This window comes from Acinonyx jubatus, chromosome B2 (genome assembly GCF_027475565.1).
Source record: "Acinonyx jubatus isolate Ajub_Pintada_27869175 chromosome B2, VMU_Ajub_asm_v1.0, whole genome shotgun sequence".
Classification (NCBI taxonomy): domain Eukaryota; kingdom Metazoa; phylum Chordata; class Mammalia; order Carnivora; family Felidae; genus Acinonyx; species Acinonyx jubatus.
This window is the reverse complement of record NC_069385.1, coordinates 119028618-119160892: the sequence shown is the minus strand read 5'-3', so window position 1 is coordinate 119160892 and position 132275 is coordinate 119028618. Positions and strand designations below refer to the sequence as shown.

Here is a 132275-nt window from a genome sequence, read left to right as displayed (position 1 = left end):
TCAGGATGGCTTTGGCTATTTGGGGTCTTTTCTGGTGCCATACAAATTTTAGGATTGTTTGTTCTAGTTCTGTGAAGAGTGATGATGTTATTTTGATAGGGTTTTTAATTTTTTTAAATGTTTATTTATTTTTGAGAGAGACAGAGACAGAGCATGAGCAGGGAAGGGCAACGAGAGAGGGAGACAGAATCTGAAGCAGGCTTCAGGATCTGAGCTGTCAGCACAGAGCCCGACGCAGGTCTGAACCCACGACCTGAGCCGAAGTCGGTCACTTAACCAACTGAGCCACCCAGGCACCCCTACATTCTGCATTTCTAACAAGCTCTTGAATGGTGATGCTGCTGGTCCATGAACCACACTTTGAATGATATGATTCAAGAATAACCTCATCCCATTCTCCACCCTTGCTCTGTGCCCCTTCAGTTGGTCCTGTATTTTGTATATATAACTAGCATAACCTGTTCCATTGGGCGTGTCACTGGATGGAAAACTGGTCCTCTTCCTCCTCCTAATAAAAGAAGTAGGTCCCACACAAAAGTGTGATTCAGCCTTGCTTGACCAGCTCCCAGCACTGGCTGGGCCACCACAGCTCTTCAGAGAAGGAGAATCCCATTCTCAGTACTTCACTTTGGCTCCTTCTTCACTTTACTCTCTAACAACCTACCATTGTGTCCCAGACTACAAAGACCATGCCAGGACAGCCAGGAGGGGAAGTAGTTTCCTCATTAGGCACAGAATTGTGTCAGAACTGTCCTCTCCATTTTGTGTTGAGACTCAGGTCATTAACCTAGACTTTTTCTCAAGTTTTACTTCTGGGTTCTGGGTCAGAATAACCTTAGTCCACTGCTATCTTTTCCCCTATGGCTAAATAGTCTGATTCTTGTAATCCCAGGCTCCCTTGTAAGCCCAGGCTCCTATTGAAAATTAATCCACATTTTCTCCCTCTCTCCTTCCCCCTTTCCATTTCTAGGGTTTTTTGAAAAGGCAGGAAGTCTAGAATGAGTCGCAAAAGTTTGATTACACCCTAATTCATGGACAAAGTTTGCTAATTTGTGTTGTATGCCTTAACTGAGAGGGCCACTCTGATGACCCTTCAAAGATCAGCTTCTCTCAGTGAAAAGAAACTGTATTCTGCTACAAATGTATTGCTTTGTAATGTTCTCTTATTGTTTTGTGTGTGTATGTTTCAGTTCCAACAGACTCGAGAGGGCAGAGGCCTTGTCTCTATATTTTTGTGTTTCCCCTTCCTTCCTTCCTTCCTTCCTTCCTTCCTTCCTTCCTTCCTTCCTTCCTTCCTTCCTTCCTTCCTTCCTCCTTCAACAAATGCTTATTGAGCACATGCTATGTTCCAGGCAGCATGCTAGGAATTGAGGGTACATAGATGAATGAGATAGACACAGTCTCTGCTCTCATGGAACTTCTAGTCCGTCAAGAAAATAGTAATTACAGTAGCACGGAGAAGTGTGAGATGCTATGAGAGTGGATGAAGGATTAGGAGATATTCCTTAGGGATGAGACATTCTTACTGCCATTCAAAGAATGAGTTAGAACTATCTCCCATTTCTATAGAACCCATATTGAAAACCACTGAATTAAGTGGTCGACTTTGTCTCTTCAGGTGATCCCCTGTCACCATTGTGACTATAAAAACAAATACAAGCATAGGCACATAAACTCCTAAAGAAAGTAATCCAAAGCATCCAAAATGAAAATATTTTTGTATATTTTTAAATTTTTATTTATTTTTTATTAAAAATTTTTTAATGTTTATTTTTTTAGAGAGAGAGACAGAGGGTGAGCAGGGGAAGGGCAGAGAGAGAGGGAGACACAGAATCCAAAGCAGGAGCTGTCAGCACAGAGCCAGACATGGGGCTCAAACCTACAAACTGTGAGATCATGACCTGAGCCAAAGTGGGACACTTAACTGACTGAGCCACCCAGGTGTCCCGAAAATATTTTTTTAAATAAATAAAATTTGAATTTCATCAAAATGAAAACACATTTAAATTTTATGTAAGAAGACTCGGAATTCTCAGAGGAGGAATCCATGGATCTTTAGGTTTCCCCGGTCTCAGCTTGAGAAACAGAGGAGTAGGAAGGGACAAAGATGTGAAGACTCAGAAATGGGGAAAAGCATAGGTTCTTCCCCAAAGTGTTGCTGCATGAATGTTAACTGACTCACTGCTTGCTCTCTCCTGGTTCCCTGCCCCTTGAGCCTCATCATGTGGGGGCTCCGCTCTCTAGGGATAGTCACTAAGGAATGGGGAAGAAGTGGGGAAACACGCTAGGAGGATTATATTCCCAGGCCTGACTAGAGAACATGGGATCTGAGTCTGAGGAGGACACAAAGAGGATGACAAGTGAAAATTTGCTTACCTGTTGGGGTAGAGGCTTGGACTGAAGAGTGAGGAAGGAACACTGTTTCTCATCTTTCTCTTTCCCCTAAAGATTTAAGAATGAACTGGAAGAAGAGCAGCCTTGAGGGAAAGAGATGAAAAGGAACTTTCTTCTCCAAGTGACTAGATTCAATCCCAACCTCCCACTACAAGTGTCTCCTGCTCTCCCTCTTCTTTTGGTGTTTCAGGGACTAACCTCACAGCACCAAATTGTATGGGTGCTTTGGAACATGACTTACCTTGTGTCTAAGACATTTCTCCTGTCTCAGGTGAAAGGGATGGGAGGGAGTAGCACACAGGAACCTCTGGAAAGGAAATGAGATCATAGGAGACTCTGTGTTAAGAAAGTCAGAGAGACATCTTTGGAGAATGGAAGGACTTGGGGTGGAGGTGGGGTCACTGCTTTTGCAATCTGTGATTATAGACAATAGACCCTATTCTGGAATAATTCTTCCTTCATCCAAGTCATTATAAAGGACATTTAATGCCTTGTTGAAGATCATTCTGAGGGAAATCTCCACATATGACAAGTTTGTGAGGATTTACCTGTAAATAATTGTTTTTAAACCCCACCTGGTGTCATTTCTGTCCTGTCTTTCTTCTTTCTTCTTTCTTTTTTCTGAGTCATCTCTTTTCAAGGTAACTCAGAGTATCTGGCCATATTCTGGTGCTCTCCTTGCCCTATCTTATAAGGGCATTTGTGTGTGTGTGTGTGTGTGTGTGTGTGTGTGTGTGTGTGTGTGTGTGTGTGTTTTAATTGAAGGATAGTTGACACACAATGTTACATTAGTTTCAGGTGTACAATGTAATGACTGGACAAGTCTATATGTTATGCCACGCTCAACCACAAGTGTAGAGCCCGTTTGTCACTATACAGTATTATCGTAATAGCATTGACCGTATTCCCTATGTTGAACTTTTAATCCCTGTGACTTATTCATTCCACAACTAGGAGCCTGTATTCCCTGTCCTTCATACACTTTGCCCATCTCCTTGCCTTCCTCCCCTCTGGCAGCCATCAGTTTGTCCTCTGTGTTTATGGGTCTGTTTCTGCTCCACGGGGGCGTTGTTTTGCCATCATCAAAGATCTAACCTGATGGCAGAAGCTGAGAGAAGAGGTTCAGGAACTGGTGCAAGATAATTTGTGAGCTGGTGGTTGTTCCTTGTTGTCTCCATACACACAAAGCATATGGCACCTGCCCTCTAAATGGGTGAAGTAAGATTCTTATTCATTCAATAATCTTTACTGAGTACTCAGAACTTGTCAATGGAACACAAAGAGAAATATAGAGAGATCCCCACCAGCAGTCTAATAGGGTAAGGTCATAGTTAACAAAAGCTCCAGAGGCAAGCATACAACTGATAAATGGCAGGGAGGTTATTTCCAACTGGGGGGTGATCTGAAAAGGAGTCCAGAGGGTTGAGTCATGGAGGATGGACATGATTTTGACCTGCAGAGATTGCAGGAGTTTGTTTATTGCAGGTGAAGGAAACAATACAAGTCAGGAGAGATAAGGAAATGAAAGCCACTTTACATCCAGTATTATTCATCTCTGGCTTGTCAATCTCAGCTTTCTCAGAGATCTCAATATCTCATGCGGGCTGCCTTGTCACCAGGCATCAAGCTGGTTGGAATTTTTTATACCCTCACATCCCCTGCATTCCATACTCACCACATGGCACCATATGCTGCAGTTACTCTCTGTGATTTATCATCAGCACGAGAGACAAAAATTCTAGCTTTCCAAAGGCTAAATAAATTTCCCCTTCTGTTTAGCTTTGGTGGTTTCTGTGGTTTTAGTTCTGCTGGGATTTATGTCAAAATTGTTCCTCCCTCCTCTGCTCCCAAAGCATTTTAGGGTTGTATTACAGGCAGGGTTTTCAGGCAGGATGAAGCAGTGAAAGGCAGACTTTTCCACAGTGAAATGTTTAATGATAAGATCTGCTCTTTACCAAATCTTGGCCATGCATTATGACCACAATACCAGGCACAGGGCTGTTTTTTATTTATCTTTTAATGTTTATTTATTTTTGAGAGAGAGAGTGAGAGAGAGAGCATGGGAGGGGCAGAGAGAGAGGGGGAGAGAAGGATCTGAAGCAGGCTCCTTGCTGACAACGGTGAGCCCATTATGGAGCTCGAACTTATAAACCATGAGATCATGACCTGAGCTGAAGTAGGACACTTAATCGACTGAGGCCCCTTGTGCTGTTTTTAATCATGATGAGGAGAAGCTTCCTTGTAGAGGTGATATTTGTGCAAAGACATGAATGAGCAAGGGAGCAGGCGTGCAGATAACTGGAGGAAGAGTGTCCAGGAAGACAAAAACAGGAGTGCAAAGGCCTTAGGCAGAAAGGAATTGGATTTTTATGTTAAATTCCTAGCGGCTCAGAGACCAGCAAGGAGGCCAGAGTGGGTGAAGCAGAGTAAACAAGGCAAAGGGTGGGAGGGGATGAAGTCAAGGAGGTGGGGAAGAAACAAGGTCTGGTAGGCTTCATAGGCCAACATATTTTGGATCTTATTCTAAGTGTATATATGGTAGCCACCAGAAGGTTTGAGCAAGGTGAGTGATAGCATCTGGTAATTTACAAGATCACTCTGGTGCTCGCTTGGGCAAGATGTATAATAAAAGATCACTTTGATTTCTTTTTTTTTTTAATTTTTTCTCTTTTAACGTTTATTTATTTTTGAGACAGAGAGAGGCAGAGCATGAACAGGGGAGGGGCAGAGAGAGAGGGAGACACAGAATCTGAAACAGGCTCCAGGCTCCAAGCTGTCAGCACAGAGCCCGACGCGGGGCTTGAACTCACGGTCCGTGAGATCATGACCTGAGCCGAAGTCGAACCTTAACTGACGGAGCCACCCAGGCGCCCCAAGATCACTTTGATTTCTGCATGGAGAATGGACTGTATCAGTCAAAAATGGAAGCAGAAAATCCAGTTAAGGGGTTAGTCAAGGGACAATGGTAGCTGTGGGAGCTTGGATTAGGCAGAGGATCAAGGGAAGGGTCCTGAAGCCCTCTAATATGTAGGTGTCTGGAAGAGGAGTAGGAGCTGTCAATGAAGACAAAAGGAGCAGCAAATAAGGAATTAGGGAATACAATACTTTTTTTTTAGTTGGATCCAGAAAGAGTATTAAAGTGAAGAAAGCATTTCAAGGAGGAAGAAGTGTTCGACTGTGTCACATATTGCTGATGGTCTAGTTCAGCATTTCTCAATCTTGACACAGGTATATTACAAAGTAATTTAATGACCATCATGCAGCTTAAGAAATAAAATCTCCCTGGGGCACCTGGGTGGCTCAGTTGGTTGAGAGTCCGACTTCGGCTCAGGTCATGATCTCATGGTCTGTGAGTTCGAGTCCACGTCGAGCCCCAGCAGGCCTGGAGCCTGCTTCAGATTCTGTGTCTCCCTCTCTCTCTGTCCCTCCCCTGCTCATGCTCTGTCTCTCTCTGTCTCAAAAATAAATAAAAACATTAAAAAAGATTTTGAGAAATAAAATCTCCCTGCCATTGTTAAAGTTCCCTGTGTGTCCCTCTCCAATTGGATTTCCTCTCCTGCCAAGGGGTATCTACTATTCTGAATGTTGTGCTTTCACTGCATAGGTAAATAGAAAATGAGAGGTTTTTTTTTTCCTTCTCAAACGTGAGCTGTATTATTACAGCATTTTTGTATGATGATGGGAATGTTTCAGTAAAGAGGGGGAAACTGATTATGTAGGAGAGGTAGGAGATAATTTTAAGAGTCTCATTTCTGAAAGGTGGGAAGGGACAGGACCCCAGTGTACAGATGGGGTGGCGACTGGGAGCAGGTCAGCTTCTCTGCAGTAACAAGAAGGCAATAAATACAGCTGAAAACCAAATGAACTAGTAGATTTGAGGGCGGAACCAGGGGGAAGTTCTCTTCTGAAATTTTCCGTTTTCTCACTGAATAGGAAGGAAGGTTGTCATCTTGTGAAATTGCAGTCTCAGACTTGGGGGATGTGAACAGCTTGGGGCAATGTGAGCTTGCAGGCCATACTGAGGGCTGATAGGAAGTGAGACCAGACCAGTCAATATGACTGTGTATTTTCCCCCAGACATATTCAGCTGTTGGTGGCAGGTGCGGAGCAGGCAGAATTGGATTTAACCAGGACTAAAATGTGTCTGAGAGGGGCCAGGAATAAAAGGGCAAGGGCTGAGAGGTGATGACAGTATTGAACCGTGAGATCTATACTGGGTAATGAGGGAAGCGAAAAATTGAGGGGAACAAATATGAAAGAAGAGTGAGAGAGTCGATGGATGGAAGGTCTGGGTGGGATTGAAGAACTTTTGGAATGAGGTACTGAATGGAAGAAGGGGTGACATGCAAAGACTGAACAGATTTGGGAGGGGTGGCAGTTATTGATGGTAACCCAGCTGGAGGTAGGACACAGAGAGAAGAGTGGCTAAGGAGTGGGGGAAAACCTTGGTGGAAGTGATGAAGCCCAGGAATTGATCAGGGTGCTGGATGGTTATTTACAGGGCTATTCAAGCCCCCCCCCCCAAAGTAATGACGTGACAGACGTGGTGGTAAAGAGGAAGGAAGGCAGTAACCTATGTACTGAATCTTCAATGAACGAGGGGGAATGATGACCCAGAATCAAATGATTGGGGGAATCAGACCTCCCAAGTAGATGTTAGAAGGGTCCAGAGCCTCTCCTAGAGGATGGGATCTCTGTCTGTAGTGGTGCAAGAATCAAGAGCACCACACAGGGAAGGAATTCAGGTAAACTGGGAGGGAAATCAAATTGGAATACACTTCAGGGAGGAATCTGGGTGAAGAGATCTGGAGGAAACCATTGTCATTCATTTCTTCCTCTGCCTAATTCTTTTCCATTCAATTGAGTTCAAAGAGTGGTACAAGAGGTTTTATCTGATGAGGATCTGAAAACCAGAGCTAAACCAAATTTGGCTCCTGCCTTCTAGTAGCTCACAAAGTGAGATGTTTACATCAAGACCTCAGGTGGGGGGTGCCTGGGTGGCTCAGTGGGTTAAGCCTCTGGCTCTTGGGTTCAGCTCAGGTCATGATCTCACAGTTCTGGGGTTCGAGCCCCGTGTTGGATTAGCACCTGCACAGCCTGCTTGGAATTCTCTCTTCCTGCCCCCACCCCCAATAAGTAAATAAATTTTCATTTATTTTTGTAAGGATTTTTAAAAGGTTTATTTATTTATTTTGAGAGAGAGCGCACGCGCATGAGCAGGGGAGGAGCAGAGAGAGAGCAGGACAGAGGATCTGAAATGGGCTCTGCACTGACAGCAGTGAGCCTGATGTGGGGCTCCAACTCACAAACCATGAGATCATGACCTGAGTCGAAGTCAGATGTTTAACTGACTGAACCACCCAGGTGCCCCTAAGTAAATAAACGTTAAAAAAAAAAAAAAACCCAAAACAGAAACAAACAAAAACAACAACATCTCAGGTGGGAAGACATGGGAAAATGCAGATAAAGTGAACAATGTGTAGGTTTTAGATCTGCATACCTTTCTCTTAAAGAAAGTTGCTCTAGGGGCGCCTGGGTGGCTCAGTCGGTTAAGCGTCCGACTTCGGCTCACGTCATGATCTCGCGGTTTGTGAGTTCAAGCCCCGCGTCAGGCTCTGTGCTGACAGCTCAGAGCCTGGAGCCTGTTTCAGATTCTGTGTCTCCCTCTCTCTCTGACCCTCCCCCATTCATGCTCTGTCTCTCTCCGTCTCAAAAATAAATAAACGTTAAAAAAAATTAAAAAAAAAAAAAAAAAGAAAGTTGCTCTAGTTGAAGCCATAGGCTCCCCCTCCTCCTCTCTTTGTGGTCCCTAAACTTCCTCTAAGCCTATGGTTTGCAATCTTGGCTGCCCTTTGGAATTACCTGGGGATGTCTAAAAAAATATTGATGCCTGAGTCTCACCCTTAGAGACTGTGATTTAATTGGTTCAGGATGTGACCTGCGCTTTGGGATTTTTAAAAGCTCCCAGATGACTCTAATGTATAGCCAGGGCTGAGAATCATTGCTCCAAGGAATGCCTGGAGCTCTGTTTAGAAGTGATTGCTTTAGTCAAATCCATAGGAGAGAAATTCCTTCCTGCTTGAGTTGGGGTGAATTGATCTGAGCCATAAAGGATAGGTAAATTTTGGCCAAGTGGAGACGCAAATGTGAAGGGAGAACATCGTGAGCTCAAGCTTAGATGTGGTCTGAAACACATGACAAGCAGCAAACAATTTGGTTTGTAAGAGACAGAGTTTAGAGAAAGAGGGCTGAGATTTGAGAACAGCTGGGCAAAAACCTGGGGGTGGAATGATGAGTAATGCAGTTTGGTCGGAGATTAGGATGAAGAGAGAAAGCTGGATGGTTTTAAATTATGGAAGGGAGTGAAGGCCAGATTACAATTTTATAAATACTTGAGTAAGCAATAGGGAATCTTGAAGGGGTTTTGAGAAGTGGAGTTATAAAAAAAAGCATGTTTAGGGAGGGTAACCTGACAGCAGTGTTGAGGGAGACTTGGAGCTGCGAGAGGTAGGAAGTAGGGAGATCATTTAGAGGAGCTGTTGCAGCAATCCCAGATGAGGTCATTATTCAGACAAGCGCTGGGGAAAAGTTACAGATTCAAAAGATATTGTGATGATAAAATTGATTTAGCTTGACAGCACACCAAAAAGTAAAGGCAGGAGAAAGATGGAGGGAACATTAAGTTTTCAGATAAGGGTGATGGGGAAAATGGTGCCATTAAGAGAGACAGGGAAGCAGGTTTTCAGTAGCATCTCATCATTTTGGTTTGGAACATGCTGAGTTTAGAGGACAAGCAGTATGGTCCATGTGGCCGTATTCCACAGGCACTGGAAGAACGCCTGCATATACATATATAGGTTGGAGAATGTCTCTGACAACTCAGACTGCTGTAACAAAATACCACAAACTGTGAATGGCTTATAAACAACAGGAGTTATTTCTCACAGTTCTGGAGGCCTGGAAGTTTAAGATCCAGGTGGTGGCAGATTTGGTGTAAGGTGAGAGCCCCCTCTGGTACATGGAATGCTGTCTTCTCACTGTGTCCTCATGTGGTGGAGCTCTCTGGGGTCTCTTTTTATAAGGGCACTAATCTTTTTTTTTAACATTTATTTTTGAGAGAGAGAGACAGAGTGTGAGTGGGGGAGGGGCAGAGAGCGAGGGAGACACAGAATCTGAAGCAGGCTCCAGGCTCCAAGCTGTCAGCACAGAGCCTGATGTGGGGCCGAACTCATGAACCATGAAATCATGACCTGAGCTGAAGTCGGATGCTCAACCAACTGAGCCACCCAGGCGTCCCAAGAGCATTAATCTTATTCATGAGGGTCTGTCCTCATGACTAATCACTTTCCAAAGGCCCCACCATCACGCTGAGGATTAAATTTCAACTGATCTAATTAATTTGAGGAGAACACGAACATTTGGTCCATGGCAGAAAAACATTTAGTTAGAAATTATCTCTGAATTTGGAGTGGATGGGAAAGTCTCAGAAAAGGGTAAAATCTAGAGATAGACACTTAGGGGAAGGGAGGAAAAAAAAAGAGGGAGGGCATGATTTGAAGTATGTACAGAGGTGGGGAGGGGGGAGATAACATGTCCATAAACTAGGTGAGTGGAGAATCTAGGGACAAGGGACAAACATGGGAGGGTTCAGAAAGGCACTGCATATATACTGTGCAAATGCCATTGATTTTGGTTCCTAGTAATTTCTGGTAACTTTGGTTCTTGGTAACTTCTGGTATTTGAGAGAGCAGTTTCAGTAGAGGAGGGAGTGGAAATATGTTTTAAAGGGTTAAGAAATAGTGGGTATGAAAAAAAGAGAGACACAGACACATCTCTGACAATACTTATATAAGGGAGGGGGGAATGAGTAGGTGGTGAGGAAGTGGAAGCTGCAAATGTGAATTCTTTTTTCAAGATCTTTGGTGAACAAAACACATTAAATCTGAAATGTCCAAAGGGGAACCCATGATTTCCATAGTCCATCTCATCCTTCTCCCATGTCTCCTATCTCGGTGCATGGTTTTCCTTCAGATTCTCAACTCCATGAGGTCGGTGTTCACATCTATTGTCTGGGTAGATGTCTTGCCAGCATCCTGCATGGCGTCTGCATGTTGTATGAACGCACAAATTCAGCATAGAACCCTATCCTGCAGGTGTACAAATGGATACCAAGTCCACTGCTTATGCACCCCTATACCAGAGGCCTCCTGGTTGACCTCAGGGTACCAGTGGGCAACTAGCCCTAGCTGGACTTGAGAGCCTAGTGACCTCTTCTCTGGGGCTCTGCTGTGGTCTGAATATTTGTGCTCCCCACCAAATTCATACATTGAAATCCTAATGCACAATTTGATGGTATTAGGAGGTGGGGGTCTTTGGGAGGTGCTTAAGGTCATGAAGGTGGAACTCTCATGAATGGGATTAGTGCTTTTGTAAAAAAGACCCTATAGAGCTCCCTTGCCCCTGCCACCATGTAAGGATACAATGAGAGGTCTGTAACTCAGAAGAGGTCCCTCACCCAACTATACTGGCAGCCTGCTGTCAGACTTCCAGCCTTCAGAACTGTGAAAAATAAATTTCTGTTACTTATAAGTCACCAAGTCAATAGCATTTTTGTTCTAGCAGCCTGTGTGGACTGCGATGGCCTCCCATAGCACTCTGCTCCCTTTGCCTTCCCCATGCAGGTACAACATACCATGCAGGGCTCTAATCCAAGTTGTTTACCACCCTCCAGCCTGAAGGCAGGAACAGCTGTAAGCAGTTGGCATCTTTTCCCTGTCACCCTATTAGAATAGTCTGTCCTTTTCTCCCGATTTCCTGGAGTTCTGGGATAGATACTTGGGTCTACTTGTAAATTCCCTCTCTTCAAAGCCCTAAGCCCAGTCTAATAGAAAGTGAAAAATGTGTGCTGGGGGAAAGAAATCCCCACCAAGAATGGACCCCATACCAGATTTCCCTGGTAGGATTCCTAAGGAGCTTCCCCTCCCCCCTCCCATGATTGTGTCTGTCTCTGTGGTGTCTTGGGAATCTGTCTCCTCCCACATTTGTCTCTGTCAGTTTTCTTTTATCTTTCTTTCCCTCGGAAGGGAAGCTAAGAGGAGGTAAAAGAGGGAACCAAAGGAGGAGGGTCTTTGTAAGGCGGCAGTCTTCGGAATTGCGGGTGATAAATCCACTTAGTCTCTTTAATATTCTTTCAGAAATTCACACACACACTCACGCACAAATCAGAACAAGGTAGGGACTGCCGAGGGGAGCGGGGAACGGGGCTGGCTCCTCCTGACGTTGGGAGGTCCTACCTTGGGTTACCTTCTGCCCGGCTGCCCACTGATTGGAATAGGTGGAAGGGAATATTTACAGAGAACGGGGACGTTCGTCATCCCGGGGTGAAAGGTCCTAAACTGGGAACCTCCGAAATCTCATTCCAAAATTACCAAAAGTAGAGGTTCTGGGATTAGCAAGAAAATAGTAAGAGACCTGGGTGGAGAAGACAAAACTGTACCACCAAAAATGAGAGAGCGTGGGGGCGTGACTACCTCGGGGCTAGGTCCCCGCGCCAGGAGAAGGGGAGGAGTGTGTCAGTCTGGGGGCGAGGCCTAGCGCCACAACCAAATCACCGGACGCAATCACCTCGCGGGGAAGGAAAAGAAGGCGGAGCCTGCCGCCCTGGAGGCGGGGTTTTGACAGAGCCAGGGCGGAGCCTATAGAGGAGGCGGGGCTTTGGGGACCGGACTCCCAGCTGCGAGCGGAGACCCAAGGAGCTCCGCTGGGGTCGCTGCATTTAGAGGCGGCGGGGTACTGGAGTGACTGAGGGCCCGGCATTTGGCGGGGATCCCGGAAAGTGGCATCCCCGGGGGGGGTGTGGGTTTTTTCGGGGTTCCTGAGGAACTGGATTCGGAGCGTGCCCGCAAGGCGAGAGGTTCCGTGGAGGCAGAGTTTAGGATGTATCGAAATTCGGTGGCCCCAGAGGCAGGTGTGCGGGGCACCCACTGGATCCGCTGCGTGGCTGCAGAACGCGCTTGGGAGGTTGAGGGGCGCGGGGCGGGGCCAGGCCGGGTGCGTCCTTACGGATCCCAGTAGTTCTCATGGTGCTGAGCGGCAATGATGATGACTACGGTGAGGATGGTACAGAGCACCATGGCTGCGATGCCCACCGCTAGGGAGATGAAGGAGAAGTTCCGGGCCTCGCGGGAAGCGATCTCGGCAGACACCATGTCTCCGCGGGCCAAGGCCGTGCGCACCTGCGGGAGACGGGCGGAAGAAAGCTGATCAGAGCTGCTGCTCCCTCTGAGATGCTTCCCAGAACATTCGGCACTCCCTTGGAATAAGAAAAACCGGGTGAGGGCTCCCTTCCCAGATGCCCGCCCTCTCCCCCACTTCCACCTGCACTGCCTTGAAGATGGCGATGATGCCTGTAGGCCAGAAGCAACAGATGGTGGTCAGCACCGCGATGGGCATGTAGTCGTGCGGCGGGCGCCTCGGCTCTAGCAGGGCCAGCCCTGGGGCCTGGGGCGGCGGGGGGAGCGTGGAGGTTACTCCCGTCCCCCCCGGGGTCCCGCCTGTATAGGGCTGTGTAGAGAAGGTTGGGGGGAGAGAATGTCATTCCCATCGTCTCTGAGCCCACCAACGTTCTGTGTCTGGCACGATGGTTTTTAAAGCACAATTCTTGCACGTTGCTTCTCAGAGAAACTTATCATCCACGACCCTTCCAGGACACCCATAAATTCCACTAGGTTCTTCTCTCTTCACTGCTGTCATTAACCCTATATTCTTGGTGATCTCCACACTCCCTCTCCCAAGGTATGGCCGCACCAGGGCTGCCCTGGCCTCACTTCAGACCTCGTTTCTTCTCTCCAAATATCTGCCTGGCCTTCCCTATTCAGTCAGTTCCAGGTTTACTCTCCCTCATCCTCCTCCATGGTTCCCAGGTTTCGTTTCTTCTCCCCCTCTCTCCAGGCTGTTTCCTTCTTTCAAACCTCCTCTGGACTTCTAGCTCCCTTCCCCTTCTCTGACCCCAAATGACAACCAGACCCTTCAACCCCCCGACCCCCATTCCCAAGCCTTTCCTAGTCCCTCCTCTCTCTAGGCCTTGTCCTAGGAACGCCGCCTGGTCCCAGGCCCTGTTTCTCTATCTCACTAGCCCCCTGTGTGTCCCCACCCCTTCCTCCCAGGCCCCATCCGCCCTGTACTCACCGTGCCCACTGGGTAGACCGGCACGTAGGCAGTGCAAGGCTGCAGCTGTAAGGGGTAGCCGGGGGCTACATAGCCCCCCAGTGGCAGCGTGCCTACCGCCCCCGTGTGCGTGGGCACTACGAAGCCCGGAGCCTGGGCCGTATGGGAGGGCGCCGGCGGGGGTGGGGCGGCGGCGGCTGGCGGCGGCGGGGGCAGTGGGCCCTCGAAGCGAGTCTCCTGCAGGTAAGGGTCGGGTGGCATGCGGGGCAAGGTAGCGCAGCCGGGTGGGGGCGCCCCGGCGGCCGGGCCAGGTGGAGCGTGGTGTGGCGGTCGCGGCAGGGTGGCGGAGGATGAGGGACCGCGCTGACCAGTGGCCACGGAAGAAGCCAGGCCGCCTGCCCCCAAGCGCGGGAGGGTGGCGGTCCCGGACTGGTGGTAGTGGTGGTGGTGGTGATGGTGAGAGGAAGGGGCTGCCTGTGGGGGTGGGGCAGGGGGCTCGGCCGGGGGCTGGGGGGCATTATAGGGTGGTGGAGAGGTGTGAGGGACTGAGTCTGAGAGGCCTGGGGGCAGTGAGCACAGGAAAGGGTATGGGGAGAGAGGCAAGACAGGCAGAGAAGAGATAAGGGGGTAGGGGGAGACACAGGGCCAGGGATGGAGAAAGATAATGGGAGAGACAGAGGAGATGGGTGAGAAGCCATCTCTTGGTCTTAGGGGCAGGAAAGGGGTTGTATCTAAGCCATCTGCCCACCCCCCTTGTTTCTTTCAATCTAGTTTTGAAGTGGAAACCCTCCTCTGCTCATCTCCCCCTTCAGCAACGGTGCCCACAGCTTTCACCTGCACACCCAAGCTATGTCTGCCTTGGGCTTGCCCATCTGAGCTAGTCCTGTGTGTGCACGTGTGTAGACATGCAACACTGTGTTAACATGTGCTCAATTCAACAGTTGTATAAACACATGAAGGATGACATATTCCACTCTGTCTTCTTGCACTGGGGATGGGTGCCCTAGCCTCTCTGGGAATCTCAGCACCTCATTTAGGGCAGATGAACAAGGGTCTTCTGGATTCTACTCCCCTGACAACCTCTATCTCATCATGTTTTTATTATTTCCCCACTGAATGTCTCCATGTGAGCCAGTGTCATCTGTCCATCTGTCACTCCCAATGATGCTATCCCTGCAGTACCTGGCTGATGCTAAGCCACTCTTGTACTTCCTTCACCCTTTCAACCTGTCCCCTTTCCATATTGTTGGCAAGGGGACAAGGCTGAGATTGGAAGGAGAGGAAGGAGGGGAATACAGAAAGAGAAGGGGATGGGGGGGGGTTGAGAGCTGGACCGAAATGAAATGAAATAGAATCGCCCCCCCCCAACGGAGGGGTGAGGGAGGGGGTTGGGGCCAAGGATGGGGGGAGAGTCTGGAGATGGTGGAAAGGGCAGGAGGTTTTGTTGTTGTTTTTTACCTGACTTTTCCGATGACATGCCTGTGGTGTCGCTGGGACAGGGTGTCTGCAGCGGGAGTCGGGGTCCCTGGCTGGCGTCAGAGTCTTGGTGTGCGGATTGCGCAGCCGGTGGCGGCGGCAGCACAGAGATGGAGAGATGAAGACAGCGGCGGGGGGCGGAGGGAGAGCCGGGAAGGGGGGGGGGAGCTTAAAGGGGCCGAGGAGAGGGAGGGGGAGAGTTTCCGAGGTACCCTCACTAGGTCTCTCCTCCTCTCACCCCGGCATTCAGGCCCCCAGTTTGGGCTCCCTTGGAGTTGTCATGGAAACAGGGAGGCGAGCAAGACCAGGCAAGGCGGGTGGGACTAAGGGAAGGAGGGAGTGGGGGGGGAGGGGGGAGAACTCTCTAGAGTCTTCCCCTCCAAGACTGGCTACAGTGATTATACTGTGGGAGGAAGTGAGCAGGTGCTCGGTGGATTCAATACCCCAGTCCCCACCGGATCTGGTTCACCCTAGTCAGATGTCCCCCTCCTCAGCTTCCCTCAGAGTCCCTGCAAGTTCTCAGGACCTTCTCCCCAATGCTTGGCCTTAGCTGCCCCCACTTTAAGAAAGATAACTGCGTGAGAGAGAACTGCAGAGTTGAGACCCGCGATGACCTGAAAGAGTTCCCAGGGTTATGGTCTGGGTGAATTGCAGGTAAAATGGGGGGTTGGGTCTAGAGTATTTCCAGGGGAGTTGGACCTGCGGTTAGGGGGGGTGGGGGTGGGAGAAGGACAGAGAGTAAGTTTGGGGGATAATATATGCTCTTTCCACACTTGATTATCGGGCTTCTTAGAGTTCCTGGGCCCCTCAGTGTTCAGATCCATTTTTTAAAATCCCACCCATCCACCCACCACCTCTGCCAAGACGCAACGCCACCTCCTGAGTCGACGGGAGTGCGAGGTTCAGGGCACAGCAGTAATTGCAGTCTTTTATTTGTTCATTGTATCTTGGGGGCACGTATATGGGGAGGGGAGGTGAAGACAGGCCGTCTACCGAGACTTACAGGAGTTGGGCTTTTTGCAAAAACGCAGTCGGGGACCCTCCCCTACCTCCACCTTCAGATTAGTACTGCCCAACCCCCACCCGAGGCAGTCGTCCTCCCAGGCTGTGTCTTCGCCCTCGCGTCCAAGTGGAGCCTACAGAGCTCCAGACATTTAGGTCACGGCCCCAAGCTGGTTGTTCCAGTTTCCAAGGCGTTTGCCTGAGCCCCCGACCCCCCACTGCCACCCCGTCCTCACACTACACAACTCGGGGCACAGATTGGTTTTATTGAGAGACTTTAGACCGGCAAAGACCTTGTGAACAGGAGGGATTCAGACAAGCTTCGAAATCCTTTTCTCAACGGAAGCGTCTTTCACTGCTAAGCAAAAGCCCACCTAGGTATCGGGTAGGGATCAAGGCGGAGTTGCGGGACGTCTGGAGCTCGGAAGTCTGGAAGGGGTTCGAAGGTCTGCGTCGGGAGCCGCACACAGGAACTCCCGGCTAAGGGCCGATTGTGGGGGTCTCTCAAGTTGAAAGACTGGTGGAAACCACGCACGCGTGAGTCAGCGCTGCCCCAGGGGCCCTCCGCCCCTTGGAGGTGGGTCGTGTACCAGGAGTGGAGTAGAGTAGGCCAGGAGAAACTGGGCCAGGCTGCACTTTTAGCTCGAGGGGCCTCGAGGACTCTTCGCGTCTCTGGAGACAAGGGCACTACACGCACTTCATAATGAAGAGTTGTAAGACGCTGACCTGGGGCCTGCCGGCAGGCGGGTGGGGATGGGGAGGGGTCCGCTTGGGCTGGCTTCAGCCCTGATCCGGTGGCCTGAGACGAAATGCGGAGGACTGCCTTTCCGCAGCGCCCTCCCACCTCCCGCGGGGGCAGGGGAACTTCACGTTCCGCAGCGGAGCCGGACGCCTGAATTGGGAAGTGGGGCGAATCGAGACCAGGAATTCGGACCCTGGTGTCGCTGGTGCCTGGCAGGGCCAGAACTGGCCTTCTCATGATTCCCAGGATTTGTTTGATGCTTCTTCCTCTCCCCACCAGTCTAAAATGGATCGCTCTTTTTCCTCCCCCCGCTCGCGGAGTGCAGTGGAATGTTCCATTGCCCCTCCAGTCCTGGGCCTGCGTTACAGGGGACGCGGGCACGGTTGCCAGGGAAAGCCCCGGACGTGACGGCGAAGCGCGACCCCTAGCAGCCTCCCCTCTCCCATCCGTCATTCCCCTGCGCGAGCTCTCTTTACACCCTTCCCCTCCCCCCACCTTGCGGGTTCCAGTCTAGGGAGAAGTAAACAGCTGGCGGAGCCAGGCTCACGGACCTAGGCCAGGTGGGAGCTTGCATTCTCCAGAAGCCTGCGCTGCTGCTCAGGGGTCTTTCTTGCAAAACCCAGGGTCGTGCATGGCTGGGATGGTGCATTAAGAAGATCCTCGGCCTAGGGACCGAGTCCCCGTAGAGTTGGGGGCGGGGCTTCGGGTGCGCGTCCGTGCGTCAATGTGTAGGGGTGTGTGTTTCCCCACAACCTTGAAGTAAGTTAAAAGTAGGCTGTTTTGTGACCTGAACCTAGTGTGAGCACGGGCGGGGAGGGGGATCTTGATGCCAGGCGTCTGCTTCGAGGGGAGGGTGTGTTGTCATCTCTCTCACAGGCCCTCATCGCCCCCTTCTCAGGCGGGAGCATGCTGGGGCTCAGGGGGCTGCGGCTGCCCCCGGCTGGGATCCTGCTCCTGTTGCCGTTCCTGCCGCTGCTGCTGCTGCCCGCAGCCCCCGCGCCCCATCGCGCTCCCTACAAGCCGGTCATCGTGGTGCACGGGCTCTTTGACAGCTCGTACAGCTTCCGCCACCTGCTGGAATATATCAACGAGGTCTGGTAGGGGACACCCTGTTGTGGGGCGTTGGAGGCGTCTGTAGTGGCTGGGGAAAGAGAATGGGGAACCGAAAGTTGCCATTCTGGGCCTGCTCAGTTCCTGGAGGAGCTGGTGCTGGCGTTGGGAGATCGGGGGATGAGATCCCTGGTTCTAGCAGGGCACAATTAGGCATGTGGACACTGCCCAGGGGGGCGGTGTGGAGGGGCTCCACAGTCCATCTCCTGTTGCAGCATTGCCCCCTTCCCACAGACACACCCCGGGACTGTGGTGACAGTGCTCGATCTCTTCGATGGGAGAGAGAGCTTGCGACCCTTGTGGGAACAGGTGCAAGGGTTCGGAGAGGCTGTGGCCCCCATCATGGCAAAGGCCCCTCAAGGGGTGCATCTCATCTGCTACTCGCAGGGTAGGCGCCTTCCCCCTCCCAACTCCTAAGCCCTCTCTGAGGCTTGATCTTTATCTGAGGGACACATTCTAGTGTCCCCTTTTCTGAACCACATTCTTCCAGCCCTGGTACCTGAGCCCTACTTTTCTGACTTCCTTCAGCACTTGGGTCTTATCTCTGTGTCCTGAGTGGGAGGGAGGCTCCCTGCACTGCTGTCCCCTTTTGCCATTACCCATGGTTCTTGGAAATAAGGGATAATGGGGAAGTAAAAAACACCCTACAGTTAGAGTCAGAAGACCCAGAATCTAATCTGGCTCTGTCACTTACATGATGTATATAGCCTTTTGCCACAGGGTGTGCCTGTTTTCTCTGGGCCTCAGTCTCCTTATGTACATTGTGGTGGGTGGAGGGGGGTGCCTAGTGGAGAGGCTGTTGGCCTGGCTGTCCCTGAGTCCCTGTCCAATGTGGTGTTCTGCCTCCAGGGGGCCTGGTGTGCCGGGCACTGCTCTCTGTCATGGATGAGCACAATGTGGATTCTTTCATCTCTCTCTCCTCTCCACAAATGGGACAGTATGGAGGTGAGCGGGGATCGTAAGGTCAAAGGGGGCCCCGAGTTTTGAGGACACAAAGGTTTGGGGCCACTTGATACTGCTGTTCTCTTGCCAGATACAGACTATTTGAAGTGGCTCTTCCCTACCTCCATGAGGTCTAACCTCTATCGGATCTGCTATAGCCCCTGGGGCCAGGAATTCTCCATCTGCAACTACTGGCACGGTGAGTAGGGGATGCCAAACGGGACTCCATGAGAGGGCACCCTGGAGGGTAGGGCTGGCTGCTCCCACCTGTACCATAACCAACAGCAGTGATGATGAAGATAACTTCATGTAATGAGCACTTACTGTGTGAACAGTCGCTGTTCAGAATGCTTTATGTGTGTTACCTTATCACCTCAGAGTATAGTCTGGTGCAGAGATCACAAGCCAGATAGTACATATTTTTGGTTTTGCAGGCCATATGGTCTCTGTCGCAAATACAATTCTGCCACAGTAGTTTGAAAGCAACCATACACCATATGTAAATGCATGTATCTGTGTTCCAAAAAACTTTATTTATACAGGTAAGCAGTGGGCTGGGTTTGGCCCATGGTCCATAGTTTGCAAACACCTAGTGTAGTTTTTAAGACCATGGATGCTGGGTCCAGACTACTTGTGTTTGAAGCTTGACCCTGTCGGGTGACTGTGGACAAGTTACTTAACCTTACTGTGGCTGTTTTCCTTATCTGTAAAATAATAATCTAGAATCTACCCTATAGGTGGTTGTGAAGATTGAATACATTAACAAATGTAATGTACTTTGAACAGTGTCTGACATAGTAAGTGCTAGACAAAGGTGTTTGGTATCGTGTTTACAATTATTATTATTGTTGATACTATTCACCTTACCTGCTATTGTAGTCTTCTGGTCGTTTTTTCAGACTCTGATCTTGCTTCTTTTCCCTGCTTCTCTTTCTAACTGCTGTTTGTACCTAGACCCCCACCATGATGACTTGTACCTCAACGCCAGCAGCTTTCTGGCCCTGATCAATGGGGAAAGAGATCATCCCAATGCCACTGGTGAGACTCCAGGCTCCTGCCTGGGTCCCGTTTTCTGCTTCTCCAACCCCCTGTGTTTCCCTCTCCAACCTGGCCTGACCCCTGTGACTGACTCAGGCTCTTTTCTTCCCACCCTTCAGCATGGAGGAAGAACTTTCTTCGTGTGGGCCGCCTGGTGCTGATTGGGGGCCCTGATGATGGTGTTATTACCCCCTGGCAGTCCAGGTAATATGGGACTGTGTGGCCCAAAGACTGGCTAAGGATACCCCTTAGCCCCCAACAATTAATCTCCTGCCTGAAACTGGCCTGTACCTCCCACTGGTCAGCTAATGCTCCCATCCTCCATATATCCTGTCACTCAACAACAAAACCTGGGAGTCATTCCTCAATGCCTTGTATCTAGCCTGTCAGACTCTACTTCCCCTCCATCCCTAAACCCCTGCTTTGTAAAAACTTTTAACTTTGAAATAATTACAGATTCATAGGAAGTTGCAAAGATAGTTTAGAGAGGTCCTACATAGGTATCTTTTGCCTGGTTCCCCCAGTGATTGCATCCTATGTAACTACAGCACAGCATCGAAACCAGGAAATCGTCATTGGTAGGATGTGTGTGTATAATTCCATGCCACGTTTCCTTCCACCTCTTTTATATACCTGGACTTTTGTAATAGCCTCCAGCCTTATCTCCTCCATCCGATTCTTCAGGAAAATCTATGGCTCCATTGTGCTATGTGTGGGCCTCTGCTGCAATTCATCATGAGTGATCTGAAATGTCACCTAAGCTCCTTTAGTCATTCAACAAATATTTATTGAGCACTGTATATATGCCCAGGCCCTGTTCTGGGCCATTGGGATGCAGCGGTAAATGAAAGAGAAGTCCCCACTCTTACGTAGTTTAATGTCTAGTGTGGGAGACAGAAAAATAGATGCAAATATGTATGTCAGGTGGTGATGAGACAGGCAGGGGAAGGGATTAGAGGGTGACTGGACCCTATGTCAGATAGTGGCCAGATAAGTCCTGGAAGACTTGTCATGGGAGTAGAAACTTAAGGAAGTGAGGGAAGGAGCTGTGCAACAATCTGGGGGGGGGGGGGAAACGACTCAGGGAAAAGGAGTGGCACCTACAGAGGTCCTGGGGCTGGTGTGAGGAATAGGGTCGCCAGTGTGGCTAGAGCCCAGGGAGCTGGGAAGAGGGTGGGAGAGGAGATGAAAGAGGTAGCAGGGAGCCAGAAATATTGACCCTCTGTAGGGCAAAGTAAGGCCCTTGTTTTTTATTTTTGTTTTTTCCTAAAATATACAGAACATAAAATTTACCATTTTAAGTGTGCAGTGCAGCGGCAATGAAGCACATTGGCATTCTTGTGTAACCATCACCACCATCCATATTCAGAACTTTTTTTTTCTTCCCAAACTGAAACTCCATAGCCATTAAACAAGAACTCCCCATCCCTGCCTCCTCCCAGCTCCTGGCAACCATGGCCCTTGATTTTTTAATCTGAGTGAGATGAAAAAGGCATTGGAGGGTTTTAAGTGAAGGAGTCATGTTCCTTATAATAGCAAGGGTTGGGATTTATTCTATCTCATTTTACATCTATGACCCTCTGAAGATTGTAATAGCTCACAGTTATATAGTACCTTTTATGTCCCAAGGCACAATTCTAAGTACTTTTGAAATAAATCTCCTTTAATCCTCCTTTGACATATAAGGAGACAGGGTTCATGGTAATTACTATTATCCTCGTTTAACATGTAAGGAAACTTAGGTGCAAGGAGCTTAAATAACTTGTCTCCATTCATAGAGTTAGTAACTGGTGAAGTCAGGCTATCTAACTTAACCAGGGTGTTTCACTTCCTCTCTGAAAAGGAAGTATTCTTAAATAGGACAAAGAGGATAAGTAATATGTTCAACCACATACATTTGGGAGTGTGTGGCAGAGCTGGAGTTCACATCCAGGTCTGTGTGCCCCTACTGCTCTCCTATACCTGATGAAATCCAGCCCCTCCATGTGGTCTTCAGGCCCCCAACCCAGCTCCCCCATGTGCCCAGCTGGGCCTCACCTCTGTACCTTTGCTCCTGCTCTTCTGTTTGCTGGGGGATCAGCCTTCCCTAGTGGAGAGTACCTCACTGGGAAGGCTTTGTTGGTGCTCTAAAACCAGCGGGGTGGTCTTTTTTTGTTCCCATTGTCCCTTGGACTTAGCACTATTAACGTTTGTTGTTCATGGTCAGTGCCCACTCACTGCCCATGCCAATTAAATATTACTTTTCAAAAATTTAAGACCTTTTTATTTTGAAATAACTTCATACTTAATAAGTTGCTTAAGTATTACAAAACAATTGTGTGTACTCTTCACCTAGATTTTCTAAAGGTTACCATTTTGCCATGTTTATGTCCTCATTCTTTCTTCCCTCTAAATATGTATACGGGGGTATAGGTGTGTTTGTGAACCATTTGAGAGTAGGTTGTAGACATGATGTCTCTTTACTCCTAAAACTTCAGTGTGTCAGTGTCTGTTTTGTGTATACAGGACTTCTCTTTACATATCCACAATATAATTATTGAAGTCAGGAAGTTAACATCAATAAGATACTCTATAGACCTTATTCAAATATTTTCCAGTTGTCCTCATAGGGGAAAAAAAAAAATGCAGTGCAAGATCTAACCTGGGATCATGTGTTGCATTTACTTGTCCGTGTCTCTTTAGTCTCTCTCTCTCTCTCTTTTTTTTTCCCCCTGGGATATTTCCTCTGTCTTCATCCATTACATTGATATTTTTGAACTATTTTGTAGAATGTCCCTCAGTTTGGGTTTGTTGGCTGTTTCCTCATGATTAGATTCAGGTTTGCATTTTTGATGGGACTCTTTAGAAGCAACACTGTAGCCTCTGTGTCACCTTGTGAGGTACATGATATCCACTTGAATATTGTGAGTGTCTTCCTTGCTGCCTATCTCCCAATAGGCCATGAGTTCCTGAGGTCCCTCCCCTAGCCTACCTTGATTTTCTCCCGCTCTCCTGATAACCTCCTCCCCTACCCGCCCTCAATCTCTTTGTAGCTTCTTTGGTTTCTATGATGCAAATGAGACGGTCTTGGAGATGGAGGAGCAACCGGTGAGCCCCCTGGGATGACTTCCACTTTCTTCTGGCACAGCCCCACCTCAGTCTGCAGCCCTCCCTGCCACTGACCCCTTGAGCTGAAGGGTTCACCCTGTGGGGAGGGGACCTGGGACACCAGGAGGAGCTCACTTTGTTTCTCCTTTTATGACTCTTTGCCCACCTTGAAGGTTTATCTGCGGGATTCTTTTGGGTTGAAGACTCTCTTGGCTCGGGGAGCCATAGTGAGGTGTCCGATGGCTGGGATCTCCCATACGGCCTGGCACTCCAACCGTACCCTTTATGAGACCTGCATTGAACCTTGGCTCTCCTGAGGATGTCCTCAGGGATCCCTCAGGAACTTCCCAGCCCAGAGACCAAGCGGTGGCCTTGGAAAGCAGATGTCAGCTCCGGTGTGCCTGCAACCACCCCATTGCTCCCACACTGCCCCCACCAACCAGGGCTCCCAGGACTCCCTTCCTGTGCTCCTCTGTAGATGACAAATCCTGGTCTCCCCCCACCTCATGTTTGGGGTTTGCTCCATGCTCTCTCACTCTCCCGAGGCCGAGGCCGAGGTCGGGAAGAGAGAAACCAGGTTTTTATCTCGTGGCTGCTCCTGCTGCTGTGGCTGCTCTGTCTCTGGCTGTATAGGAGAACCCAGCCCCTGCCCACTATAGGGGTCTCCTTCTAGGCCACTCAGGACATTTTTAGCTCCTGTTCTCCCATGTTCCCTTTTCCCTTTTTCTCAGCCCTCCCAACTCCCAGGAAGGACTACCCATGAGAGTGGGGTTCTGAGGCTCCCCTATGGGGACAGTTCCATTCTTGAAATGTCAGTGTTGGGGAATATCTATGGCCTGTGAGGCCCATCTCAGGTTTGGGGATCCCCCAGTCCCTCTGTTCAGTGTTGGGGTACCCCCTGGGAGCCTAGTGTCTTTGAGGCCCCAGCCCCTTTTAGCTACCATTGAATGGGTGTTAACCCTATATTTATGGAAATAAAAGTCCATTTCCTCAGTGTGGTTTGGCTCCTTTCCAGGTGAGGGGGACCTGGCTCCCCAAGGAGGGTGGGGATGGAGCGCCTGAGGTCTGGGTGCCCGGATGCCTGGTGTGGGGTGGGACCCCCTTGGTGTTTCCGCTCTCTAAATGCCCATTCTGTGTGGGTTCCTGATTCTCTGTGGGTTCTTTCCTGCAGAGGACAATTCTCTTCCTGTTCCAGCCTAAGCCTGGGGGGCTGAGCCCAGGGCTTCAGTGGTTTGTGCCCTAGCCTCATGGGTGGAATGCGTCTGCCACCCCCAGGCTAGACGAGGGGGCTAAGGGTCAGGGTGGGCATTTGTTGCACCCCTTTTCGACCTTTGTAGGCCTGAGTTGGGTGAGGGGCTGGACAATGAGCCTCCTCTTCCTTAAAAGAAGGAATTTTGGTGGAGACAATAGGGCCCTGTCTGCTCTGGTATGGGGGGCGGTGGCTGACTCAACTCTGCCCCCCACCCCCAGGCCCTAACAAATGTCATCATCAAATGGGGGCAATTTCCCCTTAGTGCCATGGGCTTCCCACCCACCCCCCTTGTCCCTTTGTGACGATTTGCCCTCCTTTCTTTCCTCATTGAGTCTTGCCTCTTCTCCCATGACCTGACCCTGCTTTTCTCTGCCAGCTCTCTCTCCCTGTTCCTCAGTTCTCCCCGAGTCTGTGTTGGGTTGAGGGGTGTGTCAAGAGCCAGGGGTACTGGTGGTGTTACAGAGCTGGTAGCCTCTGCTGATCTGGGGAGTCCAGAAATAAGGGGGTTCGAAGAGTTTGGAATTTACTTCTAGGGGGCCCTTTGCTGGGGTGGTGGTGAAGGTAGTGGGACTTAGACCCCATGGAGCTGATCAAGCAGGAGCTGTGAAGGAAGCTTGTGGGAGGGGGCAGGGATGGGAGGATTCTGTCTGGCCCAGCCCCTCCTCTCCTTTCCAGCCTGCCCAACCCGCCCACCAGTCTGAGCTGCTGTTGCTGAGGCTGGTCTGCTGGAAGTCTCCGGGAGAGAGGGAAAGACAGGTGGGGAGACAGTGTCAATGGGGAATGAGCCTTAGCGTGAGTGTGAGTTGGGGAGTGTGGTAGGAGTGAGGGTGTGGGTATGTGGGGTAGTAGGAATGTGTTTAAGGTGCAGTTTCCAGGTGCATGGGTTTGTGTGCAGGGTGTGAGGGGGTGTAATGTGAATATCTGAGACTTTGAAGGTAGAAAAATTAAGATAGAAGAGGGTTTGTTACAGATAGGAAGGTTATGGGCAGAGTGTGTGTATAGAGAAGATGGAGGGAGTGTGTTGGGGTGTGCAATTGCATGATGCATGCTTGGATCATGCTGTGCTGGATGAAGGGGTCGTGTTAAATGTACACGCAGGTGTAGACAATCCTGGTGGCTAGTGCAAATGTGTACAAGTGAACGTACTAACTCCCTTAGAGGGCACTAGCAGACTGCTTTTGGAGGGGCTGGAGCTGGAAGAGTTATGGGAGAGGGGAATGGCCTCCATTAACCTCTTCTTGCCTGCAGTTTGGAGTCAAGGAGAATCATGGGGTCCAGGGATGAACCGTGCAGTCTCTTAGGCGGACTCTCATTCCTCCTGCTACTGATGTCAGTCCAGGGGGCCAAGGGTGGATCCCTCAAAGAGAGGTGATGACAGGGGGGCGGGACCAGGGGTGAGGTCTTCAGAAAACCTGCTGGGGGTGGGGCATCAACAGGTGACAAAACCATGAACTTTAGAATGGGGGTGAGGTGGTCACCTCCAGGGAGGGCAGGGCCTCAGTGGAGACTTAAGGGAAATGGGACTCCTGACCGCTCCCAGGTCACTGAATGTGTCTTACCTTCTCTGGCATGGGTGCAGCCAGGGGGTCTGCTCCAGGCAGATGCTCGTGGTCCCCCTCCATTACAACGAGTCCTACAGCCAACCAGTGTATAAGCCCTACCTGACCGTGTGTGATGGAAGACGCATCTGCAGCACCTACAGGTGAGGGATAGGGAGGCTGGACTCTGGAGTCTTTCAAGAAGAAATTCAAGAACCCAGACCAAAACCCATAAAGCAATATTCAGAGCCGGGTCTATGTTCCAGGACCACATACCGTGTGGCGTGGAGGGAGGTGAGGAGGGAGGTGCCGCAGACCCACGTCGTGTGCTGCCAAGGCTGGAAGAAGCGGCATCCGGGGGCCCTCACCTGTGATGGTGAGACTGGGTCTTCCCAGGCCTGGGGTCAGGGTGCCCCGCAGGGCTGGGGAGGCAGGCAGTGGGTCTGGTTTTGAACCACCCTTCTGTGCCCACAGCCATTTGTGCCAAGCCGTGTCAGAACCGAGGCGTCTGCGTTAGGCCAGAGCAGTGCGAGTGCGCCCCAGGCTGGGGTGGGAAGCACTGTCATGTGGGTGAGTCAGCTCGCCCTGCACCCCCATACAGTGGCACCAGGACCTCATACCTTTGGGGTGCCAGCTCGCCCCCACCCTTCAGCCCCCATCTTCTCTCCCATAATTAGACGTGGATGAATGTAGGACTGGTGTTGCCCTCTGCTCGCACCGTTGCCTCAATACCGCAGGCAGCTTCACTTGTGGCTGTCCTCAAGGCCTGGTGCTGGGTCTGGACAGGCGCACCTGCACAGAGGGCGCCCCGGAGCCCCCAACTGGTGCCAACATCCTCAGTGTGGCAGGTGAGTGGGAGCATGGGTGGCAGTGAGGGCCTGCACTCAACTGGGCAGTGGGTCATGCCCTCTTTTGTCCCAGTTCGGGAAGCAGAACAAGATGAGCATGCCCTGAGACAGGAGATTTGGGAGCTTCAAGGGCGCCTGGAGCGGCTGGAGCAGGTGAATGTTGGTGCCTGGGTCCAACCCCTCTTGGCAGGGTGTGCTCCACCCCCAACACTCTGAAGCGTCTCTTCCTTTGTAGTGGGCAGGTCAGGCCGGGGCCTGGGTCCGAGCCATGCTGCCCATGCCACCTGAAGAGCTACAGCCGGAACAGGTGGCAGAGCTATGGGGCCGCGGCGACAGGATCGAGTCTCTCAGCGACCAAGTGCTGCTGCTGGAGGAGAGGCTAGGTGCCTGTAAGTCCTCATGCCCTTCTCTGCTTGAATCCCCATCCCCATTAGCTGCCCCCAGCTCTCCCGGACACCCTTCCCTGGTTCACTTTTCTCTTTTCCCCAAACCCTTCCCCAACACTCAGTCTCCGCATACTGTCCTCAGATACCCATATTTCACCCCTTCTTCTGGTACCCTGTCCCCAGTCCACTTATTGCTGGGTGAGAGTGTCTCCAGTGCCCTGGCAGCCCCAGAAGTCCACAGCCAATGTGTCTGCCTCCTTGTCATTCACCAGGCTCCTGTGAGGACAACAGCCTGGGCTCAGGCCTCAATCTCAATCGGCGGCCAATAAGGAACCCCTCCAGAGCCCCTGCCCCCTAATTTATACAGAAACTGGCCCCACTAATCCTCTGGGATTGGCCAGCTGGGGAAGCGAAGATAAGGTTATCTGCCACTAAGGAGCAATGAGTGACGGAAACTTACGAGAGCTGAAGGAAGGGGGAAAGATGGGTGCCTTGGGCCCACCCCTGAGTCTTCTGGCTGGGGGAGGTGGCCTAGGCGAGAACCACTTCTGTGCCTTAACAAATGCAGCCAGAAAGTACCCAGATCTCTCTCTCTCTCTCTCAATCTTTATTCTCGGGTTTCTTGCTGTTATCCAGATAATTAATAAAAACCACACAAAACTGGGTCCCACCCTCTCTTTTTGCTCCCAGCCCACCTTCCCAGTTCTGGGCACAGGTCTGGGGTGGGAGGCAGGAGTGGCTAATGCCACAGGGAGGAAATGAAAACTGGCTCAGAGAGGGGAAGCCTCAAAAGAAAGAGAAATAAATTAAAAGCCCTCCCATCCCCTCCAGCCAGGGTTCAGTTCCTTTCCCCAACTTCCCAGGGAGCAGAAGTGAGTGCAGCACCTAATGTCTGCCTCTTCCCCTTGTGTCTGGTTAGAATGGTACAGCCGGGCTGCAGGGGACTGGGTTGGGGCCAGGACCACTGAAGAACTGTACCACAGGGATGGGGGGAAGCAGAAATGTGGAGACCAAACTGGCATCTAGGAGTATGCTCACCCCTGGGCACCTGGGTATGGGCAGGATGAAACCTCTGAGTGAGAAGAGTCCAGCCTCCACTGATAGGAGGCTCCATGGGAGGGAGGGTGAGGGTGCTGAGGAGTGTTCCCAGGATAAGCCAGGAATGTTCCAGGCATTGCTTCTAGCCACAGTGTGAGGAGTCCTCACAAACGGATAAGTCCACTGAATCCATGGACTTGTGGTAGGGTATTGTTCCATAGAATGGATGAGTCCACTGGCCAATGTGGGGTGGAGAGGGAGAGAAGATCACAAAAGAAGAGGGTCCCCTGGGGAAAGGATGGTGTGTTCCCACCCTTGTGTAGGTGAGCCACTGGAGATGAGGGGGAGGCAACCGTCCCAAAGACAAGATGGCACAGGAGGTGGGTGGGGGTCAGAGTGGAGACTGCACCGAGGCAAGAGAGTCCATGGGGGGAGCTGGGAAGGGGCAAGGAGCGGTGCTATATCCACATTCACTTCAGAAATTGAAGATTCCAAAGAGGAGAACAGTGGGGAGAGGAGAAACAAGGAAGTGGGCTTGGCCCTGCTTCAGGGCCCACTGGGTTGGTAGGTGTGGGAGGAACATGGGGGTAGATGGGAAGGGAGCTCAGAGCCGGGCGTCGCCCACCCCTCCAGGCTTCTTCAGACAGTCACCACCGCCCCGGCCATCAGTGGAGATTTCCCGGAAAACGGTGAGCATGGAGTGCCGGACTCTGTCAGCCAGAGCTGGGACGTCATCTGGTGTCAGCCCTTCTGTGGGCACTGGGGGCAGCACCCGTACCTGACATCGCCCTGGGAGGGGGTGAGCACCATCAAGGGCTGTCTACCTAGGCCTTTGCTCACAGGCAGGGCCCAGTTCCTGAGCTCTCCTGTTACTCCCTCCCCAACCTTTCAGTTCTTTTCCCCCTACCCTGGACAATTGCCCTTCTGCTTGCCAGCTGCTATCTGTTTTAAGGCCCTCTTGCACAAAGCCTTCCCAGTCCGGACACCTCCTTAGCACCCTTCCAGCCCCCATCATCTAGGATTAACTTTCACTGCCAAGTGTTATTACAGCTTTGCACACACAGGTCTTATCTTTCCCTCTGGGCAGTAATGGCCCCTGTTGGAGGGATCAAGTGTTACCCATGTAGCAGGGTATGGTGGGTGCTTAATAAATATTTATTAGTTGATGTGGGGTCACTGGATGATCCTTTGGACATCTCAGTTCTGACACTGACCAATCCTCCTGTCTCATGGGGATGTCTACCCTCTCTCTCCCATGGCCTTTCTAGCCACCCCCAGCCCCAGATCTACTCAGAGCCCTCACCCGAAGTGAAGCGACGCTCCTTCTTGCAATAGAAGTCTTGATAGGAGGACATGACTATGGGGACAATGGGAACCTGGGGAAGGGAAAAGCAAACAGCCCACAGTTCCCTTCCAAGGCCCCCATAACAAACCTCTGCCAAGAAAGAAAACAATGGTGGAACCTGGGGGCTCAGTAGCAGAGGGGGAAATAGTAATTACCTGGGCCTGTACTGCAAGGTGGAAGGCGCCACGTTTGAAGGGCAGCATGGAGCCATTGTGGTTTCTCGTGCCCTCTGGAAAAACCCAGACCCGCACCTGAGGAAGACAGAGGTCAAGAAGACATACACAGAGGGGTCCGAAAACGGTCATGAGGCTGTAATGGACCTTTGAGGGCTGCTGGCCCTGCTCTACTCCCCAGTGTTGCCACCCCCCTTTGCCACAGGGGACTCACGTCCTGGGTGAGCAGGGTCTGGGCAACTTCAGACATGACACTGATGGCATCCCCAGTGCGCTTCCGGTCGATGAAGATGACTCCTGCCAGCCAGCAGGCCAGTCCAGCAGAGCCAGCCCACAGCAGCTCACGCTTGGCAATGGGCACACAGCGGCCTGGCAGTACCTCCATCATCCCTAAGGCAAAGGTCGGGGGTGGGAGTGAAGATCAGGGTAGAGGTAAAGTGTCATGGGAAACAGGCCATCCCCCACATTCTTAAGGACGGAGATGGAGGGGAGGGGGCGGGAAGCCCTGAGGAGGATGGGGTGATTAAGTACATATTAGCCTACTTATGAGGGTAAGAAGGACTGGGGGAAAGGGAAAGGGAGCAATGTCCAGACGAAGGGGAGTTGCGGACCCCTAGCGGAAGAGATTCTGGGGAAAGGGGAAGGGCGTGACTGGGGGAGGTATGCCCTACGAGGGGTCTCACCAAGCAGGTCGAGTGAGCTCTGGTGGTTGGAGACCACGACGTAGGGCTGTGAGGGAGGGAAGTGGTGGGCCCCACGCACCTCCACTCGGATCCCATACAGGTATTTGATGTGGAGCAGCATCAGACGCAAGATCCTGTGGGGTCACGGCAAGGGGTTCCAGCAGGACCCACTGATGTCCATCAGCACGCCTCACCCGCCCCCCGCCACTGCCTTTCTGGGCATCTGCAGTTCTCTCTCCTTCCTTGTCCCTGGGCCCTCTCCATCTTCCTTACACATCCCACAACCTCCCCACCCACTGCTCACTTCGGACTCTTAGGTTCTCTCATCACCCAAAACCCCTTGGCCCTCACTTCATGTTCTCAACGTTGCGTCCTCGCACAGCACACACAGGGATGGCGAGCACCGCCAGGAAGAGGATCCAGCCATTGTAGAAGGCCATCTTGAAGAAGTATTTGGCACTGGGGCTGCAGAACCACAGGGTGGGCAGCAGGAAGAGCAGCAGCAGGAAGAGCAGCAGCAGCACAGGCCATATCCCCGGCCACAACTCCATTCTGGCCACCTGCTGGGGACAGGCAAGAGACAGTGGGCCTCGTTCCTGGAGGGGAGTGGGACGGGCAAGGCACAGAAGGCATGGTTTGGGGAGCTAGGAGGACAAGGGCCAGAGACACAGGATGGGGTCAGGGCTCCCAACAAAACCTGCCCAGACAGCCTCTCTAGGATGGGGGTGGTGGGAACAGGAGCTCGGGACTGCTCACCCAGCCCTCTCTCAGAAGCCTCCAGAAATATTCACAAAGACAAGAGACATGACACATGAACACCCACAACTCACAGACATGTGATAATAGGACAACAATAACAATAACAAACACTTGTAGCTGGTAAGGGTCTTAGGATGGTCTATACCTGTCTGATACAGTAGCCACCAGCCACATATGGCTACTGAGCACTGGAAATGTGGCCTAGTTTGAACTGAATTGTGCTGGAAGTGTAAAATATGTATCAGATTTCAGACTTTGAATGAAAAACAGAATGTCAAATATCCCATTAATAATCTTTTGTATTGATTACATTTTGAAATCAACCTTTCTGGATACTGAATTCAATAGAATATATTATTAAAATTAATTCCACCTTGTTACTTTTTATGTTTTGATGTATCTTCCAGAAAATTAAAAATTACACCGTGGCTTTTATTATATATCTGTTGGATTAGGGTTAATCTATAGACTATGTTAACCTTAAATATGAACCACATAATTTACATTTTTCGGAGATAGGCCCAGAGAGGTTAAAGAACTTACCTGTGGTGATATGGCTCCTAAGAGGCACTTCCTAGTTGAAACCTAAGTGGCTTGTGTTCCTAACCACAGTTATGCTGCGGCCAGTATGTATGCACACAGGTGGACACACAGCAGACAGCAAATACAGTGAAAGGCACAAAAAACCCACAGACATTCTCAAGGGCAGACTGGCAAGAATAAAGGCTCTGTCACTAACAAAAACACAAACACACAGTCATACGAAGACTGACCCACTGACACACACATGCAAACTTACAATCACACCCAGTAACAGATAAAGGAAAGTAAATGCATAACTAGAAAAATCCCTCTCCACCAAGGTGTCCAACCTCCCTCCCCTTCCTGTTTCCAGATAAACCCATGGACATACCAGGAGTTGCTGCCTCTATCAATCCTGCCTCCGCAGGCAGGCAAACAAACCCTTACTCCTCCTTCTTTCCCTTCCAGGGACACCGGAGGCGACCTGGTCAGGCAGGTATATAATATGTTAAGGCCTGACCAAATGAAAGAAAGAGGGGAGAGAGTAAAAGCGACTCACACCATCTACCCTGGGAGAGGAAAGAGTTGAGGAGGAAGAGGTGCAGGCACACAGAACCTGCCTTTTAGGTTCTTCCTCCTTCCTCCACTCTGTCCTACTGCTGGGGGCAGGGTCACAAGTCACAAAAAGGTGTTCAGGCAAATACCTGTCACTTTCAGCAAGGCTACAGTCACTGTCTTCTAATGACAGGAAGGACTGTGTTCAAAGGTAAAGGCCATTGCCAACCAGTGAAGGTTCAGAAGCAATAGAGGAAACAGGAGACTCTGCCAACTCTAAAGCTGTAGGCCTTGATTTGCTCTATCCCACTGCCCTTGTAAGTCTGGACCAGCATTTCTCTCCCCTGGACTATTTGCGACAGGTTCCTAACTCTGCTCCTCCAATTCGTCATCCACATGGCAACCACAGAGATTTTTCTGTAACACAAATCTGAGCATTTCTCCGTCTTCTAAAAGGCCCTTTCGACAAGTTGACTTCTGCTTACATCTTTGGCCACATGCCCACAAGAGTCCTTTTTGCTCCAAATTGATTTACTTCAGTTCTTCAGACACACCATGATCTTTCATGCTTCTGTGCTGTGAACAGGCTGGTCCCTTTGGCTGGAATGCCCTTCTGCCTTTCACTTGCCTGACCCAGCTCAGCGTCACACTTTGGAAGTCTTCTTGAACCCCTCCTGGCCTGAGTTTTCATTACACTTTTATCTTGATCACTGGTTCTCAAAGTGTAGAAATACATATTCTTGGACCTCACCCCAGATCTCCTGAATCAAATTCTGGGCCTTAGGCCCAAGAATAGGTATTTTAACTCCCCCAAGTGAGGGACAGCCCTCCAAGTGAGGGACAGCCCTCCAAGTGAGTCTGATGTGTACATCAGTTTGAGAACCACTGATCTTGACACCACAGTGTAAGTAACTGCTCATTTTTGTTTCCTTCCCCAGTCTGTAAGCAGCCTGAGGGCAGGAACTCTGTCATTTCCCCAATACCCAGGACAGAAGGAGATAGTGCTCAATAAACATGCTGAACAGATTATAAGGCTGTATACACAGCCTGTCATAATTAATGACAGAGCCAATCATGAATCAGATAGCTACACTCTTGAGGACTATTAACTATGAAAAGAAAAGTCATCAATAAAGCAATGAACACAACAAAAAGCCTAATGGTAACCTACTGTGAATATACACATACACTATATGGTCACACTGAGGGAGGCAACAACAATCAAGATGGTACATCCCATCTCACACAAAAGAGAAACATACAGAATGGGGATTAACATGCCACCAGGGAAAGATGCTGCTGTCATCAAATACATGCCAACAGTGCAAAAAGAGTGAGGGACAGATAATGTGCACAGCAGGGTTGACCTGAGGCATGCATTGAGCTCCATGAACACAGACTGTACACAGCCACGAGAGAGATAATGTATGTGAAAAGACATAGACCAGGAAGGTCAGCAAGGTAAGGCATATGGGAATGGTTCTCTGGGGACATGGAGGCCCAGTTACCTTTCTCTCTAGTACGTGACATTAAGTGACCCTCTCCGGAGCAGAAATGTCAGAAGATTTATAAGCACTGTGAAGTGCCATATGGGTTAATGGGCATATGACTCACAAAATATACTGTCAATAAAATTATTAAATAAATAGAATGTGTAACCAGAAGCACACATGCTGCGGTCATGTCACATCAGCGTATCATGCGAAGGAGCATGCGTATGTGCGGTGTAAACCGTGACTGGGAAAACATGCAGCAAACAGGCCAATCCGATCACATCATGAGTGTGCACTAGTGAACTAAACCACAGGATACCACACATGAAGACTTGCATACGACAGGATCATGGACATAACATACGAACCAAAACAAGGAAGGTATAACCTTTACATGCAAAAAGTAAACACGCAAAAGCATAAAATGTGCAAGAAACATGAAACCACATAATAGATGCAATATATAAAAACTCACACATTTGAACAATGTCAAGACTGGACATGAGATATGGACATAAGATATGAGAATGGGCAATTCTGATGGAAAATAACACATCATCTCTCCACAGTCCATGGATAGCATAGGGAGAAGCTAGCCGCACATAAGCCATTAAACATGTCAAAGGCACACAGATTCAGTGTAGAAAACATGGCCCCCCACAAAGCATCTGTGTGTCAGTAAAGATCTAGCCCAGTGTGGATGGCCACTGAGAAAGGTCCTGTGCCTAGATGGAAACAGAGGTGTCTGAGGGCATTCCTAGGAAGCAAATTCTGCTGGGGGAAGGAGGGCAATAAACCGCCTTCTCCCGGCCACAACCCCCCAAGAGTCATGTGGGGCCAAAGGGCAGGAAAAGGAATTGGGGAAGGTGTCGGGAATTCCCTCTTCAGGGCCCTGTCCACACCCCCATCCCAAATTCGCAGGGTCTCCGCCGTGTCTCTTCCATCCTTCCTCCCTCTCAGGGCCCCTCTCCTTTCCCCAGCAACCCTCTCCCCAGTCCGCCTCCCAGACCCAATCTCTCCCCCATCCCCTCCTCCAAGTCCCTCTCGGCACCCTCCTCCCGCCTCCTCCCATCCCATTCCCGCCCCCACCTCAGTGGGGTGGGGGGCCCGGGGGGCTGGCCCCCTCCCCAGCCAGGCTGCGGCAGCGGTGGTGGCGGGTGGCTGTCTCTGCCTCGGTCGGGGTGTCGGTGCCAAGGGGGCGACAGGATTTGGGGGTGTCCTAGCCCCGGCCGATGGAGGGGAGGTGAGAGTGGGAGGCTGGGCCCATTGCGGTAGGAATGGTGGGGGGGTTGTCCCCCCAGCTCCCTCCCTCCCTTCCTGCTGTCTCTCTGAGGGCTGGGGCTGCTGTTGCCGCTATCCCCCCCTACCCCTCCCCAACGCCTGCCGGTTTCCGGGGCTGGCCAGGAAGTAGAGGGCGGTGATGGGCGGCCTGTTTTGCCAATCGACTCCCAGGGACCCACGCATCTTTTCGCCGCATCGACCAGTGGGCTCTTGGTAGCTCCGCCCCGCGAGCGCTCCGCTGGGCTCTGCCTCCGCCTCTGGCCTTCTCTGGCTCCAGCTGCATCCTTTTTTTCCTCCAATTCCCTTTCAGCACACACGGCTTGTGTGTCCCTTGGTGCTGTATTCCTTCCTTTGCCCATTCCTTCTTCATCAGGTCTCCTCTTCCTGGAAATTTCACTGGGTTTCTTCCTTTCTCCTTAACTCCCTTATCCGCTGTTTATTCCCTCCAACTCTTCTCCAAAAACCTCTTTCCTGTCCCCCATTCATTTCCAGGTAGTTTCAAGCACCTACTAAATGCCAAGCACTGAGTTCTTCACCTGTCTTCTCTCAAGGGCCCCATCTCACCTCACCTGGCCCTCCAGCTCTCTACCGGTTCTCTTTGACCTTTGCTCTCCCCACCCCTTCCCGCATTAGCTCCCAGCATCCCGGCTCCCTCTTCCAGACGCCTCTCTGGTCTTTAAAGAGAAGGGATACTTACTTTCAGGCCCTCTCCCTGCCCCTGTCCTCCCATGCTCTTTATTTAACCTCAGTACTTTTTCTTTTCTAGTTCCTTCCTATCCGTCTCCCTAGTCACTGAGGCGGTGTGAGACAGCCTCCCTCCCCAACACAGAGTCTGGGTGCATCTTTTCTTCCAATGAAAACTGGGTATTAGGGTTGCTTTAAAAAAAAATGAGAAAGAATGCTAGATTACTCTGGGGTGAACATGCCTCCTTAATTTTGTAGCCATGTATCTGTTCCCTCTCCAGCCCTCGATCTCCTCTTTCCCATACTTCCACATCCCTTTACCAGGATCATCCATCACTCCTCTCCTTGTTTCCACCTCTCTGTAACTTTTTTTCCTGAACCTTGACAGACCTCCGGTACTTTAACCTCCCCCGCCCTCCTCTAGGGAACTCCCAACTTCTCACCATGCCTCACTTGAGTCACGTGGGACCTTTTATCTGGGTGTTGCTGTACTGCCCTCAGCCTGTGTCTGTCCCCTCCTCTAGGGAACTCCCAACTTCTCACCATGCCTCACTTGAGTCACGTGGGACCTTTTATCTGGGTGTTGCTGTACTGCCCTCAGCCTGTGTCTGTCCCCGCTGCCAGACACACCTTCGCCCTGCTTGAATTTACTCTCCCTGAGGTAGAGGATGCAAAGAACACTGGGAGTGGGAAGGCTGTTACCTAGTTCTGCTCCTTGGGCCACAGTGAGGGTCACTGACTGTAGAAAAGACCCAAACTCGTACAATATGCCCAAGCTCTGAAGCACCTTGCCCAAGTGCCAGGGGTCCAACCCTGGAGGAAGACCCCAGTTCTGCGGGACACGATAGGACGAAAGGGGCGGGCCTAACCTCATTCCGCCTCGGGTCGCCCGAAAAGGGGCGTGCCTTGCCCCCTCGGTACCCACTCACAAAGAGGGTTTAAAACCTGCTTTTAAGGTTTAAAACGGGAGTCGAGCTTAACTCTGTCATACTGTGTCACATTAAAAAGGTGTGGGCCTTTAGTTCTGTTCTGCAAATCACCTAAGGAGGAGCGGGCTGAGTCCTCCAGCCGAGGGAGATGGGCTAACACCAGCTCCGCAAATATGTGTTCGCACAATCCAAACGTCGAGCTGATCCTAGTTCCGCTCCCTTCTTCACTAAAAGGGAGGGGCGAAGCCAAGCTCTGCTCTCTACGTCACCGAAGGAGGCCGGAGCCATTTTGAACCCTGAGACCCTAGTACTTGCTCTCTTGCCGAGCTCGTCGCCGTCTTTTCCGATCTCGGCCAATCAGAGGTGAAAGAAACGGCCCAATCAGCCTGGAGAGACCACAGCCGGAGGCCCCGGATGAGGCCGAGCCAAAGTCTTTGAACCTCAAACCCCGCCAATCGTAGAGCAGTCACCATGGCGACAAGCTAGAGGTGAAGGGGTGGGACCAGAGAAGGCTTAACCTTCACAGGATTGGCCCACCTCTTCCCGCCGCCTGCAGCTCATGCGCACTTTCCTTAACCACCATTTTCCATCGAGTTCCAGCCAATCAAGGGCTTTGGAGCCCTAAGCTCCAAAGTCCAATAGGAATCCGGACATTCTCTGAAAGGGGAAGTGAAGGAAAGAAAGGGGACTTGTAGTAGGCGAGGCCTGTGTAGTCCCGAACCAATTGCTTATGGCCTTTGCTTATGATTGGCAGTTACTCAGACGAATAAAGCTCCCCCGGGTCGGGCGACCGGACGTATCGAGTTGTTACCAATCCCGTCGCATTGCATACTGACTGAGACTGTATCAGCCAATAATCATTGTGCAAGGGCGGGACTGCGCAAACCTCACCCCTACCTTTGGACCAATCCTTTCTTTTGAACTGTGTGATTGGCGGGCACTCAGGCCAATAGTGCCTAGAAAACTTTGAAGCCCGCCCAAAGATCGTGGGCCGGAGGCGGTTTCTTGTTGGAGCGTGTGTGTGTGTGTGTGTGTGTGTGTGTGTGTGTTTTTGAGGGGATTAAGGGGTACGTAAAGGCGAAACAGAACAGTCCATGGCGGCAGCGGAGGAGGAGGACGGGGGCCCCGAAGGGCCAAACCGCGAGCGGGGCGGGGCGGGCGCGACCTTCGAATGTAATATATGTCTGGAGACTGCTCGCGAAGCTGTGGTCAGTGTGTGTGGCCACCTGTACTGGTGAGAATCCGGGAGTGGGAGAAAAGTGGGGCTCACCTCCATACTAGGGAGGCTGGGGGCGGGGTGGCATACAATCATACAGATAATAGAGGTCACGTCCCCATAGGTGAGGCCCGAGAAGGGGACTCAATGTCTCTTTGAGTATGTGTGGGCAAGAGAGTCACGTCTGTACAGAGGAGACCCATAGAACGGAGAGTCATTGGAACTAGGAGCTGAGAGGTATGGTGTGTTAAGAAGAAGTGGGGCCGGACCGGGGGTAGGGCGGGGACAGCACATCTGTACCGGCGAGACCCGAGCTACCTTACCCCAGAAAGTGAGGAGTCTTAGCTGTACAGGTTAGACTCAAAGGTTAGGGGTGGCACACGTTGCTTGAGTAGGTTGAGACCTAGGGATGTGGAATCCCATTCAGATGAGATATTGGTAAGCAGTGGTATGACAACCTGAGGACAAGGGCACTGAAGGAGCAACCCTGAGAAGTTAAAGGTTTGTGGAAATAGGGACTTTATTGAGCCTAGAAGAGAGGAAAAGGAGTAGTGGGAGAAGGTGCTAGTAAAAGGGGGTCTGGTTTGGGAGTGATAAGGCCAAGGACAGGGCTGGGACTGAAAGAGGAGATCTGGAAAGCTGTGGTTGAAAAGAACTGGAAACTAAGTCGAAAGGCAGAGAAGGGAGGAGATGGGTGTGTGTGTGTGTGTGTGTGTGTGTCTTTGTGTGTTTGGGGAGAGGAAAAGGTTGAGCATGTTGAGGATGGATATAGCTTTAGATGTTGTAAGATCAGAGAAGAAGGAAGGCCAGATTGGCATGGTAGAGGTTGCAGAAAATGGGAAAAGAAGCAGGTAGTACCTGGGAGAGGGGGTGAGATGGGACTCTATGAGGTTGGATCCTTGTCTCTTTTCTGTAGCTGGTTTGACCTTCTTTTTTCCCCCCCCATCCAGTTGGCCCTGTCTTCATCAGGTGCGTACTCAGAGGAGATGAAGAGGGAAATGGGGAGGTCTGAGGAGTTCAAAGACGCTGCTGTGTACTGGAAACCACTTCATTTTCTCCCCCAGTGGCTGGAGACACGGCCAGAGCGGCAAGAATGCCCAGTGTGTAAAGCTGGGATCAGCAGAGAAAAGGTTGTCCCTCTTTATGGTCGAGGGAGCCAGAAGCCCCAGGACCCCAGGTGAGAGAGAGGGGCTGGTGCTGAGGGAAGATGGAAGGCTTCTGCCCTGGCAGTGGGGTGTAGAAGGGGAGAGAACACTTCTTCTTGCTAGTCCCTCTCCTATTCCTCAGATTGAAAACTCCACCCCGCCCCCAGGGCCAGCGACCAGCTCCGGAGAGCAGAGGGGTGAGTCTTGTCTGATTGTGTTCTTTCCTTGCAAAGACCTGCCCTGTTCCCCTCTGACTTTCTCCACCTTCCTAGGGATTCCAGTCATTTGGTGATACCGGGGGTTTTCACTTCTCATTTGGTGTTGGTGCTTTTCCCTTTGGCTTTTTCACCACCGTCTTCAACACCCATGACCCATTGCGTCGGGGTACAGGTAAGAGCCTTCCCTCAGCTCCTAGCAGGGAGCCCTCTGAACCCCCTCAGTCCCCTTCCCAACGTAGGAGTGGATGCTTCTTCCACAGCTTTCCTCTCTCCTACAGGTGTGGATCTGGGACAGGGTCACTCGGCCTCCAGCTGGCAGGACTCCCTGTTCCTGTTTCTCGCCATCTTCTTCTTTTTCTGGCTGCTCAGTATTTGAGTTTTGTCTCCTTCCTACCCACCTCCGGCCAGAGGAGAATCAGTATTGGGGGTCCTTGCTGACCCTTCCTGACTCCTGGCCCCTCCTCCCCAACCACTCCATTTGTACTGGCTGAGGCCAACCCTGGCCACTTTCTAGGAGGGTGCGGGGAGGAGGAGTGACAGAATATGGAAGAACCTTCTGCTCTGAACTCACTGAGTAGCATCATAACTCCCAGCTCTGGGACGGGAGGACAGACAGAAGAGAATGTCTGTTTCTTCTCTCTACTGATCCTTTGCTTCCCCCCACATTTCTTGATTTGGTGTTGAAAGATGGGCAAGTCTCCCTCTGATTCTCCCCTACTTTCCCCTTGTTGATTTAACTTAATTTTTCTCTCCCCAGTGTCTATTATGGGTTCTGACTTAAGTGCTTCCTTCCCCTCACTACCTCCTTTATTATAAATTGAATAAACAAGGTGAGATGTATTGATGGAAGCTCTGCCCACCTTTGTCCTTACCTCCTTCCTTCCAGAACAGGAGCAGCTTCTCTCTAACTTGAGTAAATATCTGCGTGGTGTGGGGAAGCATGAAGGTGAGCCTCTCTCCTTCAAGGCTTTCAAGGGTTCAGGGGTGAGGGCATCTTACACATACACATACACACACACACACACACACACATGAGCAAATAGGGCAAGGTGTTTACTTCTCACTGTTGGGAGGCTCTGGTTGTGGAAGCACATTTGGTGAGATGGGTACAGTTACACAGGAAAGAACTAGCGTGGGGCCAGAACAGAGCAGGGGTGGGGGGAAAGAAAATGGAGGTGATGGATGGAGTCTGGCTGTGCATCCCTCAAGGCCCTGCTGCACTGCCCTCAGCTGCCTCAGGCTCCTCTGACTGATTCAGCTCTTCGCGCTCCTCCTCCTCCTCTTCCTCCTCCTCCTGGTTTTCTGGGGCCTTCCTGAGGAGGAAGATGGGGGAGAATACTGCACATGGTTCCCAGCACTCCATCATTGCTCCCCCTTACCTCCCTTCTTGCTGCCTGGAAGTCTCAAGTCTGAGGTCTTTGGCTTTCTCCACTTACCTCTCCTCTCCTTGGCGTCGCTGTCTTTGCCATATGATGGCCCCAATGAGCAGGGCAGCTATCCCCAGGCCTCCCAGGATCCCCAGGGCTAGGGCTACAGTTCCCAGCCCCTGCCCTTCCAAAGAACCTGTAGAGAGATGCAGAGAAGTGAGGGCCTGGCCCCTCCCACTCACCATTCCTTTCTTGTCAACCATCCCCCCGACCATCCCCCAGTCACTTTGGCCTTTGGGAAAGCCTCACCTGCAGTTGGCCCCTCCTCTGTTTCTGAAAGACAAAGTCAGAGCAAGTTAGAAGGGAAGGTCTCAATGTGAGAGAAAGTAGGCTATTTAGTGGGAGCCCCAGTGGAGTCTTTCCCTTTCTTCAGTTCAGAGGAGAGAGGGGACAGGCTGTCTTGGTATGGCTTGGGTGGGGCAGAGGAGGCCTGGGTATGGGTACATGGAGGGGACAGTGCCAGGATGGAGTAGGGAATTCGAGTCTGCACCATCCTTTAGCCCAGCCCCAGGGTTCCTGGGATTTGGAGAGAGGTCTCCTCACCGATGATGTGGACACTGACAGCACGGCTTTCCTGGGGCCCATGGCTGGGATGGGTGGCTACACAGCTGTAGGTTCCCTGGTCCTGAGGTCTTACCTCAGAGAGGAGCAACACAGGGTTGGGGGTAAGGGGCAGGGGCACGCCCTGTGGGGAGAAGGGGGATAGGAGACTATTACAACGTGTAATACGTTTCCGCACGTCCCATACTCCTATCTTTGTCTCCATATCTTCCAATATTCTGTCGTCTTCCCCAGGTCCTTGCCTGCCTCTCTATGAGCCTCCTGTCCTCCTAGTTGCCAGTGATGTGTCTGTCTACTTCCCAGCCCCCTCTCCAGGTCACTCACGTCCTTGATCCAGTGGATTTGAAGGGAGGACTGGGCAGGGGTTTCACAGGTCAGGGTCACGGTACCACCAGGAGCTACTGTTCCACCTTCTGGCTCTACCACCAATTGGACCTCCAGAGGCACAGGCTCTGGGGGTGGGGGCATGAGGTTGAGAGTTATACCTATGTGTGGTCCCTGTGGCCATGGGCTTCACTCTTCCCTCCTTGAGGGCCAAACTTTCAGGCCCTCCCCACCTCCACTCACCCCAGACGCTGAGCTGGATGGGGGCCGTGTGTAGGGCTCGGCGCCGGGGAAGGCCAGGACTGAAGCTACAGGAGAAAGTGGGATGGGGAGCTCCTCCCCGGGCTGGGGTCACCATCAGTTCTGACTGGAGTGTGAAAAGCCCTGTTTCAGGGTGTCTCCTGGTCTCTTCCTGCACGGACACTCCTATGGCGGGGAGGAGAAGGGAGGACAAGGCAAGACCTCCCAGGGTGGATATGGGAGGGGTCAGAAAGAAGGCAGCAGGAGGGGGAACTTTGGGACTTACCTTTGCCATCAGGTATGAGGGGTTTCCCATCCAAGTGCCAGTTAAGAGTTCCGGCAGGGTAGCCCCCCTTGGACAAACATGTCCCCACCTGGGGAGAGAGTTACCATCATCTTTGAAAATAAGAGACTACACACACATGTGCACACAAACACATACACCTACACAGACACGGCTTACACCCCCTTCCTCTTCTCAGGACTGCTTTCTACTTCTCCCCTTTTCTTCCACTACCTTATTGGGGACACCAGCCATGAGTTCAGAGGCAGGATCCATGATTTCTGGCTTCCCAGGAATCTCTGAAGGAGGGAAAATTTCAATCAGAGGCTGCAGCTCTGAAGATTCTCATACCCCAGGTGCGGGAACCGGGGCATCTGAAGTCACAGGTTCTCACACACCAGGGCCAAGGAGTCAAGGGCTGGGGTTGAAGACTTTTCCTTAGATGAAAGGTGGGCCACGGAGAAGGCCCTGAACTCTTACGGTAGACTCGGACTTGGTAGGTTGACCTTGTCTCCTTTCCATTCCTGCTTTTTGCCCGGCACCGGAAAGTCCCCTCATCCTGGATCCCTACTGCCGGCAGGAGGAGGGAGCCATTGGGGAGCACTCGAGCTACACTATCCCAGGGGCCTCCCTGGGGAGACAGGACCTTCCAAGCTTCTGTTCGGCCTGTGTTCTGGGGACAGAGGAGAGGGGCCTGAGCAGGGCAGGTCCTTTGGGAAAGGACTCCTGAGGCAGGGAGGTGGGGATACAAATCATCACTGGTCTCTCTGGAAGTGGGGAAGCTGTGACAGGAGCCCTGCTTACCAGTTTCCATTCCAACTGCTGGGGTGGTTTCTTGGGGGCCCCCCTACAGTTCAGCACCAGTGGCTTCCCAATCCGGGCTGTGACGTTTCGGTCGCCTACTACTGCCCCTGGGAGACAGTACAATGGTGGAAGGGTAGGAGGGAAATGGGGGCTAATAAAACTAGGACAAGGTGGGTGAGGGAGCTTGAAGAGCAGTGCCCAGGTTCCAGGAAAGTTCTGGGCAGATTTGGGGAGGACAGAGTGCTTTCTGCAGGGAGGATTGGTGTGAGGGGAGTGGCTCACCCCACAGACTGAAGACCAGCACCCAGGCTCCAGCTGCTGCCCCTGCTGCCATCCTGCTTCCTTCCCAGGCTCCTTGCTCTGTCTGCCCCTCACTGCTGTGGCCACCGCCCTAGGTGGGGCTTGCACCTTCTCCCCTACCCCCATCTTCCCGTCCTGTCCCGTCACAGGGAATGCTAGGAATTCATGCTTCTTGGACAAGAGTACTTCAAATACTAGGAGAAAGTTATCACCCCACCCTTAGGCACTGCCAGTCTCTGGGCCCAGCCATATCCATGGGGGTGGGGAGTGTACCTCCTAGGGTCTCTTCTCACTCAGGACCCCCAACCCATCCCGTCAGTCCACGGAGGGCTTGCCTGGTAGACAACTGGAGACCACTGAGGGCTTGCCTGGTAAGACAATGGGAGCCCCATATGGCTTAGGCAAGGTTGCTAGGCAACAGGGTTCAGGCCAGGCTTTTTCCCTTGAGGAGGGGGTGAGGGTGAACCCTGGGGCCTGGGTAGTGAGGGCAAAGCTGGGGGAACTTGGGAAAAACACCTGTTTGGGGCTTTATGAGAAAAAGATTTTTTTTTTCTGGGGTTTTTCAGTTTTTGAAAATAATTCTCAACTAAACCCAGGGAAAAAAGAAAATTCTTTATTTAAAACTGTGTGTGTGTGTGTGTGTGTATGTATGTGTGTATGTGTTTTCTTTTTTCCTGTGAAACTACAAGTTTACAAGTGAGGAGAGAACTGCCCCCAGCCCGTGCCTCCCACCCACCACCCATCACCCATCTAACCTGCTCCCCTTCAGTCCTGCCTGGATCTTTGACAGAAGAGGTTCCCCACTAGGACAGTCTCGTAAAATCCTGAGGATGTTTGAGGGGTTCAGATGGTAAGAGTTCTGGCCAAGGATGGGACATTGGTGATTTTACTTTCCCACATACCTGGCTTTTTGCAACCTCCCTCCTCTCCCCACCCTCCTGATTTTGGACTGAGAATAAAAGATGCCACATTTCTGGGGAAATGGAGGGAGATAACATAACACAAGCACCCAACCCACATTAACATATTTGGCAATAAGCCCCTCCCCATTCTTCCCCCTCCAATCTGCAAATAGTAGTTAAAAAAAAAAAAAAAAAAGATTTAAAGACGTGTCACTCACAGGGAAAGGTGGCATTTCCTCAAAGTTACTGAGTCCAGCCCTGCCCAAGGATTGAGGGAAGTGGGGGGTGGGGACAGGTCAGCAGAGCAAGCCCCTGACTATCTCCACAGCAAATGCAGCAAAGAGCTGCCTGCATAAGCAAAGAACATCCAACTAAGTGATTTTAGGGGTGCAGGCTTGGTGCTCTGCTAAATGTACTTTCTGGTGGACAGGACTGGAGCCAGCTGGGCCTCTTTACAAGTTCTATTTGTTCCCCTTTCTCTTATCATGACCCCTTTGGCTATCACCCCTAACATGGGAAAGCAAGAAATTAAAAAAAAAAAAAAATCAATATATTTATAAAAACATCTACTTCCCCAAACTAAAAATTAAGAACCAATAACAGCAACAAAAATTTTTCAAAATACAGATGGATCCCAGGGTTTTGTTTCTTTCCTTAACAAAACAAAACAACAAAAAAAATTCAACCCCAAAGCCCAGTCAACAATTCCCTAAAGTAGCAGAAACTCCCTCCGAGGTAGATATCTGAGTCAGACACTCTAGTCCACCGAGCGATTCTATTGGTTTAAGATGAGCTGCGTATGAGGTAATAAAGCCATCTGGAGGGGCAGGGGGTGGGGAGGCACAGGGTTCATGGCCCATGTCCTCTGTCCAGAAGGTGTGTCCCCAGTTTTGGCATCTCTGGTTGGGCAGGGCTGGCTTCTCCACAGATCCCAGAGCAGATAAGTGGGGTGGGGGAGCCCAGAGAAAAGAGAGAAATGGAATATAGTACGGGGTGGAGGGGGATGGAAAGACAGCAGAGGGAAAGGGATCTGAACAATAGGATTCTGGGTTTTGTGACAGAAAGGAAGAGAAAGGCTGAAAAAAAAGTTAAAAAAGAGGGAGACAGACCCCACTCTCCCCTTAGGGGAGCCCATTCTCCCTGCCACGTAGTCAGCACCCCCAGCACTGAGAGAGTCTGGTTGGGGAAGGGATGACCCCATTTGCCCTTCTCTGTCTTGTGCTTCTCCTGTGTCTGGGGTTTGTCCTCTGGATGCCTGTGTCCTCTTCAAGAGTCGCCTTGTGAGCCCCCACCCCTGTGGCCCTGAGGGGCAAGATCAGTTGGAAGTGTCAGAGTGAACGCTCCCTGGTCCCTCTGTCGGGGACGTCACTGAGGATGGGGTTACAGCCTCCTGCCAGCCACCGTTTGCCTGAAAAAAGAGAGAGACGGTTGGGGCAGGGCTCTGGGAAGTCTAGTGTGGGGACAACACTGCCAGCGAAAAGGCCCTCTTGTCCTGGTGAGAGTTGGACAAAGAGAGCTTCACGTATCCACTCACCCTCATTTCCCGAGGGCTGTACATCTGGCCTCCCCCAAGGTTATCCCCGTAGCCCCCTGGCCCCATTGAGTGTCGGAGTGATTCCACCTGCAGGCAGCAAAGAAGGATATGACACAGTGAAGAGTCTTATACCTTGAAGAGAGGGAAACCGAGTTTGGGAAAGCCCTACTCAAGGGGAGATGGGCCACCTGACCTGGGAAGCAGAGTAGGAATCTCCGTTGAGCCCGGGCATCCCCAGAAACATGTCTCCGGATCCTGAGAGATTGAAAGAGCCGCCAGAGCCTTGGTGGGGGGAGAGCAGAGAAGGAATTAGAGAAGAGTATAACACAGCCTTTGACGGCAGACAGGATTCTCACCACAGCTCTGGTTTCCAAAAAGCCCTATGAACTAGTTCTGGGGGTGCACCGCTATACGCAAATTATCCATAAGACAACACTGCAACACTCAGAAGGAGCAGGCAGTTTCTGAGCCTCCCCCCTCCGTCCCTGGCCACTTGCTAGAAGATAGAAGTAACTTCGCTGGAGTGGCCTCTGTCCCCTGACATCTCCATCCCATCTCAGCTAGGTCCTTCTCACCCCCAAAGGCCCCCTCTCAGCTGTGATCCTGCCTAGATAGGAAGTGGGAACAAAAGCAGGAAGCGTGCAAGACAGCCAGCCAGGATGGCAGTGGGGTCCACCTGCAGACGAAGGGGGTGTCGGGGAGCTGGTGCGGCTGTGGCCCCCCTGGGTGACTGACACGGCGGTCTTGACAGCATAGATGTTTGCTTCCTCTTGGAACTTTCCAATATTTTTCTTATACCGAATCCGCTTGTTGCCAAACCAGTTGGAGACCTGTGGGGTGTTGAGCAGAAAGCAGGGTCAGGTAGAGAACTTTATGTTAAGTCCCTCAGTCAGTAGAATCAGAGAGCTTTTGACCTGAAAACTCCTCCCCAAGCCTCCCCAATACCTGAGAGACAGTGATTCCACACTTCTTGGCAAGCTCCTCCTTAGCCTCTTCACTAGGATATGGGTTACTCAGATGCGAGTAGAAATACTCATTGAGGACCTCAGTGGCCTGTTTGCTGAAGTTGCGGCGTTTTCGTCTACAGAAGAGGGAGAAAGGTGGTGAGGAGGCCGGCTGTTCGGGCAGGGCCTCCATCTTGCCTAACTCTGGAGAATGCCACTGCTATAGGGTACCATGTTGTGTTGCACGGTGGCCCAGGGGCTTGGAGAAGAATGGGAAGGAGCCCAGGGCAGGGTTGGGGGCTGGCCTGGGCCTCTGAGTCCCACCTGGCATCCAAGAAGCGGGAACGCAGAATCATGACAGCCTCACAGGTGCTCTGCTTGAGCTGCATCTGGATGGCGCTGAACTTCCGATGGATGATGCTCACCATGCGCTCCATCTCCTTGGGTGCCACAGGCCGTGTGCGGCTCTGTTCCCTCAGCAGGTTCATGACGTGGGTTGTGAACTCGTTACACGCCTATAGTGGGAGCCAGTGGGTTGTGAGGAGGGGCCCTTTGGCCCTGGGATTCCCCTCAGGAGCCTCTCCTTTCACCCACTCCAGCCTTGTCTCCTCACCTGCTCATATTTCTCCAGCTCCGAGTGGTAGATGTGGCGGATCTGAGCAAGTTTGCTGCGATAGTCCGAGTGTTCGATGGAGTTGTCAGGGGACACGCCGCCCCCGGAGGCTGCTGCGGCCGCAGCTGCTGCCGCTGAGCCCCCTCCTTTCTCAGGCCCAGCCACACCCTCTGCCAGAAGCATGTTGTCCAGGCGCATCAGCTGTGGGTCCACCGGCTCCTCCTCTTGGGAGCTTCGAATGCTAAGGCCTAGCATACAGGCCAATGAACTTAGGGACCCAGGGAACCCACAGCCAGCTCTCAGCCCTCCTAGTGTCTTCCTGGAGACCCAAGTTTCCAGGTTTGGGTTCCCTCCCTAGTTCCCCTTAGCAACTTCTCTAACCCCTACTGTTCTCAGGGCCCCAGGTTATCAAACTCTGAGCCTGAGTCCTATAAAGAACAGGATTCTGTCCCCAGCAGGGAGAAATCAGAGGGGGTCCCACATACCGGTTTTCTCCTTGATTTCACACAGGACACTAAAGAGAGCAGGCTTCATGCGGTGACAGTTGAGGGCGTGTTTCCTTGGGAGGAAGGGGAGAGAAGAGTTGAGGAGCTATAGAAACAGAGGAGGGATTGAGTGAGGGAGACCATGAGGGTGAGAGGGGAGCCTCTGAACCAGCAGGGAGGTACAAAGTGGGGGTGGGGGCAGAATGGAGTTGGGGGGTTCTTGGGAAGAGATCAGCTCCCTGAGTGTGGAAATGTGGGGAAGCTGCTTGGCTTAAGGAAGATGGAGGGAAGATGCAGGCAGCAAGATAAAGGCACTGTGGGCATGCACGGGGGCTGTGGGAAATGGGTCTACAGGGGTAGGGAAGGAGAGTTTGGGGGTGACTGCTGACATGAGGGTGACTAGGTAGACTGCAGAGGAAAAGAGATGCAGACTGCAAGAAGAGTCAGAGTTTGAGGTGCCAGAGAGGGACTGGAGGAGTTGAATATTCCTGGGACTGAACAAGGCAGGAGGCTCTGATGCTCCTAGTGTCCCGCTGAACAGGGGCCAAGGGTGGGGGAGGACCCTTGAAGGCTGGGCCATGGTGGAGAGGAGCGGTAGGAGCTTTGGGAAGGGCTGTGGAGGTCCCCAGGCCTGGAGAGTATGGGGGTGGGCTGGGAGGAGAGTTAAGACAGCATAGCAGTTTCTTAGTCTGAGAGCCAGAACAGGGCTCTGGAGATGGAACATGTTCCAGGGAGTATGGGGGTCAGTGGGGAGTTTGGGGGGGGGGGGTGAGGCCACCCTGGGTTCCCCTCTTTGAAGGTTTCAGGGCCTGGGGGTGAAGGGAGGTTCGTGAAGGAGGGCTTATCTTGGAGCTCCCAGGAGTAAGGAGAGAAGAGAGCTTTAGGATCCTGGAGCCGATCCTGGAGTAGGGGGTGGGGGCGACTCCCAGAAGATTCAGAGCTTGTGAATGGGGTTTCTGCTGGGTCTGTGTGGGGTCCCGGGGTGGGGGCACTCACTTGGCCTGGGCCTCGTCCAGGCTCTGGTCGGTGATGGTCATTATCTGCTGCAGAATGTCCCCGATGTCTTGCTTCCCTCGGCCTCCCGGGACCCCCCCGCTACCCCCACCGGGGTCTCCGCCACCGGGAGGCTCGCCAGGGCCCCCAGGCTCCCCACCCACCAATCCCAGGCCCCCCCGGCCCCCACCTGGAGGGGGCGGCCCCAGCAGCCGCTCGTCCATAGTTGGGGGGGGGCCCTGAGGCCCCCTCCCTGCTCCGCCCCTCCCCCCGCCTGGTTACTTCCCCCCCCCCACAAACTCGGTGGGGCCGCTGCTCCCTCCGCCCCAACCCCCGCCCGTCTCCCCCCTCCCGGCTCTCCCGGAGGTTCACCCCGGCCCTGAAGGGAGACCTGGGGTACCGGCTGGGCCCCCCACAGGAGACCCCGGCCCCCGGCGGCGGAGAAAATGGAGCCGGAGAGAGAGAGGAGGCCCAAGCGGGGGTGTGTGTGTGTGAGAGAGAGAGAGAGAGAGAGAGAGAGAGAGAGAGAGAGAGAGAGAGAGAGAGAGAGAGAGAGAGGGAGGAGGGAGAAGGGGGGAGCGAGGGAGGGAGGCGGGGGGGGAGGGGAGCGGGAGAGGAAGAGGAGGGGAGAAGAGAGGAGGAACAGGGAGGAGCTGGGGGCGGAGAAAGACACAGAGAAACAGAGGAACTAGCATCGAGTGGAGGAGGGGAGAGGGAAGAGGGGACGAGGGGAGGAGACTAGACCTTGTTGGGGGGGGATATGCTTAGGCCAGGGGGTTGGACTTCGGTAGCCTCGGAAGGGCGGGGTGGGGGGGGGAGGCGTATTGGGGCTCAGGGGCCGCAACTTGGGTTCTGAATTAGGGAATCTACGTGTTGTGGACTCTGGCCCCTAGAATCCCTGGGTTCACAGACAGCTCAGTTCATATTTCTTCTCCTAATGACTCCCCTCCCTGTTCTACTTAATTAAAACCAGGAGAGGGGGGGCTGGGGGGGTATAATTAGGGAGGTCTCCAACCGCTGCTTAATGAGCCAGTAATTAACCAGCCAGGGAGGGGAGCTGGCCTCTCGCCAAAGTAGGGAAAGAGGCGGCCTCTTGCCCTCACCTTCCTATCCCACCCGCCCCCCCCCCCCCCCCCCCCCCCCCCCCCCCCCCGCCTCGCAGCCCCAAACACCAGTCTTCGTCAGTCCAGAGGAGAATTACATTTATTCATTTATTCATACAACCAAAACATCGGACTCGGAGCAGCAGTGGGGAGGGAGGGTGGGCAGTGCTAAGTGTCCATTCACAGCCTGTAGGCCCCTCAGTCCTGGGGTGGGAGTGCTGGTGGTGGGGTGGGCGAATGGTCTTACCTTTTTGTAATGCCCTCTCTCCCTTTCTTTCTTACTGGGAAGGAAGGTGGAACTGTCTCTCAGGCCCTAACTTTGGGAGATCTGCCTTCTCTTGGGAGATGGAGGCCTGAGCCCTCAGATCCTACCTAGTGGCTAGACTACTGGGGGTATCCCCACAGTTCAAGACCAAGACTTCCAGCCACTCCTTGGGATCAGGGGAGGGGGGGGTGTTCCTCAGTGGCTGGGATCTTCTCACTGCTTCAAGCTCCCATGTACTGGGGGAGGGAGTTAAATGACCATCCTACCCCCAGGACTTTCACCTCCTCTGTTCCTTGGGAAGGTGGATGAGGATGATGGATATTGAGATTTCTCCTGGGTCTTCCAGTCTCTGGTGCCCCTGCCAAGCAGGGGTTGAGGGCATGCTGCCCAGCTTTGAGCCCCAGGAGTGTGGAGGGGCTGGTGGAGGGGCTCACGTCTCAGCAGGTATGTGTGGGGGGCCGGGACCTTTGCTCCTCCATTCGACCTCCGCCCTGAACTCTCAGCAGCAACTCCAGGAGCTCCTGTCCCCCTGGGGGTAGGGGAGGCTCTGACCGCTGGGCTTCCATCCGCTGGCACTAGAGGAGTGGAGGGAAGGGAGTGTTGGTGAGATTTTAAGAGGGGCAGGCCTTGCAAGGAGCCAAGGCTGGCGAGAGGGGTATGTAGGATACCTGTGATGGGGATGGAGGGACCGGGGCCTGGCCAGGGGGTAGATGGTGGGGAGGAGGGGTAGGGCCCAAAAGAGAACAAAGGCCAAGAGACCAGAAAGCCTGGGTCTTGCCTTCTGGGGAGGTGTCTCACCTGGTGACTGAGGATAGTGCTGTAGAGCTGTTCTCTGTCCTCAAGAGGCCGAAGTGGGGCTGGGGCTATGCTTGGGGGGTTCTGGGGGATGTGGAAGGTGGCTCTTTGCTCCTCTAGGCGGCGGGACTGGGCCTTAGCCACCAAATCCAGAAGGAGCTCAGTCTGCAGGGAGAGCAGAGAGGCCGAGCGGGGCCCCAGGGCTGGGGAGAGGAGGGGTAGGGCTCAGAGACCCAGAGAAGGTGGCAGACAGGAGGGGTGGTGGTGTTAGATGACTTGGAGTGAGAGCTGAGGGGGTGCAATGAGGAATCAGGAGGAGGTGGGGAGAGGGCCTTGGTAATGGGATCAGGAAGGATGTGGGCACCAAGGTGAGGGAGCTCCCTGGGCGAGTGAGGGTACCTGTGTGGTGGGTCCCTGGAGGAGGAGGGGACGGAGGAGCAGATCGCCAAGGCCGAGTGGTGGTGTTCACAGGGGGCCAGCCATGCTCATCCTGATGGGGGCCCTGATGCTGGGAGACATCCGGTCCAATCAAGTGGGGGTGTGGTGGGCAGGGGGCTAGGCTGACAGCCCATTTCCTCTTTCTGTGTCTCTGTTCCTGCCTCAGTTTGCCCAAGCCCTTCCAAGTCCCCCGAGTCCCCTTTCACTGCGTCCCTGCCCCACATCCTCTTACCTCCCTCTCTCCCAGTGTCAGCCTCCCCAGCCCAGTGCGCAGCTCACCTGGTCACCATTCTCTTCTTCCTGGGGTCTCTTGGCCTCCATCCCCTGGAGGGGAGAAATTGATGGGGGTGGGGTAGCTGGGATTTGGGAGGAGGGCTGGAACCCTAGGTTCCTGAGGGGAGTGGGGGCTGGAAGGGGTGGGGGTGAGCCAGGGGCTGGATGCCTGGGTACTGAGCAGGAAGCTGGGTTCCTGGTCAGCCCCCCCACGGGCCCCGCCCATCCCTGTCAACTTCCTCCAGTTCTCTTTTCCCACCCAAACTACTTGCTCGACCTCTCTCGCCCCAGGGGAGCACAGAGACTGGGAAAAGCGTCTCCAGCTGCAGTAGTGGAGGGGTTTATCATAGAGAATGACTCTTGGCCTTCACATCTCCAGAGGTTCAGTAGTCCCTCAACCCTAGGCTCTGTTCTTTCCACTCCCCTCCTCCCCTTCAGCTCTTTCTGTCAACACAGGAACTAGCTACACAGGAAGTGGTTTTACTCCTCAGAACCCCCCCCCCCGCCCACTCCCCCAGGTCCCCTTCCTAAGAGGACCCTGATGTAGGCTTTGTCCCTCTTCTGTGTCCCAGCTTCCTACAGACTTATGGGGACTGGGAGGGGCATGGTTCCAGTGGGAAGCAAAGTACTCAGACCCAGGGATGTTGGGCCCTCAAACATGTACATATACCCCTAGCAGTGGCTCCAACACACAGTAAGTATTCAATAAATATGTGTTGGATAGTTATCCCTGCCCTCTAGGTGCTTATAGTCTATTCAGGGGACAAGATATGTACCAAATATGAGACAAGGGGCAGGGGAAACTTTCCTCTGGTTATGAATGAAGGGTATAGAAATGGAAAAGGGAGATGACCTTCTCCCTGGCTTGGTCTCAATACTGGTCAGGCGCGCTGGCACCAGGGTGGGAACAGGATAGAGATATTTGGAACCTCTAAATGGCAACCTGCCATATTATGAAGTTTACAGGTGAGTGACTTGGAGCATGAAGTCAACTCTAGTGATCAAGAGATCTAGTTCTACCACTTAATGCCTTGCAATCTTGGGCAAATAAAATCTCTGTGCCTCAGTTTCTCAAAGAGTAAAATGGAGCTTTAATAGCGCCTACTTTATAGAATTGATGTGAGGATTAAGTGCGATAATTTGGCATATAGTGAATGCTCAATAAATGGTAGTTACTATTAGCTTTCAAAATGCCTCATGCCTCCATGTCTCAGGCCCATCACCATTAAAGAGGTGTAACCGTGTTTCTGAAAGGTGTATATTTGAGATGCTCTCTCCATCTGCCTTAACTTGAGGCCTTAGGAATCTCCTAAGTGCTCATAACTAAATGCCCTTTGAAGAGGATAAAGGGTATACATAGTTATGTGTGGTTTCTCCCTGGGCTACTAGACTCTTACTTTCAGGTGATACTCTAAAATAACAACAGTATCCCGCAAATCTTATTCTCGCTCTTGAACTGTACTCAAAGCCTCCATCCAAAGAGATGACTTTTTTTTTTTTTTTTTTTTTTCCTACGTAGGCTTCACACCCAGCGCGGGGCTCTGAACTCATGACCCTGTGATCGAGTCAGACGCTTAACCAACTGAACCACCCAGGTGGCCCCTAAAGGGATGCCTTTGTTCTTAGAGCACAAAATTCTGAAGACTCTTTGCAGCCATTCCCATGAGTGGAATTTTTTCCCATTCCACTCAACTCTTCCAAAAAAAGGTTAACACTTCAAATAAGCTTTATTATGGGATGACAGATTTGAGGTTCTTAAATAGATAGTGGTGGCGAGAAGAATGACGCTTCATCCCTGGGATGGTTTGTTGAGGAGGGAAGTGGGTAAAGTGCAAGGAGTCATCAGCTGGAGTGGCCCTTGGCTCACACACTTCAGCACCTACACAGTGCCTGGCACATAGTAGGTACTCTGTAAATATTTGTCAGCTATTTGTGGATGACAGAGGTTTCCTTTGGATACCGTATACAGGAAAGAACTTACATCTTTTACGTTTGTAGTAATTGGTTCCACTCCACCCTTCTGTAGCTCCTCACCCTTATTTTCTGGGAGAAGGGCTGGGCCCTCTTCATGCAGGGCTGCAGCTTCTCCACGTGTAAGACGAGGAGGAGTGGGCATAGTCACTTTGGGAGGGACACAATACTCTTGACTCCTCACTTTTGGGGATCCAGGATCTTAAAATCTGGAGTGTTTCCAGGCTGTCCTATAATGGGTGCTCATTTTTAGAATCCCTGTCATGTAGCGTCCTATTTTTGACCCTCGCCTCCCGCGTTTAAAGTTGTTACTTGGTGGGTTGGAGGATCCCAGGCGACTTGAGGGGATCCCCGCTCCGGGGACGGCGTAAGGCAAGGAGGCGGGATTGGAGTGTTGGAGCCGCAGGCTCTCAGGGTCACCCAATCGCAGGGCCAATCGTCGGCTGAGGCCCCACCCCCGCCCCCGGAAGCGGCCCCGGATCTTCCTGGCACTACAGCAGGGTCGGGCCGAGGCCCGCGCATGCCTGGAGAAAACCTACGGCCTCCGGGGGACAGGCCGCCTCCTGCTCCTTTCGATGGGCTCTGGCAATGCGAATAGGCTCCACCCACACGCGCGGCCCATTCTAATGACAAAGTCTGGGTTTGCAGACATGCTCCGCCCCCACGCGGACCAGCCCCAGCTGACAGCGTCCGGTTGCGCGGCAGAGCCCCGCCCCGACGCGGGGGCAAGCTTCCCGACGCGGTACGCGAGCGCTGGAAGGCTTCCGCCCCGCGGCCGGGCGTGGCTTTGTGACGCACTTCCAGTGACCCCGCCCCCTCCAGTAGCGTCAGCAGATCCCAGTGGTTACGCTGGCGAGCGATGTCTCCAGGCGCTAGCCCGGCGTGGTCCCGCAGTCCTCGGGCCGCTCCTAGTCCCAGCAGCAGTTGAGCTACTTCCACCGCCCCTTCTCGGGCCGCCAGGAACAGCGGCGTCTGCTCCTGTACCGGAAGAAACAGCCAGAGGGCGAGATCAGGGAGGGCCACGCCCACAGGGCTGGCCCTTCCGGACTCCACTCTCTTGACGACTGGCCCCTCCCCATTCAGGTTGCGTGGCATTCCCGCTCTTTCTGCCTCTCCCACGCTTGTTTTCTTTTCTCTTTCTTTCTTAATTTCTTTCCTTCTTTCCTTTCTTTCTTTCTTTCTTTCTTTCTTTCTTTCTTTCTTTCTTTCTTTCTTTCTTTCTTTCTTTCTTTCTTTCTTTCTTTCTCTCTCTCTCTCTCTCTCTCTCTCTCTCTCTCTTTCTTTCTTTCTTTCTTTCTTTCTTTCTTTCCTGTCTCTTCCTTTTTCTTTCTTTTCTTTTTTTTTTTTGTAGGGAGCCCACTCTCGGTCTAACCCTGCCGTCCTGGGCATCTTTATCGGCTCCGGCCTGGAGAAGGGAGCGGGCGGCCCGGGCGTTGTTCACGGCGGCGGCCCAGTGCAGCGCGGTTTTTCCTAGGGGACGACATGGGAGGTTGTTACCCAGAGGCTGGGGACCAGACGCCTGGGTTCCTGTTTCCCACGGATTCTGGTTTAGAGGGAAGGACTTATTCGGGCTGGCTGGGTTACTTCAAAGGCGGAAGCGTTGCCTGGGTGACCGCCGGTTGGCCGGAAGCCTTGCTTCTAGTAACGTCACCGGCGCGCGGGAGGGACAATGGGGCATTGTTCTGGGCACGGTGGGACCGGGAGACCTCCCCCCACGAGACCCTTCCCCCTTCTCGCAGACACTTCTTCCCCAGCCTATTTTCCAGTGGATTAGGGCAGTGTGTGTATGTTGTTCAGGATGAAAGGGGAAGACGACGTTTTATACTGACACCACACCACAGGTTTACCACCCTGACAGCTAGGTGGGATGGAATCCCCCAGCCTCCAGTTGGTCCTTCAGCTGCTTCCTTTTTTTTTTTTTGCCTCTTACTCACACCCCATCTGTGCAACTTCTCCATAGCACAACTCCAACCTCTCCGGATTCATACCCCATTTATCTCTGGCCCCCACATCTGCTTGGGCTGCAATCAGTTCTTCAACCAGGTCCTCCACCGCCAGCCTAGCGGCCAGCATCAGGGCTGTGGTCCCGTCCTCTGTCCGTGCATCCACTGCAGTCTGTCTGCTGCGGAGCAGGAGCTGGGGGGCCAAAGAGGGGCAGTGATCCCTGGTATGTTCTGGACTGCTAGCTCAGGTCCCTCACACTCTTAACCACCCCCAAACCCATATTCAGTTATCTGTTGTTTTTCCTTTCAGATCCCCAATCTCATATCACCTTCCTCTCTGCCAAACCCTAGGGGATGCTTTTGCCCAGGTTTACTTATGAGTTTGCCCCCTGTTCCCTTTAGCGATCCCAGTGTGCACTGACCTGGCAAACCTCCCGAGCGTCAGCAGCCACAGCGGTGTGAAGAGGGGTGCGCCCTGCTCGGTCTGGCTGGTTGGGGTTGGCTCCAGCCTCAAGGAGACGGCGGGCAGCGGTTGGCCGGGAGAATCGGGCAGCCAGGTGCAGGGGTGTCTCCCCAGTACCCACAGTGTGAGCCTGGGGACAGGCCCCTCCACCCAACAGAGGTTCCCAGGGTTCAGGGCTTCCCAACCATGACCCCTGGAAGGTCCTGGACTCCACTCCCCCACAGCAAACTGCTGACATCAGGGCTGTCACCCCATCTGTGGGCGAGAGACATGAGGGATGGGAGACAAGTCAATCAAAAGGACGTAACTGGGGTAGGAGGAGAACTTGGAGGTTAATGGAGAATCATAGCCTCAAGTGTCAGGAAGCCCAGCTCTGGCTCTTGATTTTATGTGGCTTTAGTCAAATGACTTTTCTACTTTTCTCTGTGCTTCAGTTTCCTCATCTGTAAAAGGAGCCAGTAGGCATAATTCTTTAACATTCTAGGGCAGTGGTTCTCAAACTTGAGTCTGGATCAAACTTACCTGGAGGGCTGGTTAAAACACAGATTTCCCAATATCTTGAATTTCTGAGTCAATAGCTCTGGAGTGGAGCCTGAGAATTTGTATTTCTAACAATTTCCCTGGTGAAACTGATTCTTCTGTCTGGGGACCACACTTTGAGAACCACAATTCTAAGGCACTAACTCTAAGGTTAGTTTTTTCAGCTCGAATATCAAAAGGCTTTCTGATTCTAGAAGAGTCAAAGGGAGTTTTCCTTTTCTTGATCTGGGTTGTCTTACATACCAGGCCCACGGGTATCCACGTCAGGGACATCCATCTCATATTCCTGGGGAGGAGTCAGCATGGCTGCCTGGGGGAGCTCCTGACAGTCACCCCTCAGAGGACAGAGCTGGCACTTGGAGGGTGAGGCCATTTCCTCAGCCTTGGGGATCAGAACAAGGATCAGTGAAGGAAAGTTGACTTGTCCCTTTAACTCCACCATCACCTCAGGACCATTTCTGTCCCAGTGGTTTCACCTGGCCCACCTCTTCGCCTTCTTTGGTGCCTGAGCACATCACAACTCCATCCTCATCAACTTCTGCCTCTGGCTTCAGTGCCCTGGAAGGGGGTGTGTGGGTAGGGGATCTTCAGGATCCCCAGGATTTCCAGCAGCCTTCCTTCCCCCCTCCCCTTCCTCTGTCATCAACTTCTGATCATCAGTCTCCACAGGAAAGAGTCTTTCCCAGAGCCTGGGTTCATCCTCACTCTTACTTGAGGCCGATGCTATCTTCACCCAGGGGAGGCCGGCGTCTGCGGGGAGTGGGCTGAGTTCGAGGCCTTCGAATGAACCCAGGGGGCAGCCAGAGGGCCCCATGCTCACGGCGCCGCCGCCGGATGAGCTGAAGGACGAGAAGAGCCCCAAGGGCCAGGAGGAGCACCCCAGCCACTGGTGAGCACAGCACAGGCCAGGGAAGCTGGTTGGTTGGTGGTGCTGGTGGGAGAGACACAGTCACAAAAAGAGACCATTTCTGGTGAGGCTGAGTACTACTGTGAGACCTTCGGGCAAGTGCAGTAACTTCTTTTTGTTTCAGTTTCCTCATCTGTAAAGTGGGAACAATAATTGTACCTGCCTCGTGGCATTGTTGGAAGGATTAAATGAGTTAATGTTATAAAGCGCTTAGAGCAAGGTCTGGCACCTCATAAGTGCTATAGGAGTTCTTTCATGTACTGTGAGCTGTTTGGCAGAGGGATGATTGGACTTAGTAGACAGGATAGACCAGAACCCAAGGTTTGTGGGAGGTCTATGGTAAAGGCTAGGATAAAGTACTTCGGGAAATAAGGGAGGAGACTGGAGAGCAAATGGGTCATGAGGAGATCCAATTAGAGAATGAGAGGTTCATGAGGGTAAAGTCTCCACACAGAACATTTGGGGTCCCTGCAATCCCATGTCATTTGGCCTCCATTGCTCGTTGCTGGCATGAAAGGGGGTCTGGGAGCAAAGTCAGCGGAAATGACAGGGGGTCACCTACCAGTGCCAGCACGAGGATGGGCAGCCAGCAGCGGTCCTGGCAGTAGGTGCTCCAGGGCCCCCACTGCAGCCATTGCAGCAAGGAAGCGGAGCAGGAGCCCAGGGTCCCAGGGACAGCGGGATGCAGGGTGGTCAGGGCCACAGCGGGACAAATCCACACCCATCACTACCACAAACCTGTGGGGGAGGCGCCTTAGAGTCCTGTGTGTTGCTTGCTGGCTCCCTTCCCTCCACCCATTAAAACACTAGTGTCTGCCCCATCCTCCTGCCCGGCCTTCTTACCCAGTGCTGAGAGAGTCTGTCTCCTTGCCCCCAGGCTGTGTTTGAGGGGCTGCTCTCTCCTGATGAGAGGGATCCAGGGTTCCTACTAGCTCCTCTTCGGCCTGGGCCCCAGGATAGGGGTACACCATGTCCTTGCCATCACTGTCCTTCCTTACCCAGAGCCCCACTCTCAGAGTCAGGGATAGTACCCGGGCCAGGGCAAGCAGCTGCTGGTCCAGGGCTGGGGGGCTCAGCACCACCAGCAGGGCCAGGGAGGGCCCCCATTCTGAATCTCCATCTTTGGGCCTGCAGTCACCCCCATCCCAGCCACATTCTGCAGTGTTGCAGCCTTTCTCGCAGTGCTCGTTGTGGAAGTGATCACGGCAGTACTGGTCATAGGCTGGACTGTGGGGTGAGGAGAGAGGGACTCAGGATCCCCAAAGAAACTTGACCCCCTTCTTCGTTCCAGAGAGATGCCTGATATTCCACTGCCTCTAGGGCACAGGTTGCTAAGTGGGTACAGCTCCAGAGCAATGGGCTTAGTCAGGCCCTGGGTGGTAGGTAGTTGAGACGCTCTAATGTCTATGACACCCTTGTTTCCTAAGACTGTCCCTTCTCCCTACCCTCCCAAGCTCTCCTGTCTCCCTGAAGGAGAGTCCAAAGACCTTTTCCCTCAGGGGTGCTGGTTGTTAGGGGAGATACTCCATGGCAACAGGTCTTAGAGAGGCTTGAGGCCAGAGCTCTCACAACTCTTAGGAGCCCAGAGGCAGTGCCCTCCTTCCTGGTCCCCATGTTAAATATTGATGCTGCCCTAGTCCCCTGGGCTGGAGCCTAGTGTCTTCCACCCCTACTTGGCAAGGGTTATCAAGGGTGGAAACTGCCTGGAGTTGAGGCTGTGGTCACACTGTAACTTAGAGGCCTCCCCACCCCCAACCTGAAGTCAGGGTTTTAGGCTCACGTGCAGGCTGGAGGAGTCTCACAGTCGTAGCCATCAAACAGACACTCTGCAGAGTCACACTGTGGGTGGCACTGCCCATCCCGGAAGAGAAGCCAACACCGGGAGTGGGAAGGACAGCCCTTCCAGGGGTCCGGGACCCCCAGGGAGCAGTCTCCCCCATCCCAATTTCCTCCAGGGCCGCTGCAGCCAGCATCACAGGCCCCATCTCCACCTCTGCCCTCACATCCCTTTGCTCCAGGCCTCTGACACCGGGGCCCTGGAGAGCTGGGAGGGCAGGAGCATCGGAAGGCTGGGGACCCGAGCCCAGGGATCTCTGAGCAACTGCCATTGTGTAGGCATGGAGAAGGAGGGCCACAGCCATGAGGAGCAGGTGGGGTCAGGCAGTCAGGGCCCCCGTAGCCATTGAGGCAGGCACAGCGGGGTGGGAAGCCAGGCTTGGGGGAAGGCAGACACAGGCCACCGTGGTGGCAGTGGTGGTGGCCACAGGAGGGGGCTCTGTGGTTGCAGGTGGGGCCCTCAAAACCCTGTGGAGAGGAGAGAGATGTTGGGGAAGGCCCTTGTATTATTCTTCCCACTCCCCCCCAAGCAAACTCTCGGGTTAAGATAACACAGATGGTCCTAGAATCTCATATCTGGAAGGGGCCTCAGAGAACTTTATATCAAGTCATTTTATAGATGTTGAAACCATGGCCCATGGTTTTTTCACATAATGACATATTACACAGTGAAAACGGACGAACCACCGCTGTGTGCAACAACCTGGAAGACTAAACACTTAATAGAGTGGTATTAAATGAATATTATCTTAATCCTTGGACATAGGGTGATAAACTCTCTTTCTCTGGAAGGGGAAGAGGATAGAGGAAGACATAAGTACATGTGAGTCATTGTTACTGTTGTAATTCTTAGGTTCCTGGGTATTATGTTGTAAGAATAATAAAAAGAAGGCCATGCACAAACCAATGATGATAGTGTATCATGAACAAAGGCTTATGATTAACCTGATTTCATGCATCTGAGGTCCACGCGTGCGCGCGCAAACACACACACACACACACACACACACACACACACACACACACGTAAAAGAACTTACCCAAGGTCGCCCAGCTTGACTCTGGGGCCTTACCTTAGGCAGTGCCAATGATTTCTAAAAATCCATTCATGCTAACACCTGATCCTGCCTGCCCCCTTGACTGCTTCTGAGAGCCACTCATCGCCATTAACATGGGCTGGTTCTCATCAATAATTCCCACTCCAGTGCTCCCTAGACTCCCCTCTAGGATCCCACTCAGGCATTCTCACCTGGCACCAGTGTTGGGGGAAACAGATAAGACTGCTTTGTGGTTACTTACCTGGAGGCAGTGGCAGGTGAAACCCAGGGGTGGTCCTGCTGTTGTCTCACAAGACCCTCCGTTGGAGCAGGGCTGGCTCTGGCAAGGGTCTGTCTCCACTTCACACCACTGGCCTGTGGTGGGTGGGGTTAGATGTCATACGCTACTTCAGTCATTGCCCCCTTGCTAGCTCATTCCTGGGAATTGACCCAGTACTACCTGCACCGGAAGGGATCCTGGGGCATATTCCCTGGGGTGGGGAGGCAGGGGGATGGACATGATGACTAGGCTGCCTTGTGGGTGGGGGTTGTCAACTCAGCTGTGCCACAGAGATGCCTACACACACCCTCCCAGGCCTCACCCGTGTATCCAGGCAGACATTGGCAGTAGAAGGCATTGGCCAGAGAGTGGCAGGCTGCAGTGCCTGGGGGGTGGCAGGGCTGGTCCAGACACTCATCTACGTCCCCTTCACAGCGCAGCCCCACAAAACCTGGAGGGCAGGTGCAGTAGAAGCCTCCAGGTTTGGGGGTGCAGGTCCCATGGTTGTGACAGGGCTGGGATTGACAAGCATTGGATTCCTTTGAGCAGTTCTGTCCATTGTAGCCTGGGGCACACTGCGGGCAAAGAGGGTCAGACAGGGAACCAATAATCCAGCCCATCTCAACAGTACAGGGGAGCCAGCTCAAGACAGTCTGCCCAATCCCTTCCCTACCTTCCAGTTCAGAGTATCACTCAACTGATCATCCCTCACAGCCTTGCGTAGCTTCACCCTTGTATTTCAACTCCATGCTATACCCTTGTTCAATAGTGGGCAATTTAACCACTCCAGCAGTCCCAAACCATCTTATGATACAATGCTATTAAACATAGTTCTGTTTTGGGTAAGACCTCCCTCCCTCAATCACACGCCTGACAGCCAGGCTCTGCCATGCTTTCTTAATTAATTTGTAAGTGTTTATTGAATGCCTGCTTCGTGCCAGGCACTCTTGTAGGCACTAGGAACATGAAGAAAGTTAGAAGTCATCCCTGCTTCCATGACGTTCTCAGTAAACCAGAGAGACAGCGAGCATTTATTGCATGATTTCTATACATAAGCTCATAAAACCCTCCCAAGAAACTTGTATGTGAATTATCTCATTTGATTCTCACTTTACAGAAAAGGCAAATGATTCCTGGAAAGACTGCATGACTCGGCTAGCAGGTGGCAGAGCTGGGATTCCGTGCAAGTCTGTGACTTCATAACCAGTACCCTTAGCCATTTGCCAATTGTTTACCTTTCTGCTAGTGGGAGAAGGGTCATCGGTGAGGTCTGTACCATGTGCTGAGTTCTTGCAAGAGGAAGGAGAGCATGTAAGACTGCAGTACCAGGCTTCAGAAAGGTGGAGCGAAAGGGAATTCCAGAGAGCGTGAGGAGTGGCTGGAGGGCTGGGAGAAGCGGGTGAGGGGGTATCTTGGAGGTATCGGAGGGAAGGAGTCTCAGGAAAGGGGAGGTAAAGCTGAGTGTTGGCTGAAGGGGTGTTGGCTACTAATTAGTACACTGCTTTTGTGTGTTTGAAAATGGTCATAATAAAAAGTTAAAGAATAAAATTAAAAAGTTAACGAGGATGGTTGGGGGACTTGCATCACACCTTTTATCCAAAGTCAGCCTTCTGAGTACAGGCATCAGGCTGCTTGGACTTGAATCCCAGCTTTGCCTCTTCTGCTCAGTGATCTGAACCACCAGGGGGAGGCCCACACCCAGTCTGGAGAGAAGTTAGGGACATTTCCCTGAGGAAGGCACCTCTTGAGCACCGTCCAGTGGATGTGGGTGGGGAAGGACACTGGAGAGCCAGTATAAGGGGTGTGTAGGGAAGCCAACAGCAGCTGGAGCAGAGAGTAGGAGGGCGGGGATGTGGGGACATGAGACCTAAGAAGCAGGCAAGGCTGGGTCACGCTGGCCTTAGATTTCACTACCAAAGAGCCACAATGGGGTGCCTGGGTGGCTCAGTCAGTTGGGCGTCCAAGTTAGGGTCAGGTCATGATCTCACGGTCTGTGAGTTCGAGCCCCGTGTCAGGCTCTGTGCTGACAGCTCAGAGCCTGGAGCCTGCTTTGGATTCTGTGTCTCCCTCGCTCTCTGCCCCTCCCCCGCTCATGCTCTGTCTCTCTCTGTCAAAAATAAATAAACATTAAAAAAAAATTTTTTTTTGTTTTAAAAAGAGGTGGGCAGCCACTGAAGGGTTTTAAGCAGGGGAGTGACAGGTGAGCTTAATGTTTTCAACAGAGCACCCTGGTAGTGGAGTAAAGGTTGAGCCTATAGGTGGACAAGTGGGAAGGCAGGGACAATAGGAGGGTGCTCCATGTGTGGAGGAGGGTGGAAGGCAGCAAAGGCTTAGACTGAGGCAGTGGGACAAAGGGTGAAGGAGGAAGGACAGAATTGAGAAAGATTTAGGAGGCAAAATGGCATGACTTGGTATGTGGGTAAAGGAAAGGGAAATGAATACATCACTACACGCCCCCTCAACTGCTTTTCCCACATCCACCCACGCTTGTCTCCCCTACTGCTCTTCTCTAGACCGGCTTACCTGGCAGAGATACCCAGTGGGCTGGGCCATGCACGTGGCCCCATGTTGGCAGGGCCTGGACTCACATGGGTTCACCCTGTCCTGACATACGCTGCCTTGGAATCCAGGGGGGCAGTGGCAGAAATAGGAGGAGCCACTGTCGATGCAGAGACCTCCATTCTGGCACAGGGAAGAAACTTCTGTGCCTGAGAAGAAAGGCAAACAGGGATAGATAAAGCTAAGTTAGGTTCTCAGGGGCCCCAGACACAGAGCAGAGAGGCTCATGGGGATCACTGCCATTCCTGGGGTGGGTGGAGGCCACTTGGAGCCTGAGGAGTCAATAAATTCTGGTGCTGAAGAGATTAAGACATCAAGATCCCCCTCCTGCCTGTTCTGCCAGAATGGAGAGAGATACCTCTTGTTAAACTTATTAGAGCATTATAAGCAACTGTATTCTTGGCTTAAAACAAGTCTCAAGGAAGAAAGAACTCAGCGGAAACTTTAGGTGCCTAAGTCTGTCCCCTGAATTGGCATCCTGTGATGTTCTCTCACTGTGATTCCCATCCCCTAACTCCACAGTAGTCTCTTTCCTGATTTCTGCTTATATTAAACCTCATTTGAATGAGGCGGGGGGTATTTTTTCACAAGGGGGTTGGCATAACATGAAAATGATTGGGAGCAGCAGTTGAGTGAAGTTGGGTTAAGTGTGATCCATTCTAGCTGAGTTATGATGATGGTGACAGAGTTGAGTTGCTTCACATGGAGTTCTGTCTCAGTGGTTGTGATAAACTGGAGTCTTGTTGTCTGGGTTGGTTGGTGTTGCTTGAGTTGCTTTGAGCATGGTGATAGGAGGGCTGAGCTATAGAATCAGCAGTAGTGGTTGGTCTGTGTTACTTTGACTCTTAGTTGGTTGTTTTGGTCAAAGGTTGTATGTGGATGCCCTTAGGGATCGGGTAGAGAGGGACACCCTTTCTCTCTTCATCTGTTCCCCAGTTGGTCCTTGGGTTAGTACCTTGGCTCAAAGCGGCCTTCTGGCAGGAGGACAGCGGAAGGTTGCAGAGAGGCCCGGTCCATCCCTGGAGGCACAGGCACTGGAAGGAGGGCCCAGTCTGGAGGCAGTGGGAATTGTGTGGACAGGGCTTCTGGGCACAGATGTCCACCAGAGTCTGAGGTTTAGGAGAGAGCATGGGGCAAGACTGAGTGTCATGTGTTCAGGCCCAGAGATGGTCTTCTGCCAGCTGCTCAAAATCCTTACCTGTCAAGCTCTCTCCTGAATGGTCTGGGGCCAGGTGATAGCCTCCCTCCCCCACCCCCACATCCCAGAACAGTTCCTGGGATCAGAAATCCTTTCCTCACTTCTACTCCATGCAAACCTCAAGCTAGAGCTCACCTCCCAGATTCCACACCCCCTTTCATGTGGTTACATTCCCAAGCTCCCTGCTCTTCTAGTCCCTGAGACCCTCCCACTAGAGCCCTTCAGCCATCGCCCTCCTCAGCACACTTGGCTCAGCACCCCTCACCTGGCAGCTGTCTCCTGTGTAGCCAGGGGGGCAGAGGCAGTGGGGACCCTGAGGGCCATCTTGGCAGGTTGCCCTGTTCCTACAGGGGCTGGACAGGACAGAGACAAGGCATGGTGGGAGGCAGTCCCGGCAACCAAAGGGGAGGGAGTGTGTGACGCGGTGATGAGATAGGAAACCAGAAAGGGAGTCATGGTGAAAGGATGTGGGATGTGGAATTCAAGGCAGCCTGGAGCCCCAGAGGAGATGGACAGGAAGGGTGGGAAGGCTGAGGGGCCCCTTCCCTTCCTCTAGGGGTCTTTGCTCACTTGTCTGCACAGCTAGGACGGGTCCTTCCCTCACAGCGTGGGCCTTGGAAGCCCGCAGCACAGAGGCAGGAGGAGGTGCCAGGCCTGTTCACACAGGTACCCCCGTTGAGGCACGGGGCTGGAGAGAGGAGGCTGTGAGGGGTTGGGTTCCTTACCCATACGTGGGCTGTGACCTTAGTCACACCCCGCACAGGACATACACGCACTCCCTGCTGCCCCCATCAAAACTGCAGCTCGTGGTGGCCAGTGGATTTTTATCAGACGGCACCAACACACCCTGACCAGTTCCTCCATCCACCTGTGGCCCAGCCCCAGAACATGGTAGGTACTCACCAGAGGCACAGTGGTCAGTGCTTGTCTGGCAGCGGGGCCCAGTGTGGCTCCGAGGGCAGGTGCAGGAATAGCCCCCAGGGCTGGGGCTACAGGAGCCACCGTTGAGACAGGGCCCTGAGTGACAAGCTGTTAGCTCCTCGCTGCAGGTGGGGCCTGAGGGAAATGAGTGGGGTCTGAGAAAGGGCATCCTCTTCTCTCTGTCTTCCTCCACTTATCTCCCCTTCCTTTTCCTCATCCCCATCCCTTTTGTCTTCCATCCAACCTCTTTTCTTTTCTTATCACCTCCTGCATATCGCCTGTGGTCCCTGCAGCACATGACCAGTTCTCCTTGGTGGTGACCAAGACCCAGAGGCCTAGGACACATGCCTCTACTGGTCTTGCTCTTGATTAGAGGTGGCCAGCCCAGAATGTCTGTGGTTTGGGAAGGGCCTCACCTGTGTAGCCTGTGGGGCAGGTACAGTTGTAGCCCGAGGGCTGGGGGTGGCAGGTCCCCCCATGCGCACAGGGCGTGGAGATGCAGCCCCCTAGCTCTGCTTCACATTCTGGTCCTGTCCATCCCACATCACACACACATGAGGATCTGGTCATAACGAGAAAAAGAAGGGTGGTTTTCTTCTTCTGGTGATTTTTTCTTCTCCCCTCCCCACTCCTCATCACTAGTTAGACCCCTATGACTTTCTTTTTTTTTTCTGTTTCATGTTCATTTTTGAGAGAGAGAGAGAGAGAGAGAGAGAGAGAGAGAGAGAGAGAGAGAGAGAGAGACAGGGTGTGAGTGGGGAGGGGCAGAGAGAGAGGAAGACACAGAATTTGAGGCAGGCTCCAGGACCTGAGCTGTCAGCCATGAGATCACAACTTGAGCCGAAGTCAGATGCTTAACCGACTGAGCCATCCAGGCACCTCTTCTGTTTTTAAGTAGGCTTCACGCCCATTCTGGAGTCCAATCCAGCCTGGAGCCCAACGTGGGACCTGAACTCACCACCCTGAGATCACATCCTGAGCTGAGGTCAAGAGTTGGACATTGAACCAACTGAGCCACCCAGTCCCCTGATCTCTTCTTTTTTTTGGCCCTGAGACTCTGGTCCCCTTCTTCAGTGGCTCTGTTCTCAGCATTGTCCCCCTTCCATACATGCCTCCTGCTTGTTTCTCCGACTATATGTATGAATATGTATATACATTTCTTCTATAATTTGTTTATTATCTGTCTTTCCTCATTAGAATGAGAGCTCCATGAGAACAGACACTTTGTCTCTTTTGTTTTGTGCCATTCCTCCAGTGCCTGGAAAAGTATCCACACATAGTAGATGTTCAATATTTGTCTAATGTATGATTTTTTTCAAATTTTTCAATTTTTTATTTTTGAGAGAGAGAGAGAGAGACAGAGTGAGAGTGGGAGAAGGGCAGAGAGAGAGAGGGAGACACAGAATCTGAAGCAGGCTCCAGGCTCCGAGCTGTCAGCACAGCTTGGACGTGGGGCCTGAACTCATGAACTGTGAGATCATGACCTGAGCCAAAGTCGGACGCTCAACTCACTGAACCACCTAGGTACCCCTCTAATGTATGATTAATTGGCCCTGGGATTTCATGTTTTTCTTCCTGTTCTGACCCTCTAGCCCTCCGTTTCTCCTGTTATTTATGAACTCTCCCCTCACGGGATAGCACTCACTAGTGGATCCCTCACCTTGGCTTTGACCTCAGAACTTGGCCATTTCCTTCTTCTTCCCTATTGGTCATTTCTTGCAGACTCACCCCTCCCTGGTTGTCTCCCCCTGGCCTAGCTGAGGAGGACCCAGAGGACAGTGGAAGGTTACCTCTGGCAGTGTCCGTGGTGGCAGGTGCAGTTGTCCTCAATGGGGGCACAGCCAGGGCTTCCATCAGGGCAGAGGCAGTGGGCCTTGTCTTCCTGATCTTGGCATTTTTGCTTGGGCTGGCACAGGTTGGGGGCACACAGGGGAACCTCACAGAGATGACCTGGGGTGGGGAGATGGGTCAGAGGGAAAACAGAGTCCCTCTATGTCCTTGATGGGGCCAAAGCCACTTTTTACATATGACTTGCTCACTCCCCACGAACCTGTCCTTCAGTGGCTCCCTGTTGCCTCAGGATACTGTCTAACTTCCTCAGAATGGCACACAGGGTCCTGCATGGCATCATTTCGCAATGCAGTTACCTGCAGCTAAAACATGTAATCATTCTGTCTTGACAAACTCCTACTCATTCTTCCAGACTCAGCTCAGCCATTACTTCCTCATGAAGCTTTCTCATCTCTAGTCTGGTTGGCTGGTCCTTTGTGCTCTTATAGAATCCTGTGCAGTCTCTCTCAGAGCACCTATGGCCATAACCAACAGGAGACTTCTTGGTCTCTCTGCACTAGATTTAAAGCCACTTGAGGAGAGCAGGTCTCTTACCAACTTGTGTCTGTGTGTGGCTGTGCATAGTAGGCACTTAATACATTCTAGATAAGGAAATGAATGGCTTCCTCTTGAACCCCATCCTGTTTCTGAGCCCTAATCACACCATTCATGTTGGGCCCAGTGTGCGCCCTGTAAATAACACCTGCTGTCAGCCTCAGGTTGTGCAGGTTTTGCATTGAATAATTTGAAGGGGTTCCATTCTCATTCTCTTTTTATAGTCCAACCCTTGAATATCCAGCAGTGACCTCTGCTCCACCCCTAATGGACTCAACTATCCTGCCAGTCCTTTCTAACACCTCCCCTGCTTACCTGTGAAGCCAGAGGGGCAGAGGCAAAAGAAGGCTCCTGGGAGATCCAGGCAGCTTGCTCCAGTGGGGCATGGGCCACTCAGACACTCATCCACCTCGGCCTGACAGCGAGGGCCTTCAAAGCCTATGGCACAGCAGGAGGGTCAGGGACCTGCAGGGGAGTCTGCACTTGGCCCCCACTCTTCCCTGCAGTGTTTGAGCACTGGTCTACCTGGAAGACACTCGCAATGGAATGATCCAGGCTGGTCCTGGCACTGCCCACCGTTGGCACAGGGAGAGCTTCCACACTCATCGATGTCCTCCTCACACCGGGAGCCAGTGAATCCTGGGGGGCAGGGAGTAAGTGGGGAGAGATGGTAAAGGTTATCTTTCATTTCCTCTCCTCTCCTCTCCTCTCCTCTCCTCTCCTCTCCTCTCCTCCTTTTTCTTTCTTTCGTGACTTTGGATTCATCAGGGAGTTTGTTACAAATATTTGTGACTGAGATGTACAGGTATGATTTCATGGATTCAAACAAGAAATTTAGAGTTAATGCCGATATTTAACCTTCTATTTACACAGACAGAAATAACATTGCTATGAATTGCAGTGAAGAGAATCTTGTTTCAAATGGCTTGGTTTGGAGGTTCATCTGCATGTATCATTATATAATGAAGGTACCAATCTGGGGGCTGCTCAAAGAGTGATTTGAATTTCAGAACATAGCAGCATATCTTAGTAACTTCATTCTTTATATAAAGAAGGTATAACTGGCTGTGTGTGTGAATGGTGAAAATACTATGTATCAAAAGCATAAATGCAAGTCGTGGCCCCTCCCCTCACCAGGAAAAGTGAACCTGGGGGGCTTCCCAGAGAAGACACCTGGGGCAGGTGGAGGTGACAGGAGGATGATGTTCAGCACCTGCCAGTTGTGTGACTTTGGGCAAGTTACTCAGGCTCTCTAGGCTGCAGTGTCCTCTTCTGTAAAAGGGGAATAATAGAACCTACCTTATGGTGTCATTGAAAGGATTAAATGAGGTAATGCCTGAAAAGTACACAGCCAAGTGCCTGGCCTGGAGCAAATAGTCTAGAAACATCTGTTATCATCACAGCAGGGAACAGAGGGATCGATAGTGGTGGAGAAGGAAGGCCGGGGGCAGTTTTCCCTGCATCCAGGGTGAGCAGTGCCAAGACCAGCCTGGGATCCCCACGAGCGGACTCTGGAGGAGGGCCAGAAAGGACGATTTGGGTAATTTGGCAGGACAGAGATAAAGGTGGATGAGTACGCGAGGAAGGTTTGGGATGTAACAGAAGAGAGTTGGGGGAGCAGAGGAGTTGGGAGAAATGGGAGCCTCGTTGGCCAAGCCAGGGTGAACTTCAAAAGGTTTGGGATTGCCGGGCCTGCAGTGTGGTTCAGGGGCCTGGGCTGAAGGGCTGGAGTGGAATCTGTACTCACCAGGCAGGCAGACACACAGGAAGCCGTTGAGGAGGTCCTGGCAGTCAGCCTGGTTCAGGCAAGGAGCAGAGGCACACTCGTCTGTCTCCACCTCACAGAGCTGCCCTTCTAAGCCTGGGACATGGAGATGTGGTGCAGGCTGAGCCCTGCCCGGGCTGCTCACCCCTTCTGCCCAGGAGGACCAGGGTTCTAGAACCCTCCCAGGATGCTGTCTGCCTGAAGGTTGGGGCGACGAGCCTGCGGTCCTGCTGCTCTGCTGTGTGGGGCTCTGCCCCCTTTAAATGTGAAAGCTCAGGGAGCAGGGCACCTGCTGGGACCCGAGGGGGTAGCAAGGAAGTGTCTGTGCCCAGACGGCAGGCTCACTGGGCTGGGCTAATGAGCCTGGAGGTCCTCAAGGTCAAATGAAACAAATGGGCATCTGCTTGGAGGTGAGTCATGCCTCTTGTTCTACCCCAGCAGGCTTCTGTGCCAGGGAGACCAGGAGTCCCCAACGGGGGGTATTTGAAGGGCATTTGGGTAGCTTGTTGGTCACATATTTGTCCTGTATCTTTGGGCTTGTCCTGGTATCCGCAGTCTCAACCTGAACTGAAAGTGGATCAGCCTCTAGACCTCGGCTGCCTCCCACTTCCTGCCTGGGGATTCTGCTTCTGAATTTCCTTGGTATCTATGACCTTGTCCCTTGGAGGACTGCATGGTTTTCTCAGCTTTTTTCCTTGGATGCTGCTCAGTTTAGGAAGGCTGTTTGGTGTAGTGGTTAAATCTACTGAAGCCCTGGGTTTGAATCCCGGCCATGCCACTTACTGGCTGGACAACTCACTTAATCTCTCTGTGTCTGTTTCTTGTAAAATGGACACAGTAACAATACTGACCTTAGAGGGTTATTGCCAAGATGACAAAATGCATGTAAGATGTTCAGGTGGTACTTGGCATAAAGTAAGCTATTATTTTTTTGGTTTCATTCAGCTTCCTGATATCGGGTTGGTCACTATACCCCTGGGGAGACCTGTCTCCCTTAAAAGTAACTTGGAGGTAGGTGCAGCCTTGTGGCACTTTTTTTTTTCTATTGTACCAAATTCAAGCATACAGGCCCTTTGGGGTTTTAAGGATTTACTCAGTCTCTACAGGGGAGAGTTTCTGTGATTAGGAGGAACATTCTGAGTTGGCATGAGCCGAGGCTGCTGTTGTTCTGCACTTCCTTGATGGGCCTCTGTGTACAGTGGACCAGGCCGCGCACTTTACAATGACTATGAAGTGAATGCTCTCCTCTCACCCCCAGAGTTGGGCAGTGTACAACCTCAGTACCATCTGTGGCTTCCCTTCTCCTAGAGGCCATGGGTTTCCCAGAGTTTTCATCTTGGGTGGGGAGATGAGTAAGAGGTATTCTTTGATAGCTGATCCCAACTGGCCTGGGGCTATGTATGTTCTGGAGGGGTCATGCCTAGTGGGTTCAGGATTAGTCCCCTGTGTCCTCTACTCAGGGCCCCATCCATCTAGTACCTGGTGGGCAGAGGCAGTGGAAGGTGGCAAGCAGGTCCAGGCAGGTGCTGCCTAGATGGCAGGGCTGGGACAGGCACTCATTGTGATCAGCCTCGCAGCGGGAGCCCGTGTAGCCAGGGGGACAGAGGCAGTCAAAGGAGCCAGGGGTGTTGAGGCAAGAGCCGCCGTGTTCACAGGGACTGGGGCCTTGCTGGGCTAGGAGGAGAGGAGTCAGAAGTTCACAGGGGCCCAGGGCAGAAGGGCAAGGAGGCCAGCCTGCCAGGGAAGGCATGAGGGCCTGCTTGTGGCAGAATGAACACATCGGAGAAAGGGCTGGTGTCTTTAACACAGACGAGGACTAAGTGGGGCCCGGAGGGCTAAGCACTGGTGAGAAGACCGTGTAGGGAAGAATTGCCAAATCTGGACAAAATTGGGAAAAAAGAGATGATTGTATTTTTAATTTGAAAAACAATTTGCAGAGGCTGTTTGGGACTCAGAGAGGATCTGATGTGGGGGTGCCCTACCCATCTGACACTCGTCCAGGTCCTGGTGGCAGGTGGGCCCCGAGTAGCCAGGCTGACACAGGCAGAGTGGAGAGCCTGTCAGGGGATTGGTGCTGCACTGGGCTTCCCCGTGGCATGGCTGGCTCAGGCACATGTCCTCCATGTGGCACAGGAGTCCTGGAGGGCAGGATGGGCCTGAGGCTCTTGGGCCGCTTGAGGATCCCAGCTGCCCCCCTTATGCTTCTGTCACTTGCCATCCTCACGGCCACCTCCCCGAGCCCTCTGTCACACCTGTGCGGCCAGGTGGGCAAAGGCAGGAGAAGGAGCCCACACGATCGATGCAGGTGGATCCCGGGGCACAGGTGGCAGCAACACAGTCGTCTAGGTTCTCTTCACAGCCTGTGCCTCCCCAGCCGCTCACACACACACAATGGAAGCTGCCAGCTGAGTTCTGGCAGGTACCCCCATTTTGGCAGCGAGGGGGACCCTGAGCCTCACATTCATCCACATCTTCGGAGCAATCCCAGCCTGTGGGGGATGGGATGGGAACGGGACAAAGGCTGGAGTTGGGAGCCCTGTGAGGAGGGGAGGCTAGGGGCTGATCATATGGGCCACGGGTGCCATGGACTTGGCTTAAACGACTCACCTGTCCAGGCCTCTGGGCAGAGGCACGTGTAGGTGCTCAGCCCATCCAGGCAAGTGCCCCCGTTCTGACACTGGTGCCCAGCACAGTCATCTGGATTCACCTCACAGCTCGGGCCTCTGAAACCTGACAGGGTCATGGGATTAGTGAAGGGAAGGGGACCTCCCTGCCCCGAGAGAGGGGTGGCAGACGTGAGGACGCACCTTGGGGGCAGAGGCAGAGGTGGAGGGTGGAGTCTCTCCCTGGAACCAGCTGACAGGTGCCCCCATTGGGACAGCCCGTAGGGGGGCAGGGTCCTGGCTGGAGCTCACAGCGTGGACCCTCCTGCCCAGTGGGGCAGTGACACCAGAAAGATCCCAAGGTGTTATGGCAGGAAGCGCCTTTGGGGCAGGGCCCTGGGTCCAGGAAACACTCATTGATATCATGTTCGCAGGCATGACCCTCGAAGCCAGGTGGGCAGCGGCACTGGATCTGGGGGTATGTGGCCAGACACACCCCTCCATTGACGCAGGGATTGGCTGAGCAGAAGTCCCGAAGCTGGCACTGCTCACCTGAGGCAGAGGACAGAGGGCGCTGTTCAATCCCCGCCCCCCACTCCACTGGGAGAATCCAGCTCTCTCACTGGATTATCTGTGTCTGATTTTCATGTTGCCTTCTCTTTGTTCCCATACGCTTTTTGCCCTGCTCCACCACCCCTTGCCTCAGTTTTGGCATTCTGGAAAATGGGACCTGTCGTTGTTGGTGGGAGTATTGCAGGCTGGCCCTGCTGAGCAGACCTGAGACACAGTGTCCTTCCAAATTTGGTGGCCTTTCCTTGGTGGGGAGGAGAAAAGCAGCTGGCCTCCAGACTCGGCACCTTGCTGTGCCACCACCGCTGTGTGCCCTCAGGTGTGTCTGGCCTCTCTTGTCTGGATTTCCTAATCTTTAGGTGGGTACAGTGTTGCAGATAATGATAAGGAGACAGACGTCTCATCTGTTCCCCCCAGTGGCAACGGCGGTGGTGGCGGCTGGCACTGGGCTAAGTGACCACCTCCTGAACATCACTCCCTTTCCTCCTCTCGGCAGTGTTATGAAGTGTGGACATCAGCTGGCAACTGAGGATGCAGAGAGCTTAACTACCTGATGCAAGGGCGCGCATCTCATCGGTGGCAGAGCTGGCAGTGGACACGTGGGCCGCTGCTCTGAAGCACAAGGCCTGGCAAGTTGCCACTGACAGTCCTCCTTGTTGTCACACCACGAGAGGCTGGTCTCCCACCCCCAAATCCTCAGAATTACCCAGGCACTCAAAATATCTGCATGCCTGGGCCCACCCCAGACCCACTAAAGCAGCCTTTCTGGGATGTGGGCACCAGTATGTTGCAGGCTTTTCAGGTGATTGCTGTGCCTTGCCACGTTTGAGAAGCCTTGCTCTTCTAGTCCACCCCTCACAGATCACTTTCCTCCCCGTGTGGTCTTCACTGCCTTGTCCAGTCCCCTCCCTCCTGGTAGATCAGAGGAGCCTTCCTCTCCAGGGGCTTTCACCTCTGTCCCATACCCCTGACTGCTTCCCCGGGCTAGGACGCCCTGCCCACCAGGACGAGGTCCCACACCCTCGTCCCCGGGTTGCACCCCTCTTCCTTGCCTTGATACCCGTTCCTCTCTCTGGGTCAGATCCCTTCCACCCCCATTACACCTCCCACCACCACAGTCTTTCCAGGTGCTGTTATGGGCTCCTACTTGGAAGAATAAAGGCCAGATGCCCATTATGCAGAATCTAGGAGGTTCCCCTCTCCCTGCCTTGTGCTAGGCATTAACCCTCTAGCTACTGGGTCGAGGGGCCAGGCTGGGGCACTAAGGAGGCTATGGCAGTAGCCATTTACTAACGGGTTTGAAAACACTTCAACGTTTTAACCATTGGTACAGCCATGCTGGTGAATGTGTCTCGGGTCAATGGTCAGCAAGAGGGCTTGTTGATTCTCACAGCCTCTGTCCTCAAAGGGGCTGGCTGTTTTGCAGACTCCAGTTCCATCTTTCCCACCCCACTTCCCAGTCCAGTGTTCCTGCCTGTCCCGTCCTCCCCACCACTGCAGTGCTCACCTGTCCATCCAGGCAGACAGGAACATCGCGGGCGGCCTGAGGCCTGGATATGGCAGCGGCCCATTTTGGAACAGAAGGAAGAACAGGGGTCCTTGAGTTGGGCCTGGCACCTGTGGCCAGTGAAGCCAGAGGGGCAGGTGCAGGAGAAGCTGGGGGCCAAGGGAGAGGGAAGGCTGGGGGAGCCTGGGAGGGCGGGAAGCAGAGCTTGGCAGCTGCCCCCATTCTGGCAGAGCTGGGCATCCTGGCAGGGGTCAGGAAACTGGCATGTCTCACCCAGGAAGCCAGGGGCACACCTGAGCAGGGGAGGAGAGTGGAAAACTTAAGTCACTGGGTCCTCTTTGCCTTCTCTCCCACCTCCCTTCCTTTGCCTTCATTTGTTTCCCTTTAGTGCCTTTACCTCCTCCCTTTCTCCTTCCTTCCCAGTCCCTCCTCTTCCCCAGCTCTCCCTCCCCATTTCTGGTCTCCCACTCCCAGGAGAACTCACTGGCAGCTCCCTTGTCCCTGAGATAGGCTCAGGCAGGTGCCTCCGTTGGCACAGGGTTCTGGGAAGTCCCCACACCGAAGCACTAGGGATGGAGATGAGGAAGGCATAGGAGTGGGGAGCGCTGTGCTCCCAGATTTCTCTGGGTGCTTTGCTGCCTGCAGCAGCCCCACACGTGCTGTCAGCCACCACCACTTCTGCACTTGCCTGATCCCTACCGGAGTGGTGCTCTTGCCCTGGCATTGCCCCGCCCCCATCCCAGGCCTGGGGATCCTCTCAGCTCCTAATCCCCACCCCCTTTCCTGTTTATTAGCCAGCCTTCCAAGTCCAGCCTCAGGCTCCATCCCTTGGAATGGAGACAACAGGGCTCAGGAGGGGGGCCCAGGGGACTCCTGGAAGGTGAATGGCTGAGACATTGAAGGGATTTCCTCCCGGAAGGGCCCAGCATTGAGCCATCCGGGGGGTGGGGACAGCTGGACCGGGAAAGGGACTTGGTCAGCCCTTGACCTTCCCATGTCTCCATCTCCTGCTTTGTTCTCATCGCCTTCCCTAGCAGGTGGCCAGTCTTTTCCCCTCTTTACCTCCTAAATGTGATTGCAAGAGCCTGCTGTCCACCAGCACTAAGGCCAACTGGGTTCTCCCTGAGGCGGGCACCCTCCCATCCATTCCCCAGACAGTCACCGCCCCTGGCACAGGCCCCAAAGCCTTGGTTTGTGCAGCTGCAGCAGCAGCAGAGTCTTCTCTCCCTGCATTTGGGGGGTGATGGTGGTGAGATTCTCTTCCACCCAGTGTCCTCTCAAAGCATGGGGCTTGGCCTTCCGCCCCCAACCCATCAACACCCTCTTAAGGAAGATGGGTCCCATCACCTCTCCTACCCCATGCCTCACCTCTGGTCTTGACGACTGAGTGACACAGCAGCAGCAGCAGCAGCAGTGAAGGGGGCTGCATTCCAGAGCACCGCCCCACACCCAGATCCTCTGCCTCCTCAGGCAAGGACCCTCAGAGCCCTCACCGAGGCAGGAGCCACCTCCTCTGCTCCCACGGCCCCTTCCTCCTCCTCTGCCCACTGCAAGCCTCACGTCTGAGCTGTTTCCTGAGTCACACAATGTCCTGGACACCCTAGTGATGGGAGGGGGAGGAGTGGAACAACATTGAGGGGGATGAGGGAGGGGCCTTCTGTCCCTGACAACCCCTGGGGAGAGGGGGAGTGGGATGGTGTGGCAGGTGAACAGGACCGGAGCACCGGGCTGGGGGGTGGGTTCTGGGTTCAGTTCCAGCCCTTCTGTTGTTGTGTGGTCTCCCCTTTCTAGAGATGAGAATGACAAGGTGGCTTACCCTTGCCCTGGGAAGGTCAGGGCCTGGAACAGAGGTGTGGGGTGCTGAGGCATCTTCTGTTCCAGGTTAGTATCCGTGCTTCTGGGTCAATCTGCAACTTTCTATAAGTCGAAACCACTAACCTTGGCAGTGGGAATGCAGGGCACTCCTAGCCATTACCTTGGCCCTTGCTGGGACTTAGTTTTCTCCTTTGGGGTAATGGGCAAGTTACTGGGCTGCTTCTGGGGGAAATCTTGGCCTTCCTTTGTTGGGAAACGTATAAAACCAATATCAATGATAAATGGATGTTGTCGGTACTGAAATGTGCAGTCTGGATTATCCAGTGCAAACTCTATATTTAGGTAGGTTCCCTTCCCTTTCTCTACCACAGAGATCTCTGAGATGTACGGAATGTCAGTTTCTGAGTTCAGAACTGGAGTAAATAAAACGACAAAAGAGAATTCATTTCCCTGACTCATCCTACCTGTTTCGAGTCAACCCAGGACAGCTCCAGGGTCAGTCACACACTGAGTTTCCTTAGTAGCACAGAGAGCTGAGAGTCTGGGGTGGCTGGAGGTGTTATCAATAGCCATGCACAGCCCCAGCACTGTGGTACCCAAAGCTGCAGCCTGATGTGCCCGGAGTACCTTCCCTTTTTAAAACTCTTTTTTATTAGCATAAGAGACTCTTAAAAACTGAGAACAAACTGAGGGTTGATGGGGGTGGGGGGTGGGAGGGAGGGAAGGGTAGGTGATGGGCATTGAAGAGGGCATCTTTTGGGATGAGCACTGGGTGTTGTATGGAAACCAATTTGACAATAAATTTCATATATTAAAAAAAAAACTCTTTTATTTGGAAATAATTTAAAGCTCACAGCATAGGGGCAAGAATATAATTCTAGGATACACTTCACTCAGATTCACCAACTGGCATCATGACCACATCTGCTTTATCATTATTTCTCTAAATACACAGTATTTTTTTCTGAACCACTTGAGAGTAAGTTGTACACAAGGTATTCGTTTACTTATAAAAACACGGGTATGAATGTCTTAAGAACAAGAACATGTTTTATATAACTACAGTACAACTATCAAAATTGGGAAACTTAAGTTGAGACAATAGTATTATCTAATCTACTGTCCATGTTCCAAATCTGCCAATTGCCCCATAATGTCCTTCATACTGAATTTTTTTTCTTGGTCCAGGATCATGCCTTGCACTTAATCATCATGTCTTTTCAATATCCTTTAATATGGATACAATTCCTTAGACGAACTTTGCCTTTTATTATATTAACAGGTTTGAAGAATACAGGTCAGCTATTTTGTAGGTTGTTTCTAAATTTAGGTATGTCTGATGTTTCTTCAGTTTACTCATTTTGGGCCAGGAATACCACCAACGTGAGGCTATAGCCTTCTCAACGCAGCACACCAGAAGACACATGGGCTAACATCATTCTTAATGGTTGGCAAGTATCCCACTGCTTGATGAACCCTCGTTCATTGAATCCAGTTTCCCATTGTGGGGGCATTTAGTTGGATCTCAATCCTTAAAATTATGGTAAGGCATGCTGCAGTAAATATTCTTGAGCATACATATTTGCATGGTTGCCTAAGTGATTCCATAGGCCGAATTCCTAGAAGTGAAACCACTGAGTCAAAGCGTCAAAGGTTAGGCTTATTTTGAAAGGTTTTGGTATCTAAGTGTTGCCGAGTTATTCTCCAGAAAGCAGCACAGGACCGCACCTGGGCCGTAGTGTCTGTGCATGCCCTTATTCTCGCCGACGCTGCTGATCAGAATCGGAATACCTACCACTTTGACAGGTGAAATGGTGTCTCATTGTTTTCAGTTGTGCTTGTTGGAGAGCTGACATTATTTTCATGTATTTAGTGGCTATTCTTGTTTCTTCTTCGTGAGTTTCCTGTGTGTGTTTCTGTCCCGTTGTCCTGTTTATGTCATTGCCACTTTCCCATCATCTTTGTTAGTTGGTGGCAGCTCTGAGGATGGAGTCTTGGGCACAAGAAACCTAGTGTGAAAAGTCTCTCCTTTTGCTACCTTCTGGTTTGTTGACTGGTTGACGGGGTGAGATTTGATGTTTGTGAGAAGGGAAAGGAAAATAAGAAGGGACACTACGCTTCTCTCGGAACTATGAAGACCTGAGTGGAAAAAATGAAACTCTCCATTTCTTCCATATTCTTGACCCCATATTTTGTGTGTGTGTGTGTGTGTGTGTGTGTGTGTGTGTGTGGAAAAGGAGGCTAGTGCACTAGGCCGCAGCTTGAGACAATGAAAGGATAACAGAGACAGAAAGGGAGTGGTTGGGTAGAAGGGGGACCTGGGGTGTGATAGGGCAGAAGCTGAGTTTAAAGACAGTGTCAGTGGGGTGTATGGGTGGCTCAGATAGTTAAGTGTCCAAATCTTGATTTCAGCTCAGGTCATGATCTCGTGGTTCATGAGCCCAAGTACTGTGTCGGGCTCTGCACTGGTGGCTTGAAGCCTGCTTGGGATTCTCTGTCTCCTTCTCTCTCTGCCCCTCCCCTGCTCGCGCTCTCTCTCTCTCTCATACACAAAAGTAAGTAAACATAAAAAAAAAAGATGGGGCACCTGGGTGGCTCAGTCAGTTGAGCACCCGACTTCGGCTCAGGTCATGATCTTGTGGTTCGTGAGTTCGAGCCGTGAGTCGGGCTCTGTGCTTACAGCTCGGAGCCTGGAGCCTGCTTCGGGTTCTGTGTCTCCCGCTCTCTCTGCCTCTCCCCCACTTGCACTCTGTCTGTCATTCTCTCTCAAAAATAAATAAACATTAAAAAAGAAGACATTGTCAAGAAAGTGCACAGCCCACTTCTTGCCTTATCCCTGCCTAAGGAAGACAGCATGCACCTGTTCAGGTGTTATGAGTTGTGCTTGGGTCACAGATACTCTCCCTGGCCTCTAGGATCTTACCGTCCAAAAGAGTATTGATGCTTTCCTAAGAGCTTGTTTCTCTGTCCCAGGAGACACAGAAAGTTCTTTCTGGTGTAAAGTGACCTCATTCCTTACAACATCCCATCAAATAGAGGTTTGTTTTACTCAACTGACTCTTCTTATATTGTATATCCCCTGAGGAGAATAAACTTGTCAATCATTCACACTTTAGTCCTGGGAACTTTTGACTTTAAGATAGGATCCATCTCTGAGCTGAGCCTTGATAATGTGACCAAACACAGAGAAGATGCTCACGGTAGATGTAGAAATGCACAACAGTTGGCCCACCCTGAGAGATTACTTGTGATTATATAGCTCAGGAGACTTGGAGCCTCTCTTGTTCCCTCAGACCTCCCTTCCCTGCTGGTGACTTCTCATCTCCTTAACTTTGTATCACAGTGGTGTCCATGGTGCAATCTCTGGGCCTGTTCTATTTTTCATCTGTCCCTGAGTGATCCCATCCAGTCTCATGTCTTTGCCAGATTTAAATATCACCTAGGAAGACTACCTTTGTGTTGATGACTCCCAAATTAGTGTTTCTAGATCAGACTACTCTCTTAAACTCTTAATGTACACTTCCAGGGTCTCATGAGTACTGGACTGGTCGTGTCCAGAACTGATGCGATCTTCCTCTCCAAACCTTCTCCTTCCTCTCAATGGACTTGGCCTTTGCCTATTCTTTTAGTCGTTCAGGCCCAGATCCTTGGAGACAGTGCTGACTCCTCTCTCTCATACTGTATATCCAATCTGTCTTAAATCCTACTGGCCGACATTCACAATCTTTCCAGAATCTGACCACTTCTCATCTCTTCTCATCCCCACTGGTAGCACCCTAGTCCAAACCACCATCATCTCTTGCATCTCCTAACTTGCCTCCTTGCTGTTGTCATTGCTCCCTTGGCTATTTGTCTATACAGTAGTCACAGTGAATCTGCTAAAATATGAGTCAGACCATGTCGCTCCTATGCCCAAAACTCTCCAATCACTTCTGCATTCACTGATAGTAAAGCCAAATTTATTAAAGGGCCGGCAAGGCCCTACATATTGGCTCCTTTCCTCTCCTGCCTTGTTTACCTCTCTGACCTCATCTCCTATTACTCCTCCCCTCCACTGTGCCACACTGGCCTCCTAAGTGTTCTGTAAACAGGCACATTCACACCTGAGGACCTTTGTACTTGTTCTTCCCACTCCCTGGACTGCTTTTTCCCCCCAGCTACCCATATGGCTTGCTCCCTCAACTCAAAAAACTTCCATAAAATTCATAGGAAATATGAAGGACTCAGAATAGCCAAAACAATAGATTTATATTTCCCACTTTCAAAAGTTATGACAAAGCTATGGTAATCAAGGCAGTGTGGTATGGACATAAATTTAGACATTAAGCTCAATGCGATAGAATTGATTTATGGTCAATTGATTTTCAACCAAGGTGCCGAGACAATTCAGAGGGACGAAGAAAAGTGTTTTCAACAAATGGTAGTGGGGGGCACCTGGGTGGCTTGGCCAGTTAAGCACCAGACTCTTGATTTTGGCTCAGGTCATGATCTCATAGTTATGAGATCAAGTCCTGCATCGAGCGCTGAATGTGGAGCCTGCTTGGAATTCTCTCTGACTCTGTCTCTCTGTCTCTGTCTCTCTCTGCCCCTCTGTCCTACTCACTCTCTGTCGTAAAATAAATATGTTAACATTAAAAAAACCCACAACCAAATAGGGGCGCCTGGGTGGCTCAGTCAGTTAAGTGTCCGACTTCGGCTCAGGTCATAATCTCTCACTTCGTGAGTTCAAGCCCCACATCAGGCCCTGTGCTTACAGCTCAGAGCCTGGGGCCTGCTTCACATTCTGTGTCTACCTCTCTCTCTGCCCCTCCCCCGCTCTTGCTCTGTCTCTCTCACTCTCAAAAATGAAAAAATGTGAAAAAAATTTAAAAACAAACAAACAAACAAAGAAACACCAAATAGTACTGGGACGATTGGTTCTCTACATACAAAGAATGAGTTTGGACACTTACCTCACAAAATACACAAAAGTTCACTCAAAATCAATCATAGACCTAAACATAATAGCTAAAGTATCAAAATGTTAAAAGAAACCCTAAGAGTGAATATCATGATTTTGGATTGGACAATGGTTTTAACATGTGATACCGATGCATAAGCAAGAAAATAAAATTTTGATAAATTGGACTTTATCAAAATTAAAAATTTTTGTGCTCTGAAAGGAGCCTTAAGAAAATGAAAAGACAAGCAACAGAATGAGAGTAAATATTTGCAAATCATATATCAGATAGGGGACTTGTATCCAGAATATATGAAAAATTCATAACTCAATCATGAGACTCAGAAATGGGCAAAATATTTGAACAGCTTTTCCCCCAAGAAGATGTACCAATGGCTAATTAACACATGGAAATATGCTGTTTGGGATTCACTCAGCTTCTTTTTTTTTTTTTTTCCTTTTTCTCCCCCAGGTAAAAATTGAGACATACATTTATTTATTTATTTATTGCTTTTTATTTATTTTTATTTATTAATTTAATTTAATTTAATTTAACTTAATTTAATTTTTTTAACGTTTATTTATTTTTGAGACAGAGAGAGACTGAGCATGAACAGGGGAGGGGCAGAGAGAGAGGGAGACACAGAATCTGAAAGGGGGTCCACTCTCTGAGCTGTCAGCAGAGAGCCCTACGCAGGGCTCAGACTCACAGATGGAGAGATCATGACCTGAGGCGAATGGGACACTTAACCGACTGAGCCACCCAGGCGCTCTGATTTTTTATTTTTTAAAATTTACATCCAAATTAGTGAGCATATAGTGCCACAATGAGTTCAGGAGTAGATTCCTTAGTGCCCCTTACCCATTTAGTCCATCTCCCCTCCCACCGCCCCTCCTGTAACCCTCAGTTGGTTCTCCATAGAGTCTCTTCTGTTTTGTCCCCCTCCCTGTTTTTATGTTATTTTTGTTTCCCTTCCCTTATGTTCATCTGTTTTGTATCTTAAAATCCTCATATGAGTGAAGTCATATGGCTATGTCTTTCTCTGACTGACTTTTCACTTAGCGTAATACCCTCCAGTTCCATCCACGTAGTTGCACATGGCAAGATTTCATTGTTTTTGATTGCCGAGTAATACTCCATTGTATATATACATATCACATCTTATTTATCCATTCTTCCATTTACCCAAAAGTAAAAAATATAGTAGAAAAAAATTAAAAATACTTTTAATAAAAATTGAAAATGAAAATAAATTTTTTCTCTTTGTGCATTCAAGAAAAAGAAAAGAAACGAAAAGAGTAAAAATAAAAAGGAAAAAGAAAGAAAATTGAACAGATGGACCAGGGAACAGACTGAAATATGATTGAAATTAGTTCGTTTTCCCCTCAAAGTCAAACTATGAAGTGCTTTATAGTCTGTAAACTAAGCAGGCAGAGAGACTTGTGTTCCTGAAGAGTGAAGTTGGCCCAGTTGGGTGGGGCTTAATGTAATGGCCTTGTTCTCCACTAGATGGCGCTGCTTCGCTTCCTGGGGTGGATTGTTGTGGCGCTTGTAGGGGTGTATGTGCCTGCGCCAGAGTGGTGAAAATGGTGTCACCCAGCTACCCAGTCTCTAGTATCGGAACCCTGTTTTCCCCTATCAGCAATCACTCACCCATCCTTTGTCTTTGGCTTCTGTCCACTCCCCAATTTTACACTGTCCATGACCAAGGCCCAGGCAGCACCTCCCTCCTGAGTTTCATCTCAGATGCAACTGTGTTTCCTGACCCCTTAATTCTGAGGGCCTGTTTCTTTGACCCATTCTGTCCCTCTGTGGGAGGGTCTCACAGAGCAAAGGACAGGTGCCAGCTGCACCCAGAAACGTTTGTGGGACTGTGCTGCTGCCAATGCCCAGAGACTATGGCTGGGTGCCAGCTTGCTCCAGAAAGAGTTCACACGGTTGTGTAGTAGCACTGTGTCAGGGATTATGGCAACTCACAACATGCATCTGGCACCAGGCTTCACCCCCAACAACCTTGTTCCAGCACCAGTAAATATGATTGTTCTCCTGTATCCACTGGGGCCTTTGCCTTGAGGGTGGGCACACAGCTTCTACCAGATGTCCTCCCAGCAGGGGAACCTCCTCTCCCTGTGTGGCCTGAAGATCCCCGGACTTCACTCTGCTCCTGGGGAATTGCCCTTCACACCAGAGCACCACCAGGTGTCGGGCTGTGGAGTTTCAGACTCTGTGCTCCCCCTGTTTATAGAGTTTTAATGGAATTTAAACCCTCTCGTTTCTCCTTTCTCCCTTTTTAGTTTAATCCCTGTGACTGTTTCCACTTTTCCCCTTTCTCTCCAGCTGGTTTGGGGGGGTGCTTTTCCCATATTCTCCCCCGCCCCCCTGTCTCCATCCTTTCTCTGCATGCAAAAACAGCTCCTTGCCCTCCGTGGCTTCTGTCTCCCCCAGTTCACCTCTCCGTGCCATGTACCTGCTGAATTTTGTGGTTCAGGTTATGCAGATTGTTGTTTTAATCCTCAGATCAGTTTTCTAGGTATGCAGGATGGTTTAGTGTTGATCTGGATGTATTTCATGGACGCAAGACACAAAAAAACCTTCCATGCTGTTCTGCCATCTTGGCTCCCTGCCATTTGCGTTTTAAGATAGGAAGTATACCATGTTTGTTTTCTTGTGGGTGTGATTTTCAGAGGGAAAGGCAGCATTGCAGAAGAGGGAGGGTTGCAGGAGGAATGTCCTTGAATAGGTGGGAGGGGCTGGGGTTCATTGACCAAGTGGAGGAGTTGGTTATCAGTTGAAAGTGGAGGGGAGGGAGGGTGTGTAATTAAGAAGAAAATGTGAAATAATTGCCTTGAAAGTTTGTGAGTGAGTAAACAGGAAAATTCTGTGTCCTTTTATCGATGAGCTTGAAGTTTGTGATTATAACTATTCCATAGGCATGTTTGAGTATTTTTATCCAATCACTTAGCTGCTTGTATTTAGACATGGAGTAGGTGGGAAGTTGGATTTAGGCAAAGCTGGATTTTTCCAGGGTGGTATGATGGAGAGAATGCGGAAAATGGGAGTTGAGTGTGCAAGGTAGTTATAACAATGGGTCTGGAAATCTAAGTGGGATATTGTTAAAATCGGGCAGAAGCGGTTGGAAGTCTGGGAAGAGGACAAATTATGGGGGTGGGGCAGAAGAGTGACTTGCAAAAACAGGAGGTGTTGAGCACAGTGTGGGATACTTAAAATTTTTCAGTATTTCCTAAATGACCTCCTTCCAGCTTCAGAGAAGCTTTTCCATTTCCTGGATCCTGGGATCTTGTGAATCAGGCTAATTGCCTTTCTTATAGGGACTGCTCTCCCCACATGCATCTCTCAGCTGCCCTGGCCCTCTCCCCACAGATGACCCATATGTGGTTCTTGGTTCTTGGATATTCTGGAGAATTTATTACATCGAGTGACTGCTCTGTGCTCATGGAAGGTATAGATAGGGCCCTTGGGGCTTCTGGACAGTGGCTCTGAAGCTGACCCTGAAGATGCTGACATACTTTCATGATGTGAGAGCCCAGAGTAGTACCTTCTGGAAAGTCTGACCTGGGAGGAGGGGTGGGCTGGGGAAATGGTTGCCTCTCTAGGTCTGGGATCCAGAAGGGGCTGAAAGCGGCTCCTGACATAGCACAAAGTGTATTCTTCCTAAGTCGGTGAACTGTGCCTGTCCCTTTTCCTCAGCACACTACTGGCCCTGGGCACTCAGACCTTGGCCGGGGAGGTTGGGACTAGTGTGGGTCAGTCAGTAGGTGCTGGATTAGGAGCATGGGAGGTGCACAGGGAGGTACATGGGTACTTGACCAGTCAGATACTGTCCTAGAAGACCCTAAACTGGAGCTGCTGGGTGGTGCAACATTACGGGTTATCCCTTTGCCAGAAAGATTGGCAATTAAACCCGTAAAATAGACTAACATTTTTACTGGACACACATGATCATAGACTGATTCAGAAAATTCTCCATTTTAAAATTACAAACTATTGCATAAGCAGACAAAAGTTAAAGATAGCACAACGACTTACTTATTCTTTTCCTGAAGAGAAGCAGTCTTGTACTGGGGCCTAGTATGAGGAACAAATTTATTTAAATATTAAGGAAATTTAAGTCCACAAGTTGATAAGTATTTAAACAATTGGCAGGATAAGTAAGAGAAGCAAAAGTACTACTTGACCTCTAGTAAATGTCTCTACGTCCTAAGCCCCAGGGCCCAAAGGGTTTGTGAATCTGTGTGTTTTCTCCTTTTTTTTTCTACCTCTTTTGCCAAAGTTTACTGAATTCTTGGTGAAGAAAGAGGACTGTTGGATGTGTTTTCAGTGGAAGGGTAGTGCTTTCTCAGTGGTAGGAGGAAGAAGCCCTTAGGCAGTAGCTGGGAGTGGGGTGGTGAAGGGTCTGGAGTGGGAAGGGGAAGTGGCTGGGACGGGGGGTGGTTGGGAGAGTTGAGTTTAGGATGGGGAGAGGTGGAGTAGGGAAGGTAATGGGGGTGGGGTGTGACTGGGGTGGGGGCAGCAGGCTGGGGCTTTAGGAATTTCCCTGAGGGGAACTGTTTAGAGGGCAGACTCAGTGAGGATGCAGAGGTTCCCAATATGCGTGATGTGGGGGCAGAGAGGTCATCGTGCAGCGAACGCAGCCAGAGGTGTTGAGATTGGCAGCTAGCTACCTGCGTGGGCTGCTCGGGTCTACTCACAACCCACCCTCCCTGGGTGTTTGGAACAAGAGGTAAAGTCTCTGGTCCATGGCCTATGTTGATGGAAAGGCTGGGAGTGGCTCTCCTGGGTCCTGGGCCCTAGCCTGGCACAGTCATGGGGCAAGAGCTGCCCAGCATGGTACCTTCCTCATGGGTTCTCTGGGCCTGACCCAGCTTTAGGTGTTGGGAGGATCTGTCTACACTAAAGGATCTTTGACCTTCCACTGCCCTCCAGAGGTGCCCAAACTGTGTGGGATACCCGGACAGTTATAATAAGTAAAACTGTGGATGTGAAGGGAGGTGGTATGAACATCCCCTGTGGAAGCTCAGAGAGAAGCCAGCTGTTCTCCATCCCCACAGCTCTGACCACCATCAAATGGTCCTGTAGCCACACAAAGGATGTTTCCAGCCCAGAACTTTTCTTTTTTTAATAATGTTTATTTATTTTTTGAGAGAGAGAGAGAGAGAGAGAGAGAGAGAGAGAGAGCTTGAGTAGGGGATGGGCAGAGAGAGAGGGAGACACAGAATCAAAGCAGGCTCCAGGCTCTGAGCTGTCAGCACAGAGCCCGATGCAGGCTTTGAACTCACAAACTGCAAGATCATGACCTTAGTCAAAGTCGGATGCTCAACTGACTGAGCCACCCAGGCGCTCCAGAACTTTTCTTGGGCTTAAGACCTACATGTTCAACTGTGTCTTCCACTCCCCACCAAGATGTCTAACAAAAAAGTCAACAGAAACCCATCTAACCCCAAACTCTTGATTCCCTTCCCTCAAAGGGAGAGCTCTGGGCTTGATGTGGGCAGAGGCACTGTGGATTCTGCCCCTCTGGGCACAGGAGCTCCTTGGGTGCAGTTGAGGCCTGAAGACTCTCCCCTTCTGTGACCTCTGGGACTTGGGAAAAGGGGAGGCCCTTAGGAAGCTTCTGGAAGACTTTTCACCCCCATACCCCCAAAGCATATCCTTTGGTGAATGTGACCTGTCACCTGCTCCCTGGGGGGAAGGCCTCCTTGAAGTGTGGGTGCTGGGCTTCGGCCCACTGAGGGTGTCCAACTCTTGGCTGTGGAAAGGGGGAGGAGCAGACTGACCCCTGTCTCCCAGCAGGTGCTGGTGTGGCCTGTGCCCTGCAGACCTCTTCAGAAGCCAGTGGCCAGGCTTGGCACTCTGGAAGAGGGGCAGTGTACATGTGCTGGGTGCAGGTCTAGGGCATGACAGGACTCTTACCCTGCAATGGGGGAAGGCCCAGGGCCAGGGAAGGCCAGGTTGCCTCAGGGAGAGGCAGCCAGCCACAATCATTGGGAGCCACTCCCTCTGCCCATCTGTATTTTTAGCCAAGGAGAAGGTATCAGTTTAGAGGTAGAGAAGATAGAGTGGGAAATGGTGAGCAAGGTCAGTGGATAACTTGAACCCAAGGGTTTGAACCAGAAGTTTCCAGGGCTCCTTTGGGTCTCCTATCTGACACCTGATGGCAGTGAGTAATTTGAGGAGGGACTGAGAAGAACTGAGTGGCAGGGAAGACTTGGAGGGGCCGGTCAAAGGAAATTGAGGATGGCTGTTGCCCACAGAAGCTAGTCTGTGTGGGTGAGGGTGGTGCACGAGAATAGGGCTGGTGAGTGCAGGAAGGCAAGGCGGGAGAGGGGGAGCTGGGATCATGGGGTTAAGGCACTGGGCTTCCCAGAGCAGACAGGTGTGACAGGAGAGTCCTGAGGGGATGGAGAGACATCTGCAGAGTAAATCTGGGGCATCGGGAACAGCCTCAGAGCTCAATGGGGTGAGAGATTTGGGGAGAGGAGGTGGTTCTGGAATAGCCTGAGGCTGGTCCCACTCAGCTACTGTGCTTGGCTCCCTGGCCAGCTGTCATTGTATAGGCCCGTGAGAGCCTTGTATTTTGACAATCCTTTTCTGTGTCCTTATGTTTCCTTTTGCATTTCCTATGCAAAGTTCTCTAAAAATGAATCTCTGCCTTTTGAGTGTGAACTAAAAGGATGCAGGGGGTGATTCTTCCTGGCCTCTGTGGTGGTGATGGTGGCAGAAGTGGATGGGGGCTGTCCCTGGGGAAGGCTCCTGGGGGTAAACCTACATAGAACCTAGTCCTCAGGTCTTTTTCAACACCTGCTGGGAGGCTCCCCACCGTTCCTAGTCTGGGCTATGACTTTGGGCCTGGAGACATCAAGAATTGTGTTTTGTCCACTCCAGAGCTGCCTGGCAGGCCTCCCTACCTCTCCCACCTGTATATGCACCCAGATTCCCCACTCACTGGGCTTGTCACTGGTGTCCTTATCTTTGTTGGGGGGAGGGTTGTCATCTGGCAGAAGCAGTAGTTGGATCACTTGGGAAGGTGCTTGTGGCAGAGATGGATCAGGTGGGGGTTCTCATGTTAACCTCTTCCCCTGGGTCCCTTTGTCCTTTGTTGTGTTACTCCCTGTCTGCCCCCTCTTCCTTGTCTTTTCTCACCTTTCCCTGCCTCACTCTGTAACTGGGGACACGGACTCCCTGGATTGATCACAGGGAGGGAGGGCTTAGGGACTTGCTGGTGGCTTCTCACCGGGTACAGCCAATGGGAGGCACTAGAGGGAGGCTTTGGTGGAGGGAGAGTAGGTGGGGTATTCTCCCTCCCTCCCTGCCAGTATCTGGGCTCCTCTTCCCTGTCCCTTTAAGGCTGGGAGGGGGAATAAAGGCTCTCAGGTGCCTCAGAAGCCCCTGCTGTTCCCCTGTCCCACCTACCCCCAGATAAATTACTTCTTTACAACTTTGTAATTGAACCATCTTAATGGAATTCTGCTTCCTTCTGGGGCCCTCCACCTCTCTTCTCTCACACTCTGGCCTCAGGTGGGCTGGCTAAAACTGAGTTTCCATGTGGTGGGAGACCCTCTCTCCTCACTCAGCGCTGTGCTTTTTCTCACCACAAACTGTAAGGCAGAATCTTCAGCTTCCTTTCCATCGCTCACCCTCTTGGGATTCAGTCTTTCACTCCCTCCCTCTACCTTGAATCTCTGGTTCCAACTCTGAGTCAGTGTCTCCTCAGCAAGGAAGCTGTCTTCTCAGAGGTGTCACACTTGGACTAGCCACTTCCAGCTTTGTTCCAGGGAATTTGGAGTTTCTCAAGGGGAGTCAACATTGCAAACCTAGGGCACTTCTCCAGCAAGTCTGCCCAGGGCCTCCCTTAGGTGTATCGTATCTTTAGTGTATCTGAGGGTCCACGCTTCTTGCTCACATTGCCTTGCGGTTTCTCTGCTTTGCCATGTGTCATATTAAGTGGCCAGGTTGTGAGAATGTCTGGGGCAAGAGACTTTCTTTGTCTCCCCAGATGCTTGAAGCCAGCTGTCAATAGATGCCCACTGAACAAGTGAGTGTAGAGATTGTGTCCTATGACCTTTCACTAGGGGCACAGTGAGGGGTGAAATGGGAGGGGGCAGGTGGAGAAGACAGCTTTTGGTTTGGGGGAAATGGCAGAGCCAAGGCCTGGCAGTGTGGACCTTTTGCAAAGACAGGATGCAGTGATGTGTGTGTGTGTGTGTGTGTGTGTGTGTGTGTACGTATGGGGGTGTCTGTGAAGGGGGATCCTCACCCTACCAGGCTTTAGAGGAACAGTGAGAATGGAGCCAAACCAATGTGTGGAGACTTGGTTGGACAGAGATGTTGACATCTGTCCCAGCACTTTCTTGTGGGAACTCAGTTTTGTTCTTTAAAAATGAATAATATTTAATTACAATAAATACATAAAATAAAAATAATAAATAAAATAAATAAGCTAACTTCAGTAAGTCGATAAGTATGAATTAAGCCCCACCACCCCAGGATATGTGGTATCCTTTCCTGTCCTAACTACCCCTCAGTGCCACGGAACTCCTCATCGGCCTTCTGCCACCGCGGATCCGTTTGCCTTCCGTTTTGCCCGTTGTCTAATTTCATCTATCAGAAGTCGTGTAGCCTGCGGTCTTTTGTGCCTGGTTTCCTGTGCTCCCATCCACATTTATAAGATTGTATCTGTCCCTCTGTCCTCCCGCAGGGAAGCGCCCCTTCGGTGCTGTGCGTGCTGGCCACAAGGGGGCAGCAGAGCCTGATGGAATCTGGGAGACTTGGTAGGGTCTCCAGGGTTTCTCTCCCCTCACAGCACCCTCTGTCTGGTTGTCTCCCAGGCAGCTGCGGCAGCATAGTCCTCCTGCTTCCGTCTCTGACACCTGCTACTTTAGAGAGGATTTCTGGGCCCAGAGCCTCCAATCTGGTGCCCTCTGTTTAGGGCTCACCTGAGTTTTGGGGTGTACCTGCCTCAAGTAGGGTTTGGCCCTGGGCAGGTCCCTGTGTCCCTGTGTATTCTTCAGCTTCTGTCTCTCAGCTTTAAAGTGAGGAAAGACTCTCCTCTGAGGATTAGAGTAAGTCATTTATTGAAACAAAGTACATAATGACCAGAGTGAAATAGCACTAGATAAATGGTGGTCCTGAGTATTTGGTGAAAGTCAGTAGTGAGGTGGGGCCTGGCCTCAGGGCTTCAGCCTACAGCTCAGCCTGTGGAGGCAAGTCTCCCTGACATGGAGGAACAGGGTGTTGGGCATGCTGGGGACTGTTAGAATCAGCCTCTCAATCTTGGCCAGGGCCCCTCCTGACTTTTCTGCCTCAGGCCTCTCTCTGATTCTTTCAAGGTCAGAGGCTAAAGTAGCAGATCTCCAGGCCCTTTTCCCATAACTTGGCACTCACCCTCCTACAAGGACTTAACTGTTTCAGCCTTGACTGTGGATGGGCCTGATCTACATGGGATTGGGAGAGTGAGTGAATGCTTCCCAGGTTATGACTGGGTCACCTGTATGTGGGCGGTACTTGTATTCACTCACTGCAAAACATTCACTGACATCTCAGTGACGAGTGAATGTACTTGAGACACTGTGGGCATACCTGTGTCCCATTCAGGTGTCTTGTCCCCAGATACATCAGGGCTGAAAGCAAGGTGGGGCTTGCACCTTCTCTTTTCCCTTTCCTTTCCTCCCTGCTTGCCCTTCCCTCCCTCCGTCATTCTGTTCTCCCTTTTCCTCTCCCTCCTTCCCTTCTTTCTTCTTGCTCTTTCCAGTCTTTTTTTTCCCTGTTCTTTCCATTCTTACACCATTTTTCTCTTGGCTTTCTTTCAATTTCTTATTTATCTTTTGCTAATTGATGGCGTAATAAAATTTATTAAAATTTCTAAGAATGTCTTTCTCCCTGGTCTCAGTCCTTTGCCTTTATATAGCTCAGAGGGGTGGGAGTGATGCCTCTTCACGTCCCCAGGAATCTCAGACTTTGGAAGCAAAGGGACTTGCCCATTCAGAGGGTGCCGGGACAGGTGCCCTGGCCAGTTGGGCTTTGCAGTCGACCTGTGAGAGGCCTGGGCAGGCCCCACTCCTGGGAATGAGTAAGGGTCTAAGGAATTTTCTGAGGCATCTTTGGTTGGAGAGTTCAGATATGGGAAGACAGCCTCCATTAGGAAGGGCTGTGCTCACCAAAGGGGCAGGTGTGCAGACTCAGCCCTTGGTCTTGTCCTCAGCAGACTCCCAGGGCAGAGCTCAGCCCACCAGCAGGGTCATGCTGGTTAGAAAAGGAAGGAACATTTTGAAGTCTACACGGAAACTGTCGCCTTATGTGTGTGTATGCGCATTTGTGTATGTGTGTGTGTGTGTTTCCTGTTATTTTTCAGTTTTTCCAGATACCAAACAAGCAGGAAACACTTGTATAAACTTTTTTCCTGCAGTGGAAGATAACCCAGTGAACCTTCACCTTCACAGCGTCAAAATAAATTAAGATTCACCAGATTGCAGATTTTTAAAGATGAGGTTTAATCCTTTCCACCAAATGTCACATTTTAAAATTACACTTCTTTTTATATTAGCCGTTGATTTATGGCTTAATATTTATCTGAAAAGTGTTTCAGAAGTACTTGAAACAACTAAAGATAAGAGGCATTACATGGCTGTTAAAGGAGAAAGTATAATATTAACACACTAGCATCGGGATCACTTATATTGAGCAAGAAAAATCATCCAGGCCAGTGGACAGTATTTGTTGACGAACAGCTGGAACATGAGTCTGAGAGCTGGGGGAGGACGGTGAAGTTTGCTGTGTGGTGTCCTTCCTGCAGTGTCCCCAGGTGTCCTTCCAGTGTCCTTCAGGAACATCTTCCCTGTGCTTTGTCATTCCTTCCTCTCCCCTTCCTCCCATCGTGGGATCGAAGGACTGGCCTTCAAGGGAGATAAGCTTTCTGGCCATATCATCCTGGTCCGTTGCTGAGTTCAAGGTCCTCTTCCTGCTCCTCTTTCACCCAGAGCTGTGTGGAGCTAGGGGCTGGGCTGGGCTCGTGGACTGGGTCATGTGGGGCAGTAAGGAGGGGTGCACCTTGCAGGTCCAGCCTTCCTTCCTCTAGGAAGTTCCTGGATTAAAGGTTAATAGAGGGCAGGGCTCATGTCTTCCTTCATCTCTGTGTGCATGTGTGAAAATGAAGTCTCATAAATACAACTTGTGAAGCCCAGTTCCTGGCACTTAGTAGGAACTCAGTCAAATTCTTCCCACAGTCTTTTCATCAAATTCCCCTAATGTCTCTTAGGCCTTGAGGAGTCTCCCCGTTGGGCAGGGATTGGTGGTGGCATGGGCGAAGGGGTGGACCTGGAAGCTGGTATTGGTCCTTATCTCATTTGTTATTTTTCTTTCTTTTTTTAAAAAATATTGACTTTTTAAAAAGTTTATTTATTTTTGAGAGAGAGTGAGTGTGCGCACCCACGTGAGTGGGCGAGGGACAAAAAGAGAGGGAGAGAAAGAATCCCAAGCAGGCTCCTCTCTCAGCACAGAGCCCGACAAGGGACTTGATCCCACAAACTGTGAGATTGTGACCTGAGCCAAAATCAAGAGTCAAATGCTTAATGGACTGAGTCACCCAGCCTCCCCTCATTTGTTATTTTTCCGTTAAGATACATTTTCCCAATAGTCCCAAGTCTAAGTGGATATTGGCAGAATAGACCTTTGCGGACGACAACCTGGGATGTGTTCAGATATACCCAGAGGTCTTGGATTTGTGCAGAGTTTTCATATCTCAGACCAGACATCCAGGCAGAAACCTATCAGACCCATGCATCATGAGCCAGTCAGGCCTTGTTTCATGAAAACAAAGGAAAATCCAGTGAATTATTCAGAACAATCAAGAGTGAATGCAGGCTGGGTGAGGCTTTGCTGGGTGTGTGGTTGCAAAACTCTGAGAGATTTGGTTTCCTCTCCTGTAGAATGAAGATAAATGACAACAACCTGGCAGAAATGTGACCAGGGAAGCTGTAGCCGAAGCTAGTGTCTTAACACCAGTCACTTAACTCATGAACACCCGAGCACTGGGCAGGCTTGAGGGAGTAAGCAAAGGTAGTTGAATCTGAGTTTCTAGCCTGGGGATGTTTCGGTGAAGCATATATATTTGGGGCAGGAAGAAAAAAGGAGCAGGAAAGATGGTGGGGTTGTACCACCGAGGGGCTGGGCGGACTTGTTTAGGTCAGAGTTAACCGTCTTTGTGTTTCTCAGTGGAATGAAATGTTTTCCAAATTTGGACAAGGCTGAGTAGCCAATGGGCTGCTGCAGTGATTCCTTTGCAAATGAGCTCAAGCAAAGTTTATTGTTTACTGTGTCCTGGGCACGTGAGCAGGGCACACAGTGCCTCCCTTTGTGGATGCCACAGACATTCCACAGAAGAACCAATGTCAGAGCTGTGCTGGAGGACAGGGTGCCGGTAAAACTCCAACAAGTACGTGTATGAGGCACGTATGGGGATGAGTAGGTGGGCGAGGGTTCCTCTGAGGAAGGTCAAATTAGGCATGACTGAGACGTTAAGGAATTTGGGGGATGAGAAAGAGAGAGAGAGAGAGAGAGAGAATGAGAGAGAGAATGAGAGAGCAAGATAATACAATGACTTGTGAGAAGGCCCGAGGCTTCGAACAGAGGAACTCACTGGAGGAACTCACTCAGGGCAGTGAGGGACAACTGGCAGAGTGATGGAAAGAGGTCAGAGAGGAAGCTGTGCTCTGGGAGTCACAGACAAGAGGTTTATAAGGGGATCCCTTGAACAGATAAGCCAGATCTGACTTGAGAGGATCATGACCTTGGAAGGAAAATGAACTTGAGGAGGTCAGGCTGGAGGTGGGCAGGGGACACTCATGGGGAAGCAGGGACACCCTGCTTGGGCCAGGGGAGAAATGGGGGTGGCCAGGAACTAGGTACTGGCCACGGATATGGATTTGAGAAAAGTCTTGAACATTCCTGGTGCATTGGAGGTGGACTGGGTGGGAACATGGACTGTGTAGTGGAATGACCCTCCAGTTTCTGGCAGATGTAACTGAGTGAACCAAGGTGTCCTGCTGAGATGGGAACATACAGGTAGGGAGGGGCTGGAGGAAGCTCCAGTGCTCCAGGGTTTTCCTTCAGAGACCATAACATCCATCTTTCCTAGAGCACACTGCAGCCTGGCAGGGAGGGGACTGAATGGTGTATCCAGGCCATGTATACTTGTAAAATACTAACAAGCCACAGGGTGCTGTCCATTCAGCTTGGGCAGGGCCAGAGCTCCTGATGCCCAGTAGTAACCTCTCTGTTGCCACACCTATGTGGTCTCCGAGTGAAGAAAAGCAAAGCAGCTACACCAGGGGCTTTTCAAAGACTCTTGCCTGATGGTATCATGAGTAGTCTCAGTAGTGAACAGCCATGCATAGGGCTAGGTATTAGTCTTGGCTGTGCCATACACACTCTGCTTATGGTTTAGAAGTTAGCCAACCTGGAGAGTAGCAGTTGTTCATCAAACTATTGCTGAGTCTGTCCCTGTGTGTGACTCCCTGCAGGGTGGGTCAGTGGACCTGTACTGCCCTGTTTCTGTGGCTCTGATCACGTTGCTTCCTTACTGATAACTGGGGTGCACCATCCAGAGGGCAGGGCAGAGTCTGCTGGGATTGCTTTTTGTAAGCTTTCACTTTCAAATGGTACAGGAGTCAGAGAAGGGTGGATTCTCCTGTTAGGGAGTGCTTAGTGGGGGCCCCGGACCCTGTTTTGGCTCAGACTCCTGTAACCTGTTCAAGTTCTGCTTCCCACTCATCTGGGAACCACCTGCCTCTCAGGGAAGAAGACCCTATGGCACCCAACGTTGAAATTGGAAGCAGGGTTTGGGGCTCAGAGCAGCTAACTGCAAGTGCAATCTCTGAGAGCAGATTTGGGGTCTGCTGAGATCTCACACTACTGAGTTAGAGACATTCCAGAAGTCTCAGCTTTCTAAGCAGGTAAGTTGCTTCTGAAGATGCTTTTGGCCAATAAAAGGAAAGGTGGGAGCAGCTGGCTTTCAGGATGTGGCTGAGATTGTGGTGAGGGTGGTGGTGCTGGGTAATAATGAGGCTCTGAGAAGACCCAGGACAAATACAGTGATGCCTGCACTTCATTCATTTATTGACATTTGTGTAGCACTACATCCTTGCCTGTTGGGGTGAGATCCCATTACTATCCCCACTTGACATTGAGGAAACTGGGGCAGAACAGGTCAAGAAACTACCCTAAGGTGGTTGTTTAGAGAGTGGCTGAATCTGACCACTAGAGAAGTCAGCAGTCACCTCCAGGATCTGTTCTTCTCAGTACTATTTGCTGCCGGACCCCCACTCCATCAGTAGGTGGTTTGAAGCCTTTTTTTTCTGACCAGGACAAATTTTATCATTTCTGTGCTCTCTCTCTCCTGGGATCCTCTTATTTTTTTTTTAAAGCAGGCTTTGCACGCTGTGCCAACGTGGGGCTTGAACTCATGACTTGAGATCAAGACCTGAGCTGTAATTAAGGGTCAGCTATTTAACCGATTAAGCTACCCAGGCACCCCCTTCCTGGATTCCTTTGTCCTGAGGCAGAAACTCCTCAGAGATATAGAGGATGAGGGTCAACTTTTCATGGGGAATTGATGGAGCCCTCTGTTGGGAGTAAGGCCAGTTCCTTTGTCCTGAGCACCCTTTGTCCTGGGACCCCCAGCCCCATCAGCATAATGACTAGTAGCAAAAACTCTTCTTGTTCTGGGGATTATTATCAGCCCTGAGCCCTTCTGTCTGTTCTGAGGCCCAGAGCTGTGGGCTGGCCCTCCTCATCTCTGTAGGTGTTCTCCTGCCTCCTGCCCTGTGTCTCCCCAGCCCTGAGGAAATGGAGGATTGCCGCAGAGGCTCTTTGCTCTCCCGTCTCACCTCCCTGCTTCTCTTCTTCCAGTTGCCTGCTGGGGGGTCTGCAGGTAAGTGTGTCCCCATCTCCCTTCCTGCATCTCCCTTTGGTGGGCGAGAGCCTCTGGGAGCCCTGCTGTGTCTCCATCAGGACAGATGGTTATTGGTGGAGGCTCTGGCTGTAGGAAAGGTCTGGTGATCCCCCAACCACTAGGTATAATTAAATATTTAAGAAGAGTCCCAGCACCAAATGCAACCTGGTGCAGCCACTCTAGAAGACTATGGAGGTATGGAGGTTCCTCAAAACATTAACAATAAAACTACCCTACAACTCAGCAATTGCACTACTAGGTATTTATCCAAAGGAAACCAATGTACTGATTAAAAGGGGCACATGCACCCCAATGTTTATAATAGCACTATCAACAATAGCCAAAGTATTGGAAAGAGCCCAAATGTCCATTGACTGATTAATAGATAAATAAGAAACAGTATAGATGTACAATGGAATACTACTTGGTGAGCAAAAAGAATGAAATCTTACCATTTGCAACAATGTGGATGGAACTTGAGGGTATTATGCTAAGCGAGATGAGTCAGAGAGAGTCAAATACCATATGGTTTCACTCATCTGTAGAATTTAAGAAACAAAACAGCAGAGGGGAAGGAAAAGTAAGATAAAAACAGAGAGGGAGGCAAACCATTAGAGACTCTTAAATACAGAGAACAAACTGAGGACTGCTACAGGAGAGGTGGGTAGGGGATGGGCTAAATGTGTGATGGGCATTAAGGAGGGCACTTGTCGGGATGAGCACTGGGTGTCATAGGCAAGTGATGAATCACTGGGTCCTACTCTTGAAACCAATACTACACTGTATGTTAACTAATTTGAATGTAAATAAATAAATTAAAACAAAGAGTCCCAGGACCATAAAATAAGGGAAGGGGACCAAGACAGTTGTCCAATGAGGAGTTTATGTCTTACAAAGTAAAAAAAATGTGAATTTCACTATGAAAAGTGTGAAAATAAATTTCTTTTATTTTTTGTTTGCTGGCTCTATTGGTATCTAAGTAGTTATTCGGTTATTAATTCATTACATTCCATAAATATTTACAGGGTATGAAGTTTGTGTAAAGTGCTGATCTATGTACAAACCAGAGTCCCTGTCTCCACAGCGCTTACATTCTGGCAGGAGACAGCGAGTACTAACTACCTCAACTCCATGGAACCTATGTCTGTTAGAGGAATGGACAGTATGGGAGAAGGAAGTAGAGCAGGGTGGGCAGTCAGCGGTGCAGGAGGGTGTGTGGGCGGGCAGCAGTGCTCCATAAGGTGGTCGGTGTAGGCAGTGAGATGGGAATGAACATGTGGAGTACCATCCTGTCCAGATCCCCAAGGAAAGAGGGTTTCCAGAGTGGGGAGCAGCCAGAGCAAAGCAGGCAGTGTGCCTGGGTGTTGAAGGAGCAGAGGAGGCACGTGTTGGGTGGAACAGAGTGAGCAAGAAAGAGAAACAAGAGTTGGATGTCAGAGAGCACTGAGGGATCATCCTTATTGGGCTTGCAGGTCACTTCGGGAACCAGAGAGGCATTGGAGGGCTTGGATAGAGAGTGGACATGGTTTAATTACAGGTTAAAAGGGTCACACAAATGGGGCCGGGAAGAGGATAGTCCCAGGGAGACTAGTCACTGTCATTCCTCAGGTGAGACAGATAGTGACTCAGCCTAAGTCGAGTAGCACAGGAGATGAGAAGTCACTCTTTGGAGATCCAACAGGGTTCTTTCTGCAGAAGTGTCATGTCATGACGTGTCCACCATGTCTCAGAAGACCAAGGCCTGTGAAAAGTGGTGGTGATTTGGGTGCTTGTGTGATGAAGTGAGGGCAGGTTTTAATGGAAATAACTGTGGGCTCTAGTTTTTAATGCACATGTAATTCAGCAGAGGAGAAACACATGGGCAGAACTAATAAACTTCAACCAGTTTTCAGTCCTGTTCTAAGAGGAGCCAAGCTGGAGCTGTGATCTCAGAGTATGGTCCCTGGAACATCAGTCTCAGCATCCCTGGGGACCCCTTAGAAATGTGCATCATTGGATCCACCCCAGATGTACTGAGCCAGAAGCTCTGGGGGTGGAGCCCAGCTGTCAGTGTTTTACACGCCTTCCTGGTGATTGTAATGCTTTTGGAAGGTTAGAACCCCTGAGTTAGAGTCCTTCATGGAGGGCTGGAAACCAGGAACACAGGCTACTGAGGGAGTCTCTTTGATATCACTTCTGGGTTTCAAAGATGTGGTAAGGTGATCTTGTCCCAATTCAGAGTGGTCACAGCACAGTCTATCAGGTCAGAGCCTCCCACCTGCTACTCACCCCTGCCTGCCTGGGTCCCCCACCTGACAGTATGTGTTCCATGCCTCCCTACCTGTGTCTCTCCACTTTCTCACTCCTGTGTCTGTGTCCACAGAGGAGTTTGTGGTGCTTGGCCCCTCGGACCCCATTGTGGCAGTGCTGGGTGGGAACGTCACGCTGCCCTGTCATGTGTCCCCAGCCATGGATGTGGAAAACATGGAGCTGCGGTGGTTCCGCTCCAAGTTCTCAGAAGCAGTGTTCATCTATGAAAACCAGCAGGAACAGAAAGAAGAGCAGCTGGCTCAGTACACAGGGCGGACCTCGCTGGTGAAGGACTTCCTCAGCCAGGGGGAGGCCACTGTGCATATCCACAAGGTCCAGGCTTCCGACAACGGGCTGTATACCTGCTTCTTCAGAAAGGGAAGTTTCTATGAAGAGGCCAGTTTGGAGCTGAAGGTGGCAGGTGAGTGGTTGATCTATATTTAGTGTCCTGAGTGTTGGAGTTGGGAGCGACCTCAGGGGCCAAATGAATCAGTCCTCTCATTTTAGAGATGAGGAAAGGAGCGATTTTCACTTATTGATTAGTTCAATAGGAATCCTTATAATTCTTTTTAAAAATTTTTTAATGTTTATTTATTTATTTATTTATTTATTTATTATATAATTTATTGTCTAATTGGTTTCCATACAACATCCAGTGCTCATCCCAACAGGTGCCCTCCTCAATGCCCATCACTCACTTGATTCTTTTCTTGTTGTTGTTAGAAAAATCATCAGTTTATTTCTTTTTTTAATGTTTATTTATTTTTGAGAGAGACAGAGACAGAATGCGAGTGGGTTGGGGCAGAGAAAGAGGGAGACACCGAATCTGAAGCAGGCTCCAGGCTCTGAGCTGTCAGCACAGAGCCCGACGCAGGGCTCGAACTCACAAGCTGCGAGATCATGACATGAGTTGAAGTCGGACGCTCAACCGACTGAGCCACCCAGGTGCCCCAATCACCAGTTTATTTTTAAGTTTTCTTTCCTAAAAGAAAGTATTACGACTTGAGTATAAAATCACATTTTTGTTAAATTGATGAAAAGTAAATCAGAAATATTTCTTTTGATTTACAACTCTGTCATCAATGCATGCAAGTTCATGAGTACATTCTTTTAAAATTTTTCCTCTAAGGACTGGCTAATTATCTGTTACTCAACACCCCTTGCCCCCATTTTTGCATTAATTTGTCTATCCTAACAACATACCAGTATCTTTTTTTTCCCACGCCTGAACTTTATTTATTTATTTATTTATTTATTTATTTATTTATTTATTTAAGTTTACATCCTAATTAGTTAGCATATAGTACAACAATGATTTCAGGAGTAGATTCTTTAGTGCCCCTTACCCATTTAGCCCATCCCCCTCCCACAACCCCTCCAGTAACCCTCAGTTTGTTCTCCATATTTATGAGTCTCTTCTGTTTTGTCCCCCTCCCTGTTTTTATATTATTTTTGTTTCCCTTCCCTTCTGTTCATCTGTTTTGTCTCTTAAAATCCTCATATTAGTGAAGTCATATGATTTTTGTCTTTCTCTGACTAATTTCACTTAGCATAATACCCTCTAGTTCCATCCACGTACTTGCAGATGGCAAGATTTCATTCTTTTTGATTGACGAGTAATACTCCATTGTATATATATACCACCTCTTCTTTATCCATTCATCCATCGCTGGACAGTTGGGCTCTTTCCATACTTTGGCTATTGTTGATAGTGCTGCTATAAACATGGGGGTGCATGTGTCTCTTCGAAACAGCACAACTGTATCCCTTGGATAAATGCCTAATAGTTCAATTGCTGGGTTGTAGGGTAGTTCTGTTTGTAGTTTTTTTGAGGAAGCTTCATAGTGTTTTCCAGAGTGGCTGCACCAGCTTGCATTCCCAACCCACTTAATTCTTTATACCCTTATAAGATGTATAGAATCCCTACTAAGTGCCAGGTCCCCTTCTGGGCACCTGAATACATCAGTGAACCAAATAGAGATCCCTGTCCTGCAGAGTTTATGTTAAAGACAGTAAATAGACAGACAGATGGGTTATAGAGGATGTTGGATGGTGGTGAGTAGAGACTTAGCTAAGTGGGTATTTGGGGGTGAGAGTTCCAAGGAGAGGAATACTCATGTGAAACAACCAAGGTTGGAGTGTGGCTGGTGTGTCTGGGCAGACAAGGAAGCCATGTGGTTGGTGAGACAGGTTGGTGGGAGGTTGGTGAGGAGTGACAATCCTGGTCCATGGGCAGAGAGAAGGGATTGATCTTGAACAGTGCATGAGGAGTACACACTTGAGCAGGTACTTGAGTGAATCCAGAAAGTGTTCCAAAGAGCCCTGGTGGATGATGAAGGGCACAGAGAGCATGGTGATTGTGGTTACGAGCAGTTCAGCAGTTAACCAAATAGTCCTGGGGCTGGAGTGGCCCGGGTGGGAGAACTTGGGAAGAAGAGGTTAGGGGCGATGCCAGGCCATAGAAGGCTTTGTGTGGTGTATTACGGAGTTGGGAGGAAGAGCTGAGGAAATTTTAAACAGAGCAGTGAAGGGAGGTGTTTTTGGGAGGAGGTTTGCTTTGACAGCTGTAAGAGAGGGTACATAGAAGGTGAGCAAGACTGGAGAAAGACATGTAGTTACAGGGTGGGGAGGATGGTTCCCTGAATTGATGTCAGAGCAGTGGGGTGGGAGAAGAGACGGAGTTCCAGTGTCAGAGATGTTTGGAAAGTAGACCCAACTGAGTGGGTGGATTTGGGGACACAAAGAGTTTGGGGGTTGGAGAGAAGGGACTGGAGACTCCCAAGGTTTTTTTTTTTTTTTTAATTGTTGTTTGCGTGTTTTTTGGCAATTTGTTGTTTAGCAGTAGTATTTAGAAGTATTGTTATTTTGTGTTAGTTGTTGATTGCTGTCGTAATGCTGTGCAACATAGACAGAAATCTCAGTTGCGCATAGTAACAACCATTTATTTACTGTTGAGCATTAGGGGAGTTCAGCTCACCTGAGCTGTGTTTGACAAATCTTAATGGTGCTTACGCATACATCTTAAGTGTAGGGGTAATATAATTAAAGACAAAGTCTCCGAATCCAGAAGTCGTCTTCACAAAGGTAGTAGGGAAAGAAAACATTTTTATTATGGCATTAGCATTAACCAGTAAGTGATGTGCCTCCCAGAGAATCTACCAACGGGTTGCAAAGACAGAAGAAATCTCACCTTTTTACATAGCCACGCAGACGCAACTTGTTACATACATGTTCTCTGGATAGACACTTACTAGCCCTCAAGTAAATGGACTTGACAGTATCATTTGTCATGGGCAGTGCACCCTAAATGTACTTGGTAATTGGGGTGACCATCTATGTTAGCTGATTGGCTTTATCCCAAGGAAAACAAATTCTCCAATCTTAAAAGTTAAAAAAAAAAGCTTTTTAAATTCCAGTGTAGTTAACATGTAGTTTTATATAGTGGCTCAATATAGTGCAATATAGTGGTTCAACACTTCCTCCTGTTACTCAGTAGAGATTTCAACAGAAACTTGTCAGGCCAGGAGGGAGTGGCATGATACATTCAGAGTACTGAAAAGAAAAAACCTGCAGCAAGGCTGTCATTCAGAATGGAAGGAAAGATGAAGAGTTTTCCAGACAAATAAAAGTTAAAATAGTTTGTTTTTACAACTTCTCCCATCTTTATGACAGGAAGTGGTTTTGCACTTGGGCCCTGGTCCCCAATGAGGTTAGGCTCCTACACTCCCCCAGTAACTGGGAGAGAGGGGTGCTGTCCACCTTGGTGTTAACAGTTCAGAAAGAGGGCTCCCAAGGTCTTGAGAAACACATTCCTGGATCACAACCCTGACAAAAGGCCTATGTAGTTTTCGCAAAGGACGTGTATACATTTCAAAGAGGAGAGAAAGCCCCACAATCACAAATTTCCTCAAGTAAATGGCATAAGAAAAGGATGGGAAGGGACCTTACTTTCAACAGGGACAAGAAGCCTCTGCCTTTTAATATATTTTGTCCTGACAGTCGACCTTGACTGGGTTTACTCGCATGGGTGAAGTTCATTGGGCTGTTGGCTGATCTAGGACAGCTTTGGCTGGAAGGACTGCTCTAGCCCAAGCATGTCCTTACTGTGGCAGAGGGCAAGGCAATGGCACAAGTACTTTCCAACTGTGCTGGAGTCACATTCCCTGACCTCTCAGTGGCCCAGATAAGTCCCATGATGGAACCCGGAAGCAGAGTGTGAAGGCATTAAAAATATGTGGCAGAAGGTGAGCTGGATGTGAAACAGGCTGAAGGATTGGGAATATTTTCATCATCAGCCTATCACAGAGAAGCCAAATATGAATCAGTTCAGGGTTTGAGTTTGAAGCATCTGTGAGGAATCCTGGCAGAGCTAACATGTGGATATTAGCGGGAGGAGCTCAGGAAGTAGGTAGGGCTGTCAAGGATGGAAATGATTTACCACAGGGCAGTGAGTGTGCTATGGGATGCCCTGGAGAGTGTGTGAGCTGAGAAGAGCAGAGAAGGATAGAACTTGGGTGGAAATTCCTTTGTGTTACTCTGGGTGATGGACTTCCCAGCTTCATGGATGGGAGAAGAGCCCTGCCCTCTGCAGGTCCCCATGCTCCTTCCTTCTGTTCCCTGTGGCAGGACCCCTGCTCTAATCCTTGCAGGGACCACTCCCCAGGGAGCCCTGGAATGCAATGCTACACCAGAGTTGTGCAGAGGAAGGCTCTGCTGGCATCCCTGGATTCTGGAAGGCCTCCTTGTGCTCTCCAGCTTCTCTCTCACAGGTGTGGGCTCTGTCCCTCAAGTGCACATCACAGGGCCAGAGGAGGACGGGGTCCGAGTGGTGTGCACGGCCTCGGGATGGTTCCCAAAGCCCCAGATACAGTGGAGAGCTGCTAATGGGGAAAAGTTCCTGACATTCTCTGAGACCCATGCCCAAGACACTGAAGGGCTGTTCAGCGTGGAGTCTGCTCTGGTGGTGAGGGACAGCTCTTCAGGGAACATGACCTGCTCAGTCCTCAACCCCGTCCTGGACCAGAAGAAGGCGATGGCCATTTTCATCCCAGGTCAGCACTACTTCCCATTCCCAGCAGGGCCAGAGGGAGTGGCCTAGGGTTTCTGTGAGTGTTGGGCTGGGCTGCCCTGGTCTGTGCCGCTGATGGGGTCTCTGGCTGGCCGCAGAGCCCTTCTTCCCCCAGGCCTCTCCCTGGAAGCCAGCTTTCATAGTGAGCCTCGTGGTGCTGATGCTCTCACTCCTTGGGGCTGCCTATTACATCAAGACAGAACATACTGTAAAGAGGCAGGAGATGCAGGAATGGGAGAGACTGCACAGGGACAAGGAGGAGGCCCGGCGGACAAAGGAGGAGGCGTTGAAGGCCAGAGGTAAGGCAGCTCAGGAGCCAAGGCAGGCAAGTGTGGAAGCTGGTGCAGAGGACAGCTGACAGCAAGGGGCTTGGCTGGAAGCAGGTGGCTGAGCAGGTCCAGAGAGGACAGCTGGATCTGTGGAGGCGGGTCTGGAGTTAGATCTTCAGGATACCGAGAAGTCCTTTTATGGGTTCTCTAGGTGTAGTCTTTCCTTTCTTAAGGATGGGAGTTCACTTATTTTTCACTCTCTTTCAGATGAACTCCAAGAAGATCTCGGTAAATTCTGTTCTTTCCCCAGAAGTTTCTGAGTGCCCTGTGTAGGAGACACTCTGGTTATTAGCTCACCAGTTTCCTGTGTTGTCTTTCAGGCAGGAGGAAATCCATTTACCTGGGTGGTGAGTGACTCTCCAGTTGTCTTTGGGTCTCCTGTCCTACCTAAGCTAAGGTGTCCCTTCTCCTTGTTTCAGGCACAGACATATGGACCCTTCCCTGGGGCAGAAGTGGAAGCTGGTGGGGGGCAGGACCCTGCTCCATGGACTTTCCCTATCTGGGGTGCTCTTTCCCACCCAGTGCTTGGGAACCTGGGGTGATGGTGGTCCCTGGAGTCTGTCACGTATCTTGGGTTTATTCCAGCGCTGAAACCCCACCATCTTGCCAACTTTTTAGCCTTCAGTGCAACTAGTTCTTATTCAAACTGGATGCTCTGAGATTTTGGTAAAGAAGCTATGTAAATAAATGGGGTCATTAAGTTTAGGAGTGTGTCCCCTCCATATAACACCATCCAGGGAGAGTCTTTTCTCTCCAGTTCTTGGAGGTGCTGGTCACAAAGTGATGGGTAGAGGACTGGGCAGACCATGGGTGGGAATGTGGTGGGGTCAGCTGTCAATGCTCCAGAACAGTGATGTGTTTTCTGAGAAAGTTTGGCCCCTTTTACCCCAGATCTTACCTAACGTCCCTGTCCTTAATTCATGTCCCCTTTTGTGTTCTTTCCCAAATATCTCTTTGCTGGAAAACATTGGATGTAATAATGATTTCTGTTTATAATTATGGAATAATTTATATTTTATTCCCTAAAATATTTTCATAGAAGCAAAACTGAATGGAGATAGAATAAGAATATTTGAGGTTTTTAAGGCACAGGATACTAAATGGCTTTGCAAAAGGTCACACAGCTGCAGCAGGCTGGGGTGGAACTCAGCCTGCAATTCAGGCTTTCTGACCTGTGATCCAGGGAATTTCCCCCAATACCCTGTTGTCTGCACATCGCAGGAGGATATCTCCTCTCCAGCCTCCCTACTCTGTTGGGAGTGATACCTGTAGCACAGAGAGGAGGCAAGGCCAGTAGATCAATGCTAAGCATTCTTGTTCTGGCTCATATTTCACTAGAGTGTGTCCCTTTTCAGGCTGGAGGAAGGCGCAGTTGTATGCAGGTGAGTAACTCAGTTTTCTGTGCCCTTACCCCTTCAGCCTCAACTCTTCCCCCTTCTCTGTCAGTGGACCCCATACCAGCACAGGGTGGGTGTCCCTGTTCTCCTTGTCATGTAGTCGTTTCCTTGTGAAGACTTCAGGGACTCTTCTGGGAAACACAGATCTGCCTCTATTCTGACATGTCTTCTACTGTAGGTCACTATTAGGATTAGCAACTTCATCTGAACACACCTTGTTCAACTGATGCTTTTGCTGGAGCAGTGACGAAAGAGTGCTCATTTATAAGGACAGTTGGAACACAGTAATGGCTTTGTAGACCAGAAATTGCTGTCTGTAGAAGATTTCAGATATCATTCTTGCTTGCTTACGATTCAGGCATTCCTAAGGGGATCCTTGGTTCTGAATACATTTTACCCTGAAATTCCTACATCTTGCGGATCTACTTTTGATTTTCCTGTTTTTGTCTTGGTCCCCTGGAATGGTGGTCATCATTTGTTTCCTCATGCTCCTTGTCCAAGTTGGGTTTCTTCCTCTAAACTTCCCTGCTTGCTGTGAAAGTAATTGCTTTAAATTGCCTGTTCTGAATCTGAGATCCAGAGCTTCCAGGATATTTATGGACTCCTGGTGGTGGGTCTGAGAGCTACCTGCAATTATATACAAAATCTTATGTGTATGTTTGTGTAACAGAGGAAGAAGTTAAAAAAAATTTTTTTTGAAAGAACTGTAACTTATAATTGTTCACAACCATTATCTCTCCTTTAGGAGAATTGCATGTTTACCTGATGGGCTTGTTACTGGTTTGATTTATCAGGGCAACGTGTGAAGATATGATAGGAGAAAGTTAGAGGAGTGAAAATTGTTTATCAGAAAAGTTGGGAACAAATCAGGGAAAGAAAAGCAGTGAGGAAGAGAGGAGATGAGAAGGGAGTAGAAATCCTGTGATTCCTCTTGGAGAGATTTTGGGTAGCTCAGAGTGGTGGAAGAGAGACCACAAATCATAATCACGGTGGTTTGAGTGTAAAGTACACAGAGGGTGTGCAAAGTTTTTGGGTGCACAAGAAGTAATAAACGCCCTGATACCTCTTGGAGAGATTTCTGAAAAGACTTACAGTATTTTGAGCAGTTTTGAAGTATTTTTCTGACTGAGTTTGCTTCTGATCATGAGACCATCTCAACCTTCCAGTAGCAGTTGGGGCAAGAGTGTGGTGAGGGGGATCCTAAAGCAGTGAAAGTTATCCAGAGCACCACTTAGCACCGGTGTGAGTTAAGAATCTGGGTCCTTTGAACCTGTGTGAGGTGTGTATGTGTGTGTGTGTATGCACGGGTGTTTGTCCCAGCTGTTTTGTTCATGATCATGGACATGGACTATGAGAGCAGAGAAGGGGGAGCCAGGGATGCAGGAGACCTGGGGCTAGATGTGTGAGGAAACCCCCTTAGAGAGTCTCACTGATTCTTGGGATTTAGTTATTAAAAATAAGGATCAAATAGTCTTCTTTTAGCATTTCCCCTTCTCTGATGGATTGAAGTGCATGTGTTTTAATGTATACCTTGTATACCTTTTTATTTTGTAAGGACAGATACCATCACAGTAGAATAAATATTTGCATATTGATCGGCTCATAGCGTGAGGTGAACTAATGTCTGAAAGCATCATATTTAAAGATTGAAAAATAATTTTTCAGTGTCATGAATAAGGGGGCCTAGGACATGACCATATTTGGGTACCTACCACGTGGGGTTTCTCCTGGTGATCTTGATCTCTCTGAGCAATTAAGGGGGGAAGCAGATGACTAGACCCGATATTTTTGATTTCCCCTTACATATAGGGATATTTTTCCTCCCAATAACCCACGAAAAGGGGAAACAAGTTCATAGTGTCTGTCCTTTCACTGGATGTATGTCTTTCCTGCTTGAACTTCTGTCTCTCCCTTCCTTGAAACCTCTCCATTGCCTTCTGACTAGGGACAATTTCTCTGATGCTGTGTCCTGAATTCTCCTCACCCAGAGCTTGTAGTTGTCTTCCAAGTTCAGCTCTGCCAGGTTGTATGGTCTCTACCATGGCTTAGATTCAACCTCCAAGTTCAGTTTAATCAATTCTTTAGAAATAAACGGAGGCCTCAGAATTTTTTATCTCCCCAATTCTTCTCAAGAAAACCTAGCTTTCAGGATAGATGTGTGGCTAAGGATTCTTGAGAAAGCATAATATGATGGTGAAATCTGGGTCTAGAGCTTTCTTTTCAGGTTGTTATCCAGCCTCTCAGTGGTTAAGTTTTATAGCTTGGCTTTCATGGGAAGGCTGTAGCATGATGGTTCTGTGTGTGTGTGTGTGTGTGTGTGTGTGTGTGTGTGTGTGTAAAAGAAAGAAATGCCTCAGTTGAATGTTTCCAAACGATTTTTCCAAATGATATTGACACTTATATGTACAGTCTGCTCAAATCTCTGATTTGTTGTTACATTTGTGAAATATGGTTCTCTTGTAGACTGGCGGAAGGAGAAGTTCCAGGCCTGTGAGTTACTTCTCATTCTTTCTGGGTACTCCTACTGCTGCCCCATGTCTTCTGATGTCTCCTTTAGCTTGCTGTGGTGATACAAATGCTGGCACCATCAATGGTTGTGCAGTGGGACGGGGCAGTAAAAGTCACATAGCTGAGCTTAGTGGATGTGACTGATGTTGGATTCTAAATAGATATCTTTCAGTCCTTGAGTCCAGACTAGTCCTCAAGTTCCCTGTGACCCATCTAACCCTCAGATCAGTCTTAGGCTTACTTCTCCTGCTTGGAGAGCTGTGTACTTGAGTCACAAGACTCTCATCTCAGGAGGCTTAGCCCTTCCCATATGCAACTAGGTGTCTGAGGGTGGTGGTGGTGGATGTGTGCCCTTGTTATGGGGCAGGGGAAGGTCTTGCATGATTGGGAACTCTCTCTGCAGTGTCTGTCACTCTGGATCCAGCGTCTGCACATCCGCACCTTGCTGTCTCTGGTGGACAGACTAGTGTGACCTTGGAGGACACAACTGAGGACCCAGGAGGACCCTGTAGCATCTTGGGCCAGGAGGCCATCATATCAGGGCGCTGTTACTGGGAGGTGGAGATCAGGAATGGAAACAGAAGCGAGTGGGGTCTGGGGGTCTGTAGGGGAGATGTGGAGAGGAAAGAGTGGTACAGAGAGCACCCAGAAAGCGGGTTCTGGGTTCTGGGATGGTACGTAGGTAAATTCTGTGCCCTTCTCCTCCCTGAGCTTCAGGAAATCCATGAGGAAGTTCCCCACAGGGTGGGTGTTTTCTTAGACCTCAAAGAAGGGGATGTCTCCTTCTATAACATGACTGATGGATCTCACCTTTTCTCCTTCCCTCTAACTTCCTCCACTGGGACTCTGTTTCCATACTTCATGATTAAGTCAGGGGATGTGTCCCTGACCATCTGCTCTGTGGTGGGTGTGCCTGCAGAGACCCCTGTGCCCCTTAACAATCCTCCTTCTTCTTTGGAGGAACCTGTAAGCCTCTCAGGGGATGAGTTCAGCTCAGGCTGTGCTGTTGATGGTGCTCTCCCAGGGGCCGGCTCTCCATTACTCCCTTATGGCCCTGAGGCTATGTGACTATAGGACCCCAGACTCCTTATGGTGGCTCTTTCTGGAGCTTCACATTCCTTGAGACAAAAGCCTCTGAGGGTAGTCCAGGATGACTTGGTGTCTTGCACTCTTGCTTTGGATGCAGTCTCCTGGGGTATGGCTATGAGAACAGTCAGTTCATGCCTTATGATCAGGCAGCAGAAGATAATAGTTGACTGAGCTTGTTTGGGGTAGGCTGAATTTAACTATTGGAAGTAATGCTTCTTTTGGTAATGAAAATTATTTCAGTCTTTATTCTGCTTGGATATGAAGGAGATGAGGGCTGAATGACTCTGCAGAATTAAATGGTGTATATTTTATCCAACTTGAGTTGTGCAGATGAACCCAGAGGCTATGAGTAGGTCACCAGTTCTATTTTGGGAAATGTGCACTCTGACCAGAGACATTGGCCATCCAAAAATTTCTGGAGAAATGAATGGCTGATTTAATGTTCAAGAGGAAAGCAGTCTAATATTCTACTGTATATACCTCCTATTCTGAGATGGTGGAAGCACACTTATCTTACCAACCTTAGTAAATATCTGTTATTCGTGAAATACCAGTGCTGTGTTAATTCAGGAATTAAGAAGAAGGATCTGGTTCTTCCTGTGTGTCAACTCCAGTTGGAAAGAAGAGAACATCTACCAGAATAAAGATACGAATGAGGAAGAGAATTTTCAGATGCTGGGTGAATTTCAGAAAGCTTTGACTATGAGCACGGTTTCCAGAATCTGTGTAGTGCCTCTCATTACTTCCAAGTCCAAAGGTGGAGTGCCTGAGTGGCTCAGTGGGTTAAACGTCCAACTTCAGCCCACGTCATGATCTCACAGTTCGTGGGTTCAAGCCACACATCAGGCTCTGTGCTGACAGCTCAGAGCCTGGAGCCTGCTTCGGATTTTGTGTCTCCCTCTCTCTTCCCCTCCTTGCTCACGCTCTGTCTCTTTCTCTCTCAAATGTAAACAAACATTAAAAAAAATGAGGGAGGGGAAAGGACCTAATAGATATTTTTCCAAAGAAGACATACAGATCACCAATAGACACATGAAAAGATGCTTGACCTCACTCATCATCAGGGAAATGCAAATCAAAACCACAATGAGATATTACTTGACCCCTGTCAGAATGGCTAAAATCAAAAAGACAAGAAATAAGAAGTGTTGGTGAGGATGTGGAGTAAGGGGAACCTTCTTGCACTGCTGGTGGGAATGCAACCTGGTGCAGCCACTGTGGAAAACAGTATAGAATTTCCTCAAAAAATTAAAAATAGTATTGCAAAATAGTAATAGTAATAAATGAATGATTGATTAATATCACTATTAGGTATTTACACAAAGAAAATGAAAACACTAATTTGAAGTGATGTATGCATCCCTATGTTTGTTGTAGCATTATTTACAAAAGCCAGGTATGGAAGCAACTTCAGAGTTCACTGATTGAGGAATGGATAAGGAAAAGTTGGTTTATATACATCATCGAATATTACCCAGACATAAAAAAGGATGAAATTGTGCTATTTGTGACAATATGAATGGACCTAGAGGGTATTATGCTAAGTGAAATAAGTCAGACTGAGAAAGACAAATGCCATATGAGTTAACTCCTATGTGGAATCTAAAAAAAAAACAAAAAAGGAAGAAATGAATAAACAAGCGAGCAAAAAAGCAGAGAATCAGACCTGTAAACACAGAGCACAACTAGCATAATGTTTAAACTTGTTGAGTCACTAGGTTGTACATCTGAAACTCATGTAACATAGTGTGTCTACTATACTCAAATAAAAAAATTAATGAAAAATTAAAATAACATAAGTTAAGCTTTATTTTATTACGGGTTTTTAAAAAGCGTGTTTAATCGTTTCCACCAACTGGCACATTATAAAAACACAATTCATTTTACCTTAGTCCTTCTTTCATGGTTTAGGTATTTCTCTGGAACTGTTTGAAACACACATGAAGAAAGATAGATATTATATGGCTGCTAAAGAAGAAAGTATAGGGGCGCCTGGGTGGCTTGGTCGGTTAGGCGTCCGACTTCGGGTCAGGTCATGATCTCACGGTCCGTGGGTTCGAGCCTTGCGTCGGGCTCTGTGCTGACAGCTCAGAGCCTGGAGCCTGTTTCAGATTCTGTGTCCCGCTCTCTCTCTGCCCCTCCCCTGTTCATGCTCTGTCTCTCTCTGTCTCAAAAATAAATAAACGTTAAAAAAATTAAAAAAAGAAGAAAGTATAATATTAACCGCATTAACATCAGAATAATTTATATTCTGAGCAAGAAAAATCATTAATGGCCAGTGAGCAGCCAGTGAGCAGTGTTTGCTGATAAAGCAGCTGAGACATGAGCCTGATGAGCTGGGGGAGAGCAGTGAAGTTTGCTGTTTGGTTTCCTTCCTGCAGTACCTCCAGGTGTCCTTCCAGGGTCCTTAGGGAACATCTTCCCTGTGCTTTGTCATTCCTTCATGTTTCTCCCTCCCAACATGGGATCCAAGGACTGGAATTCAGAGGAGATAAGCTTTCTGGCCATGTCATTCTGGGCCATTGCTGAGTCCAAGGTCCTCTTCCTGCTCCTTTTTCAACTGGAGTTGTGCAGAGCTGGGGGCTGGGCTGGGCTTGAGGACTGGGAGGTGGGGGGGAGTGTCCTTGCAGGTCCAGCCTTCCCTCCTCTAGGAAGTTCCTGGATTAAAGGCTAATAGATGGCAGGGCTCATGTCTTCCTTCATGTCTGTGTGCATGTGTGAAAATGAAGTGTCATAAATACAACTTGTGTAGCCCAGTTCCTGGCACTTAGGAGGAGCGCAGTCAAATTTGTTTTCCTTCCCTCAGTCTTTTCATCAAACTCCCCTAATGTCTCTTAGGTCTTGAGGAGTCTCCCTCAAGCAGACTTGAGGGCAGGGATTGGTGGGAGCCATGGTGGATGGATCTGGAGGCTAATATAGGTCCTTATCTCATTAGTCTACTTTGCTTTAAGTTGCATTTGGCGCATGTTCACAAGTCTAAGTGGACATTGGAAGAAATGGACATTTGGGGATAAAGAAATCAGATGTTTCAGATCTCTCCAGATGTCCTAGGTGTGCTTAGAGTTTTAGTATCTCAGACCAGACCTCTGAGCAGAAGCCAATCACTCTCGTGTATCAGTGGATCAGGCAGTCCTTGTTTCATGAAAACAAATATAGCAGATCATTCAGAACAATCAAGAGTGAACAGAGGATTAGAGAGTCTTTGCCAAGTATGTGGTTGTGGAATTCAGACAGATTTGGTTTCCTCACGTGCAGAATGAAGACAGTAATGACAACAACATGGCAGAAGTGTGACCAGGGAGGCTCTAGGTCAAGCTATTGTCTTAACACCAATCACTTAACATGTGAACACCTCAGAACTGGGCATGCTTAAGTGAGCAAACAAAGGTGTTTGGTGTTGAATCTGACCATTCTATCCGGGGGACATTTCACTGATGGACTAACTTATGTTTGGGGTAAGAAGCAAAGTGGGAAAGATGGTGGAGTTGTTGTATCCACCAAGGGGCTGACTTGTTTAGGTCAGCGTTTTAACAGTCTTCGTGTTTCTCAATGGACCGAAATGTTTGCCCAATTTAGATAAGGCTGAGTAGCCAATCGGCTGCTGCAGGGAGTCCTCTGCAAATGAGCTCAACAAAGTTTATTGAGTGTTTACTATGTGCTGGACACTTGAGCAGGGCACACAGTGCTTCCCTTTGTGAATGTCACAGACATGCCCCAGAAGAATGCTTGTCAGGGCTATTGTGGACAGCAGGGTGTCATTAAACTCCAACAAGCATGTGTATGGGGCATGTATGGGGATGAAAGGTTGGTGAGGGCCCCTCTGAGGAAGGTCACTTTAGGTGAGACTGGAATGTTGAGGGGTTTGAGGGACAAGAGAGCAAGCAGGATCAACCAGTGGCTTGTGAGAAGGCCTGAGGATGGCAAAACTCCATGAACTGGAGGGAGTCACCCAAGCCAGTGAGGGAGCAACTGGGAGAGTATGGAAAGAGGTCAGAGAGGAAGCCTGGGATTGGGGGTCACAGACAAGGGGTTGTTAGGGGGATTCCTTGAACAGATGAGGCAGATCTGACACAAGCTGATTTGAAAGGATCATGACCTTGGAAGGAAAATGAACTTGAGGAGGTCAGGCTGGAGGTGAGCAGGGGACACTCATGGGAAAGCAGGAACACCCTTCTTGGGCCAGGGGGGGATGAGGGTGGTCAGGAGCCAGGTAATGGCCATGGATACGGATTTGAGAAAAGTCTTGAACATTGTGGTACATTGGAGGTAGACTGGGTGGGAACATGGAGTGTGTAGTGGAATGTCCCTCCAGTTTCTGGCAGAGATAACTGGGTTCACCCAGTTATCCTTTACTGAGATGGGAACCTGCAGGTAGGGAGGGGATGGTGAGGAAGCCCCCGTGCTCCCCGGTTTTCTTTCAGAGACCATAGAATCTGCCTTTTTTTGTGCACACTGTGGCCTGGCAAGGAGAGGGCTGAATTGTTGTACTGAAGCCATGTGTAAGAACAAAATACTAACAAGCGATAGTTCAATGTCCATTCATTTGGTCAGGGCCAGGGTCCTGGAGTTGATTCTGGAAGCTCCTGTTGCTCAGTCTTAACCTCTCTGCTGCCAAGTTGTGGAGAGCACCTTGGTGGTCTCCTGGTGAAAAATACACATAGCAACTACACTGGGACTCCTCAATGGCTCTGGCCACATGTGATTCACAAATAGACATGTAATCATCTGGGTAGTGAAGAGCCAGGACAGAGAGCCCCATGCACAGGGATAGGTGTTAATCTTGGCTCTGCCACACATACTCCCTGCTTTTGGTCTAGAAGTTAGCCAAAGTGGAGAGTAGCAGTGCTTCAACAAAGGATTGCTGAATCTGAGCCTCTGTTTGTCCTCATGCAGGGTGGGTTTGTCCTGTATTTCTGGTTCTGGTCATGCTGTTTCATTCCTGATAATGGGGGTGCATATCCAGAAGAAAAGGCAGAGTCTGCTGGGATTGTTTTTTGTAAGCTTTCACTTTCAAATGGTGCAGGAGTCAGAGAAGGGTGGACTCTCCTGTCTGGGAGTGCTTAGTGGGGTCCCAGGACCCTGTTTTGGCTCAGACCCCTGTAACCCGTTCAGGTTCTGCTTCCCCACTCACCTGGGAACCACCTGCCTCTCAGGCAAAAAGACCCTATGGCACCCAACTTTGGAATTGGAAGCAGGGTTTGGGCTCAGCGCAGCTAACTGCAGGTGCAATCTCTGAGAGCAGATCTGGGGTCTGGTGAGATCTCACACTACTGAGTTAGAGACATTCCAGAAGTCTCAGCTTTTTAAACAGATAAGTTGGTTCTGAAGATGCTTTCGGCCAATAAAAGGAAAGGTGGGAGCAGCTGGCTTTGAGGAAGTGGCTGAGATTGTGGTGAGGGTGGTGGTGCTGGGTAATAATGAGGCTCTGAGAAGACCCAGGACAAATACAGTGATGCCTGCACTTCATTCATTTATTGACATTTGTGTAGCACTACATCCATGCATGTTGGGGTGAGATCCTGTTACTATCCCCACTTGACATTGAGGAACCTGAGGCAGAACAGGTCAAGAAACTAGCCTAAGGTGGTTGCCTAGAGAGTGGCTGAATCTGGCCACTAGAGAAGTCAGCAGTCACCTCCAGAATCTGTTCTTCTCAGTACTATTTGCTGCTGGACCCCCACTCCACCCAGCAGTAGGTGGTTTGAAGCCCTTTTTTGTCTGACCAGGACACATTTTATCGTTTCTGTGCTCTCTCTCTCCTGGGATCCTCTTATTTTTTTTTTTTTAAGTAGGCTTCACGTGCCGTGCCAACATGGGGCTTGAACTCATGACTTGAGAACAAGACCTGAGCTGGAATTAAGGGTCAGATATTTAACCGACTAAGCTACCCAGGCAGCCCCCTCCTGGATTCCTTTGTCCTGAGGCAGAAACTCCTCAGAGATATAGAGGATGAGGATCAACTTTTCATGGGGAATTGATGGAGCCCTCTGTTGGGAGTAAGGCCAGGTCCTTTGTCCTGAGCAGCCTTTGTCCTGGGGCCCCCAGCCCCATCAGCTTAATGACTAGTAGCAAAAACTCTTCTTGTTCTGGGGATTATTATCAGCCCTGAGCCCTTCTGTCTGTTCTGAGGCCCAGAGCTGTGGGCTGGCCCTCCTCGTCTCTGTAGGTGTTCTCCTGCCTCCTGCCGTGTGCCTCCCCAGCCCTGAGGAAATGGAGGATTGCCGGAGAGGCTCTTTGCTATCCCGTCTCACCTCCCTGCTTCTCTTCTTCCAGTTGCCTGCTGGGGGGTCTGCAGGTAAGTGTGTCCCCATCCCCCTTCCTGCATCTCCCTTGGGTGGGCGAGAGCCTCTGGGAGCCCTGCTGTGTCTCCATCAGGACAGATGGTTATTGGTGGAGGCCCTGGCTGTAGGAAAGGTCTGGTGATTCCCCAACTGCTAGTTGTAACTAAATATTAAAGAAGACGGTTTGCGAGGGCAATGGCAGACCTCCCAAGGCTTTGTCTTCTGTCTCATGGAGTTTGGATGCAGAGCTGAGGAAATTTTCAACAGAGCAGTGGAAGGAGGTGTTTTGGGTAGGAATTTTGCTTTGACTGCTCTAAGGGAGGGTATATGCAAGGTGAGCAAACCTGGAACAAACATGTAGTTATGGGGTGGGGAGGTGTCTGAATTCACATATGGGCAATGAGATAGAAGAGGGATTTCCAGCGTCAGAGAGGTTAGGAAAGTAGACTTAACTGAGTGAGGAACTTTGGAGACAGGAGTTTGGATGGGGAAGAGGGGACTGCAGAGACTCCCAAGGTTACTCTTTGGCAGTTTGTTGTTTAGCAGTAGAAATATTGATAACTATGTGTTAGTTGCCTATTGTGACAATGTGTTAGTTGCCTATTGTGAGTGTGTTGTCTCAGAAAGCTGACGCAGAAACCTCAGGGGCATATAGTAACAACCATTTAATTAATCTGTGCATTAAAGCAGTTCACCTCATCTGGGCTGTGTTTGGCTGATCCTTTTTTCTTTTAAAAAAATTTTTAACATTTATTTATTTTTGAGAGACAGAGAGAGGCAGAGCATGAGCAGGGGAGGGGGAGAGAGAGAGATACAGAATCTGAAGCAGCCTCCAGGCTCTGAGCTGTTTGTTAGCACAGAGCCCAACACGGGACTTGAACTCACAAACTGCAAGACCATGACTGAGCTGAAGTCAGAAGTGCAACCGACTGAGCCACCCTGGCGCCCCTGTATTTGGCTAATCTTAACTGGGCTTACTCATACATCTTCGGTCATGTAGGGGAAATATGATTAAACACAAAATCTCTCAACTTGGAAATCCTTTTCAGAAAGATAGTAGGGAAAGGAAACATTTTTATCATTGCATTAGCATTAACCAGATTGTGTTGTGCATCACAGAGAATCTACCAAGGGATTGCAAAGACAGAAGAAATCTCACCCTTTTACATAGCCATGCAGACACAACTCATTACATACATGTTCTCTGGATAAACAGGTATTAACCCTCAAGTAAGTGGATGTGACAGCAATATTTGTTACAGTTCATTCCAAGTTTGCTTGGTAATTGGGGTGACCAACTCTTGGCTTCATCCAGGAAAAAAACCCCCAAGTTTCCTATCTTAATGACAGGAGATAGTGTTACACTGGAATCATGGTACCCACTGAGATTTGGGTCACAGGAATGGGGACAGAGGGGTGCTGTCCTTCTTGATGTTAACAGTTCAGAGGGAGGGCTCCCTGGTTCTTAAGAAAGACATTCTTGGACCTCGAAACTGGCAGAAGACCTATCTAGTTTTCACAAAGGACTTATATACATTTCAAAGAGGGGAGAAAGCCTCTGAAATCACAAATTTCCTAAAGTAAATGCTGTAAGTAAAAGGATGGGAAGGGACTTTCTTCCTCTATTTTCAACAGGGACAATAAACTTCTCACCGTTTTTTTTTTGTCCTTAGAGTGGACTTTGGTTCTGTTTCGTCCCATGGGTGTTGTTCAGCTGGCTGTTGGCTGATTGATCTAGGAGAGTTTTAGCTGGAAAGGCTTTGCTAGACTGAGCATGTCCTTCCTGTGTCAGAGGCCAAGGCAAAGGCACAAACAGTTTCTAGCCTCTGCTAGAGTCACATTCCCTGAACTCTCAGGGACTGAGTCAAGGTGCATGATGGAACCCAGAGGCAGAGTGTGAAGGCACTAAAAATATGTGGCAGAAGCTGAGATAGATGAAAAGGAGGCTGAAGGATTAGGGATATGTTCATCGCCAGACTATCACAGATGGGGCCAAATATGAATTAGTTCAGGATTTGAGTTTGAAACATCTGTGAGGAATTCTGGCAGAGCTAACCCCCAAGGATGTGGATATTAGGGAGATAGCTCAGGAAGTAGGTAGGGTTTTCGATGGTGGAAGCAGATGCCCCGGAGCGTGTGTGAGGTGAGAAGAGCAGAGAAGGATGTAACCTGGGACCAAATTCCTCTTTCTGTCACTAGGGGTAATGGACATGCCACTCTCATGGTTGGAGAGAAGAGCCCTGCCCTCTGTGCCCAATGCAGGACCCCATGCTCCTTCCTTCTGTTCTCTATGGCAGGGCCACTGCTTTGCTCCCTAGGGAGCCCCCAGAATGCATGCTGCCCCTGGAGTTATGCACAGGAAGACTCTGATGGCATCCCTGGGTTCTGGAAGGCCTCCCTGTGCTCTCCACCTTCTCTTTTGCAGGCGTGGGCTCTGTCCCCAAAGTACACGTCACCGGGCCAGAGAGGGACAGGGTTTCAGTGCACAGCTTTGGAGTGGCTCCCAAAGTCCCACATGCAGTGGAGGTCCCTTAGTAGGGAGAAGTTCCTGGAATTCTCAGAGACCCATGCCCAAGATGCTAAAGGGCTGTTCAGTGTGGAGGCTGCCTGGTGGTGAGTGACAGGTCTCCAGGCAATATGACCGCCTCAGTGCTTAGCCTCATCTGACCTGCCCACCATATTGCCAGCTGTTTTGCCTTCAATGCAACTAGATCTCAGTCAGCACCTGGAAGCCACAAACCAGGTATACTTATGTTGAAACCTTGCCGTTGTACTTCACCATTCTGCTCTTTGCAGCTTCATTCCCCCTTTCTGCTTTTTGTTTTAATTATTTTTAGTTATGCCATTTTCTCCTCTGTTGGCTTTAATAATATCTAGATCATGTTTCTCTATTTCTCTATTAATTATAGTATTTTTATTATTTGTTGACTACCCTTGAGATTCAGCTTTATTTCTTTCCTTTTTTTTTTCTTTTCTATCTATCTTTCTTTCTTTCTTTCTTTCTTTCTTTCTTTCTTTCTTTTTTTTAATTAAACTGGGTCCGAGCTCCACCAGGTGAGGGTCCAATGAGGTTGTGCTGAGCTGACATTAATATTTTCTTCAGCAGGACAAGAAGGAGTCAGTCCTGCACAAATCTGAGCATATGCAGCCTGGCAAAGGGCACAGGAGTGCAGATGCTGGGAGGCAGAAGTTGGTGTTGTCAGAGTGGAGGTTAGAAAGGAGGCTAGGAAGGCTGGAGAGAGTTGGGGAGGAGAGCAGAGAGGGAGAAGGGGGAGGCCTGGGGCCTGGGGCAGGATGACATTTTCAGCACTCTGCTACTAGGGCTGTATGACCGTATTTCCCCACACTTCGTGGCTTGACCCACAAACACTTACTGTCTCACAGTCCCAGGGAACCAGGAATCCAGCAGCACTCAGCTGGGGGCTCCTACCAGAGTCTCTCAGGAGTTTGGGGCTGTTGTCAGCACTGAGGCAGGACTTGCTTCACTCAGAACCTGAGCTCACTTAGGGGTGTTAGCAGGGTTCAGTCCACATCAAAGGCCTGAGTTCTTCTCTTCTGTTGTTGTCTCTCAGTGCTAGACCACATGCATGTGTCTGTGTCATGACTCAACATAGAGGCCTGTTCCCCAGTGTGAGGATCTGAGAGAGAACACAGGTCAGAGTGAGCACGTGGCTGGGCACTGAGATTTTATAACCAAACCTTGGAAGGGGCTTTGGGTCCTGTTGCCATCTTCTGTAGAATAGGAGTGAATCACTAAGTCTAGGCCACACTCCAGAGGAGGGAGTTCCACAAGGACATGTATACAGGAGGTGGGGATCTCAAGGAGCCACTGAGGGGAAAAGATGAGGACACTGACAGGGTCAGTGCCTTTTCCAGAATCACAGGGACTGGTCAAAAGGCAGAACCAAGCATGAATCTAGCTCCATGTCCTTAAAGTTGGGATTCTGGCTGCACCCAGGCTTTCTGAGGGGGCTCTGGAAAAGGTTGTGTTATTGTACCTGTACAGACATGGAGATGGTGTGGGGGTGAGGGTGAACAGGAGGGTGACAGGAGGCATTCCAGCACATTCTTGTCTGAGGAGGACCCCAGGTCAGGGCAACCCACTGAGTGCACCCCTGTCCACATTGTGCCCAGTGGAGAGGGAGAGAATGGCAGAGCCTAGAGGTAAGGGTGGGTTCTGACCTTCTAGGCCAAAGCTCCAATCCATTCTGTCTGGTTTGCTTTGGAAATTAGCCTAAGATCTTGGGAAGCTTTTGCCCATCCTTCCCATCTTCTGGGCCTCCAGAATGTAAACACTGGTACACACACACACACACACACACACACACCCCAGTAAGGACGGTGGGGGGCGGGGATCTGAGGAGCTGCAGGTTCAGAGGTGGTGAAGAGACGATGAAAATACGGTTGGAAGCATTTCCTATGTGTGACACTACTCCTCCAATTTCATAGGTATCATCCGAAATATGCCTGAGGACATCCCGAGGAAGTACATGCTAGAATAATCTCCATTGCACAGGAAGGACACAGACCATCCCTGAGAGGCACAATGGCTTATCCAGGGTCAAAATCAGGTAAGAATGAAGACTTGTGTCTGAACCTAGATGTGTCTCAAAGTTGGGACCCGGATGCACCCAGACCTTCCCAGGGGACTGTAGAGAGTAGTGCATTGGTGTAACTGTGTACAGATGAGACATTTCATGGAGAAAGGGGGTGAGAAGCCAGCAGCCCAGGGCTCTATTTGCATAGGTGTTATCCCTGGAGGGGACTCGGGTAGGTGATCCTAGGCAGTGAAGCTACTGCCTTGACAACAGACCCCAAGAGAACTTGGAATCCCCATAACCAGGCACCCATATTCTAGTATAGTCCCACACCAGGCTCACTTGGCTGAGAACACTTGATAGTAAAAAATGTTTGCTTGCTGTTCTTTCTTTCTGGAGCTCTGGCTTCCAGAGACCCCAGTGGGGAAGATGTTTCAGATGCTGTGGATGTTGGCTCAACCCTCGCTCCCAATGCCTCAGGCTGTTTTTCTGAAAGCCCCGTAAAGTAATACAGAGCAGCCTAGGGAAGGCCAGTTCAGTTCAGGCCACCTGTTCGAGCCATCCCTGGGCAGCCCCATTCCCTCCTCTTCAGTTTCAGGGAAAGAGGGACATGTGAGGAGGTCCTGCCCGGGGCTAGAGAAGGTTGGAGGGCACTGGATAACCTGGTGGCCCCATCATGTCCACACCAATGTCATGGTGGGTAGGGTGGAAAAGGGATTCCTGAGGTGCTTCTTTCCTGTGCAAGGGTTAATCCAAGGTCCTTGCGCATGTATCTTTTTCCTCCTTGGTGGAAGTCTGTGCACACTGTGGTGTAGTGTGTCTGGAATGGAGTCACATGGGTCTGAGGGCCAGTAAAGGCAGCCAGTCAGGACTCTGAGGCCTCCTGCCTATCTGCTGCACTGTCTTTACAGAACTGCACACCAGAGATGGGGCAGGAGTTGAGTGATGAGATCCTCTGCTCAACTTCCGTGAAGGACAGGAATATGCCCCCATACCACCAACAGGATGCAGGACCTAAGCCACTCAGGGTGAGTGCAGGTACCAGGGAGACCCAACAGCCAGGGCCCAGATGTAGCAAAAAGATCCCAGGGCCCAGAAGCCACACTGCTACTCCCCTGGGCCCCCTTGTAGACTTCTGCTCCCAGATGAATCTGGATCCCCAAATCCTCCTCAAATTTGCCTTCACGGCCCAGCCCCTGCCATGGCCAGATGCAAAGTCACTGTCCACTTATTTGTAGGAATATCAGAAAAGAGACCTGAAGTCATTTCACATCCCATCTGATCTAGAGTATTTTTTCACTGTTGTAAGTATTTTCCTAACTCCTGTTCCCAGGTGTCCCTGTTGGCCTGACCATCCTTGCACACCTTCTCCAAATCTGGCAAATGATCATCATGAGTAGGGAGATTTTTGCCAGAAGGGACATGGGGCTCATGGTATTTTGTCTGCTGCTCTGCAGTTTGGTTGCCAAGGAACACATCCCTGAGGCTCCTCCAGGTCAGGAGTAGGGGCCTCTCTGGGCTACAACATTCCAGAAGGGAGATGGGTTACCACACCCATTTAGCTCTTCACTGATGTGGGACTTTGACATGATTCTCTTTTGTTGCCATGTTACAGTGCTCACTGGACATCCTACATGACCTATTACCCTAATCCCTCTAACCCCAGGAAATGCCTCTGCCTTCTCTTCTCTAGAATGGGCTGTATTGTCAGAAATCACATGGATGATGCTGTTGATGCAGGGAGGTGCTGTCAATACTCAGCTAACAATCTGACCTGAAATACTCACATGTTCAGTCACTATCCACCTCAAATTCTAGTTTTAACGCCAAAATCCTTTTTCCTACTGTGGGTTCCTATGTTTCAGTCTTGCCACAAGCCACTGAAGGCTTGGGGATTGGTTCTGCATTCTGTCCCCTAACCCTCCTGGTGGCCAGTGTGCTGCCTGACTCTGTGTCTCTCCTCTGTTCCACCTCAGGGTAAAAATGCCTCAACCGTGAATAAGAATGAGACCAGTATGGTCTGGACCATCTAGGCAGGCTTGCTGGATAAGCAAGTGTAGCATCCAGTGCCTTGTTTTCCTGGGCAAAGACCGCTGCCCTCCGCCCCCATGTCTCCATGTTCCTGGACATGTACAGAACTTTCCCACTACTGAAAGGTGCTGGATCTGTTGATTCTAAGGTGAGCACCCTGCCTCTCCACAGCCCCACTGAATTTGGCCACTTACAGGCTTTGAGTCTTGGGAATGCCACCAAACCTCCCCAAGTCTCAGTCTGTTCCTCAGATGGGGGCAGAGTTATTATAGGGACCCAGTGGGGCCCTGCAGGGAAAGTGCACCTGGCATTGTGGAACGGTCTGCTGGCAGGGCTGTGGCTGTGCTGGGTTATTACTGTCCTCTTCCCCATGATGACGTTTCTGCCTCATCTGTCACTGTCACCAGGTCTTGAGCTGGGCCATTCTCCCATTTGAAAAGGATATTTGAGGCTCCATCTGGGGGTCTGAATCCTGGCTGAGACCAGAGCAGGGATCCCTGGGGGTGAGCAGGTGGCCCCAGGCCCACTCAGATATCTGTGATGGTGCTAGTTGAAGCCCATTCATTCATCAAACATACAGGAAGCTCCACCAGACGCAGGCACTTCTTTAGGAGCTGACTGTCATGCAAGGCACAGAGCAGACAACACCCTGCCCTCTAGGGCTCCATTCTACACAGGGGTCAGTGACACTAGGTATGACAAGAGGTAGCATACACAGGACAGGTGATATGATGCCCTCCTGGCCTCCTCTAGGTATGGATGCGTCCTTCCTGAATGGGATAAGGATGGCAGACCCCTGGAGGAGCAGAAAATGTGAGTGGGCTTTAGACAATGCAGGAGGGTCTTCCCCCTCCAAGAGGGCAGCGGGGGGGCGGTGAGTTGGAAGGGCTCTGGACCCTGTATCCCACACATCTGCGATTCCTTTGAGCGGGCAAAGGTCTGAGGGCTTCTGGAAGAGGAGAAAGGGGTTCTAGAGAGCCGTAGATGTGGTGTGGGCACAGTGGGACAGCAGAGGGAGCCAGAGGATAGAGTCACCTCCTAAGAGAGTCCAACCCCATCCTTTCCCACTCCCAGTCCTGCCTCCACCCCCATCCTTGGACCCAGAACAAAGGGTGTGGGGAGCATCACACTCACCAATCTGGTGGCACTTCAACGGTGGGTGCTCAGCAAGTGCTTCGGAGACCCAGTGAGGGCTCAGGGACCAGATGTCCCCCACCTTGTGGGAGATTAGGGTCAGTGGGGGGACACCCACATGGATGCGAAGTGAATAAAGCAACATGTAGGCGGAGGAGGTAAAGTTTGAGGTATTAGGAGGGTCCTGAGAAGCCCTGCTGAGAGACGGGTTCCTTTGTTTCCTATTTGTTCCGATATTCATGGAGCACTGGTGTATGCAGTGAGGACAATGAACCGACCAGACACCACCCCTCCCTGCCCACATGGAGTTGAATTCCAGCAGGAAGTAGGCAGGGAGACAGAGCAGAGTCCTTCTCCAAGAAGGACAGAGATGGCCCCATCATTGGTTAAGGGCTCCCATTCAAAATGGCTTTTTGCCAGACTCTCCTCAGTGACCAGGACTATCTTAGCAGGAGTGCCAAATCAGAGGTGGACAAGGAGTAGGACCAGCCTCTGGACAGCTGGAGGCATAGGAGCCCAGGTTCCCACTGGGTGCCCTGAGACATCAGTCTTGATTCTTCTGCCCACTTCTGTATCTCCAGGACCATCTTCTCCATTCTGGGCACCTGGATGAACCACTCCCCTGAGGATTTTTCCAACCTGCAGAATTTTCCTGCCTGAAGATGCTGCTGGCATATGTGGGGCTTAACATGCTGGGCTCACACCTGGAGCACCATACGTCTGTTTTCCTCTCATAGCTGGGACACATGGAGCCCAATGAGCCAGAGGTTGAGGGTGAGGAGAACTCAGGGTGGGCGATGTGAGCATGTGGAGGGCACAGGGTAGGCCGCACAGAACAAGTATCCTTAAACTGTGTTTGGATCAGGAGCCGTGAGTAGTCTCAGATAATTGTCCCCATGGTCTGCCATCTGGGGAGACTTCCTGGAGGTGGGTTCTTGGACTCAGAAGACATTGACTGGTGGGAGAGGTTTCCTTTATTTGGAAGAGACATGGAAAGGCAATCATGGTGATACTTTCTCTTCTTGAAGCTATAGCACCCGTTCCGGAGCAGGATCCAGAACCAACTCAAGAGCTAGCCCCAGCTCCCACTGTGGTGCCTGCTGCAGCTTCAGAGCCCAAGGTGGCTGAAGCCATCACTCCTGCTGGAGCTCAGCAATTAGGAAAAGCAGTGACCCTCCCTGCAGTGTCAGAGCCAGTGCAGGTGGTAGTTATAGCTCTGATTCACTGTCAGGAGCTGGAAGAACCACCCGCACCTTTGGCAGCCCTGGAGCATGAGCAGGCTCCAGCCCCAGCTACTGGGGTTACGGAAGGACTAGAACAACCACTTGCTACAGCTGAACAACCAGCCTCAGCTCCCAAGCAGTGGCTCGTGTCGGCTGCAGCCCCAAAGGATGGCTTCCCCTCCCCTGTCGTTGCTTTTTTTTTTTTTTTTGAAATTTTTGTGTTTTTTATTCAGATATGGAATGGCTTAGTGTATTTTGTTTTATAAGTAAAGTATAAATTGACTTCAAGTAAAGTTTGACTCTGATCCTTTTAAATTGGATGTTGAAGTGTCATTAGGTACATTGACAATGTTGTACAACCATGACCACTAGGTACTGCTAGAACACTTCCATCACAGAGACACCTGTGCTACTGATCAGTCACTGCTCATTCCCTCACCCCAATCCCTGGAACCACTGATCTCTCTGTTTCTGTTGCTTTACCTCTTCTGGGATTTTCATGTGCGTGGAATCATTCAACATGGCCTTTTTTGTCTGGCTACATAACATGACGGTGATTAATAATTCTTGAAATTTTTTTTTAAATTTTTTTTAACATTTATTTATTTTTGAGACAGAGAGAGACACAGCATGAACGGGGGAGGGGCAGAGAGAGAGGGAGACACAGAATCGGAAGCAGGCTCCAGCCTCTGAGCCATCAGCCCAGAGCCCCACGCGGGGCTTGAACTCACGGACCGCGAGATCGTGACCTGGCTGAAGTCAGACGCTTAACCGACTGAGCCACCCAGGCGCCCAATTCTTGAAATTTTTAATGAAAATAACATTTTTATTACAAAGGAACATCCCCCAAAGAACATAGATTATGGAAGCCTCAAAATGAACTATCTTCATTATGTGGGATAGGGACACCTTTTGTAAGTAAGTTTGACTCGAGAGCCACAAACTACAAGAGAAATGTCTGGACCAGTAAAATACCTGTACAATCTTTTATTTTCCCGGACAGGCCATGTTTAAATTAGGCTAATGGGCATACTATAAAAATACCACAATAAAATGTTAAATCTTCCCATTTATTACCAATATTTTAGGTAATAAAGTATATTATTGAAGGTTTTAGATGAGTTGTTTATTTAGTAAAATAATAATTTAAGTAATGCAGATAGGTGCAGGGTGACTCAGTTGAGCGTCCAATTCTCGATTTTGGCTCAGGTCATGATCTCACAGTTCGTGGGACTGAGCCCCCAGTCAGGGTCTGTGCTGACAGTTTGGAGCCCTGCACAGGATTCTCTCTCCTCCTTCTGCCCTTTCCCTACTGGTGTTTACTCTTTTTCTTTCCCTCTTTCTCTCTCTCAAAATAAACATTAAAAAATAAGAAATAAATGAATATGAAGAAAAAAGATACACTCCTAACAACAAATAATTGCCCATAACAAATGTTTTCCCTGTTTCCAGTCCTTTCTCTTTGTAGCATGTGTGTGTGTGTGTGTGTGCGTGTCTGTGAGTGTGTGTTGGGTTGGGGCGTGGAGGGTTCCAGGACTATGCTCTTATACTACCTAATGTCTCCACAGTGGACAGGCACAGTCATTCCTGTCCCCTTGTGCATTCTCAGTGGCCACACATCATCATTTATTCAGTGTCTCCAGCTGTTGAATAATTGGGGCAATTCCAATTTTTTGACTCGCATAGTTGTAGTGAACGGTATATCTGTGCCATATATCTCTCTTTCTTTAGGACTGATCCCTATAAGCACAATTCCTGGAATATAATTTATATACTTTCTTGAGGTATTGGTTACAGTTTCCGATAGTTACAGTCTATCTTTTTTTTTTTTTCAATACATGAAGTTTATTGTCAAATTGGTTTCCATTCAACACCCAGTGCTCATTCCAAAAGGTGCCCTCCTCAATACCCATCGCCCACCCCCCCTCCCTCCCTCCCTCCCACCCCCCAGTAACCCTCAGTTTGTTCTCAGTTTTTTTTTTAACATTTTATTTATTTTTGAGACAGAGAGAGACACAGCATGAACGGGGGAGGGGCAGAGAGAGAGGGAGACACAGAATCGGAAGCAGGCTCCAGCCTCTGAGCCATCAGCCCAGAACCCGACGCGGGGCTCGAACCCATGGACCGCGAGATGGTGACCTGAGCTGAAGTCGGCCGCTTAACCGACTGAGCCACCCAGGCGCCCATGTTCTCAGTTTTTAAGAGTCTCTTCTGCTTTGGCTCTCTTCCACTCTAACCTCTTTTTTTTTTTCCTTCCCCTCCCCCATGGGTTTCTGTTAAGTTTCTCAGGATCCACATAAGAGTGAAACCATATGGTATCTGTGTTTCTCTGTATGGCTTATTTCACTTCGCATAACACTCTCCAGTTCCATCCATGTTGCTACAAAGGGCCATATTTCATTCTTTCTCATTGCCACGTAGTATTCCATTGTACAGTCTCTTTATTAAGTTGGGGCCTTATTTGGGAAAGGAGGGACCCCAGAGACTGAGTGGATACCTGAAGAGTTAGGAGGACAAGCCAGGATTGAGCCCATGAGAGTACCTAGGAGTGACCCATAGAGCAGGGAAAAGCCCAAATCCCCCTCATATGACCACCCTGACAGCATCCCTATCCTATGTCCTGGAGCACACCTCATCCAGGCCCGGTCCTGTGATGCACCCCAGCCACTTCTTCCCTCCTGTTCCATAACTAAGTAGAGCAGCTGGGCCCTGCTTTCAGGCTAGTGGAAGATGCAGCCTGGGCCACTGCTGTCTGTTTGCTGGCCCTCCACCCTGGCTGGGCCTGTTCCTCTCAGGAAAGAACCTGTAAGTGCAGGTCAGGTCAATGAGTTATAGACCATCAGTAGGAAATGTAGTTGAATGTATTCATCCAGATGTAGTTTTATTGGCAACAGCAAGAACCACTTGAACTTCTGTGAGCAAGGGAGACCTTTACAAATCACATTAAGTGCTCATGGAAGCTGCAGGATAGATAGAGCCTCAGCCAGGGGTTTTGGCACTGGGTATACCCCTCAACACCCCTCAGGTTCCTCCGGCAGTGACCCCCTGCACCTGCTAGCCCCAACCTTGGTATCCCTCAAGTTCAATTTTTGTGAGAGAGGGGGCTGTGCTTCCTGTTCAAGATACCATGTGAGGAGAAGGGGGGGGTTCCTCTCCTCCCATAAAGTCAATTCAGGGAGAGTCCACTTGATCTGAAGCAGTAAGAGAGGCCATGGTCAGCAACCTATGTCTTCTCTGCCACAAGATGAGGCTCCCCAGACGGAGAAGATAGATCCTCAGAAGGAGGAAACTTGGGGCTCTCCCTGCAGGAAGAGAGAGAAACAGCATTGAATGGAGAGCAGGTAAGAGAAGAGAGTCGTGAGGACTAAGGGGGAAAGGCTGCCATGAGCTGGGTTACTGCCATATTGGTCAGGGGCACAGGCTCTGTGTTGGTTTGTTGGAAGTGGCCAGGATTCATCCTACTGATGTTTCCATCAAAACCCAAATTCACCTCCAGAAAATATTTTCAATACTAAGCACCAAAAGGCACTGGGATCCTGGCATCCAATGAGGCCCAAGATGCTGTGCACCACTGATTGCACAGAAGGGGTGGGGAAGGCAGGTGCCATGGGGCTGAGGGCAGCTCGCTTTGGCTGCTTAGGAGGGAAAGAGCTCCTTCAGTGAGCACTACAACATTTGGCCCAAGGAGGAGCTGACAGTTTAGGGAACTCCAGAGCACAGATCTCAACACTTGGGACTGTCTATGTCCAGACACCCAAGCTGTGGGTGATGTCCAGTCCTAGGGCTGGCCTGGGTGTGATGGGTGAGCAAGAGTGCTGTGGGAGCCCAATTGAGGGACACTCCACCCACACTGGAGGTGATAAAAGGCTTTTTGGAGGGACAGTTGAGTCAGAGGGAGCAGGACGTGCCAGGCAGAGGGGACAGAGAATGCAGAGGCTGAGTTCATGGCAGCAGTGGGCTCACAGTGGAGTAACATGTACAGGTACAGCTAAGGATTACTGAGTGTCTTTTTGGGACATGAATCATGTCACTAAATCACCATAACAATTCCATGAGGAAGGTAGAAATGCTGTCCCTGTTTGACTAATGAGGGAACTCTCCCCTTCTATGTCCCACAGAGAGGCATAGGCAGGATTTGAATTCAGTGCTTGTCACCCATGTGGGGCCTACCTGACAAGAAGGCTGCAATCAGATGCTGCAGAAGAGACATCTCAGCCCTAAAGCTACATGAACCTTTGTTCCTGGTGCCCAGGGAGAAACCTCCTCTTTCTCAGATAAAGGCTGGCTGCCATTCCTGGCCAACAAGCCAAGCCCTAGTCATAAGGGCAGGCAACACTGCCCCCTCAGTTCAGTGAGGTCTTCAGGCCTAGAGATTGGATATGGAGGATTTGCAGACCTCTGGGTTCCTGGGTGGAGCAGTGTGGATGGAGCACAAGTTCCAAAGGCAGAGAGACAGCAGTTCTAGCCCCTGCTCAGCCTCTTTGTAGTTGAGTGACCCCAGGGGTTCCTATGAGCCTCACGACCCCATCTCTGAAATGGAGAAAGAACTGATGTTGCTAAGTGGGTTGTCAGACGAATCACTTGAGAAATGATTTGTACGATTCTTGCCTGGTGCCTGGAGCACATGAAGAGCCACGTGGAAAGGCAATCATGTTGGTGACCATTTATCCGCATATGTGTTTTTCCTCTTGTTGATTTTGGTATCATCCTTAAGAAACAGATGCCAAAGTAAGGTCAGGAAGACTTGTTCTTATGCTTTCTTCTCAGAGTTTTAGTTTTATCTCTTAAATTTAGGTCTTTGATCACTGTGGGTTCATTTTCTATATTATGTTAGGTGAACGTCCACCTTCATTCAGTCATTCATAATTTTATGTGTCTGTATGTGTACGAAGGGACATCTTCTAGTCAGCATATTACTTTAAGTTGTTACTTGCATAGCATTTTCAATAGATCCCAAGGAAACTAGAGCATAAAAGCGAATAAGTAGTCCTTAAAGCAACTGGCGAAGACTGTGAACTAAGTCCTGAAGGAGATTAATTTGGATCTTCTGTTGAAGTGGAGCAGTGTCCTTGTCAAGAGCAGCCAAACACCGCCCTCTGGTGGTCACAAGAGATATTGCCGGAATACTGCTGGGCTGTCTGATCTATCTAAAGGAAGCCACATGCAAAATTAAGACATCCTCACAGGATTCCAGGTAGATCAGAAACACTTCTGTAAAATTCAGTGTTTTTTGGGGGGGTGCCTTGCAGGAAATCTATGAAAAAATAAGCCTCTTCCCAAGTGCATTATTTCGAGAAGTATTCATTGAAGAGTTGAGTCAGGCACTGGGTTCCAGGACAGAAAAAAGAGACAGGGTGGCTATCTCCCAAGACGCACCGAGTGTGGGGTGGGAAAGTGTTGGGAAGAACCGGTCTATGTCACAGCTCTATATGTCTGGTTTAAAGAAAACAGTATATCAAAAACAAACCATATTTATGGACTCGTTTGATTATATTAACAACAAAACATTTTATAAAATTTGAAAACTATCACTCCATATGTCTGCATACTCTCATCCAAGTTAGATGACATCATCCTATATTCCCAGTTACCTTTTCACTTATTAGGAGTGCATGATATGCCACATAGAAACCTAAATAACCCCACAAAAATGCTCTTAGAGCTAGTAAATGAATTCAGCAAAGTTTAAGAACAGATATTCAATACATAAAAACGTGTTGAATTTCTATACATGAATAACAAACTAGCAGAGAGAGAAATCAAGAAAATAATGTACAGTCTCTCAAAAAGAATAAAATACTTAGGAATAAATTTAAACAAGAAGATGAAAGACCTGTATACCGAAAACCAGAACTCATTGGTGAACGAATTACAAGAAGCAGAAATAAGTGGAAAGAAGTTCCATGATAATGGATCCCAAGAATTAATATTGTCAAAATGCCCACAGTGCTTAAAGCAGTCTGCACATTCAGTGCAATCTCTATCAAAATTTAAGCACATTTCCAAAAAAAAATGTGAAAAGAATATTCCTTAAATGTGAATAGAACCACAAATGGCCCCGAATAGCCAAAGCCATCTTGAGAAGGAAGAACAAAGCTGGAGGCATCATGTTTTCTGCTTTAAAACTCTATCACAAAGCTATAGTAATCAAAACAGTATGGCATTGGTATAAAAGTAGACACCTAGATCAATGGAACAGAAACAGAAAGCCCAAAAAGAAACCCACACATATGTAACCAGTTAATTTACAACAAAAGAGCCAAGGATGTAACATGGGCAAAAAGCAGTCTCCTCAATAGGTGGTGTTGGAAACAGTGGGCAGCCACAAGCAAAGGAATGCAACCGGACACCTATCTAACACCATACACAAAAACTAAGTCAAGATGTATTCCAGACTTAAACCTAAGAGCTAAAACCATAAAACTCCTGGGTGAAACTGGGGGCAGAACGTTTTTGATCTCAGTCTTGACACTGAGTTTTTGGATTTGACACCAGAAGTAAAAGCTACAAAGCAAAAACAAACAAGTGGGACTACATCAAACCAAAAAGCGTCTGCACAACAAAGGAAATCATCAACAGAATGAAAAGGCAACATACTGAATGGGAGAAAACATCTGCAAGCTACATATCTGGTGAGGGGTTAATATCCAAAATATATAAAGAACTCATACACCTCAATAACACAAAAGCAAATAGCAATTACAAAATGGGCAGAGTTCTGAATAGATATTTTTCCAAAGGAGATATACAGATGGCCAAGAAATACAGGAAGAGATGTTCAAGATCACTCATCGTTAGAGAAATGCAAATCAAAACCCAAAGAGATATCACCTATCACCTGTCAGAATGGCTGTAATAAAAAAGACAAGAAATAACAAGGGTTGGCAAAAATGGGGAGGAAAGGGCAACAATGTGCTCTGTTGGTGTGATTGTAAATTGGTGCAGTGACTATGGAAAACAATATAAAGGTTTCTCAAAAAATTCAAATAGAGCAACCATTATCACCCAGCAATTCCCCTCCTATTAAGCAAAGAAAATGGAATTACTAAACTCGTAAAGATACCTGCACACCTGTATTATTGCCACATTATTTATAATAGCCAGGAGGGCATTATGCTAAGTGAAATAAATCAGAAAGAGAAAGACATATACCAAATTATCTCACGTATATGTGGAATCTGAAACAAAAAACAAGAAAACAAAATACCACCACCAACATAATAACCCAAACTTATAAATACAGAGAAGATATAGATGATTGCCAAGGTGAGGGGCAAGAAGTAGGCAAAGTAGGTAAAAGGGGTCAAAAGATATAAACTAATAATAATACTATTTTTATTGTTTTAAATTTATATCCAATTTAGTTAGCATATAGTGCAACAATGATTTCAGAGGTAGATTCCTTAATGTCTCTTACCCATTTAGCCCATCCCCCTCCCACAACCCCTCCAGCAACCCTCTGTTTGATCTCTATATTTAAGATTCTCTTATGTTTTGTCCCTCTCCCTGTTTTTCTATTATTTTTTGCTTCTCTTCCCTTATGTTCATCTGTTTTGTCTCTTAAAGTCCTCATATGAGTGAAGTCATATGATTTTTGTCCAATTTCACTTAGCATAATATCCTCCAGTTCCATCCACAGAGTTGCAAATGGCAAGATTTCATTCGTTTTTGATTGCCAAGTAATACTCCATTGTATATATATACACCACATCTTCTTTACCCATTCTTCCATTGATGGAAATTTGGGCTCTTCCATATTTTGGCTATTGTTCATAGAGTTGCTATAAACATTGGTGTGCATGTGCCCCTTCAAAACAGCACACATTTATCCCTTGGATAAATGCCTAGTAGTGCAGTTGCTGGGTCGTAGCATAGTTCTATTTTTAGTTTTTTGAGGAACCTCCAAGCTGGTGAGTGGCTGCACCAGCTTGCATTGCCACCAACAATGCAAAAGAGATCCTCTTTCTCTGCATCCTTGCCAACATCTGTTGTTGCCTGAGTTGTTAAAGTGAGCCATTCTGACAGGTGTCAGGTGGTATCTCATGGTGGTTTTGATTTGTATTTCTCTGATGATGAGTGATGTTGAGCATTTTTTCATGCATCAGTTGGCCATCTGGATGTCTTCTTTGGAGAAGTGTCTATTCATGTCTTTTGCCCATTTCTTCATTGGAATATTTGATTTTGGGTGTTGAGTTTGATAAGTTCTTTATAGATTTTGGATACTAACCCTTTATCTGATATGTCATTTGCAAATATCATCTTCCATTCTGTCGGTGGCCTTTTAGTTTTATTGATTGTTTCCTTCCCTGTGCAGAAGATTTTTATTTTGATGAGGTCCCAGTAGTTCATTTTTGCTTTTGTTTCCCTTGCCTCCAGAAACGTGTTGAGTAAGAAGTTGCTGTGGCCAAGATCAAAGAGTTTTTTGCCTGCTTTCTCCTTGAGGATTTTGATGGCTTCCTGTCTTACATTGAGGTCTTTCACCCATTTTGAGTTTATTTTTGTGTATGGTGTAAGAAAGTGGTCCAGGTTCATTCTTCTGCATGTCGCTGTCCAGTTTCCCCAGCACCACTTGGTGAAGAGACTGTCTTTATTCCATGGGATATTCTTTCCTGCTTTGTCAAAGATTAGTTGGCCATACGTTTGTGGGTGCATTTCTGGGTTCTCTATTCTGTTCCATTGATATGGGTGTCTGTTCTTGTGCCAGTACCATACTGTCTTAATGATTACAGCTTTGTAGTATAGCTTGAAGTCTGGGATTGTGATGCCTCCTGCTTTGGTTTTATTTTTCAAGATCGCTTTGGCTATTCGGGGTCTTTTCTGGTTCCATACAAATTTTAGGATTATTTGTTCTAGCTCTGTGAAGAACGCTGGTGTTAC

At 50.0% G+C, this 132275-nt stretch overlaps 10 protein-coding genes and 2 long non-coding RNA genes across 38 annotated transcripts; 6 read left to right on the top strand and 6 right to left on the bottom strand.

Annotated features, from left to right (window-relative positions):
• Positions 1-11552: 11552 nt before the first annotated feature.
• PRRT1 (proline rich transmembrane protein 1) lies at positions 11553-15341 on the bottom strand. The gene is made up of 4 exons (XM_027058068.2): positions 15019-15341; positions 13582-14120; positions 12772-12957; positions 11553-12629 (listed from the first exon to the last, which is right to left on the bottom strand). Exons 1-4 carry the CDS (start codon positions 15035-15037, stop codon positions 12453-12455), a joined length of 921 nt encoding a protein of 306 aa, XP_026913869.1. The 5' UTR covers positions 15038-15341; the 3' UTR covers positions 11553-12452.
• Positions 15342-16200: 859 nt separating this feature from the next.
• Positions 16201-23950, top strand: PPT2 (palmitoyl-protein thioesterase 2). 5 transcript variants are annotated; one of them, XM_053222996.1, is made up of 10 exons: positions 16203-16751; positions 17290-17539; positions 17679-17872; positions 18125-18278; positions 18740-18835; positions 18924-19031; positions 19787-19870; positions 19990-20074; positions 22903-22957; positions 23131-23950. In XM_053222996.1, the coding sequence occupies exons 3-10, from the start codon at positions 17687-17689 to the stop codon at positions 23272-23274; spliced, it is 912 nt and encodes a 303-aa protein (XP_053078971.1). In that variant the 5' UTR covers positions 16203-16751; positions 17290-17539; positions 17679-17686; the 3' UTR covers positions 23275-23950. The 5 variants fall into 5 exon arrangements, with proteins under 5 accessions (XP_026913865.1, XP_053078971.1, XP_026913868.1 ...); XM_027058067.2 differs by having other exon boundaries at positions 16209-16751; positions 17290-17340; XM_027058066.2 differs by having other exon boundaries at positions 16211-16751; positions 17106-17340.
• EGFL8 (EGF like domain multiple 8) lies at positions 22933-27646 on the top strand. Of its 3 annotated transcripts, XM_053222997.1 has the most exons (10): positions 22933-22957; positions 24885-24965; positions 25451-25577; positions 25789-25911; positions 26014-26123; positions 26222-26317; positions 26425-26595; positions 26669-26748; positions 26831-26984; positions 27254-27646. In XM_053222997.1, the coding sequence occupies exons 3-10, from the start codon at positions 25477-25479 to the stop codon at positions 27337-27339; spliced, it is 921 nt and encodes a 306-aa protein (XP_053078972.1). In that variant the 5' UTR covers positions 22933-22957; positions 24885-24965; positions 25451-25476; the 3' UTR covers positions 27340-27646. The 3 variants fall into 3 exon arrangements, with proteins under 3 accessions (XP_053078972.1, XP_026913864.2, XP_053078973.1); XM_027058063.2 differs by lacking the exon at positions 22933-22957 and having other exon boundaries at positions 24099-24965; XM_053222998.1 differs by lacking the exons at positions 22933-22957; positions 24885-24965 and having other exon boundaries at positions 24999-25577; positions 25995-26123.
• On the bottom strand, positions 27566-36810 carry AGPAT1 (1-acylglycerol-3-phosphate O-acyltransferase 1). Of its 4 annotated transcripts, none has more exons than XM_053222994.1 (7): positions 36555-36810; positions 30572-30780; positions 30221-30354; positions 29752-29927; positions 29520-29615; positions 29323-29395; positions 27566-28808 (listed from the first exon to the last, which is right to left on the bottom strand). In XM_053222994.1, the coding sequence occupies exons 2-7, from the start codon at positions 30769-30771 to the stop codon at positions 28624-28626; spliced, it is 864 nt and encodes a 287-aa protein (XP_053078969.1). In that variant the 5' UTR covers positions 30772-30780; positions 36555-36810; the 3' UTR covers positions 27566-28623. The 4 variants fall into 4 exon arrangements, with proteins under 4 accessions (XP_053078969.1, XP_053078967.1, XP_026913871.1 ...); XM_053222992.1 differs by lacking the exon at positions 36555-36810 and adding an exon at positions 35010-35378; XM_027058070.2 differs by lacking the exon at positions 36555-36810 and adding an exon at positions 34639-34896.
• A 662-nt stretch (positions 36811-37472) lies between these two features.
• RNF5 (ring finger protein 5) lies at positions 37473-39862 on the top strand. Of its 2 annotated transcripts, XM_015081697.3 has the most exons (6): positions 37473-37677; positions 38610-38628; positions 38724-38836; positions 38947-39001; positions 39077-39194; positions 39301-39862. In XM_015081697.3, the coding sequence occupies exons 1-6, from the start codon at positions 37538-37540 to the stop codon at positions 39396-39398; spliced, it is 543 nt and encodes a 180-aa protein (XP_014937183.1). In that variant the 5' UTR covers positions 37473-37537; the 3' UTR covers positions 39399-39862. The 2 variants fall into 2 exon arrangements, with proteins under 2 accessions (XP_014937183.1, XP_026913873.1); XM_027058072.2 differs by lacking the exon at positions 38610-38628 and having other exon boundaries at positions 37538-37677.
• A 192-nt stretch (positions 39863-40054) lies between these two features.
• AGER (advanced glycosylation end-product specific receptor) lies at positions 40055-43414 on the bottom strand. 4 transcript variants are annotated; one of them, XM_015081693.3, is made up of 11 exons: positions 42944-43414; positions 42662-42768; positions 42338-42530; positions 42092-42156; positions 41861-41948; positions 41578-41760; positions 41335-41462; positions 40993-41134; positions 40699-40722; positions 40459-40585; positions 40055-40335 (listed from the first exon to the last, which is right to left on the bottom strand). In XM_015081693.3, exons 1-11 carry the CDS (start codon positions 42993-42995, stop codon positions 40227-40229), a joined length of 1218 nt encoding a protein of 405 aa, XP_014937179.2. In that variant the 5' UTR covers positions 42996-43414; the 3' UTR covers positions 40055-40226. The 4 variants fall into 4 exon arrangements, with proteins under 4 accessions (XP_014937179.2, XP_053078966.1, XP_053078965.1 ...); XM_053222991.1 differs by having other exon boundaries at positions 40055-40316; positions 40455-40585; positions 42662-43414; XM_053222990.1 differs by having other exon boundaries at positions 40055-40360; positions 42662-43414.
• Positions 43415-44484: 1070 nt separating this feature from the next.
• On the bottom strand, positions 44485-48671 carry PBX2 (PBX homeobox 2). The gene is made up of 9 exons (XM_027058062.2): positions 48436-48671; positions 47440-47513; positions 46955-47202; positions 46666-46856; positions 46343-46478; positions 46074-46227; positions 45591-45679; positions 45398-45484; positions 44485-45271 (listed from the first exon to the last, which is right to left on the bottom strand). Exons 1-9 carry the CDS (start codon positions 48654-48656, stop codon positions 45179-45181), a joined length of 1293 nt encoding a protein of 430 aa, XP_026913863.1. The 5' UTR covers positions 48657-48671; the 3' UTR covers positions 44485-45178.
• A 975-nt stretch (positions 48672-49646) lies between these two features.
• On the bottom strand, positions 49647-53422 carry GPSM3 (G protein signaling modulator 3). Of its 2 annotated transcripts, none has more exons than XM_053222999.1 (5): positions 53288-53422; positions 51313-51357; positions 50995-51103; positions 50599-50798; positions 49647-50375 (listed from the first exon to the last, which is right to left on the bottom strand). In XM_053222999.1, the coding sequence occupies exons 1-5, from the start codon at positions 53420-53422 to the stop codon at positions 50238-50240; spliced, it is 627 nt and encodes a 208-aa protein (XP_053078974.1). In that variant the 3' UTR covers positions 49647-50237. The 2 variants fall into 2 exon arrangements, with proteins under 2 accessions (XP_053078974.1, XP_026913874.1); XM_027058073.2 differs by lacking the exon at positions 53288-53422 and adding an exon at positions 51584-51770.
• On the bottom strand, positions 53015-75359 carry NOTCH4 (notch receptor 4). 4 transcript variants are annotated; one of them, XM_053222986.1, is made up of 30 exons: positions 75160-75359; positions 74276-74357; positions 73792-74084; positions 71919-72266; positions 71719-71841; positions 71364-71600; positions 71094-71249; positions 70591-70785; positions 69094-69207; positions 67872-67985; positions 67662-67784; positions 66752-66911; positions 65378-65523; positions 64944-65096; positions 64611-64728; positions 64306-64393; positions 63798-63951; positions 62807-62991; positions 60606-60858; positions 60266-60378; positions 58911-59434; positions 57974-58357; positions 57696-57868; positions 56935-57157; positions 56700-56781; positions 56467-56605; positions 55643-55938; positions 55266-55413; positions 54650-54747; positions 53015-54255 (listed from the first exon to the last, which is right to left on the bottom strand). In XM_053222986.1, the coding sequence occupies exons 1-30, from the start codon at positions 75218-75220 to the stop codon at positions 53551-53553; spliced, it is 5988 nt and encodes a 1995-aa protein (XP_053078961.1). In that variant the 5' UTR covers positions 75221-75359; the 3' UTR covers positions 53015-53550. The 4 variants fall into 4 exon arrangements, with proteins under 4 accessions (XP_053078961.1, XP_053078962.1, XP_053078963.1 ...); XM_053222987.1 differs by having other exon boundaries at positions 56709-56781; XM_053222988.1 differs by lacking the exon at positions 71364-71600.
• Positions 54220-78094, top strand: LOC113598919 (uncharacterized). Of its 5 annotated transcripts, none has more exons than XR_008298665.1 (7): positions 54227-54360; positions 55623-56373; positions 56470-56586; positions 56893-57112; positions 70057-70122; positions 72421-72603; positions 72803-73803. It is a non-coding gene; the product is annotated as an uncharacterized LOC113598919 (long non-coding RNA). The 5 variants fall into 5 exon arrangements; XR_008298663.1 differs by lacking the exon at positions 54227-54360 and adding an exon at positions 76958-78094 and having other exon boundaries at positions 55922-56373; positions 72803-75672; XR_003419684.2 differs by lacking the exon at positions 55623-56373 and having other exon boundaries at positions 54220-54360.
• A 16065-nt stretch (positions 78095-94159) lies between these two features.
• Positions 94160-109990, top strand: LOC106983504 (butyrophilin-like protein 1). 6 transcript variants are annotated; one of them, XM_053222984.1, is made up of 10 exons: positions 94160-94513; positions 95396-95490; positions 97874-98221; positions 102450-102851; positions 102967-103167; positions 103405-103425; positions 103518-103544; positions 104553-104579; positions 107058-107084; positions 107506-109990. In XM_053222984.1, the coding sequence occupies exons 2-10, from the start codon at positions 95406-95408 to the stop codon at positions 108168-108170; spliced, it is 1803 nt and encodes a 600-aa protein (XP_053078959.1). In that variant the 5' UTR covers positions 94160-94513; positions 95396-95405; the 3' UTR covers positions 108171-109990. The 6 variants fall into 6 exon arrangements, with proteins under 6 accessions (XP_053078959.1, XP_053078957.1, XP_053078958.1 ...); XM_053222982.1 differs by having other exon boundaries at positions 94161-94513; positions 95325-95490; XM_053222983.1 differs by having other exon boundaries at positions 94161-94513; positions 95299-95490.
• Positions 109991-117493: 7503 nt separating this feature from the next.
• LOC106983496 (uncharacterized) lies at positions 117494-123691 on the top strand. Its single transcript, XR_008298661.1, has 5 exons — positions 117494-118126; positions 118922-119043; positions 119922-120038; positions 122757-122949; positions 123204-123691. It is a non-coding gene; the product is annotated as an uncharacterized LOC106983496 (long non-coding RNA).
• Positions 123692-132275: the final 8584 nt, after the last annotated feature.

Coding starts and splice junctions, on each gene's coding strand:
- PPT2 (XM_027058064.2), top strand. Junction 18,836..18,923: donor ACAAATGGGACAGTATGGAG/GTGAGCGGGGAT, acceptor TTCTCTTGCCAG/ATACAGACTATTTGAAGTGG. Junction 19,032..19,786: donor CATCTGCAACTACTGGCACG/GTGAGTAGGGGA, acceptor GTTTGTACCTAG/ACCCCCACCATGATGACTTG.
- EGFL8 (XM_053222997.1), top strand. CDS start 25,477: ATGGGGTCCAGGGATGAACCGTGCAGTCTCTTAGGCGGACTCTCATTC. Junction 26,596..26,668: donor CAACATCCTCAGTGTGGCAG/GTGAGTGGGAGC, acceptor CTTTTGTCCCAG/TTCGGGAAGCAGAACAAGAT. Junction 26,749..26,830: donor GCCTGGAGCGGCTGGAGCAG/GTGAATGTTGGT, acceptor CTTCCTTTGTAG/TGGGCAGGTCAGGCCGGGGC.
- AGER (XM_027058057.2), bottom strand. CDS start 43,087: ATGGGGGTAGGGGAGAAGGTGCAAGCCCCACCTAGGGCGGTGGCCACA. Junction 41,463..41,577: donor CATCCAGCTCAGCGTCTGGG/GTGAGTGGAGGT, acceptor CCCCACCCCCAG/AGCCTGTGCCTCTGGAGGTC. Junction 41,135..41,334: donor AAATCCACTGGATCAAGGAC/GTGAGTGACCTG, acceptor TTCTCCCCACAG/GGCGTGCCCCTGCCCCTTAC.
- AGPAT1 (XM_053222992.1), bottom strand. CDS start 35,189: ATGGGCAAAGGAAGGAATACAGCACCAAGGGACACACAAGCCGTGTGT. Junction 29,928..30,220: donor GAGCTCACTCGACCTGCTTG/GTGAGACCCCTC, acceptor CCTTTGCCTTAG/GGATGATGGAGGTACTGCCA. Junction 29,616..29,751: donor AGACCCTGCTCACCCAGGAC/GTGAGTCCCCTG, acceptor TGTCTTCCTCAG/GTGCGGGTCTGGGTTTTTCC.
- PBX2 (XM_027058062.2), bottom strand. CDS start 48,656: ATGGACGAGCGGCTGCTGGGGCCGCCCCCTCCAGGTGGGGGCCGGGGG. Junction 47,203..47,439: donor TGAAATCAAGGAGAAAACCG/GTATGTGGGACC, acceptor CCTGTATGCTAG/GCCTTAGCATTCGAAGCTCC. Junction 46,228..46,342: donor GTGGAATCACTGTCTCTCAG/GTATTGGGGAGG, acceptor AACACCCCACAG/GTCTCCAACTGGTTTGGCAA.
- RNF5 (XM_015081697.3), top strand. CDS start 37,538: ATGGCGGCAGCGGAGGAGGAGGACGGGGGCCCCGAAGGGCCAAACCGC. Junction 38,837..38,946: donor CAGAAGCCCCAGGACCCCAG/GTGAGAGAGAGG, acceptor CCTATTCCTCAG/ATTGAAAACTCCACCCCGCC. Junction 39,195..39,300: donor CCCATTGCGTCGGGGTACAG/GTAAGAGCCTTC, acceptor TCTCTCCTACAG/GTGTGGATCTGGGACAGGGT.
- NOTCH4 (XM_053222986.1), bottom strand. CDS start 75,220: ATGCAGCCCCCTTCACTGCTGCTGCTGCTGCTGCTGTGTCACTCAGTC. Junction 69,208..70,590: donor CCACTGCCTCTGCCCACCAG/GTACTAGATGGA, acceptor TCCATGTCCCAG/GCTTAGAAGGGCAGCTCTGT. Junction 65,524..66,751: donor CACCACGGACACTGCCAGAG/GTAACCTTCCAC, acceptor CGTTATGACCAG/ATCCTCATGTGTGTGTGATG.
- LOC106983504 (XM_053222984.1), top strand. CDS start 95,406: ATGGAGGATTGCCGCAGAGGCTCTTTGCTCTCCCGTCTCACCTCCCTG. Junction 103,545..104,552: donor GAAATCCATTTACCTGGGTG/GTGAGTGACTCT, acceptor GTCCCTTTTCAG/GCTGGAGGAAGGCGCAGTTG. Junction 107,085..107,505: donor GAAGGAGAAGTTCCAGGCCT/GTGAGTTACTTC, acceptor CTCTCTCTGCAG/TGTCTGTCACTCTGGATCCA.
- PRRT1 (XM_027058068.2), bottom strand. Junction 12,958..13,581: donor CGGTCTACCCAGTGGGCACG/GTGAGTACAGGG, acceptor TTCTCTACACAG/CCCTATACAGGCGGGACCCC. Junction 12,630..12,771: donor CCATCTTCAAGGCAGTGCAG/GTGGAAGTGGGG, acceptor CGTCTCCCGCAG/GTGCGCACGGCCTTGGCCCG.
- GPSM3 (XM_053222999.1), bottom strand. CDS start 53,422: ATGCCCACTCCTCCTCGTCTTACACGTGGAGAAGCTGCAGCCCTGCAT. Junction 51,358..53,287: donor TTACTACAAACGTAAAAGAT/GTAAGTTCTTTC, acceptor TCTCCCCTCCAG/GGGATGGAGGCCAAGAGACC. Junction 50,799..50,994: donor TCCAGGGACCCACCACACAG/GTACCCTCACTC, acceptor TCCTCTCCCCAG/CCCTGGGGCCCCGCTCGGCC.